Source organism: Panthera tigris, chromosome E2, assembly GCF_018350195.1.
Source record: "Panthera tigris isolate Pti1 chromosome E2, P.tigris_Pti1_mat1.1, whole genome shotgun sequence".
Taxonomy (NCBI): Eukaryota; Metazoa; Chordata; class Mammalia; order Carnivora; family Felidae; genus Panthera; species Panthera tigris.
The window spans coordinates 58,385,763-58,527,843 of NC_056674.1; the positions used below are offsets into that span (position 1 = coordinate 58,385,763).

Sequence of the window (142,081 nt, forward strand, 5' to 3'; positions counted from 1 at the left end):
TTAACGTTTATTCATTTTTTGGAGAGACAGAGCATGAGCGGGGGAGGGGCACAGACAGAGGGAGACACAGAATCCGAAGCCGGCTCCAGGCTGCTGAATTCAGGGCCCGAACCCACGGACCGTGAGATCACGCCCTGAGCCGAAGTCGGACGCTCCACCGACGGGGCCACCCAGGCGCCCCTCAGCCATCTTACTTGGTATATAGATTTATCTCTCTTGGCTTTTAACGTTTTTTTTTTTTCTTCAAGTTTAACCTACAGCCAGAAAGTATATGGAGTACACACATCTTACACGTCCAGCTTGACGAGTGTTACGGATGCGTAACCTCAGTGGAGACATATGCTATCTCGCCAGTACCCGGGCCTCCCCCGTTAGCCCCGTCCCTTCTCAGCCTATACTTTCCCCAGGGGCGGCCTTTGTTCTGACTTCCACCCTCCGTGTGCCGGGAAAAACACCAGGCTCCTCAGTGCCGCCCTTGCGTTGGATGCCCTGATTTGCTGGGATCTGTTAACTCTGCCCTTTGGGCAAGCCACCCTTCCTGCGAGCTTCCGGGACCCTAAATGGTGGGGCTCTCTGGTGCGTCGATCAGGCTTCCTGCTCCTCCTGCCCAGCCCAGACGAAGGGAGCATCTAAGTGAGGTGCACATCGGAGGACCTGGGACGTGTGAGAACGTCCTGACGCCTGGGCCTCCCGTGTGAGGATTCTGGTTGAGTCTGGGATGCGGCCTAGGTACTGGGTTTTGAAAAATCTCCCCTGGTGATTCTAAAGTCTTGAATGCTCCAAACCAAGGAGCTTGGGAAGCCACTCCCAGCGACTGGGTAAAATCAACGGCCACTCAGTGTGGTTCAGGGACCAGCAACTTCGGGCATCCTTGGGTGCTGGTTAAAGATGGACAGTCTAGGGGCGCCTGGGTGGCGCAGTCGGTTAAGCGTCCGACTTCAGCCAGGTCACGATCTCACGGTCCGTGAGTTCGAGCCCCGCGTCAGGCTCTGGGCTGATGGCTCGGAGCCTGGAGCCTGTTTCCGAGTCTGTGTCTCCCCTCTCTCTCTGCCCCTCCCCCGTTCATGCTCTGTCTCTCTCTGTCCCAAAAATAAATAAAAAAACGTTGAAAAAAAAAAATTAAAAAAAAAAAAAAAAAGATGGACAGTCTCAGCCCCACCTCGACCTGCTGAACCTGAACCTTCGCTTTAGCCAGACCCCAGGGATTAGCGTGCATTTGCACGGAAGGGCCACGGAAGACATGAATGCTGAGGGGCCTTGCTGGGCTGGCAGCCTGTGGTTGGGCTCCACTCACCTCCCTCCCCTGTGTTTGGGTGTGGATTTTAAGAGATGACACGGTGGAGGGACTGTCCCTGTCCTTGCCCCAGCATGGCGATTTAGGTTTTTCATTTTTCTTCATTTCTTTTAGATGTGCCCTTAATCAGCAGAAATGGTTTCTCCACAGTCTCTGTAAATAATTCTCTTAATACTAATCTCATCTATAAAGCTGTTCTCCCCCAGAGAACTTGTGACAATTTAAAGAAAACGTCCCCCTCTCCCCGCACGAAGTCTGCTTCTTAGAAAAAGTCTGAGTTCATGCAGCTTCTTGCAATTCACAGGCAAAGGCCCTAGGGTCACTTCCACTGAACTTTGACCTATGGGCTGCTGCTTGGGCAGAGGTGCCTTATGTCCCCCCGTGGGGCTCCTTAGTGCCATTAAAATGAACCAAGGGTCATCAAAGCCTGGTAGCCTTGGACTCTGTTTTATGACCTATTGTAAATCCACGGCCCCCAAAATAACTGAGATACGGCACAAAGCTTTCTGGGTAAAATATTCCGTTACAGAGATAAACATGTAACACAGACGTGCAATTATACCAACACCCACAACAGGGAGGGGTGTGGTCGCCCGTTAGAATGCCGTGCCCACGCGGTGGGGTACACGTTAGGGCTGCAGGGCTGTGGGGTCATACAGCTACACCTGTCATCACAACCATGTGCCTGTCAGGAGAAATTCCTAGAAGGGGTTGGGGAGAGAAGATGTGAGACTTTACTCAAAGATATGTTGCAGAACGCATGAAGATAGAAGGCTTCTGCATAGGGAAGGAAACAATCAACAAAACTAAAAGGCAACCTATGGAATGGGAGGAGATATTTGCAAATGACGTATCGGATAAAGTTAGTATCCAAAACCCATAAAGAACTGGGGCACCTGGGTGGCTCAGTTGGTTCAGTCTCCAACTCTTGGTTTCTGGTTCAGGTCATGATCTCACAGTTTTTTGTTTTTTTTTTTTTTTCTTTCTCACAGTTCTTGAGTTCAGGCCCCGCATCAGGCTCTGCACTGACAGCAGGCAGATGCTTGGGATTCTCTCTCCCTCTCTCTCTCTGCTTCTCCCCTACTCTCGCTCTCTCTCTCTCTCAATATAAATAAAGAGACATTCGAAAACCCACAGAATATGTAAAGAACTTACCAAACGCAACACCCAAAAAATAAATAACCCAATTAAAAATGGGCAGAAGACATGAACAGGCATTTCTCCGAAGAAGACATCCAGATGGCCAACAGACACGTGAAAAGATGCTCAACGTCCCTCATCATCAGGGAAATACACATCAAAACCATGATGAGATACCACCTCACACCTGTCAGAGTGGCTAAAATCAGGATGCCTGGGTGGCTCATTTCGATGATCCCAGGGTCGTGGGATAGAGCCCTGTGTCGGGCTCCGTGCTGAGTGTGGAGCCTGCTTAAGATTCTCTCTCTTTCTCTCTCTCTCTCTGCCCCTCTCCCCCACCCGCATTCTCTCTTTCTCTAAGGAAAAAAAAAAAAAAAGAGAATGGCTAAAATCAACGACACAAGAAGATAAGAAGCAACCGGCATTGGTGAGGACACAGAGAAAAGGGACACCGGTGCGCTCTTGGTGGGAACACAGACTGGTGCGGCCCCTCTGGGAAGCAGTACGGAGGGTCCTCAAAGTGTTAAAGATAGGTCTACCCCCCAGTCCAGTAATTGTACCCCTGGGTTTTTACCCAAAGAATACAAAACACGAAATCGAAGGGATACACACACCCCTATGATTACTGCCGCGTTATCTACAATAGCCAAACTATGGAAGCAGCCCAAGTTTCCATCAACAGATGCATGCGTGAAGAAGACGTGGTACCTATATAGAAAGGAGCATTATTCCGCCAGAAAAAGAATGAAATCTCGCCATTTGCAATGACATGGACGGAGCTAGAGAGTATAATAAATCGGTCAGAGAAGGACGGGTGCCATATGATTTCACTCATACGTGGAATTTAAGAAAGTCAACAACAACAACAAAAGAGACAAACCAAGAAAGAGACTCTTAACCCTAGAGAACACACGGATGGTGACCAGAGGGGAGGTGGGTGGGGGGACGGGGGCAATAGGTGATGGGCATTCAGGAGCGCGCCTGTCGTCATGGGCACCGAGTACGTATCGAATTGTTGAATGAGTATAATGTACACCTGAAACTAACAGAACATTCTATGTTAATTGTACTTTATTAAAAAAGACTTTATAGTTATATTATAACTCTGTCATTGTATGATAATTCATTATAATTATATGTAATTATAATAACTTTATACTTTATAAAATAGAAAACTTAATTTAAAAGAAGTAGAAAGAAAAGATGGGCTGCAGAAGAGAATCACCCATCATCCCTCCGCTTTCAGGTTTTCTCACATTTGCGAAAAGTCAGCATTCTTCTAATTACGGGGGTGGGTGCCGTGAGAATGTCCGGTGCGGCTGAGAGCGGGGTGTCTGTATTGAGGTCGTGTCTTACGGAAGGTTTTATTCGGGAGCCGGAGGAAGAAGGTGGGGAGAAAACGTGGGCGACATCGTGTACAGACGGAGGAAGGGTCCAGAAATAAGGAGAAGGATGTCCAGGGTCACGCAGGAAGCACGTACAAACCGCACCAGGCCAAACCCGGGTTTCCCGAGGCAGAGCGCCCCTGCTCACCGCCGCGCCAGACCACTGCGTGCCTTCCCTCTAGCCCTTAAAAAAGAGGCAGCATCCTGTTTTTTAAGAATGAGTTCCTGCTCTCAACACATTCAGGTGTTTTCCTTTTTAGCCTCAGTGAAACAGCAGTACAAAAATCGGCATTTATTGCAAACCGGCTCGTTGCCCGTGTCTGTTGTCCTTTTCTGGCCGGGGAAGCTGGGGTCCAGAGAGGGCAAGCTACTTGCCTGAGCAAACACAGCTCACGGGAAGCTCAAGTGGGATTCGAACCTGGTCTGCCCGACCCCCAGGCCCCCAGCCACCACGCCGCCTGGCCTCTGCGGCTGGGAATGCCCAGAGCAGGCCGGCTGCAGGATGCGGGCCTGTTTAGTGTTCCTGCGGCTCCCCGTGCAACCATCAACACGTTGTTTGAAGGGTGGGGCCGGTGGGCTTTGAAGAGAGTGCAGAAGGCGGGGTCCCACGGGGGTTTGCCGTCCAAACAGACGCAACAGAAACCAGAGGGCAGCCAGGGTGGCCGGAAGGCCGGTGGGTGGGCGGCGAGGCTGCAGGGGCTCGCGTGCGGTCTTGTGATGGCATGTCACGTGACTCCCACGGCCAGGCCTGGGGCCTTGCGCGGTCCCTCCCGGCGAGGGCTGGGGCCCCGGGCACTGTGCCCGCCTTCCCCGCGGGACCGAGGGTTTCTGCTGCCGGCCTGGGCTTCCGTGCGGCAGGCACGGGGGACCCCACCGTGTGTCCCCAGCAGCTGTGTTATCCCGTGTCCGAGAACACGGCCCAAGCTCCCAGGTGGATTCGTGAAACGGACCTGGTGGTCTGTGACCCACTCGGTGAGCGGACAGGGGGCTTGGTCAAGTGGCCGAGGCCCCAGGTCGAGCACCTAGGGTCTGCCGAGCACTTCGGATGTGAGGTACGCTTTTCCTGTCTCCTTCTGCCATCCTGAACACCTCTGTCAGGTGGGACCAGCAGTGCCGGCCCCGCTTTGCAGGCAAGCACCGGGAGGCTCCAGACGGCGGCGTGACAGGCCCAGGAGACGAGCCAGGGCTTGCCCTTGGGTGGTGTGGCCCGAGCTTTCTCCCTGATATCACGGCACAGAGGCTACATCCGGGGCCCGCTGGCAGACGGCACGGCTTTGGCTCCTGACCCTGTGACTTTGCCCCTGCCCCGCCATCTGGTCTTCAGAGACTGACCTCTTTCTGCCTCTGCCAAGTGCAGGCAATGAGAAACTGCCCCCTGGGCTGTCGTGGGGGTCGGACTAGCTGTTCTGTAAGCTGATGCAACGGCGCACGACGTCTGGCATCCAGCATGGCCTCCAGGCGGCTGGCCGCCAGCCACACGGTCATCACTGGGGACCAAGCAGCCTCCTCCGCGGGGGCGGCCGCGTCTCCCTTTCCTGCTATTTCCTCGTGGTGGAGGTGATGATGGTGGACGAGGGTGTCACCGGTGGGGGTGGGGAGGGGCGATGTGGATAAACAGCACGTGTCTCCAGAACCCGTGTGCCGGCCCGCTCGTGTCCCGAGCACCCACGCTGTCCTCGGATGCCCTTCACGGGCCCCCGTGCTCCCTGACGGCCGCCCAGGGGCCGGCGCCCAACTCCACACGCTGCAAAGGCCTGCCCTGTCCTGTGCCGGTTTCCGTGGGAAAACTGGGGAGGGCACCGCGCGGGGCTCGGAGGGAAGGAGGAAAGGACAGGAAGATACCTTCTGCTGAGCCGCAAGCTTCCGACACACGACAGCGGAGAGGCTTCAGGAGTGTCCCTGTTCAACCTCTCGTCTGCTGCCCCCCCCCCCCACCCGCTCAACTTGTGGCCTCAGGACGAGAAACGGAGCGTGGGCTTTGGCGAGTTTAAGTGGGTGTCAGCCGGCTCCGGCGGGGCCCGAGGAGCCGTGGTTTCGTTTGTCCCCGGGGCCTCTGTCCGGATGACCGTTGCCGCCACCACCCAGCCGGGCTCTGCTCATTAACCCGGTCACACCGGCCTGATAAAGTTGGACGAGAGCGAGGGCGGGGCTGAGCCGCAGGAGCGGGTGCCGGGAGGGGGGAAGATTCTGGGCCTCGCTAATTGGGGTTCTCTGCTCCTCTCGATCAGGCTCTGCTCTTTGTCTGAGCAGACAAGATAAGAAGGAAGCTGGGCTTTTCTAACAAGCGCGCCTGGCGGGGCCACGTGGTCATTTCCGAGCGGCCAGCGTCAGCCAGAGCCCCGTCGGTGAGGCGGTGCGATCGCCCCGCTCGGAAACCATCGGGCGTGCTGTCGCTGGGACAGCAGGAGGCCACCCTGAGCCCCGCTGACATCCGCCTACGGAAGGCTGCCGGGTCTGGTTGCAGCCCCCGGAGAGATTCTCCTTCTGAGCGGCTGACCGTCCGCTCGTCGGAACGAACACGTTCTGGCCGCCGGTCACTGCCCAAAGCGACGGCCGCCTCCAGACAAGCAGGGAGGCATCAGCACGCGGGCCAGCGAGTGCCTGCGTTACAGGCCGTGGAAATCGTCACAATCAAAGCAAACAACAGCGCGTTCGCGTGCCTTTGTGTCTTTCCACCAGAAGGACGTGGAACAACAAATAAGCGTTCATCAGCACTTGTTTTCTTTTTTTAAGAGAAATAGTATCCCTCCCCCGCTTCCCCACCCCCGCCTCCCCCCCCACCCCAAAACGCCACTCAGTGAATTTGCGAGTTAAATCAAGGAGATGCTTCCTTTAAAATCTTAAAGGCCCCACGTATCAGGTACTCCAGACCAAAAATTATTTGCGGTGCTGATATGGATTTTCTCCCTATCTGAATATACAAAGTATTATATGTTATATTGACATTCGGGCTAAATCTTTCCCTTATAAGGGGTTTGACATAAATAGCTTTTATTATGTAACTCTTCAATACAAGGGATACAACGCATTTCTTAAAGGTCCCAGCTGCTATTGTTATCGTTCGAGACATAAAATTGGAATCCCAACGTCCAATATCAAGTTTGAGCGCAAACCCTATAAAATCTATCTTGTCAGAATGTGCCAGAACCTCTAAGCCCTTCTCAGCTCAACAAATTGCAGCTGCCGCTCTGCCCTCGAGGGAGAGCCTCGACTTTGCGTGTGGCGCATTCACAGCAAACCGGTCCTGGTTCTCGCCCTGCCGCCGGGGCTGGCCGGGGGAAGGCGTAGGTTTAGATTAGCCGTGTCCTCTGCCGCTTGACAGGGTGACACGGGTCTGCAGGGCCGAGCCCGGGGCCTGGAGATAGGACCAGCCAGCAGGAATGCAGGGAATGTTTTTCTTCGGACTCTATCGAGGCACACAGACCGTGGGGATTCTGTCTGTGGTGACAGCCTTAACATTTACCAGAGCCCGGGACGCCGCTGTAGAAATGGCATTGCCCACCCCGAAAGTGAGAAGGTAACGTTTATTTTTGTATTTTTTTCCTCTCTCTCCCATATACAGACTGTAGAAAGACCACCAAGCGTGGGCCATTTTTTTTTTCCACCATGATGTACAAGTCACATTTGTTAATCAAAAAAAAAGTACCCGGGGTCATCCACCTAGACTTTTTTTTTTTTTTTTCTTCTTCTTCTTCTTAAACAGGAAACGGGTTTCAGATGTTTATATGTTAAAAAGTAAGGCTACTAATCTGTTTAGCCATTTACCAGATCCCGGCGAACTCCCCCCTACATGTTAATGTTCAGACTCCATAGAATGACGTTCATTTTATCCCGCTCGTAATTGAGAATGAAAAAACAAAATCTTTCAAGAGTCACCTGCTTTTTGGGGACGGTTCCAGGAGAGGTTAAAATAAACGAATCTGGTGGTTTAGTGAAACCGTGCTTGTGGGGGCCATGGCCAACGTGTCCGCGTTTGAAAATTCAACTTTCTCAGGCAATTCTTTACAACAGACCGCGGTCACATGCGTTTTCGTGTATCTGTGGAGACATCCTATTTAGACTCAGGACAGAGGTTTCCAAAGACACACAGTTAGGAAATCTGCAGCGAAGGCAAAAAGCTGTTCTTTTAAAACACCCGACCTTTTTCTTCGAATCCGCACGACATTTTCCATGGCGCTTCTCGATACTAGGCTGTAAATGGTAACGGACAAAAACCGTTTTCCCAGGGAGTCCACGGTCACTTGAAAGGATTTCGGCCTGATGTGTAGAAATCAAGATTTTTGTTTTATGGCTGGAATTTTCTTTTTCTCGCCCCAGGGCTGATCACTTGAAACAGTCTCACTGCTGGTGAGAACGTGGCCGTTTAGTGTGGCAAAATGATGATACTTCTCTGTGGTGGGAGGTTCGTGTATTTACAATCCGGGAGAAAGGAGCACAAACAGGGGAAGTTTGAATGCTTTTTTGGTGAATTTGTGAGTGTGCGAATCACTGGCTGAAAAGGCTGTTTTAAATGTAGGGCTCAAAACAGAAGGAATTGTATCATTTGTGAAACCTGGGTCTGACGGCCCCTACTCTTTATCCGTCTGTGTTTGACCCAATGTTTTCCGTCTGCAGATTGTGTAAGGAGGAAAACTGTGGCTTCTGGAGGCGTTTTTGTCAAGGAGAGAGAAATAGTAAATTGAAATGAGCTCTTAAAAGCAGCCCAGTATCCCTGAATCGGCGAGAAGGGTATTTGTAAAAATTAAAACATAGGCAAAGAATCATTCTCAATTCCTCTGCGAGCATCCTTGCCTGCCTCCATGCCAATATATATACATTGATATAATATTCTGTGAGGCAAAAATACAGTTGTTTGCTTTTTCACCAGACTTATCAGAAGTGGCTGGAGAACAGATGAGTATAAGTGTAAAAATAGACGCGTAATCGATGTCCAAGCTCCTTTCCAGTGAGGATGGGAGGGATCGGATTAAACACAAAATGCGTATTTTTCTGGCAAAGAAAAAAAGCCATTTTGATTGCTTGGGGCATGTTTTAATCACGGCTGCTCCAGGATGGGTGTTAGGACCTCCTGGCGCAAACCCAGTGACAAACACTAACAATCGTGCCGGCACTGAATGTGAGCAGAAGTCGAGGAAAGCGGCAGAGCCTTCTGTCGCGTGGGTCCCTCTAAGTGTAAGCACCCTAGCCGAGGCTGGTCCACGCAGAGCAAACCCCCACCAACCCCAGCTCGCTCTCCAGAACGTGTCTGCCGTACCCAAGGTCCCGGAATCTCGCCCAAGAAAAGAGCAGCTTCAGGGGCCCTTTGGCAAGCACCAGGGGGCTAAAAAGGGCAGAGAGGAAGCCTGGGACGACATCTACGCAGCGTCCAAGAGGCCAAAGAGTCAACGGACAGAAGAAGACACTACTCTGATGAGGGGGCACAGACCCCGTGCCGGGAAATTTCCCGCGTGGGGCAGGACGCAGGGCATCGGGTTGGGGCTTCCTCGGCCGGCCTGTGTGACCATCACAGGAGACGACCCACTTTGGCTCAGTGCTTTTTTTTTTTTTTGACCGTCTCTCTGGGCCCTGGATCGCCAGGAACAGAAAAATGCCAAAGTCTGCAAATGCAGGGCAATCGCCGTGTCAGCCCGGAGCTGAGATGTTTCCCAAACGAACACCTGGACGGCGTAAATCACCCCGGCGGTAAACACTTCAGGCCGGCGCAGGCCGCAGGCTGGCGGGCGGCACCCTCCCACCCGGCCGGGGTCCATAAACCAGGCGCTGGCCCGCAATCATAAACGTCCCTCTCACTGAGAAAGACCCCTCCCAGGATGGGAGCAGAGCCCCTTCGCAGAGGCCACGCAGATAACCGACTGCCCTCGCCGCTGGCCGGCTTACCCTGGGCTGGTATCCGGAGCACAGTCAGAGGTCTGTGTCGTTACGGATGGCCAGGCCCACGGGCCTCAAGGTGGCCGTTTTCAAAGGCAGTGTGCAAAGGTAAGACCTAAAAAATAAACAAACAAAAGTCTTGTGTTTTAAACATTGACAATAAAATCTGAAAGACAGCGACAGTAATAACCGAAACGTTTCTGTGGAGGGTCCCCAAAGTTAGTAGAAATCCAAGTGTCCTTCCCTCCTTTAAAACATAGCGAATTAAGACGTTAAATCTTCTCCGTGCTATCCTGGAATCCCCGACCCTTGACGGACGACCCTGCATCTGGCGTAAGCGATGGTTATAAAGATCCCTGAACGGGGGGAAGCGGATGGCGGAGGACAGAACACATCACCCGAAAGGTCACCTCCTCGGGAATTGCCTTACATTCTGATGCTCTCCTTTAAGAAGAGAAATCTCTCCTTATAATTATGTGCTTAGGGGGAGTCTTTTAAACGACACGTTCCTCCGTCAACGGCACAGTTGTCCGCTTTGTAAAAGCGGCCTGCGGCGTAGGCTTTTTATGGCGCTGTTCGTTTCTCCCCACGGCCCGGACCAGAGACGCAGAGGGAACCCGAGAGCAGTTCCCCTGCCTCCGGGATCAACTCTGCACCAAAGAAAAATAACCCGGAGAAATTATTCCTCAGCCAGGAACGAAGGAGGCCAGGATCAGATGGTTGCTGATCAGAGCAAATATTTAAACTGGATAAGTCAAGTCGAGCATTATTAAATAAAGCTTGTTTAATATGTCTCAAACAGAAAATGTCTTTTGAGGAGGGTTTTAGACGTGGGACTAGAAATCTGGCTGGGTGCATGTCTTGAGGCTTAATTGGTGTGCCCGGGATTTGTGTTCTGCAGACAGAAGCACGCTGTTCCTCCATGAGTTGGGGTCCCCGCCCCCCTCCCCTGCCCGCCGCCCCGTCGTCCTAAAACGAAAGCAGGAAAGGTCTTAGGTAGCTGTTGAAAACGGTTAATGCAACACAATGCGCATGAGGCCGCTGACCCACGTTTTCACGTGGATGCATCAGACAAAGTGTAGCCTGGCCACCTTGGGGACGGGGGTGATGGGCCACGGGTGAGATCACCCGTGTGCACAGCCACGTTTTCCCACCACGGTGCAGCGGGCAGCCGCTGACCCGTGCTCCCGCCAAACCTAAAACCACTCTCTGATGGGTTTTACAAGATTTACATTTTTCTGATGTATTTAGAGGACGCCAGATGTCTACATTCAAATGAAAAAAAAAAAGCATTGGGAATATAAGATCCCGCCCCTTCCCCACATTTGCTCGCTCATGACAGACGCCGGGTCTGTGTGCGTGTGCCGGCCAATTCAGAGCCGGGTCTGGGGTCTCCGCAGAGGGTCGGGAGGGGAGTTGGGTGTGTGTGACCAAGGGCGCGTCTTTCTTTCCGGGCCACGTTTTCTCCTTCTGTGAAAAGGGTGGGGGCTGGCCACGTGCTGAGGCTCGTCCCCCCCGCTGAGAGTCTTTGCACTTCTCAGCGACCACCCTCTAGCTCGTTAAAGTCTCCTGACCCGAGGGAAGGAGCACCCGGAACCAGCTCGAAGCCGGACCTCAGAGAGCAGGCTGAGTCCCTCCCGTGCCCCAGCGGACGCGTGTGCCTGGGCGGGGGACTTACCCCTTGTCTTTCTTCCCTCACCCCCAAAGTGATCTTTATATTCACTTAAAGGTTTTCGTTGTCAATGGACTGGACACGGATCGGACGGGGCACCCGGGACCCACAGCCCCCGTCTGATTCATCTGCCTGAGATGTAGTCACGCACATCGTCAGACCCTACGGATTCCCTTCCTAAAAACCCCATGTCGCCCAGGGCCCTTCCTCGGGAAATCTGATTCCCTTTATCCCCAACACGGACAGACGGGCCGTCTACTTTTCGGCTCAGACCCACGGCCTGACCCTTCCGGCTAAGTCACCCTGGGCAGCAGCGTAGGCGGTGAAGGAAAACGTCCGGCAATGCGGCAGCAAAGCCTTGGTGCCGAGACCGTGGGAGCGGTCCGGCACCCCCGGCTGCCGTGCCTGTTCCCGGACAGGTGCCGCTGCCCCCTTCTTAGCGGACACCTGTGCATGCCGCCCGCAGGGACGGTGGCCCCGGCGACGGCCACGGAGCCTCAGGGCAGGACGGCGGGCAGCCCGACAGCGGCTTCTGTGCTCAGCTTTCCGGAGCCCTCGTCAGGCCGGAGGGGACGGGACAGCTGGGAATGCGTTGGTGGGGAGGCGCTCAGAGGGTGGCCTGGACTCTGGGTGGACGGGCAGGGGCCCAGGGGACCGAGGCCAGCGTTGGAGCAGGGCTGCTGTGGAAGAACCCCAAGTGCCGCTCCGGCTGGGTCAGTGAGAGCGGCTGGGGAGCCTGGCCGTCGCTCCCAGCAGGGCAGCGGCAGCCCCTCCACCCCCTGAGCATCAAAGCAGGAAGCCCGGGGGTCTGGAGAGGCACCATCTGCAAGACTGGACGTGTGGCCGGCCTGGGACACGGCGGGGGGAGGGGGTGACGGATGGGCCGGGCGGGAGGGGAGAAGAAAGCTGTGGGGTCAGGGACGTGTGGTGAGGAGCAGAAGGAGGAAAGTCCACTAGGGGCAGGGTCCACCTGCCCTCCCCTCCCCTTCACCGTCTGGCCGCAGCCCGTCCCCTGCTGCTCCCACCCTAAGCCTCCCACCCCGCCCCCTGGCGGCTCTCAACCCTGACTGTCCCTGATGGTCCCCTAGAAAGCTTTGACGGTGCGGAGGCCTGCACCCCCAGAGATCGGGGAGGCCTCAGGCCGGGCGGGGGTCCCCACCAATGTTTTTACTGGCTCCCAGGGGTTCCGTGAACAGTCAGGGACTGAGACCGCTGTCCTGACCCTAAACTTCCAGGTGCAGACTTCTTCTGTGAGCTTCCTCTTGTCTAACTGGACACGGCAGAGGCTTGGCTGTTGGTAACTCGCGCGCTGGAGACGCTGTGTGGACGGTGGGCCAGCCCTGGTCTGGGGATGCAGCATCGGTAAGGATGTCCGCGGCGTGCACACCGGGCTGGGCATCTGGGCGACCGAGGGGCCCCTCGTTAACTTGCACACCCCCACTCCTGGCCCAGGGCCTAGCGTCCAAACTGAAAGAACAGGCAGGTTCTGAGCCCAGAGTGGGACTTCCACAAAGCTCTCTCGAATCTTCGCGTGGCTCTCTCTTCCTTGGTAAAGGTAGCAGGACAAAATAAAAACAAAATTCTAAATTTTTCTGGGAAAAAAAAAAGCAAATCTTGATGAACTGGGACGTACAGCCCAGTTACCTGTTCTAAGTAACCCTGATGTTCCGTTGGCCCCTTGTAAATCGCAAGCCTCCTTCATGAGACTTCGCGTAGAGTATCGACAAGTCCAGACGCCGTCGGGGAGCCTCACGCGGCCTCATTCATGGCAACACCCTATGGGGCGCGTGTTACTTTGTGCCCATTTCGCAGATGGGGTGAGTGGAGGTGACTTCCCTGAAGCACACAGGTAGTTTGTGCCAGAGCTGGGGTGGGAACCCCGTCGGCAGTGCGGGGAAGAGAGGCTGGCGCCACAGCCGGAAGATGGCATGTTATCTCGGAGAGCCTCTCGGACGGTGGCAAAGCAGCAGGCCGGCCCCACCAGCTCTGCTCCTCTCCGTGGGGCGCTCTTGCCTCTGAGGGCCTCCGTTTGCTGCCCCACAAGGTGGGGCTCAGCTGGGGTGGCCCCGCACACGCGCAGCCTGCCCTCCACAGGCAGGAACGCGCGGCCACCTTCCTCCTCCGTCGGGCCTCCCGTGGGGCTGGTGACGGGCTGGGGTCTGTTTGTTCTCAGGGAAGGAAGAACGCTTTCTGGAAATGCCAAGCCTCTCTTTGCCGAGACAAACGTCGGGGCTTGACACAGAAAGAGAGTGAGGCAGGCTCGGGAAGGAGGCAGGAGCTCTGGCTGGCCCTGCGGACCCCCGCCCCTCTGACACGGCTCCGGCCTCCGTGCGAGTGGTGGGAGGGCACGCGGCCCCTCCCTCCGAGGAGATGGGAGCCAGCCCTGTCTCTGCTTCCCCATGGGGCTGTGGCTTCTGCAAAGCCAGGGCCCGGCCAAACTGCCTCCCGCAGCCTCTGACCCCAGAGGCCAGGCCCCCCTCTACTCGGTGGGCCCAGGAGCCTCCCCTATGCCCTCTAAGCCCTGCCCACCTGACCTCAGCTCTGGGACCCCCCCCCCCACCATCTCCAGGCTGTAAAAGGGGGCTCCTCCTGCCTCTGAAGTGTGGCTGTGAGAATTAAGTGAGGCAATGATCCATGCTTGTAAAGGGCCAGCCCAGAGCCTTCCAGAACCTTCCGCAGAGTCACAGCAATAAGAAACAAACAAACAGCCCAAGTGGGTCGCCGGCCCAGAAATAGCTCATCCCCGCACCAACCAGAGGAGGTAGGGACCACCTAGGATGCATTTTTCAGATGCAAATACTGAGGCACGGAGCAGTTAGGAGTTTACCCACGCCTGGAGCGGACATTGGAACCCAGGCGGTCTGGCTGACACTTGACAGATGGGAGCTATGATTATTACTGGGGGGGGGGGGGGTTGATCATTATTTGTTTTTTAAAACACTTTTAATTTGGGGATCAGTACAGACGCACACCCAGTTGTAAGGAATAATTTGGGAAGATCCCTGTATACCTTCTGGCCAGTTTCCCTCAGTGGTGACGCCCTGCATAGCTTCGGCATGAGGTCACAACCGGGATGTGACGTCAGCACAGCCGACCGCATTATTCAGGCCAAAGGGGAGCAGGGCTCCCAGGAAAGTGAGGTGTCTGCTCAGACCCCATGGCCCTCCACTCGGTACCCCTCGCCCTGCCCTCCTTTTCCTTAACATGACCTGACGTTGGCGGGTCTGTTTACACTCCCCCAGAGACGCAAGTTGCGGGAGGTCAGAGATTTGCCCGTGTCGTTCGCTGCTGTATCCCCTGCGTGGAGAACAGTGCCTGTCACGTCCGGCCTTAGTACATAGTTTTGAATGGACGGGTGAGTGAATGATGCTTCCTCACGGGGCCACATGAGCTCCCTTTTAAAGACACCTATAAACTGGGCTCAGTGCTCCCGACCTGCAGGGTGTGGTGACATCAGGGCAACCCGAGACCTGTCGAGAGTCTAGCCCTTGGTGTCCAGGGGAGTCTCGGCACGGTGGCTGGGGCTGTGCTCCCTCTCCTACCCGGGGAAGCTTCCCCCTGCCCCTCCAGCCTGTGTCGCTGACCTGACCGTTCTGGGAGTCTCACTGCCGCCCTCCCTCCGGGGTCTCTGGGGTTTGTCAGGCCCTGTAAAGGGCCTGTGATCTTTCAACAGTTAGAGCATCGCCAATAAGAGGTTTGCTTTGCGGCACTTGAAGGAGGAGGGCTTTCTGGAGGGTGGCACGGGTCTTAAGTACCCTGAAGTCTGCTAATTCGGCTGGCTTGGAATAACAGACATTTAACACCTTCCATTGTTCTGGGCCTGGGCCCCAGAGCCCTGCTGGGACTGGGGGCCGCCGGTTCCTCGGGTTCACAGGGGAGGCCGCCCTCCTCAGCACCAGGTCTGAGACCCGGTCTCCGCCTAGCAAGCTTACCAAACCCAAGGGATCTCCACACCCCACACCTGCCTCCTTGGAGGAGGAAGCTGGCCGTGGGATCTTGTAGTGTCAACAGCCCCTTAAGCGATAATCCTAGACGTACTTGCCCCTCATGCCTTTTCTTATATTTGCCGTTTCAGTTTCTGACGAGCGGGGGATCTGAAAACCACCACATTTCTTCCTATTGTAAAGTAAGTGTCTTATGTTTATTATAAAACAAAACATTCAGTATAGAAAGTTGATTAAGAAAGGGAAACACTTAAGGAATAATTTCTTGATTATCCATAACCCTGCCATTTGGGGATTAGCCACTTTACGCATTTTGCTGTATTTTCTCTCTCTTTCTCTCCGTTTATGTGTATGTGTATAACACAGTTAGAATGAAATAATTTTAGATCCTGTTTTCCCCATAACCACTGTATCATGAAATGTTTCTGTTCCTTTAAAATATCATTTGGGAACATGTATATTTAAAAATAATTGTCTTTTAACGTTTATTTATTTTTGAGAGAGAGAGAGAGAGACAGAGCACGAGTGGGGGAGGGGCAGAGAGAGAGGGAGACACAGAATCTGAAACAGGCTCCAGGCTCCGAGCCGTCAGCCCAGAGCCCGACGCGGGGCTCGAACCCCCGAACCGCGAGATCGGGACCTGAGCCCAAGTCGGACGCCCAACCGACGGAGCCGCCCAGGCACCCCAGAACATGTACATTTTAAAACTGAAACACCGAACCCTGTTGTGGACCCCAAAGAAGATGCTTCTGCATAGTGAGCAGAAACGCCAAGACAGGACGCAGCCCGTCCTACTCCTGACCGACACGGGGGCTGCTGCTGGACGGGCACCTTCGTACACGAGGATGCGGATGCAGATCCTTGGACGCGAGTCGTGTGTGTGTGTGTGTTTCCTGCGGGAACTTCCCGGTGCAGGAGCCACAGCTCAGGGGGTGTGGACGCTTCTAAGCTCCTGCGTGTATACTGACAAAGCCACCGCGTGGAGAGGCTGTAAATTCACGGGCCCGTCCCCCAGCTGTGCACGCAAGCGCCTGTATCTTTCCACCTTGGTGTTCAGACCTTTGCCTTGTTCTTTTGTTTTTTGGTTTTTGGCTTTGCTAATTTAAGGAGCCAGGACTTGGAGTCACCACTGTGGTTCTGAGACACCTGACTTCACTTCTGAACACCTTCATCTGGTCCATTAGCTGCCACACTGGGAGACAGCAACTGCGGGGTGTTATGGGAACGGGGAGGCCGGCTCTCCGTCTGTGAGAGCGTCGATTCCCTTTGCAGAGCTCAGGCATGGGGACAGGGGCCACCCCTCTGAACAGCTATCAATCGTGGCTGCCTGTGGGGAACTTGCTGGAGAGGCCAGCCCGGGGAAACTGGGGCCGGAGGAAGGGGGCACAGAGACTTCTCGTGAGATTGTAGGTGGGAAGGATGGCTTGCAAACTCACCCCCTGTGGCTGAAAGAAGCTTGCCGTAAGGAGCCTGCCCCTTTTAAAAAGCAAACACAAGAAATGGACCCTTTGAAGGGTCTGAACCCATGACATTCGGCACATTCACGGCATCGTGCAGTCGCCTCCTCTGTGTGGTCCCCGGACATCTCTGTCGTCCCCAAAGACACCAGGCCCGTTCGCACTCCCCGCTCTCCGTAGGCCGGCCTGGAACGGCACGTCCGCCCTCCGTCTCCCTCACTTGCCTCTTTGGGATATTTCACGGAAGCGGAGCCCCACGGCCTTTGTGTCTCCCTGCCCCCCGCATCACCGTTCCCAGCTGCTGCCCGCCGTGCCCGGGGCTCGTACGGCTGGGCGATAGGCCACCGCCTGGACGGACCGCGGTCTGTCCATCCAGTCCCCCGCTGACGGACACTTGAACTGTTCGCAGCTTTGGGTTACGTCCGCAGCAGTGGGATTGCGGATCTCACGGACACTCCGGATTTAACTTTCTGAGGAGCTGTCGGACGGTTTTCCACAGCCCCGCCCCTTCCACGTTCCCACCAGCAGGGCAGGGGGGGTCCGATCTGTGTACAGAGGGAGAGATAACGGCTTATTCCAACAGCATCTTCCGGAGGCGCCGTCCTGCCTTCTTGGTCCACGTAACAATCCCAGCGTGGCACTCCCGTGCTGTCACCTGGCCGGCGGTCTATTTGAGACCCTTGGCAGGCCACAGCCCCCTTAACGTTCTGATGCCTCCACGTCCTGGCTATGCCTCCGCCCCTCCCGCCTCAGTTTCCTCCCTTAGGAAACGACAGCCCCGTGCCAGGCGTGTGGTGGCGCCTCGTAATGACGAGCCGTGAGGTCCCATCCAGGAGGCGCGTGGGGGGCCGTCAGAGGCCGACCGAGGGACCCCCGAGCCTGTGCGGTTTCACCAACTCACTACGTTGCCATCGATAATGCGAAACAGACGATTAGAACCACATCTGAGCACGACTGACAAGTGCCTCTAATACATACAGAGATGGCCAGAGGGGGTGGGTCTGAGCCAGGCTGGTTCCAGTGTCCCTGTGACAGAGAGGACGGTGTGGCCGTCAGGGGGGACCGGATGCCCCACCTCTGTGGCCTAGCAGGCTCCGTATAAAACCTTCAAGGGCTAAATAAATGCAGTAATTTACAGAGAAGAGGCCTCCCAGGGCTGCCTCTGGCAGTGAGGCCTGAGGACCAGGCCAGCATCTGTCTTCTCGGGTGACGTGTTCCTGTCAACAGTCACCCTAGCGGGAACAGGACCCAGCAAGACAGTGTGGCACCCTCCCTCCCGCTCTGTGTTCTTCTTGGTGGTGAAGGGGAGGGGGCAGCTGCAGGGCTGCAGGGCTGCAGGGCTGCAGGGCTGCAGGGCTGCAGGGCGTCAGGGGAGGGCAGGAGAGGGCAGGAGAGGGAAGGAGAGGGAAGAGGGAGGGCAGTGCTGCAGGACAGGGAAGGGCAGGGGGAGGGCAGGGGAGGGCAGGGCTGTAGGACAGGGAAGGGCAGGGGAGGGCAGTGCTGCAGGGCTGCAGGGCAGGGGAGGGCAGGGGAGGGCAGGGCTGCAGGACAGGGGAGGGCAGGGAGAAGGCAAGGGAGGGCAGGGCTGCAGGGCAGGGAGGGCTCAGTTCTCTCTCCCCAGTTGTCCTGGCTCCCTGAGGCCTACGGGATCAGAGCCGAGTCCCCCGGAAGTCCAGACTCCCTCAGGGACGCAGGGCTGAGTGTGGCGCAAAGCCTCGCAGGCCCAGAGCGAGCAGGATGGGAGTCTGGACCCGCAGTCCAGGCAGGTGGGCTTCCAAGGAGCGCGGGGCACACGCCCTGGCCTTGCACGGAGGTCCGGTTCTAGAGCATGCTCTTTTCAGCACTCTGTGATCTCGGGCAAATCTCACATCTCTCCAAGGGGTACATTTGTTTCCATTTTATCTTTGTGTCTGAGAGAGAGAGAGAGAGAGAGTGCGCTAGCAGGGGAGGGGGACAGGGTGGGGGGAGAGAGAATCTTAAGCAGGGCCCACGATGAGCCGGGCTCGGTCCCACAACCCTGGGATCGTGGCCTGAGCGCAAATCAAGAGTCGACGCTTAACCAACTGAGCCACCCAGGTGCCCCAAGGGACCCATTTTTATCTACAAGACGAAGACGTAGCAATTTTCACCGGCCAGGGTGGTGAAATGAAACAAACACAACGTTCGTTGATAGGCATAACTAATTTCGCGGATGTGAAAAGGGGGCGTGTTTGGCCAGCGGCGTCCAATGCAAATATAACTCAAGCCACACACGTAATTTAAAATTTTCTAGCGACCGCGGTAAAAAAGATGTAGAAAGAAACAGGCGGAACTGATTTTAAAATACCTTCACCCAGTATACCCAACACGTTATCCTGCAATTAATGGGAAGATGGAGATATTTAAAATTCCTGTACACTGACTCTTCAAAACATGGCAGCACATCTCAGTTCAGACCAGCCACGCTGCCAGGGCTCAGGAGCCACGTGCGGCTGTGCAGTGTGTGTCTAGAACCATCCTATTTCCTGGGCAAGGGGAGTCCCACCCGGGGGGGCGGGGGGTGCCGTCTGCCATATCGCCAGTCTGTCCTGATTGGGCACTGGCTTCCCGAGGGGGGAGACGGTGCAGAGGTGGGGATCAGGTAGGCCCTTGCTCGTTCCACAGCTTTAGGGTTTGATACGTTTGGGGACGGGGGTTAACTTAAACATCTGTTTGCATATAAAGAAGATGCAAATTTTAGCCAGAAGGATGCTCACTGCAGTGTCATCACAACCGGGTGGCTGTGAAATCAGCCAAGTGGCCGCAGAAATCGTCACCTCGAGGTTAACTGGTGACCTGGACAAGGCGGGGGTGGGGGTGGTGGTCAGTGACCGGGGGAGGGCGGAAGCCAGGCGAGTGGGTGAGAAGGCCGGCGATCCCATTTCTGTGTTTTAAGTAAGAAAACCTGGATGGACATCGACCAAAATGTTCACCGTCATCTCCGGCTGGTGGAGCACGGTGGGTTTTTGGCCTCCTCTTTTTTTTTTAATCTGCATGTTCCAATTTTCCTGTAACAAACGGCGTTAGTTGAGGAATATGTAGATTTTCAAAAATAAACGCGATATATTGGAATCGTAATAATTAACCTCCGCTTTCAGGGTGGGTAAAGGGAAAAGGAATCACTGGCCACAGTTGGGGTGAGAAGGGGGGCTCTGATTTCTCTGAGGTTCCATGACACCGAGTGTCTGAAATCCCCACCCGACCCTTCCCCGAGATTCACCCCAACTTACTCGGTCCTCCGCGGGCATCCTGTTCCTATTAGACCGTAAGCAGCTTCAGGGGCCCGGAGAAGCTTCGCTGAGCATCTACTAAATTCCTGTCCATCTTTATTATTTTTTAATTTTTATTAAAAAATTTTTTTATTAACATTTATTTATTTTTGAGAGACAGAGTAAGACAGAGCACGAGCGGGGTAGGAGCAGAGAGAGAAGGAAACACAGAATCCGAAGCAGGCTCCGGGCTCTGAGCTGTCAGCACAGAGCCGGGCGCGGGGCTCAAACCCACGGACCGTGAGATCATGACCTGACCCGAAGTCGGACACTGAAGCAGCCGAGCCACCCAGGCACCCCCGTCCATCTTTATTAAGATTAACGTTAATCCCGTCCTCCCGACAGCCACAGACAGGAAGGCACTCGCACCGTCCCCAGGTTACAGATGAGGAAGCCACGCATAGCAAGGGTTAAGTAACTGCCCGGGTTCACGCTCCCGGTGAACGACGGTGCCTGGGTTCTGAGGCCAGACCGTCTACCTCTAGACCACATGCCCCTTCTCCTTGACTACACAGACCATGGCCCCTTCCTCTGCACCATGATGTAGACCATGGGCTCCTTCCTCTAAATCACACTTCTGGCTCCTGGCAGGGTGGACTCCATCCATATCTCTGACTCTTCTGTGCCTCCCTGGGGGTCCCAGCTTCGTGGGAGCCCAGTGTTGAACTGACCCTCAGCCGCCGCTGACCCACTGCAGCAAGAGCAAAATCAAGGGAGTCTTAGGATCAGGACTGGAGGACCTGTAAAAGGAGAGGTCTGAACAGCCAAGAAAATGAGCGTGTGTGTGTGTGTGTGTGTGTGTGTGTGTGTGTGTGTGTGTAGGCTGTGCGGGTATATTTTCGTGGGGTGGGAGCTGGAGAGGGGGCTGTTTAGTTTAGGCAAAGGCTCGAGCTGGTCCTTGCTGTTAGCAGGAAGCCCAAACGGGGGGCCAGGGAAAGACCCCAGGGATGCCGCGCGCCTCGGGCAACCGCGTTCCTCCCTTCTCATACCCAGGTCTTGTACGCTCCCAAGAATTTGCAGGACACCGTGCCGTGCGGGCGCTGTGCTGGCCCAGGGTGCCTGGTAAGGACAGCCAACACTGACAGGGCCCCCCGGGAGCCGTCAGGAGCGGGCGCGTCTGAAGAACGTCACCTCCGCTAACCGCTGCAACGCCCTCACCTGCCCCCTGAGCTCCCAGCCCTGGCTGTCCCCAGGGCACCGAGGTGTGTGGCCAGAGTTCCACCTCCAGCACGCACAGAGTGGCCGGTGAGTGCCGCCTCGCCTCAGCGGCTCCGCAGACTGCCTCCCAGGGAGAAGCAGGCCTTTGTGGGAGACGATGGGCTCCCTTTAAGGAAGAGACCCCGGGAGCCTTAAGACATGCTGCTTCCCCGGGCCGCCCGGACGTTCTGATCTCACTGGTCTGGGCGGGACCCAGGATCAGTCTGGGTTTTGTGTTTGTTTTTGGATCAACTCGGGTGATTCTCTAACCCTTTGCCACTCAGCGGGCGTCCCTGTCACAAGAGTCCCGCTGGGTTTAATGCCCAGTGTCACTGTCTTGAAATTCATCACTGTTGAGCGGGGAGGGGCCTGGGGCTTCCTTTCGGCCCTGGGCCCCCGGGGCTTATGCAGCCCCGCCTGGAGGGTTCTTCCTCCCACAGACCCAGGCTCCCAACTCACCACCTGAGGCCGGCCTGGGCTTTCTGGATGTTGTAAAATACAGATGGCGGCTTGTGGCGGCCCAGGTTATATAACACGAGGTAATCAATCCGACGAGTAAACACAGCGCAGACAATCAAAACCAGCCACAGTGCAAAACTGGGCAGAAGGCTGAGAGGCCGTGAGAGGCGGGGACAGGACGGAGGGCAGGACCAAGGACAGGACCGAGGGCCGCACCTCACCTGGGGCCTGACCCCCGCCCTCAGGGTTTGCTCCTTCACAGGGCTGATGGCGGTGCACCTCACCGATGCCTCCCCTCGCCTCTCCCTGCCCGGATGGTCTCTCTCCCTCCTCTGCTCCGCCAAGCTCCCCATTCCCTATAACCACCCGTGGTGGTGGTGGGGGGGGGGCTGCTGGATGGTCCCCCAAAGTATGTCTACATTCTAATCCCTGCACCCTGTGGATGGGGCCTTGTTTGGAGAAAGGGTCTTTGCAGATGTGATTAGGTTAAGAATTGCAGAGGAGACCATCCTGAATGCTCTCCCTAGACCAGAGGGGAGGAGAGGCTGTGGAGGACAGGGACAGAAGAGGAGGGACTCGGTCACAAGCTGAGGGACGCCTGGACCCCTAGGGACTGGAAGAGGCGGGAAGGATCCTCCCCTCCAGCCTTTGGAGCGAGGCCCTGTGACACCGTGAATTGGGGCCTTCGGGCCTCCCAAACTGGGAGAGAATAAATTGTTGTTGCTCTAATCACCTGGTTGGTGGCAATTATTTATGGCAGCGCCATCCAACTTCCTCTCTGCTTTGTTTTGTGCCAGCTTCGTGAGCTCTCCCCCGCCTGCTGTAAGCCGGGCGAGGCTCTGTGCGTGTGCGTGCTGCTCACGGCCGTGGCCCCAGTGCCTTTACAGCGACAACCGGAGTCTCCGGGCCCCAGGGAGCGAGCAGCATTGCTCTGGTCCTCAAAGTGACCTGTGGGGCAGCAAACTGCCAGCAAAGCCCGGACCTCAGCTGCAGGCAGCCCGATGACTCCCGGGAGGGGTCCGCTCCTCTGACTCACACCCGGAGACCCTCACCCCAACCGCGAGCGCCCCAAGCCCTTGCCTTCCCAGCTGCCCAGCGTGCTCCCCCTTACGGGGGCCCCAGGACGTGATGCTCAAGTAGATGCCCACGCCGGTCTCTGCGTCTTAATTTAGATCATCCTGATGGATGGTTGTCCTGCCGACCATCTTCTTCGAGCCCCTCCCGATTCAGTCCTCCCTTCCCTGGCGGCCGACCTGCCTGGACTCCATCGTCCCACCCTGGCCTGTGCTCCCGGCTGGAGCTGGCAGCGGGGGCTCCGTGGACCACAGGACAGTGAGGGGAGGGAGGCTGGGTGCTCTCTGCTCCCTCCCCGCTGGGCCACCTCCACCTGGCGGGCGGTGTCCCCTACCTGAGGTCACAGCTCCCGTTGGGGTCCTCTCCATGTGGACACCCTGCCATGATGTCACCTGTGTCCCCTCATCCCTACAGTCCCCTGCTGCTGCCTCCCATCCCTCCCCCAGGTCCACAGACCTTGCCCACACCTTGCAAATGTTGCTGTTGTTAAAGCCCCTTCAATTTATTTTTTGTTTAAGTTTATTTGTTTATTTTGAGACAGACAGCCAGAGAGAATCCCAAGCAGGCTTCGTGCTGTCAGCATAGAGCCCGACGTGGGGCTCAAACCCATGAACCGTGAGATCGTGACCTGAGCCGAAATCAAGAGTCGGATGCTTCACCGACTGAGCCAGCCAGGTGCCCCCAAACCCCTTCAATTTAAAACCCAGTTCGAGCGGCTGTTTATTTCCAGCCCAGCGAGACCAGGACTGATCCCGTGTCCCTAACCGGGCTATTACCGGTTACCCGCTGTCCACGCACCTGACGCCTACTGGAAGGTGGGGTTCTGCGCCCAGCTTACACCTCGGAGGAGACACTCCCCGCTGGAACACGGGCTCGGGGAGCCCAGGGGCTTCATCTTCCTTTTCCTGGAATTCCTGCTGAGATCATGGCAGAGTCGCCCCTAGTCGTACGAGAGGGTCCAGGGAGGTGGATCCCCCAGGGGTAACGTTTTGCAAAACGGCCGTACGAAGGTGCCAGCGGCGTCTCAATGCTGACGTCACCCCCCTGGTCACTCACATCACTGTCAGATCTACCCGTGGTCGTGCGCGCGTGTGAGCTCACGTGTGTGCATGACGTGGGTTGTGGGACGTGGGTCCTCCGCACGCGGTCGTGGCTCGGCACGTTTCCCTCAGCACCCGGAAGCTGTTAATCTGATTTCTCTGGAATTTTTATTCTAACCTGATTTCTTCAAGAGCCTCTTAAGACCTTATTTTGCGACGACTTTCCTCCCACTGCCAGAACCATGCCTGGCACGTGACAGAGACTCAAACGCCTTTACTGGCTGAGCGTCGGGTGCGTTTCGTCCTCAGGAGCCCCCGTTTGCGCGGACGGGGAAGCGGGGCTCAGGGCTGGGCTCACGCTCGGGGTCTTGAGGCCCCGGGGGCCGCAGTCTGGCTCGTGCTGTCCCTGCTGCACCCCGAGGGGCGGCACGGAGGGCATCTGGATGCACGGGGTCCCGGGCACCCCTGTTCAACCTCGGCGTCTTCCCCTCCGTCTGCGGGTCGTCCTTCCCACAGCTGTGCCGGGCGGCCGTCCTCCGAGCCCGTCCAAGGCCGATAAAAAGTGCCGGGCAGGACGCGGCGGAGCCTGGAGCCTGGCCGGCCTGATAACTGGCTTCGCTTTGATGTTTTTCAAGTTCAGAACGGACCCCGGGCCCCTTGGCCAGCGTTGCATGCTTGTTTATTTTTGTCGCCGTGTAGGCTTGTGTGATTTCCCCTTCCCAAGTGGGACAGCTATCATTATTGCTGTCATTACCCTATTGGAAACGTTGCTAAAGGCACTCTCCCGCTCCACCCCACCCCTCCTTCCAAGCGCCTGAGGAAGACCACCCACGACGTCAGACCTTCCCTCCATTTAATTTTAGTCTCAGGATGTAAGTTTGCAATTTCATCACAAAAAAAAAAAAAAAAAAAAACAACCCAAAACCCGAAACGAGACTGGTTTTCCTACCCCAGACCTGCGGACCGTCCCTCCCTGACAGGCGGGCTCAGGAGCTGCCCGAGAGTCCCCAAGAACGGCGAGCTTTCAGGGCACGGGGACCCGGGAACGGTTTCGCAAGAAAACACGGAATACTGTCCTAAGTTACGTTCCAAATGCGTTAGATCAGAAAAAGACCGCTAAGCTGTGTTCTTCTCATAAATACCAGTGAATTAGTCAGAGGGCACGGGGAGTGCAGGGCACAGGAGAACCCACCACTTCCTCTCTGAGAGCACCCTGGGTCGGAATGTTCTAGATATTCAGGACACAGCTGCAAAGACCCTCACGGTAACTCTGAGATCCCCTGGCAGGGTTTCCCAGCACGCTGCCCACCTGAACACAAGGTTTGTGTTTTATTTTCTTCCTTTCTTTCCTTTCTTACTTATTCTTTGTCCTCGTAAGTCCACGTCTGAAACACACGCGGAGTCCGTGTGCACTCGCGCACGCACGCACGCGCACACACCCCCTGGGTGTTTCCCTCCCTCCGCTCCCAGCAGATTTCCTTTCTCAGCCTCTTGGAAAATGTTGGAATGGGGTTTGACCGGAATGAGATTCAAATGGGCGATTTGGCCCAGGGATCTCGCAGGCTCCCACAACCCAGGTTTCTTTTCTTTGTCATATTCCCTGTCTCCTTTTATGGTTTGTTTCTTCCTTCGGAGCAGTAAAATAAATGTTTTCTCATCTACCTTCTGGGAGCACACTGGGGGAGAGGGATAAGCCTGTGTGTCAACCAACACCTACAGCCACGGTTTGGGGGTGAAAATGTTTTAGTTAAAGGAAAGGCCGTAGAAAGGAGTCTCAATCTATAAAACAATGCTTTAGCTCATCTTCAGTGAAGGAAAACCAAATTCTAACCACAGTGAGGCTGTTTTTCCAGTATCTCAGGGGCGCTAGGTGTGACCACACACTATGCGCCCTACAAAACCTGGGGGGGGGGCACCGTTCACCTGGGCGCAGTGCTTTGCCGTGGACTAAATGAGCAGTGTGTGTGCTAGAGTGAGGGTCAGGGGCTCTCACATGTAGCTGGCTGCAGCGGATGCAGGGCAAGCTGTTTGGAAAGACATATGACGGTCGCTACCAAAATTTCGCATATGCACTTTCTCCCGGACCCTGCAATTCCACTCTTTGGGGGTTTGCCCCACCATGAGAGGGCGCGTGCACTTTCAGAAGCCTGCAGGCACTGCGTGCGGGAGCAGAAGCCTGGACACAACCTAGACGTTCATGCACCGGGGGTGAGTCAGTGAACCGGCATCTATCCCGAAAAGGACGGGTGCAGCCTTCAGAATAAAGAGGCAGATTCACAAAGGCAGTGATCCCTGGGACACGTCGCTCAGTGGGGGCCTCGGAGTGTGGAAGAGTCTGCATGCCGTCTGCTTCCCCCCCGCCCCCCGCCTTCCCCCATGAGCTGGGTGGTGTCAGGCACCTTGTTTAACCTTCTTTGCCTCACTTTGTCCAACCGTAAAGTGGGGGTGATAACGGCACCCACCCTGCAGGGCTCTGGAGAAGGTTTCGCAAATCAGTATGTGTAGAACGTTTAGGACACTGCTTGCACAGAGCACGGGCTGTACAATCATTAGTTATTATTACTTTATCATCACCGTCGGCAGAAAGAGAGCACATGGGCTGAGATAGGCATTGAAAGCCCCTGGAAGGGTAGCCAGAACCACAGGGGCCAGAGACACTGAGAGACTGAGGGCAGGGTCAAGTGGCGGAACACTTACTCCTAACATGTGGCTTTTGAATTTCTGTCAAGAATATTCGTTCTCTACTTTTTCAATACTCTTTATGTTTTTAAGTTTATTCATTTTAAGGGAGGGAGGGAGAGAGCAGGAAGGGCAGAGAGAGGAGGAGAGAGAGGATCCCGCGTAGGCCCCACGCTGTCAGCGCAGAGCCCAATGCAGGGCTCGAACTCACAAACTGTGAGATCGTGACCTGAGCTGAAGTTGGAGGCTGAACCAACCACCTAGGCACCCCTCTTTTTTTCAATGTTTTTGATGAAAATTTGTAAACATGCATAAAGGTTGAAGAGTTGTACAGTGAACATCGATGTGCCTACCCTCTCAGCTCTGAAGTCAGCATGTTGCTGTGCTTGGTTTCCCATCCATCCATCCAACCATCTATCCATGTATCCATCCTTCCATCCAACCATCCAACCATCCATCCGTCCATCCGTCCATCCATCCATCCATCCATCCATCCATCCATCCATCCATCCGTCCATCCGTCCGTCCATCCATCCGTTTGTCCCTCCATCCATCCATCTGTCCATCCAATCATCCATCCATCCATCCATCCATCCGTCCGTCCGTCCATCCGTCCGTCCATCCGTCCATCTGTTTGTCCCTCCATCCATCCATCTGTCCATCCAACCATCCATCCGTCCATCCATCCATCCAACCATCCATCTCTCCATCTCTCCATCCATCTATCCATCCATCCGTCTGTCCATCCCTCCTTTCAAAGTAAATTGCAGATATTAGTGTGCTTCCTCCCAGTTTCTTTTGCATGAATATCAATTCGCTAGAGCCCAGTATTTGTCTATGGGCTTTCTTTTTTGATAAAATGTACAAAGAATCAAATGCACAGGCCTGAAGTGTCCTGTTGGATAATTTTGACGATGCATTCTTTATGAAAAAAAAATAAATTATCTACAAATAAAATGTGGCTGACCAGGAGAGAGAGGCAGAGACAGAGAGAAATGGAGACAAACCAAAATATAGCACTTTCAACCCACAGAGAGGAAAAAAAAAATCATGAAGTCAACATGACAACTTATCTGGTGGAGAGGGATTTACAAGCAATAATGCTTGTCACAGATGAGTTTCAGTTGTGGACTATTTCCATTCCCAAGAAAGCATGTGATTTTGGAACCTCACAGCTCGATCCCCGGGCAGGAAGCAGGCACCAGCCTCCTGGGGTTCCAGTCGAGAGTCTCCCCTGTCTAGCCATGCGGTCTTGGAGAAGGCGCCTGGCTTGACTGGATCCCAGCAGCTGGGAAGGGTGCTGCTTTGGCTTTCTGGGTCTGTGGGAAGAACTTTGAACTAATACACACAGAGTGTTTAGAAGGGCCTCTGGCGTCTAGTGGGTGCTCGGTGGCTGTTGTCTCTTACAATAAATCACCCATCTATCTTTGCTTTCTATTTTTTTCAAAATTGAACTGGAAAGAACCAAACAACCAAGTTTTAAGTTCTTCATCCTTAGGGGAAAAACGTCATCTCTCCCTACAGCTTTGCTGCCCTCCCATCCTCTGCAAAAATCCAGGGAAATGAATCAGCCTGCAGCCTTTTTGCTCTCTAATTCTTTGATTACTACATGATTGCAGCATCCACTCAGGCCGGGGCTAAAAATCGAAAGAAAACAAGAATTCTTGAGTTATTTCCAGATACTGAATCTGACACCACGATCCCTCTCTCAGTTTTGGCAAAACCTACAAAACGAGTGACCAAGAAGGATAAACAAGTTTAGGTAAACACTCTACATACTGATTCATGATTTAAGTCCATCAGTTAACATTTAGCTTCATTTACCACAGTGTTTTAATGTCATTAAGAATGTAACTTCTTAGGAAAACTAAGAAAGTCTGTTTTTAGCCCAGACATGCAATTAAGGGAATTAGTAACGTGATACATCACCCTCAGGAACTGCGATATATGTAAGGAAGCTCGTGCAGCCTTCTAGAAATATGCTCTTGCAGCCGGAGCCAGAGTTCACCAGGTTTCCATCTGAGGGCAGCCGGGAGGGGAAAACAAAATGAAAGAAGGGAGTCGTTGCCCCGGCGCTGAGCGGCAGGAAGAGTGGAGTCGCGAGCGTGTGCAGATGTCCAATAGTCAGAAACTCGGGGTGTGCTCTGGGGAATTAGACGCTTTCCTGTCTGGATCGGAATCACCCTCAAAGCACTCACTGCAGCTTTGCAAGAGGGTCTGTGTGTGAGGCTGGCGAGTGGGTTTCCTGGGGCCCGCGTTGGGAAAAGGAGAGAGGATTTTTTTTTTTTTTTCTTTTCAAGATCCTGAAGGAGAATTCCACTTCTGATGAACTTTGGCATTTACTTAGTTTCTGGAAGCTTGACGCCCGCTAGGTCAGGACTTCTCCTCCTCGGCACTGATGACACTGGGGCCAGATCCGTCTTTGCTGGGGCGTCCTGTGCAGCATTCCACGCTCCCCCACGCCCCCACCGTGCCATGCTGGATGCTCCTGGGGGCGATGCCGCCGTGGAGTGAGAACCACTGCTATCAATGAACCCACTCCTTTTGCAGATGGGGAAACTGAGGCACAAAGGAAGTAAGCTGGAATCAGGCCCAAGATCGCGGCTACCAGGAGGCGGCACAGGGCAGGGGCGATTCAGTCTACAGGGATCCAAGCTCAGGACCGCCACTCAGTGGCTGCACTCAGGGGCAAGGGTCTCAGCTTCCCCAAAGAACCCTTCCTTACAGAGCCCCCCCCCCCCCCACCCAGGGCAACAAGCAGGAGCTGTTCCTAGAGATGGCCGTGGACAGAAGCCATGAGGACAAGCCGTCACAGGGGCCGATTCTAGTGTGTGACATGGGGCAAACCTTCTGACCACTGCACGCTTCAGTCCCTCACCTGTATGATGGGGCTGTCATCCCTAGTGGCCCTCCCCCAGCAGAGTCAAACACAACAGTGAAATGGACTCTCAGCTCAGTGGCCCCCACACAGTCAGGGTCAAGTCTATCCACCATTATTACTGTCATCGAGGTGGCTGTTGGGGCTGGGGGTGGGAGGAATGTAGGCTGGGTCCTGGTGGTCCCAGTGGCTGGTTGGGTCTGAGGGGGCTCAGCTGCTGGTCTGACCAAGGCTGGTCACTCCTTCTCCCCTTCTCTGCTCTTGGGAGCCCATGGCACCGGAGGTACTGCCTGCTGTCTACTAGCCCCATTGCCCTCGGAGCCATCCCTGGGCCCTTCAGCCCTCACACCGCTCCTCCCTCCAAATCCAGGTGGTTGGAGCCTGTCCACAGTTACACTCCGTCTTCCCTTATGCTGCTCTTGTCAGCATGGGCACCTCAGAGCTCCAGCCAGAGCAGACACTGGCCTCTCAGGGCAGCACAGAGGGTGTCCTTGACTGAGTCCCTAACTTTTCTGATCTCAGATTCCTCACCTGGGCAGGGCCATGGGAACAGAAGATCCCTACCCTCTGATAAAGGCCTACCTACCACCGTATTCCTTTGTAGTCTTGACCCTGGGGACCCGGCATGATGCTGAACACATGGTAGGTGCCCAGTCAATGTAGGATATAAGAGGATGTAAGAATGAGAGGCTGAGTCTGTGCATCTGGGTGGTCTGTCCACTTCTCTCCAGAAAGAAAAAGATACAAAGACAGAGAGTGTTGCTTGGATTTTATGGGGACACAGTAAAGATTACCTTCCTGGAGGGTGAAGGTGACCTATCTTCCCACCCATCCATCCACCTGTCTGTCCGTCCATCCATCCATCCATCCATCCATCCATCCATCCATCCAGCTGTCTGTCCATCCATCCATCCGTCCATCCTCTTCTCCATCCATCCATCCATCCATCCATCCATCCATCCATCCACCTGTCTGTCCATCCATCCATCCATCCTCTTCTCCATCCATCCATCCATCCATCCATCCATCCATCCATCCACCTGTCTGTCCATCCATCCATCCATCCTCTTCTCCATCCATCTATCCATCCATCCATCCATCCACCCACCCACCCATCTATCCATCCATCCATCCATCCACCCATCCATCCATCCATCCATCCATCCATCCATCCATCCATCCACCCACCTGTCTATTCATCCATCTATCCATCCATTCCTCAAAAATACATTCCTACCAGGTGCCAAGCACTGGTTGGTCTGGGCTTTGGGGATGCAGAGGCATTTCGGTACCCACTATCTTGGAACAAACCTGACCCAGAGGAGATAACATGGCATGTTTGCTGAATGAGTGAATGGATGGGTAAAGCAATAAATGGCACAGAGTGGACTAGTTCTAGGAATCCCTATCACTAGTTGGGCTTTGGCTCTGTCCACAGGTCCCAAGTTCCCTAAGCAAAGGGTCTGCAGTGTGAGCGACAGGTGGAGAGACATTTCTAAGGGCATCAGTGACGAGGAAACGTGCTCTCTCTATCCTCGTGAGCACTTCCCAGAGAGATCCCACATCCACGCTGAGTGGCTTCATCCTCTCCAACTGAGCCAGTCGGTTATCAGCCCACAGCCCCATGTCGCTGCAAAGCAGGGCTTTGTGGGGCTAGGGCACCTGTCCCAGCAAGTTCCAGTCCCTTCTCTATTGGTTCAAACTCTCTGTCCTTTTCCCAAAACGCCCATCATCAGAAGCAACAACAGGAAGCAAAGCTGACCACATTGTAATGCTTGTTAGTCCAGAGACACAGGCTGCACGTGACGTTGAGGGAACGTGCGGGACGGTGAGGAGTCGTGCGGACCTATCCATCTCTGCTCACCTTGTGAGCACATACAGAGGGCAACCTTAGTGCATCTAAACGTCACATCAGGGAACGGATCAGGAAAAGCAGTGTGCATGGTTCCTCCCTGGCCTGCACCTGTCCCCAAGGTGGGGGACGTCTGGAAGACCAGCGGGCTAACCAAGGCATCTCCAAGTCAGGTCAGGCGGCTTCATCGGTGGCAGCTCAGTGCCCAGCCGTACTTGCCCATCACTCCTGCAGAAAGCCGAGAGCCCAGGCTCCCTGATTTCAAACACAGCTCCTTTACCTGTCAGCTGCAGGCAGGCAAGGCCTGAGACCTGGGAAGAGAGACCAGACCCTTCCAGAATTGGATCTGTCCCATAATTATGGGGACCATTTGCTGAGCGATTGCTTTGGTCTGGTGCCATGGTAAGCACTTTGCATGGGTCGGCTCAGTCGTTCCCCCACAAAATCCCAGGGGTGGGCATTATCACAGTGCCATTTTGCAAGATTCAAGCAATGCGACTGGTCACACTGAAGGACTAGGATCGGACCCCCAGTTTGAGCACCTCCAGAAGACCTGCATGGGACTAGGTGGGGCTAGAAGCCCTGGGGCTGGGGCTGATCAGCTCCCCCAGGGGCCGTAGCTTCCCACATTGGAAGTGGCTGGGCCAGCCGCCCATCCTGCAGATGGACAGCCTGGGGCGGGTGTGGGCAGGAGATCTCAGCCAGATACCCCACGTTCTGTCCTTCTGGCAAGTGCTGCCACTGCATGCATCCAGATTTTCCAGGGACTGGACCAGAGGCTGATTGAGAAACATCTTTCCTTTAAAATGGAAACTGGAGGGTAGAGAAGACAAGTCTGGGGAGTTCAGCCGTCTTACTGGGGTTCCATGGTGTGTTTATGGCGGTCTGAATTGGGGTCCACATTTGGGTGCACACTAAATCTTAGCCCTTTGAGAATGCGCCCTGACATCCATGTGGAGAAGATTGGAGACCTTCCAAGGTATGGCAGGAAGATCACCCTGGCTCCAGGAAAAGAAAGCCCAGGGTCAGAATATGAGAAACACCTTTCAAAGGCGGGAGGATTTCTTCAACCCAATACATTTCCTTTTCTTCTTTTGTTTTTTTTTTTTCTTTTCATTCCCCCAAATATCAACCTCGGGAAGGAAGATCACTTCAAATCTCATTTTATAGTATGGAATATTTTTCTTGTTTCCTAGCAGAGACCAATTTTGGATGAATAACTTGCGACCACAGAAACACGACACCAAAGCAACAGCACTGGGTGGCAAATTTCTCCGTTACCACAAATATCCTTTCTCCTCAAGGACCAGATTGGAAGCATTTGGGGTTGTTTGTGCATCCCATGCTCAATCAGGCGGAGGAGGGGCCGCCCCGGTAGCAGCAACATGCCCAGTGCTGTCCGTCCGTCACCAGATGCGCATTTCCCTCTTTGTTACACTTTTCCAACGCGGTGACAGATTCTTCAGTCCCCAGTGTGAGATTGTCCTCCTTGCGTGATCAGGAGGTGACTGGAACATACTCGAAAAAAAACCAATTCCATCCAGGGGCCCCGACTGTGTGTTGTGAGGACTTCAATGGTGATTATCCAGGGCCCCTGTCTCCATTCTTTAGTCCCCAGTTTACCCTGGCATTCATAGCCTTTGATGCCTGTCCTGTCAAAATTTGGATCCACTTTGGAAGTAAAAGGGGACCACAATGCATTATTCCAGAGGCACCAGGTTCAGGCAGTGGCACGGTGATGAAGTGTTCGTGAACATTAAATATTCATTTAAATATTTAATATGGAGCTACCCTTACCCTCATCACCAGCAGAGCAGTGCCAAGTGCAAAGGAATAAGGAGGCCAAATGGTGAGAGTTGCATGCATCAATTAGCCTCTGATCATTTTTATCCTCCCAGCATTATATTAGAAGAAATTCCAAACATACAGGAAAGTTACCCATTGTGAAATGCATATATTCATCACTGACATTCTGCCATTGTCAATGTTCTGTGATTCTTTATCACTTTACCTTCCATCCTCCCTTCCTTCTTTCCTTCCATCTACCCATCTATCCATCCATCCTCCCATCCATCCACTCACCCATCCAACCATCCATCCACATACCCATCCATCCACCCAGTTATCCATCCATCCATCCATCCACCCACCCACCAATCCATCCATCCATCCATCCATCCATCCATCCATCCATCCACCCACCCACCCACCCATCCACTTACCCATCCATCCACCCAATCATCCATCCACCCATCCATCCACCCACCCACCCATCCATCCATCATCCATCCATCCATCCATCCATCCACATACCCATCCATCCACCCATCCACCCATCCATCCATCCGTCTACCCATCCATCCTGTCATCCTCCTGTCCATCCATCCATCCTTCTAGATAGCCAATCATCTTATTCTTTTTAATAGACTATTCCTTAGAATAGCTTTAGATTTACAGAAAAATTGAGAAGATAGTGCAGAGCTCCCTTACACTCACACCCCGTTTCCCTATCGTTAACATCTTGCATTAGTACAGTACATTTGCTACAATCAATGAACCAATATTGATGTGCTATTACATCATTATTAATTAAAGTCCATACTTTATTCATATTTTCTTAGTTTTCATGTAGTGTTTTGTTTTCGTTTTTCTGTTCCAGGATCCCATCCAGGATCACATGACAGTTATCAATGTCTCCTTAGGGTCCTCTTGGCTGGGACAGTTACTCAAACTTTCCTTGTTTCAGGTGACCTTGACAGTTTTGAGGAATACTGGCCAGGTATGTTGTACAACGTGCCTCTAGCAGGATTTTTCTGGTGTTTGCTGATGATTAGACTTGGGCTCATGTCATTTTTTTTTTTATAAACATCGTAGTCAGTTTATGCACTTCTTTCGCCAAGTGAGGAATGAAGAAAACGGTCCCGTACCTGCATCAAGGGGGTGTTGTGTGACAGTGGAGAGGGCTACCAGTGCTGCCTGGGTCAAATCCCAACCTCAGCAATCACTAACATTGACTTACTTCCCTTAAGCCTCAATTTCCTTCTCTGTAAAATGGACATAAACGGTCCCTGACTTGGAAGGTGCTTTGAAGGGTTCAATGCAACTCTGAGCACAGGGAGCCCTCAACGGAGACCACCTGTCGTTCTCGATGTTACAGATGTGCAGCACAGGTGACAGTTACCATAACACCTGGGGGGCCGGTTCCTTTCAACAGTGGGACAGCTGACTGGATGCGACCGCCTTCTCAGACCCAGCCACCCTCAGATGGAGGGGCTCAGGGCCTAGGGGCAGCTGGGGAACCAGGGGATGCGGGTGCTCCTGAGGAAGGAGTCCTGCCTGGCTCTGACCTGTAGAGCCCTAATATTGGAGGGAGGAACATAGTTAATCCATGGGCCAAATACTCTCTTATTGGCACGAGGAGATGAGCCCAGGGCAGAAGAGCAGGCCCTCTTGGGACGTACGTCCTCCCAGCCCCAAGGGGGACCCGTTGCCCCCACGAGCTTCGCTATCCCCATCCTACAGACAAGGACACTGAAGCGTCCACAGCAAGCCCCGCCCCCAGAACCCCTCAGCTAGAAGGTGACGGGGCCCAGATTCAGGGTGTCGGGCTCCGGAACCTGCTCCCTAACCCCTGCACCCCCAGTCACCCCGGGTCGAGCTCCTTAGCCTGGGATCTGTGGGCCCCTTTGGGCGTCACCGGATGGGCCGCGAGACCCCACGGTTTGCTTGCAGAACATCATACGTACATTTTGCCGGGCGAGGACCCACAGCATTTTGGAGAGGCCCACGCTCTCACCGAGGAGACCTCCTACACCCCTCACTTTCCAGAGCGAGTACGGTGTGGATCGGGCCTCGGGGCCCCGCAGCCAGCCCGCCGTTCTCCCCCCTACCGTCCGGTGCACACATCTATTGCTACGCAGTGCGGGGCGCTCCACTGTTCGGCGCGAAGCACACACGGAAAGGTGTCCGGGCCTACGTGTGGACCACCGGGAACGCCCCCGCGGAGCCCCCGCCCTCATGAGGGAGGACGGCGGCGCGGGCGCCCCAGACGCCCCTTCCCGTCCGCAGCCCCGCTCCTGCGAAGTCGGCGGCTCTCCCGGCCCCCCGCGTCCCGGACGCTTCCACCTGCTGGGACCGTCCCGTGGGCGGCGGCCTCTGGGCTCCTCACCACTGAGATGCGCCCGTGGCAGGGCTCGAGTCCGTCTTCACGGCCTCGGGCCGCTCCGCCGAGGACACCGGCCCACGCTCCCGGCCCCTTGTCCTCCCGGGGGACCGTCGGGCGGCCTCCACCTTGCGGCCGCGGGAGCCGGGCGCGCCTGCGCATTCGCGGACGCGCGCACGTTTGTCTTCCGGTCACGTGTCCCGGGGAGCGGACTCGCCGCGCCGCCTGACAGGCCTGGCGGGGCCGACGACGTTAGCGTCGCCTTGCGCAGGGCAAGTCCACACGCCCACCCGCAGCTTCCCACCTCCCCGGCGACGTTTAATTTGAGCCGGGCCGGCGGGTGGGGGCGTAACCTGCGTTTTAAAATATTAAACTACCTTCCTGCTCTTCTGCTTCCTCCTTCAAGGTGCTTTCCTTTCCTCGCTGCCATCCCCCGGCCCCTCGGCACGCCAAGCCAGAGGTCAGGGCCGTGATGGACATGCGGCTGTGAACCGCGGTCCTCGTGGGGTGGGGGGGGGCGGTTGGGGGCACCGGCCGAGAAGGAGCCGAGGGGCCGTGCCCCCCTCCCCTCTCACCGAGGCCGCGTGTGTGGTCTTAAGGGGCAAACACGCGCCGATTCTGATCTATATACGGTCTGGGGTGGGAGAGCCGGCCTGCCCGCCTGGACAGTTTGGTTTTGGGGAGACCACGGCGGGGGCCGCTGCCAGTGCTGACACGCCTTGACCGCTTTGCCCTTGCACCACGCACTTCTGTCTGTAACGGTCGAGCCACCAGGGCTGGTGGCATCGCGGCTGGGCATCCCAGGCCGCTGCCCGTGGCTTCCGGGAGCGAGTGGCAGCCGTGGCGGCCGGTACCCCTAGCGTGCTGGAAATCTGGTCAGATCTCGACCCTGCACGTGACCCCTGTGCGTCCATTAGGAGCAGAGAGCCGGCTTGCTGTAGGCACGACCCTCTCCCTGGGTGGCCGGGGAATCGTGGTGTGTGGACCCCTCCCCCCAGGCCACCCACATCTAGGGGGAGGTGCGGCAGGGGGCACACGGTCTCAGCTGTCCACGATGGTACCTGGCCACAGTCCCTCAGAGGCAGCTAGCAGGCCACACCCCGTGTCCGGCCCCTGCCCTGCCCTGCCCTGCCCTGCAGGCTGTTTCCAGCCCTCCACGCCCACACCTGGGCAGACCCAGAGGTTCCCTGCCTCTGCGCTCCCGGCCCTCATTCCAGAGTTTTGGGACTGAGCAAGTTACTCGTCGAGGGAGCTCCGGCCGGCTGAGCTCCTAGAAGGCACCGCTTCCGCTCAAAATGCTTCCCGCCCTCCTCCTCCACCCGGAGTGTGGGAGTGGCGGTCACACCTGACGTGCGCTGCCAGAAGCCTGCCCGGGGGTCAGAGGAACAGATTGACTTCCTGTCCCCTTTGCTGCAAATGGAGGAAACTCGGGGCTGGAAACCTACAGGGTTCGGAGTTGGCCGTGGCTGCCTGCCCGGCCCGCTTGGCTGTGCTGCTCAGGCTTGCTGCCCTGCTTCTCCCAAAGGTGCCCGCCACACACACACCACAGCACACACACGCACACACGCACGTGTGCACACGCATGCACACACGTGCACACGCCATATACATGCATGTGCAAACACACGCCATGCACACACCATACACATGCACGCATATAAACGCACACCCGTGCACATGCACGCACACACACGCGTGTGCACACGCCATATGCATGCACACACCACACACGCATGCACAAACACGTGTGCACACGCCATACACATGCATGTGCAAACACACGCCATACACAAACACACGCATGCACACACCATACACATGCACGCATGCACACGCACACACGCACACGTGTGCACATGCCATACGCATGCACGTGCAAACATGCACGCAAACACGCATGCACACGCCATACACATGCACACACAAACGCACACACATGCACACACCATATGCATGCACGCACACACACGCGTGCACAAACATGTGCACACGCCATACACATGCATGTGCAAACACACGCCATACACAAACACACGCATGCACACACCATACACATGCACGCATGCACACACACGCACATACACGCACACGTGTGCACATGCCATACGCATGCACGTGCAAACATGCACGCAAACACGCATGCACACGCCATACACATGCACGCACAAACACATGCGTGCACACACCACACACACATGCACGCACAAACACGCACACAAACGCATGCACACGCCATACACACCCCACACAGCATACACACCACACGTGCAGACACACACACACACACACACACACACACACACACACACACATGCCGTGGCCCATTTGCAGCAAGTTCCAATCACCACTGAAGGCAGCTGGGCCCTTCCTTACGGAACACAGGTGTCCTGTGGTGACATGTCAGCTGACTCTAACTTGAGAGTGTGTGGGGGGAGGGGTCCCGGGGTCGGTTCCGTGTGCCCAAGAACAAACCCGCCGGATCCAGCACTCGCCGCAAGTCACTAAGGGAATGTATGTCTACACGTGTTTATGAGGAAGGTGACCGTTTGTTATCTCGGTCAGGACGCTTTTGAGAATAAAAAGGTGCCGTAGCCACAGTGCCAGGACCGAGGGGCAACTTGGGCTGCCCCCCTGTATTTGTGGGGCGGGCGATGGCGTGTGGGGGACACGGCCCAGCCTGGGAGCCGGTGGCCCGGGGCACACCCCTGGGCTCTGCAGGTGCTCGGCCCGGGGCCGGGGCCAGGCGTCCTGGGTGCAGAGCCGCCTCTCCCCGTCGGCAGGCGGGAAGGAGCCCCCCGGAGACGGTGCAGGGGGACGTCCACCTCCCTGCACGCTCTCCTTGTCACAGCGAAGGATTTCAGACCGCATCTACGACTCCACAGATACACATTGAAGGCAGAAAGATTAGGTCAGTCCCAAGTCACATTTTCTGCCAGACGTGGGTTTTGTAAACCCTGCTGTTGAGACCAGCCGAGGCCGCCACATTTCGCCCTCGTCACCGAATGTGCTGGTCTCACCCGGGGAGGAGGGACACAGCTTTTGCACAGCGCATGGCCCTCCCTGTCCAGGGGGAAACAGTCTGCCGTCCTCACGGGAAGACCTCCGTCTGCCATTTCTCCCAGGGGTCGTTTGATTGTTGCTGTTTTGTGGCAGGGAGAACGTGAGCCCTACGTTTGGTCATTCATTTCAAACAACGCGAGGACAGAGAGAGAGAGACCTCTTGTGCGCATTTCTATCTAATGAACCAACTCTGCCATTGGCAGAACGAAAGGCGTTTTACTCATAAGACCCCGAAGGAAGATGCTCTCACTAACCCCATTGAAATTAGCGATCGGGTTTGAGCTGTTACAAAAATCCTTGTCGTTCATTTTGGTTTGTGCCGTGTCTGAGTTTGAGCCACTCTGGAGACCCTTTTACCGCACTCTGGCTTGTGCTGTGTCCACATCCACAGTAACCCTAACAGTGTATTCTGGCAAGTATGATCTATTGTTCCTGAGATGACGACGTACATTTAATGTGCGTAAATATGCAAACAGGTGAAGTATCCGTGTCGGGTGACGTTACATTAAAATAGGCTTTCCATAGTGGCTTTGCCTCCCAAAAGTTTGCTTTTTAATTTGTTTTTAATGTTTATTTTATTTTTCAGAGAGAGAGACAGAGCGGGAGCAGGGGAGGGGCAGAGAGAGAGGGAGACACAGAACCTGATGGAGGTTCCAGGCTCCGCGCTGTCAGCACAGAGCCTGACGCGGGGCTCGAACCCACGAACCGTAAGATCACAAACACGCGTTTCTCACCTTGGTGAGCAAGTTTTAATTGTGTTTAAGTACGAGAACCAAGAAGGCTTTGGACATTTTGTGGAGATTACTATTTTTCCTGAAACTTGCCTTTTTTGTCTCTAGCTATTTCATCAGTGTGTGTGTGTGTGTGTGTGTGTGTGTGTGTGTGAGATACAAAGAGAGAGAGACAGAGAGAGGGAGACAGACACAGAGAGACTTAAGAACTTCAAAATTAAAGGCTGAGAAACACCAGATGAAGGGTCTCGATCTTTGTAGCTTCTATTTCTTTGAAAATGTCCCAGAAAAAGTTCTTCCTTTTTGCAGGATGTAGCTTCCCCACAAATCCTGAAATTCCTTTGTTTAACACAAAAACAAAACAAAACAAAACTTGTGGCTTTTCTCAAAATGACAAACCAGACACACGGAATATGAAATCCCCAGAACACAGCCAGGACCATAAACCTCTGACTCAACAAGCAGGTTTTATGGGGACCCCAGTAAAACCGAAAGGATGCGGTAAATAAAGAGCCCACCGCGTCTCCCGTGCAGCTGTGTCTCTGGGACGACAAACGTCCGAGGGCGCCAGATGGAACCAGGGTTCTCGCCGTTCTGGTGGCTCATGGGCAGACCCCCCAAACAGCTGAGATGCCCGGGTTTCCTCCCGTCGGTCCGGATGGAAGGCAGCCGGGAGGTGGAGATAGGGCACGCTCACCCCAAAGCGTTTCCCCAAATAGGTGTGTAAATATTTGGCACAAAACAGGGGCAGAAGTAATGCCATGGTGTAACTGGCAGAACAGGGCAACTAGTGACCCCCGAGGATGTTAATATTGCGGATGTCGAGGGCAGAGGGGGAGGGATTTAACGTCTCGGAGCTGACGCGCTGGCATCCACCGAATACTTGTGATTAAAAACGCCGCGGGCCCCCACTGCTGGGACTGGTGGGGAGGGGGCCCACCCGCAGCGGGAGCTCCCCAGGCCCGGACTCCACTCGGTCGCTTGAACCCACCGGACGCTGGACAAGCCACCTCATCGAGCCCAGTTCTGCAGCCAAAAATCAGGATAATTCCCTCTTTCAACCCCCTCTCTGGGGATCCTGGGAAGAGGAGAGGAGACAGAGAGAGAAAGCACCAGGGATGACGTTTAACCGGGAGGGTGTTGCGCGTGCTTTTCCAACAAGAAAAGCGATTCTGCCCTTTGCACGGGTTGCTGCCTGCCCAGCCCCACGCTCGCCTCTGCCCTCAGGTCTCCCAACATGCCACAGGCTGGCTGCCTTCCTCCCTCTGACCGGAAGCCACTGCCCCCTGGAAGGGCCCTGCCATTTGCTCTCAGGTGTTGCAGAAATTCCCCGGAAAACTGGCGGTGTCCAGAGGGAGCCGTCGGTGGGCGCAGGAGCGCGTGGGGGCAAAGGTACGTTCACGCCCTTCTCGGCCCGAGGTGTCCTGGCCTCTAGACTCGTGCACACGCTCCCACACACCCAGATGGCACGCACCAGGCGACCCCTCTCCGAACAATACGCTTTAGGAAGCAGGGGTTTTCCAGCTCCCCGGGTCCTGGTGCAGCACTGGCTTCCTGGGTGGCACCTGCCAGGTCTATTCTCACGTCTCAGGGCACCGGGGCGCTTTGTCCTACAGCCCGGGTCCCTCGGGGAGCACTGGCCGGTCGGCCATGCCCGGCATTTCCGTTCCATTTGAGGGCGACTCCAGCACCGGGCCATTACCCCACGAGGGTCCGCCCTGCACAGGGTGAGCTCTGGACACCCAGTGCCGAGTAACCGGCCGGGCAGGGCTGTGCTAACCGGCTTCTGAATCCCTTTTATAGAGGTTCATTTGCGGGGCGCACAGGCAGCCTTCTAGGTGGCTGGCACCGACCTCGCCAGGGTCCCTCTCCATGCCCCCCGGCACGGCCAGGCTGGAGGCTGGGTCTCTCCATCACTCTGAGGCTGCAGACCGAAAGAGCATCGGCAGAGTCAGAGCCAGGGGCTGGGTCGCGGTAATCTTGTCGTGGCTGGAACCCCGGATGTGTGAAGGGCCCCTTTCCCGAAGCGGGGCTGGCTCCCGGAGAGGTTTCGGAGGCACCGTCCACGGAGGGGCTTGCAGCCCAGCTGCAGAATCACTCAGCCCCCTAGCCAGCACCTGCACGGCCGGGACCCCCGCAGAGGAGGTCAGCCCCAAGCATCCGTCCACGGGGTCACCTCACGTCTGAGCCCTTTGGATGGAGGGAGTGCTACATCCTGCACGAGGCCCCAGCCCGCAGGAGAAGGGCGGGGGACAGGGTATGAGAGGCGGGGCCAGGGGGCAGCCGGCATGGCCAGGACAGGACGAGAAGGCGTGGGGTGGGACTCCAGACGGCCGCCCTTCGCTTGCCCATTGGGCGCCTCTGGAACACTCCAGAGGTATTAGTTGAGCACCTACTATGTGCCACAAGACACTGAGGCCGTGACGGCACACAGGACAAGCTCCCGGTCCGGTTGGGGTGCGGGCCGGAGATGAACAGACGTCGGGTCATGGTGAGAGCGGGTTTTAAAGGGAGAAGGAGACGTGGGGTGGGCGGGAGAGGCTCTCAGAGGATTGCTAGCCGCCCCTGTGGAAGTTTGGGGAAGGCCATTCCAGAAAGCGGGAAAGTGCAAAGTGGAAGTGATGAGCAGCAGGTGCTTGGGGAGGCAGACGTCCGTGTGGCTGAGTCGAGGGGAGGAGCAGGAGGTATGGTCGGGGGCAATCGAGGAGGACGGCGTGGGGCCCGGGCCCCGCAAGATGACCGAGCCCCATGGGGCCGCCCAGCGGACATATCGATGCTTTTTAACGCAACACTATAACCGCGAGCAATACAGTTTTGCATTTTTATTAATATGCTATGAGCATCTCTCCTTGTAACAACAGTTCTTGGGTTAAATAAAAAGTCCTAAAAAAAATACAGAGCGTGAGGACAGACGCAGACCGCGGTGTTTATGGAATGGGGTGGAGAGTGGGCAGGTGGGGCCCCCGGGGCCCCAGGACACACCCGATCCGGACCCCACCACCTCCCCCCACCGCACCACAGAGTCCTGCCTTCTTGGCCGACCACCCCACACCCAGCCATGTGGTTCCAACTCAACACCCCAAATTTAAGACACTTCCAAGAATAAATCTCACGGACACTGACTACGTGCTCACGTAGGCTGAACACAGCTCTTGGTGTCGGAGACGCTGTGCCCGATTCCCTTCCTCTGAGGAGCTCAGGTTCAGGAACCAGTACCTTCTGGAACTTTCTAGTAACCAGTGAACCAGGTGTCTGCACTTTGGGGTTAATACCTTTAGGAAGCCTGACGATTTTATTTCACTTTTCATCTGGATATTCTCACAATCCGTGGGGAGGTTAACAAAGATTCCTTTGAGAAAGGTATTTTCGGAGGTGAGGGGAGATGTTTGGAAACAGAGAGCGGGGGTGGTTGCACAACACCGGGGGGAGTAAGTCATGCCGTTGAATTGTATGCCTAAAAATGGTTAGAACTGAAGATTTCATGTTATGTGTATATTACCACAATTTTTTTTTAAAAAAGTTAATAATATCATGAACCCAAACTCATTGAGTTGTCGACCAGTTCGTGATACCTGCATTTAGATCTCAAGCTGTTTAAAAGATAAGCAGAAATAAATCAACTTTTATAAAGATACCTTTAAAAAATGGTACAGCCCAGAACGGGAAGATAAAACCCTCTCGGTCGTCACGAACATTGCAGGAAGGAATCTGACGCTCTTTGCTCATTTTTGTTTCTTGTGAACTGAGCCTTTGCTCAACAGACAAGCCAAAGGCCCCGCGGAGAACGGCCAGCTGGGTCTTGCCGGAGAGACCTTTGGCGAGTTGGTTCACAATCAATTTCATCACTGCCAACAAGCGAGAAGGTTGGACAGGTTCTAGAAATCAACTGGCCTCGGACGTAACTCGACACCCCACTGGCTCAGTCACTCTGCTCTCCCCTCTCTCTACGCCAGTTATTATGATTTGGTTTCTATGTTTTTTATAATCCTAGAGCTCACAAGTGCCTCTGCGAAGGCGAAAATCCCCACAGCGCAGACGTGTAGCCCGGCAGAGAAATGATCCCGGTTTGCCCCCCAAAGGCTAACGTCCACATGGGTTGTTGGTTCAACCAACCCCTCAAAGACCTGAAACCCGGGTCCCCGCAAAGGTAGATCGCACAGCGATCAGAATGTGCGGTGGGTGGGACCCGCTCCAACACCACGCGGTGGGGGCGGGGTGGGGGTGGGGGGATGGCAAAGGGCCGGGGTCGGTTCCCCCAAAGGAGCAGTGTGGTCTCACTTTGGTCTCGGTTAACCTTATGAATGATGCCTTTCTCTGCTGCTGGCTTGAGCGAAGGCAGCACGGCCCCGGCAAATGGCGTTTCTGGTAATTGGCACTGATGATCACCAAACCCGCAGGGCTGAGGTCGCCACCCTGGGTGCGGCTGACTTAGGTGAAATCGAACAGCTCGGATGTGACCGCAGACCCGGCTGAAAGGCGAAAGCCCCGGGACTAGCTGGCTCCTAGTTCAAGGAGACTAGAGGCCTTGCTGTCTTCTAAATCAGGACCGAGTCCACACCCAGTCTGGGGCTCCCCCGCTGGCGAGGGCTCAGGGGTACAGGGGGAGTGGCCTGAAGGACAACGCATTTACTGAACCCAGGAAGATTCTCGGGGAGCGGGGCTGAGCCTGGCCAACGCCCTCCACGATGCCCACGCAGCACGGGACGGCCAGACTCCCGGCTGGCACAGGAGGTGTGTCCCTCATCAGCAATGACAACATCATCACTACAGGGCCTCATACTGCGCACGCTTAGCCTGACCGTGTCTCAGTTCTCCTTGGCATTTGGGGAGAATTCCTCCTTAGGTCCCTACCTCGAACGTCCACGTCAAGCTGCAAACGCACGGCTCCTGCATAAACTCCCTTTATGTGGGATCATTCCTATGAGGGGCCGAGATTCCACGGAAACTCGGAGGAAGGAGGCCTGATGCAGCCTTAGAGGTCAGGGGAGGCTTTCTGGAGCAGGTACACCAGAGCAGAATCTTGAAGACGTAAGGACCCTCGGCGACCAGGGCGAAGGACGGTAGCCGGAAGCAGCAGGCGTGCAAAGGCTCAAAGGCAGGAAATCACCAGGAACTCCCGGTCCCCAGGGTGGTGCCTGCACAAGAGGGGAGGGGCCTGCAGGGAGGGCGGCCCCAGAGGGTGTGATCCGGGCCGTGTTAGGACCCCGGCTCTTGGCCTATGCAAGGGGGATGGCAAGGGCATGAGGCTCCCAGTCTGGAGGCTGTGACAACAGACCGGGAAAGAGGGGGCGGACGTGGGCAGCGGGGACAGCAGAGTTCCGGGAGAAGGATCTAGGACGTTGCCTTCCGGGTCTCTGCCGTCCTCAGCCCCTGTGCCCCCTGAGTCCATGGTGAGCACAGCTTCGGGGAAAACAGGGAGACCGGGCAGGATAGGGACCAGGAATCCTCCTTCCCCGCTGGGGTTCCCCTGGGAGGTCACATTGGGTGGGCGTGTCCTCAATCTGAGGTCACTGTTCCCCTCACGGCGGTCACTTCTACACCAGTCTCTCTCCTGAGTCTTGCCATCTCTCCTTCCCCTTGTCCCCCAAGTCCCCTTGTCCCCTACTCCCCCTTTGTGCTCTCCCCCCGGGGGCCCCCACACCCCAACCCCACCTGAATAGAATTCTCTTTGTCGACAGACCCTCCTGAAATTCTCCTGATGCGAGTGGCCTGTCTCCTGTTGACCCTGACACCAAGCGGTACATCTGCTTCTCAGAAGCTCCTTGTCACCCCCCAGGTCCCGGCCATGCTTCTGCTCCTGTGTGCCAGGCACCGAGCAGAGAACAGTGCAGACGGGGTCTCTGCTCCCACAGTTACAGCGCAGGGCGGCCTCGGGGCCCCTGCATATAAGCGGACTCCTGGGCCTGGATCCCGGTCGGTGAGCCAGACCCTCTGGGGAAGGGGCCCTGAGTCTGAAGTTCCAGCTGGACTCTCAAGGGTCTTGTCTGCACTGAGGTCTGGCCCCTCCCATGGGCCACGGGCCACGGGCCACGGGCTGTTCCTTCACGTTCTGGGTGACACCTTGCACGAAGCAGGACTACGTCCCATCTGCTGTGCACAGAAGTGACATCCCGGACGGGGGACCTCGTAACGTCAGCAACCCCGTGAGGGGCCGGGACCCAGGCCATCCGAGCCCGGGGTTCAAGGTTTGGAAAGTCCCCGCCGAACGGTTTCCCGAGGTTTGTATCTCCAATCCCAGAACTCACACAGCACCAAAGTCACAGTAACAACCTGGAATCTGTTGTGCGGGCACCAACAACGCTCACGCTCTCTTCCTCTTTTCTCTCCCTTCCCCCAAAAGGTTAGCGGGTCCGGCTTTGTGAAAATCTAGATTAATCTGTTAGAAGAGAAGCTGGGGCCAATTGGCCATTTTATCGGAAGCCACGTAAGTTTACTGAGTGCCTCGGCGTATCTGCAGCACGTCGATCAACAGGAAAAGCGCGAAACGCTCGTGGTTTGCAGTGAGGCACAGTGTGCCTCTTTGGAGACCCGGGAAGCCCCGACTATCTGCTTCCGGGGCTCTCCGTCCGTCCAAGATCCGCGCCCTGTGCCCCGCGCTGGGGGCTCCGGGCGTGAGGGGATCGTTCCGTCTCACACGTCCACACCCTCCACCTCGACATGTTTCTAAAAGAGACAAAACAGAGCAGAACAGGACAGGCCCTCTCCTCCCCTCGCTGGCCGAACGCAGCACGCGATACGTCGCAACAGGTTAAATGTCGGCACCGCTGATGAGAACGCCACCGCACAAAATAAAAGCCCCGATTTGCTTTCCCTTTGGATTGGATTTCCAAACGGGTCAAACATTTACAGAAACGGCCCAAACTGTACAAATAAACCGTAGGTCTAGAAGGGAAGGCAGTTTACATTACTCTGGGCCAGATGACTCCGGGAGCCACAGCCCTGGCCCTTTGAAAACCACTTTGCGCCGCGTCCGTGAGCTCTGTGCCCCATCTGGGATCCCTCAACCCTCCCCCCCCACCACCAAAGAGCTTCAGGAAGAGTGCCGTGATCCTACAAATCCCCTGCCCCATTCACACTCCAGCTGGGCGGCTCTGTCCCCCACCAGCTCACAAAAACAAGGGTTTCAGCCCGGAATCCCAGGACACCCACACGGCACGGCCTGCGCCACGTCCCTTCCCTCCCTCGTGTCCCACACGTGTGAGCCCGAGTCCCATGCACAGCTGGTGCTCACCTGTGTTTCCTAGATGAGGACCCGGGTTCTGATCGTCGGAGGGCCCTGTGTGGGCAGAGTGGGCCTGTGTCCCTGCTTGTCAGAATGATGCCCAGCTGGTTCTTGGGCTACTGTGTCTCAGGTCCAAAGCACCTGCTCTGGGTTGAGGGGTGTGTGTGTGTGTGTGTGTGTGTGTGAATCCGGGTGGCCCGACCCGGAATGACTAGTGTCCTTATAAGAAGACAGATGTGGATTCACACACACACACACACACACACACACACACACACACACACACACACAAGGAAACGGTCATGTAAAGACAGAGGCAGAGGCCGGAGGGAGGCGGCCACCAGCCCAGGGACGTGGGGAGCTCCCAGGACCTGGAAGAGGCAGGAAGGACCCTCCCGAGGGAGTACAGCCCTGCCCACACCTTGATTTTGGACTTCTGGCTCCAGAAGAGGATTCGTTTCTGTTGTTTTAAGCCATCAGTTTGGGGCTCTTTGTTACTGAGCCTATTGTCCACCGGCTGTGCCGATGCCACTGGGTGGGGGTGGAGGGTGTCCTCCGTGGTGGCATGAGGGGGTGGGGATCCCCCTCAGCGCCCCTGAAACCGCAGGGGAGTGGCAGCTGCCCCCCGCCCGCCCCCCAGAGCTCGGCTGGCTGGAGGACAGTATCGTCATAAAGGTTTTCTGTTCTGTTCACCCACACTTCTCCTGGTACCTCGTTCTGAGGGGAGCAATGTCTCCTTGGGGCATCGTTTTGCCTGACGTGCGCTGATGGTTCTGGCTCCCAGGCTCCTCTAGTGCTCTGTCAGGATGTTCGGGAGGCCCTAGGAAATCCGGGGACGCCACTGCCGACCCCTCCTCCGGGGCCAAAGTCCCGGAGCAGCCTGTCCTCCTCTCTCCATGCTCCCCGTGGCTGGTCCGTCGTGCTGCGTTCCGGCTTTTTAGTCGGAGGAGGGAGGATCTGGACCAGGTGTGGAAGGCCACACCTGAACCCAAGTCTGCCTACTCAGCACCCCTGCTTTCCACCTGCTTGCCCGCCAAGCTGCCCCTTTCCCTTGTGCTGACCGCTCAGCGCCCAGTTGGCTGCCCGCCCGGGGCTCTCTGGATGAGGCTACCGTTTCCTCCGAGCCTCCCCAGCCAGTTGGGGTCCGCAGGCACGGTGTGGTGGCATCCCTCCGGGGCACGTGGCCGAGCCTGGCCCCCGTCAGAGGCGGACTCAAAGCCTGGGCTCTGGCGGCCCCAGGAGGTCTCCCCTCCTGCACCCCGTGCTCTTTGCAGCATCCGGGGCCTCCCGAAGCGGCACTCAGCAGAAAGGCATTCACAGCCCTCCTCGGCCTCTGACCGCACGGGTGGCCCGAGGAAAATCCATCGGCCCGTGCTAAGGTCCCTCCTTGCGCTCACGCGACGTGAGCAGCGGGAACGTGGGAGGGAAGAGGTGCTGGTCTGCGGGGGCCGGGGGACAGCAGGGGAGAGCCCGACGTCCAGGCCACTGCCTTGTGACCTGCGAGCCGGGGGTACGTTACAGAAACAGACCGTAGCACGGAGGCACGTCTCTCTCTGCCCGGTTTTTATGCAAAAGTTATGAGCGCTTCGCAGACGTTGACTGTTACCTCAGTCACTCGCTCAACCGATGACACCTAAACATGAGCGAGGTCTTGTCTTCTCCGTCCGTGGTCTGGACACGATACCAACACTCAGCTGCGGGGAGAGGACGGTCACACACACGACCGACGAGCGCGTTCGTGGGGCCCACGCGATGATACCAAGTATTTTCAGAGTTACTAATCTTGTACCCGCCTTCCCGGTGGCCTCTTACCAGCGTTTCTGCAGAACAACATTTTTCCGTCACCGAGAACCCTTACCAAGTTCTTTTTCTTTTTCGGTTTTAAATCCCCGTGACTTCAAACTCACTTTTCCGCATTCGATTTGGGAAAAGGGGCAGCATTTGGAAAGTCCCACAGAAGGGACCAGAAACTGTAAGTTGTTTACAAAAAGGACGTCTCTTCCAGTAACCGAGGCCTTCTAGTCATCGACAGGAGAGGCGGAGGGAGGTAAAGTGGTGGAGATCTGGGAACCCACACTTCTTTTTCTCCTACTTCGTGTCCGCAACCGGGCTTCAGAGACAGGTGCCGCCAGGGGAATGCTCTGAGCATCTTCTAGCCCGTCCCCAAGGCAGCCTGGGCTCGGTCTGAAGACGGCCGCTATCAGAAGGGAGGCTGGGCATTTTTTAGGATGAAACCGTGCATCTCCTGAGTGTATGCTTTCCCCGGCCCCCCCCCCCAGCGGGGCGTGCTGGCCACGTCCCTTGAGTAATCCCGCACAAAGAGAGACATTTGTCTGTTCGCGCCCCTCATCCACCTTGGCCGTTTGCGGGTCCCGGCCTCCCGACTGGACCGGCTCTCTGAAACCTCGATGCTGTTGGAGATGAGCACGCCAGAGCTCCCAGATTCCTGCCCCACCCCACCGCCCCGCCAAAGACCTGACGTCCCCAGTCCTGACACCCTCCACCCACTGGTTAAGTCCAGCTTGGCCTGTCTGTGTTTAACGTGAGAGAGAAACAGGCCTTGGACCTTTGAGTCTCTGTTACATAAGCTGAACCTTCTTCCTAAATTATGCAAATGAGATCCTGTCCGCTGCTTGCCAAGAGGGAATGGCCGTGAGCCCACGTAGGCCGGGAGGGCGACAGATGGCCCCACGGGATTCCGGTGGCCCTGAGTGTGGTGTGGCAGGGGCCAGCACACCCGAAGGACCAAAGGGACAGGGAGGAGGACGCTGTCCGTGGTGACCACGTGGACATCAACACCAAGGGCAGGCATGTCTCCCTCCATCTGTCGTTGGCGCTTCAGGGGCCCCGCCTACCGCTCAGACACCACCGGGCGCGGGTGAAGGGAGGCCCCGGAGCCGACAGCTGTCAGCTGACCAGTGGGACCGAAGCTCGAGCCCAGGGGTAGGTCGAGTTATCAAGAGCCAGAGACACCTTTCTCGTGCAGGTCAGGTTCCGACCAGGAAGACAGCCGCCTCGATCCCTTCACCGTCCCGTCCCTCGCGGACCACAGCTGACATCTCCAGGCGGGCACGCGCCGGCCAGCCCCTTCCGGCCCCCTCTCCTGCTCCTCCCGAAACCGCAGATACCAGCGGTCGAAGACAGTGCCACCTCGAAGGGACTTTCATGTCACAGGTGAAGAACCCGAGGCCGGGAGGGTCCGGAACTCGACAACAGGACCACGTCCTCGGCGGGCGGGCTCCCGCTCGGGGCCACGGGACGAGGGGCGTTGGCGCACGGCAAGGCTGATCGAGTGCCATCGGATGGATTACATCGGGGACAGGCCATCGTCTGTGTTGGAGATCAGTCGGTTTCAGATAAGCACCAAACGAAGATGCTGGGAAGGTTCTCCGTTCACCCAGAGCATCACTGCCTTAGAGAAACCTCGAGGCTCCGGGCCACAGTCGGCCAGAATCAGCACTTCTGCCAAGTTGTGTGTAAAAGTTATTTCTCTGCACACAAAACGAGGAAGAGCTCCTGCAATTGTGTGAGGAATATCCGAGTGAGCAGTCCCTTCCGGTATGTTAAGGGGGACAAGCACAGCAACGTGGACGTCAGTAAATTTAGGTTCAAATCACCCAGACGTCTGACTCTCTGTGTATGTATGTTTCCATTCATCTGTCCTTCCTTCCTTCCTTCCTTCCTTCCTTCCTTCCTTCCTTCCTTCCTTCCTTCCTCTATCCATCCACCCACCCATCCATCCACCCATCCCTCCATCCACCCATCCATCCATCTACCCACCCAGCCACCCACCCATCCATCCATCTGGACCAGATGTGGTTCCTCCCTCCTCTGGCACAGCAACGTGGACATCAGTAAATTTAGGTTCAAATCACCCAGACGTCTGACTCTCTGTGTATGTATGTTTCCATTCATCTGTCCGTCCTTCCTTCCTTCCTTCCTTCCTCTATCCATCCACCCACCCATCCATCCACCCATCCCTCCATCCACCCATCCATCCATCTACCCACCCAGCCACCCACCCATCCATCCATCTGGACCAGATGTGGTTCCTCCCTCCTCTGGCACAGCAACGTGGACATCAGTAAATTTAGGTTCAAATCACCCAGATGTTTGACTCTCTGTGTATGTATGTTTCCATTCATCTGTCCGTCCTTCCTTCCTTCCTTCCTTCCTTCCTTCCTTCCTTCCGTCCTTCCTTCCTTCCTTCCTCTATCCATCCACCCACCCATCCATCCACCCATCCCTCCATCCACCCATCCATCCATCTACCCACCCAGCCACCCACCCATCCATCCATCTGGACCAGATGTGGTTCCTCCCTCCTCTGGCACAGCAACGTGGACATCAGTAAATTTAGGTTCAAATCACCCAGATGTTTGACTCTCTGTGTATGTATGTTTCCATTCATCTGTCCGTCCTTCCTTCCTTCCTTCCTTCCTTCCTTCCTTCCTTCCGTCCTTCCTTCCTTCCTTCCTCTATCCATCCACCCACCCATCCATCCACCCATCCCTCCATCCACCCATCCATCCATCTACCCACCCAGCCACCCACCCATCCATCCATCTGGACCAGATGTGGTTCCTCCCTCCTCTGGCACAGCAACGTGGACATCAGTAAATTTAGGTTCAAATCACCCAGACGTTTGACTCTCTGTGTATGTATGTTTCCATTCATCTGTCCTTCCTTCCTTCCTTCCTTCCTTCCTTCCTTCCTTCCTTCCTTCCTTCCTTCCTCTATCTATCCACCCACCCAGCCACCCACCCACCCATCCATCCATCTGGACCAGATGTGGTTCCTCCCTCCTCTGTCTTGCTAAGAAAACCCCAACTTTGCTTAACTATCCATCCCTCAAGGAGGTGACTCAGACCTCAGCTCAGGACCAAATTCCTAGGAGTCTAAGACAGCCATCGTAACCCCCCTCCCTCCATCGGTGACTGGTTTAGCGACGGCCATGCTGACCCATTTCTGACCCATGGGATGTGGGAAATGCTTCCTCTAACTAATGAAGGAGATACAGGACAAAAGGGTCTCCTTTCTGCCCCTGTCCTGGAAGGAACTCCCATAGACATTGTGACCAGCCTGAGCATCTGTACACCTTCCTAGACCTGGAAAAGACCTCACTTCCCAGCACCCTTTGCCGTTGAGCTGGGCCGTGGGACTGGCTGTGGCCAGTGGGCTGTGAGGTGCCATGTGCCCCTTCCTGGGCTGTGCATTTACTTGCCTGCATAAGGCCCCTCAGGACTATCTTCCCCGTCCTGCGGCAAACCCTACACCTGACGGGAGGCTACAGCCGTGGGACAGAAGCACCCTGGGGGCCGCTGCCCACACAGAGGAGTCCTGACCTGGACAGCCGCCCAGGCTGGCGCCCACATATAATCTCCGTTGTGTGCCCGGCCACTAAAATGCTGGGGTTCTAGCCGCAAAACGGTCCCACCCGTCCCCACCCGCCGCCTAATATTTCCCCTTAGTGGACCCACGGTTTCACCTAGTGAATTTGTTTCAGAAACTCGATACCGCTCCTATAAACTGACTTTGGGCTGGATGTGCCGCTCACGGAGGCCGGCCGCTCTGTTCTCAGGGGGTGCGTGGGGCAAGTGCTTGAACCATCCCGGAGTCAAAGAAGGAGTCTTTCTACTTGGCTCAGTAAGTCCCGTGCCCTTTGCCACCTGCCAGCTCCTGTGCACCTCACCCCTGGGGCCCCACCGTCCCTCACCGGTTCGTTTCAATCATCAGGAGACCCCTGTGCTCCCCTGGATACCACCTCCCCACGCAGGCATTTCGTGGTACTTTCATATCCACTGCTCACGCGTTCCCGTCTGTCCCCTCGGCTACACCCAGAGACGCTGGCTCATTTCTGGAAGCTGGGAGCACCTGCTTGGTTCGCAGATGTGTCTGGAGGGCCAGAGCCGGTGGGATTTCTGTCCTGCTATGGGATCATGGGAAAGAGTCTTGGCCGAAACCGGGCGCTGGAGTCCCACGGGCTCAGCTGTCTATGACCCCGGCAAGCAGCCTTTCCAGCCTCTCCTGGAACCTTAACCCGTCCATAACTCTCTGGTATTCATATTCTCTGGTTTATTTTGAGCAGTAGTGTTTTAATGCCAGAAAATTCCCACGTTCCCTTTAACGCCTGGTATTTCAGTTTGCTGGACGAAAAACACGCTTTGCTCTTTCTTCGGTACCGTTTTCCCTCCCGTAGAGCGAGCATTGCGTAACGAAGTGCCAGAACACAGGTTTCTGTGTGATTTGCTCTTTTTAAAAGGGGACTCCAGGGTTTAAGTCCAGACATGCCTCAGCTTGAACCCAGGGCTGTGAAAGTTACGACAGCACAGCCTCCCTTAGACTTGCGAGGAGGCACTTGGGTCCCCGGAACACCACACGTGTGCTGGAGACAGCACCCACAAGCCCCAGGCGCCTGCTGTGCACCGGGCGCCCCTCTAAGGCCGGGTGCCTCAGCCAACACAGTCGCCACAGTGATCCCGTGAGGCGGGGGTTATTGCTGGTCTCACTTGAGAGAGGAGGAAAACGAGGCCCGGAGAGGTTGAGCTGCTTATCCAAGGTCACACAGTATTAGATGGCAGAACTGGGATTCACACCCAGGCTGGGATTGATTTCAGGAGGAAAAGAAGTCCATCCAGGCGTCAAATCCGATGTCACTGGGGAGGGGTCAGCCAGGGGGGTCACCTTGAAGACCTGAAAACCTCTCTCAGGAACATCGCGAGCGACTCTTTCTGTCTCTGGGAGGATGAACTAACTCTGAGGCCCTGGAGGTCCCTTCCAGCCTGAGGAGCCGACAGGGGAGAACATCAGCACAGCGCGAAAAGAAGCTTCGAGAAGAATGTCCAGGGAGGCGCCAGCCCGAGCCGGGGAGAGCGTGACGCGGGGCCACCAAAGCCGTCCGTGCCCACGGCCGCCAATGGAAGAGAACGCTAGAGACAGCCCCGGGCTGTGGAGGAGTGTGGCCCATTGCCAAGGAACGCAGGCGGCCTGAGCTGGCGGTGCTGGGGGCTGGGCCGCGGGGGGCTTTGGGGACCAGCCAAGGAGGCGTGGGGCGCGTGGGCCTGACCTCGTGGAATATGGAAGAAAGCGCGGGTGCTCCCCTGATGGGGACGGGCCTTCTGGGGAAAGTTCCAGAATCAGGGCTGGGCACAATCCTTCCGGGTGGATCCCCAGCCCAACTCAGGGTCTGGGCGTGACCTCACCCCCGACCACTGACGCGGCCCTGGCGAGCCTCCGGTTTCCCGTGTGACCTCAGCTTCCTCATCTCTAGAATGGGAGTAGAAACAATCCCAACCCAACAGAGCGCCGGGAGGAATCAGGGAGACATGCGTGGCCAGGGTCCGGGGCGCGCAGCACGGCAGGCACGCTTGAACCAAGTTTTCTAGAAGAAAGTGCTGTTGCTGCTCTCGCCTGCCCTCCGCCCCCCGCCACGATTTCCAGCGGGGAAACTGTTAATATTTCATGAGGTTGTGGTGAGGCCGAGATCTGAATTCTCAGCCAAGGGAATCAAACTTAAAAACCCCAGGGGAAGGCAGTTCAGAGGCACCGACAAACCTAACACCCTCCCGGGAACTGTCCGCACGGGGCGCTCGGCCTCTGCCTGTAAGTGCGTCTCACCAGGTGACCGAGCCCCTGTGTGGCACGCGCACTTTGAGGACGGGAACACTTGGAGACGCCCAGGTCACTGTCAATCAGCTCCTGAGGCTGCTGCCTGGAAGAAGCAGCCTGGGGGCGGGGAGATAAAAATGCAGGGGTGGGGACAGATCTCTGGCAGGGGACGAAAAGACGACTGCTCACGACTTCAGCTTCTCTGTTGGGCACTTTGTTTGGGCCTCAAGGCTAATCAAACACGATGCCTGGAAGCACCTCTGGCTTACCAGTCGTGATCGTCCCACTCTGCAGATGAAGAAACTGAGTCCAGAAAGGGCGAGCCACCTCGCCCAGGGTGACAGCTAGCCAGAAGGGGTGGCAAGGCTCAGAGCCGGAAAGTTGTCGGCTGATAGTTAGCGAAGCCCTCACCTCACCAACCCCCAGGCTCAAGGGCTGAAGCAAAGAGCTAGAAAGAAGCCCCCACCCCCTGGAATCGGGGCCAAACGGCCCCAGTGCCACCTGTCCCCAGGTCCCTAGAGGGGCCCCGGATACTGCACTCTTAAGTCCCAACGGGAAGTCGAATGAACCAACCAACAAACAAACACCAGACCTGTCCTTGACATGATGTGGTGCCGAAATCCGGACGGGACTGCCCGCGGGGTTCTGCGGGTGACACCGGGCATGCCTACTAGAGCGGCTCCAAAGCAGGGGCCGTCGTGGGCTGTCACACCTTCCCAGGGCCAGAGGGAGGAGGTGACTGCTGCCTCTCTCGGGCGTAAAAGTAAACAGGGGAGGGTCTTCTCTGCAAAGCACCTCATTTAATTACACCCGTAAGAACTGGAGAGCAAGCCTTGTCCCGGGGGGACGGCACTGCCCGTGGAACCCACCCACAGAGACCGGACCAGCTCGCTCACGGCTCCAAGCCCGCCCGCACCCCAGCAGCTGCGCTCCACACCCGCAGGACGACAGCTGTGCGGTCACTGGCGACACAAAGAGTTTTTAAATGCGGGAATTCCAGCGTTAGTCAGGATACGGCAGATTTTATTATAACCTCACGTGGATCTTCCTACCTGGCCCCAGAAAAAGAGGTTGGTGCAAGGATTTTTCTTTTTCTTTCTTTCTTTTTTTTAATGTTTATTTACTTTTGAGAGAGAGAGAGAGAGAGAGAGAGAGCAGGGGAGGGGTAGAGAGAGAGGGAGACACAGAATCCGAAGCAGGCTCCAGGCTCCGAGCTGTCAGCACGGAGCCCGACGCGGGGCTCGAACCCATGCACGGTGAGATCGTGACCTGAGCCGAAGTCGGATGCTTAACCGACTGAGCCACCCAGGCGCCCCTCTTTATTTTTAATATACCTATTCTTAGCCTATTATTGTCGTTCAGATGTAAGCAAGATCTATTGTGTCGCTCTTCCCAGAAAATATTTTAAAGTGTTGATAGGCTGAGAGGACTGCCTTTTGTCTCTCTCCTTCCGTCACCACCACTTTTTTCTGTCTGGAATGTGGATGCCATGGATGGGGCTCCAGCAGCCTTCTTGGGCCGTGAGACCTCAAAAAAAAAAAAAAAAAAGTTTGCCAAGTGGAGAAGAAAGACTTCTGAAGACCTTCATGGGGCCAATAGCCAGATCCCCCATCTTTCGGACTTTTACCCTAACGGCAAAAGCAATAATATTCCAAAAGCAAACTACCTGAGCTTAAATTCCAACCCTGTTGCTTCTTGCTATGGTTGCCATTGACCACAGGCAAGCCATTTTAAATTCTCCTTTGCCTCAGTTTCCTTGTCTAAAATACGGGGATAATAACATTACTGACCTCACAGGATCGTTACGAGGATTCGACGCATATGTGTACATTGGCAGTAGTAAAGCTATACGCACACGTGTTTATTTTTTACTTATTTTTTTTTTTTACGCACACGTGTTTAAAGAAATACAATACCCCCCCGCCCCAGGGGTGACCTACAGAGACCATCAAATAGCTCCTGCTTCTTAGACTCCTGCACTTTCCTGGGGTCTTTTTTTCTTCTGCCGCTTTTTTCCTGAGCTTGGCTTTCCATCTTTGTGGCTGGTTGTTGGGCTGGGCACTCTACAGCGAGTTCTCTTTCCCTAAGTCGACCATGAGTGCAGGGTTCACCCAACACAGCCCTCAAGCCTCTGCCAGCTCTGTGTCACTGCAGACGGTCAAGGTTGCCAGGACCAAGCGTAGGAAGCCTCCGCCATCGTCAGGCTGGGCGAGCCCACTCTCGGAGCCTTGTTCGTGCATTCGTGGAGGGCTCGGATGAGTTCATCACCATGCACGGTCTGGCTGAGCAGGCCTGCCGTCACCACCCAGGGCAGAGGGAGTGCCCCTGGGACAGACTGCCACCTCTCAGGCGGGGTCTTCCCCACCCGGACCCCATCTCCAGCTGCCGGCTAAGGTTCCTTCTCATAACATCCCCGCTTTGGCTGCCGGTGACAGCAGGCGCCCGGGTCTCCTTTTGCCGAGAACCAAACCTTCCCGGCAACTCAAGGAGCTGGAGCTGGGCAACATCCAGGGGGGGGGGGGGGGGGGGGGGGGGGAGGGGTGCTTCTGGGACATTCCCTGAGTCTCGCATGGGGCGGTCCTAAGTGTGGAAGTCGCCATGAGTCTGTGAGTCCTTCACTTTTGTTTACTTCTTAGGAGCATCTTCTATGGAGGGCTGGTCTGGGAGAGCCTTGGTGCCTGAGAAAGGCGGCCAGATTTCCTGGGGACTGTTTTAATTTGGGATCCTGCCCAAGAGATGCAGAGACAGAATTTAAGTGAAGTCTGTTTGGTTGATGATCCCAGGAAACATCATGGGTGAGTGGTGAAGGGAGACGGGGGCAGAGGGCGGCCCGCAGAGGGCGGGTCATTGGGCCACTGAGCTCAGTCCTGCTATGGAGACTCTGGGACCCAGTGTACATGACTGCTCAGTTACCCCCGCAGAGGCAGCTGGGTATTTATCAAAGGGTTCCATTGCCAAGAGAGATGGAGAGAGAGAGAGAAAGAGAGGGAGATAGAGACAGAGAGAGGGAGATAGAGAGAGAGATAGAGAGATAGAGAGAGATATAGAGATTGGAGAGATAGAGAGAGGGAGATAGAGACAGAGAGAGGGAGATAGAGAGAGATAGAGAGAGAGAGATAGAGACATTGGAGAGATAGGGAGAGAGAGAGAGAGAGAGAGGGAGAGACTGACTGAACACCCAGGACTTCTAGATCGCTGTGCAGGCAAAGACCAGAGGCAGCCCCAGGAGAAGGAAAGCTGGGCAGGTGCACCCTGACGTGGTGAGGGTGAAGGGGTCCAGGTAGGTGGGATCTGCTATGGGGACAGGTGGCAGGAGACCAGGGAGGGGCAGTGAGACCCATCCATTCTAACTTGGGACACGTCCTTCGGGACACGATGGTAACAGCACAGAGCACATTTAGGGCCCTTAGTCGGCAGAAAGGAAACCAAACTCTGACCGCTCGAGGTCGGCTCCCGCAGGGGATTTCTTCTTCTGTCGGAGGGGAGGGTTGTCCTGGTTTGTGAATCCAAAGTCTGGAGCCCAGAGCTCCAGCTGCCTGCACATCCTCACCCACAGCCCCGGCTCCCCCAATTCAAGGCCACGCCTCTGTCCAAGGTGCAGGCACGGGAGAGGTGGGCCCCTCCCCGCGGGCCTTCGCGCCCACCCGCGTGCTTGTTTGGTGACGGGCCGGGCTCCCCTGCGGCCGCACGGGCTCCGGTAGGGAGGGGCTGCAAGGGGGGCTCTGAAGCGGTGGCAGGCTCACGGCGACTGTTTTTGGAACGAAAGAATGAGTGAGTGAGGGCGTCACACGTGCACCTTGGCCTCAGGCGGCCCGCCCCCTGGAGCCCTCTGCAGAAGGAGTCTGTGTCACAGGAAGGTGAGAGAAGCCAGAGGGGCGGGAAGCTTGTCTGGTCTGTGTCCGGATCCCCTTGAACTGACGGAGGCCCTTGCTCCCGCCCCGCCCAGTCGTACGGCAGAAGGTTCGCCGTAGACAGGTGTTGACTCTGCCTCCCCAGCCCCTGGACCAGGTCCCCCGCTGGCCCTCCAAGCAGAGGCCAGGTGTCCCCGGAGCAGCCACCGAAGACTTCTCTCCAAGCGGAGCCCGTGAAGTAAAACGACCAGCCCAAGGTCACTGACCACGAAGTGGCAGGGCCAGCGCTCCAGCCGCGAGAGCCCCGTGGCCCCGTCTCCACTAACGGGCTCTCCCTAAACGGCCAGCTGCGGAAGCGGAGGTCAAGGCCGGGCTGAGGGGCCGGTCGGGCTGCCCGGGAGGGGTGCTGACGCTCCCCTGTGCCACTGGTCCCCCTCCCTCTGGCATGAGCCAAATCAGAGGGGCGTCTTACACCCATTGTATGGATGATGAAATGAGGGCCCTCAAACCTAAGTGGCCCCCCCCAGATGACAGAGCAGGGGCGGAGGGGAGTCAGGGTCTAAACACAGGGCTTCCTGACCAGCCAGTCACCCTCAGACCTAGCCCATCCGGGCGCAAGGTCAGCCTTAAAACTCGTGACCCTTTTGGAAGAAAGAGCCGCTTTAGAGACAGGAGGTCACTGAGTGTTTCGTCCTGCCTGGCACGTCAAAGCAAAGTGAACTCAACACAGCTCTGCAGCAGGGCCGTGAAACACGGCAACCTCTGTCCAAGGGGGGGCGACAGATTGTGGCTCCTTTACGGGCACGCCTGCGGGGAGCCCCGGCTGGGCCCCACTCTGCTCCCCAGGACCGACGTGTCAGCCGGGGGCCGTCTGCCTGGGTCTCTTCACCATGGATCCAGGTGACCCTGGCTCCCGAGGAAGGGGACCCACGGCGCGGAGCCACCGGGCCCGGGGTGAGAGTTCCCGGTTACCGCCAAGCTGACCCGTCCTGTCTGTGGAGGCCAAATGTGTCCTCAAGACCCGAGCCCGGGGCTCTGTCCGCCACCACGGGGAGAACTTAGCATGAGGCCCAGAGAGACAGGCGCCCTGCCATTTACCAGTCCTATCGCTTCTGCATAACCCCCCCCCCCACCAACCAGGGCTTCGGTGCCCTTGTCATAAAAGAGCTCCTTCCTCACAGCTTGCTGGGGGCATTAAATGAGCTAATAGGTACAAAGCCCTTGGAACAGCAGCTGGCTGATAGGAAGGCTGTGAGGAGGCTGGAGGCCAGGCAGCCCTTTCGCAACCACGAGGCAGACTGGCTCCGACAGCAGGGCCATCCCACTCTCCCTCGACGGTCTTGCTGTGGGAGACCAAACGCTTGTTAGTTAGCTGAGCTTGTACGAACAGGGCTCATTTGTTTCCGATAAACGTGCCGAAGCCAGGCTCGTCCTTGTCGAGGGCTCGTCCTTGTCGAAGAGAACTGGCTGGGGTTTGAAAACCGGCGGGGATCGTGTGGCGTGTGTAGAGGCCGGCCTGACGGGCAGCGCTGAACTGCTGTGCGGGGGGACATGTCCACAGCTCACTGGTGACCTTCACGATGAGCCCGACATCTCGTTACCTGGAAACCACAGTCCCCACACAACAGCTCCTTTCCGTGTCGCTGTGGAGACCAGAACTTCTGCAGGCTCAGCGCTCGGGGCCAAGACCTGGTTCCACTCTTTGCTGGCAACGACCTTGGTCTTTGTGCCTCAGTGTCCTCATCTGGGAGACGGGGATGATCATTATCGCACCTCATCCAGTGTTGTTAGGATCTGATGAGTTAATCCGTGGAAACACACGGAATGTCAGCGCACAGTAGGTGCTCAGGCGATCTTTGCTTCAATGTGTTGCCAGCGGTCTGTGCGGTGATGCGCCCAAGGCCACCCTGCCGGGAACTAGATGAACCCCAGTCTGAGTACCGCTCCCCGCCCCCGCCCCCGCCCCCGGCAGCCAGTGAGTCTGAAGGTCCTGCTTCTCCACTAAAGCACCTGCGGTTTGGCCAAGCGTCCAGCCCCACCTGAGCCTCAATGACCCATCTGTAGACAGATCAGGTCATTCCCGGAGGTGTTCCAAGCACCGAACGCACACTTTTCCAACCGAAGGAGCAGCACCTCCAAGATGGGCCACGACCCCATGCCCCGTCCCCCGCCCCCCAGGCAGCCTTGCTCTCTTCCTACTGAGAGGTCAGGCCTATGTCCCCTCCCCCTGAATCCGGGGCTTTGGGACGCTTCGTTCGGTTGAGTGCGGTGGGAATGCCGCTGCGCCTTCCGAGCGAGGCCAGATCACGGCACCGCGGGCAGCTCTCCCGGGGTCCTCTCGGGACACTGGCCCTGGGGGAGCCGGCTGTTGCTGGAGACACCCAACCCAAGACCACGGTGCCGGAGGGGCCACGAGTGCTCCAATCCACAGCTCAGCACGGAGATGCCCCAGGGAGAGGCCCCCAGCTGAGCCCTTCCTGTATTTCTCCCCGCAGGGCTCTGTCCCTGTAAACGTAGCACCCCGCCCCGCACCCCTGCGGCCTGTGGTGGGGGGAGGGTGCACAGAGCACGCTGTGCCGGAGCCTTTGTGGGGGACGGGGCGGGGGGGGGGTGGAGGGGCACAATGGAGAGCTGGGTGTGCGGAGGGGCCAGCAGCAGGGAGGGGGGGTGGGGAGGGTCACATTCCACTCCTTCTGGGCACCAGGGCGGGCGCAGGGCCGGGACACACAGGAGCTAGCTAGCGAGGAGGGAGGTCAGAGTGACATCGGAGCCCCTGCCGCCTCCCTCCCCTGCTCGGCTTGCCACTCGGTCCCTCCCTCTCCCCCTCCTCCCCACTAAGGTGCTCCCTGGCCTCTGACCCTCACTGCTCATCGAACACTCCCTTCACTACCCAGGAGATTCTCTGCACCCTTCACACTTCCTTCCTGCCTTCTCCCTCCACGTGGCCTCCCCTCCCCACACCCTCCCCCCACTGGCTATGGGGCACCCCCACCCTCCCAAATCCCCCGATTGTCCCCCACCTCCAGAGTCGGGCCTCAAAGGTGAAGGGGAAGGTCGGGGCTTGCTGGGGGAGGGGGTGGCGGGGCATCGCACAGTTGCGTCCTCCGGCTCCACGGGACAGGGGAGCCCTGGGGCCACCGCAACTGCCCCCCTTAGACCACCTGTCACCGGGCAAGATCATTGCCAGCTTCCCTTTGAATAAAAAGACCGTGGTAGGGCGGTGGCCAGACTGAGCCTTGACTCAATCACCATCTGAGCCTGTGATAGTGAACATTTTAAAGTTGGGGACAGAAACGCCTAAGAGGAAAGAGTTAAAATTACGGAGAATCCCACTTTGTCCAGTGGGTGTTGTCCCTGGAAAGGGAGGGAGCCCGAGATGGGGCCATTGCTGGGGCGGGGGGAAGGGGGCTTGAGTTTCAGGTCAGAACAACACGGGCCGCAGTTTACCTGGCAGAGGTCAGCCCTCCAGGTTTGTTCTCCCAGAAGACGGACTTGGAAGCCCTGACTTTTCCCACACTGGGTTCTGGGGGCTCTCAGAGGAGGGGAGGGGCGTGGCAGCCACAGTATGCGGGACCTGGTTGCTCAGGGGTGTGGACCCCGGTGCTCCTGTTACTGGAGCCCCAGTGGTTGCAGAGCCCCAGGGGAGCCGGGAGCTGCCCCTGAACGTGCACCCTTCTCACCCACAGAACTGAGATTCCCTCGCCCTGACTTTGCTGCGAGGCTCTGCTTGATAAAGGAGCCTTGGAAGGAAGCGGTACTGGCTCCCCTAAGACTCAGCCCTCCTGGCCTGGGTCTGCAACAATCCGACAATCCCATGGGGGGGGGGGCGGGGCAGGGGACCTCTGAAGTCTTCCCTGGTCGCCCCGCCTGGAGCCCGGAAACTCCCCTGCTCTAGCTGCTTTGATCTGCTCCCTCCCACCCCCCAGGTGGCGTCAGCTAGGGACACAGGACTTCAGAATCAAGAGCTGGGCCGAAATCGCGCCAGGGTCGCTCGTCCTCGCAGCCTCCCAGAGCCCGTGGGCCCCGAGGTGCCCTTTGCCCGGGAGGCGGCGCTGAGCACAGAGAAACACACCGGGAGGGGACTGGGGTAGCAGTCCGAAGCAGTTTTCTGCTCCCAGGCCATGAAGAATTACGTTGTAGAAAATCGGAGAAGGCCGGGGGCGGGGAGAGGGGGGGAAGGAGGGAATGTTCAAGCAATTGCATAAAGTAATTTGCAAAACCTGCACATGCACAGGTCGCCCTGTTTTTATAAGGATGAGAGAAAATACATAACAGCAGTAACAGTAGCTAATGCTCTCACTGCTCCTCCCTGAGGTGTGCGTGCGTGCGTGTAATTTGCACACAAAAATACCAAGACGTGAGAAGCTGGTACCTCCTGGTGGTGCACTTGGGTGTGCCTTTTCCCCTCCTTTTTGTGCTGCGGCACTTTCCGGATAGTCTACGACAAACACAGGGCACTTTGCAAACCGTTTCCATGATTCGTTTCTCAAGACTCCCGAAAAGTCGAGGCTCAGCAGCCCCCCTGCAATAGAGAGACGCCGACACGGGGATCGAAGCCCTGGCTCCCCTCCCGCCCCCAGGACCGGCCGGGTCCCGCCTGGTCCCTCCGTGGCGTTCAGCCCACTGCGGTCGGTCGGGCTTTCCTGGAGCAGCTTAGCGGAGGCCTCGGCGCGTCCCAGGTGCTCAATATGTGATGTTAAATAAAGCTTTTTCTAAAGGGTGTTTCACCACCTCCCCCAGCGGCATCCAAGCCCAACTCGAGCCTTCCCGCCTCTGAGATGGCCCTCTCCCTCCTGGACACTATCTGTTCCTCCGGGGGGAGGACGGCACACGACACAGCAGAGACCCTCTGGGACCGAGCCCGGAGCCAGAGGCGGTGCACGGCCCGTCCCACCTGGAAGGAGGGTGTGGGGCCCCCACATTCCGGGTGAGGGGACCAAGTCTCCGAGAAGCCCAGGCCGGCCCCCGAAACCACAAAGAAGCCTTCCCGGTCTCTGTTCCTGCTCCCTTCCCCGTCTGTCTTAATGGCGGATACGCTCTGCTCAGGAAGCTACCCTGTGCCACCGAATAATCACACTGTCGTCGTCGTTGTTGTTGTTGCTGTTTTAAGTGAATCGGTCGCCCAGCTCCGTGAAAGCCGGCAGGCCGCGGGGCCCCGAAGCCAGCGCTGCAGACAGCCCGCACTGACAGGACCTGTCTGGATCTTAGCAAAACAGAGCTCTACCTCGGAGGGCGAGGGGCTGGCTTTAAGAATGTTATCATTTCACTGAAGGAAAAAACAGAAGAAGAAGAAGACAGGCCAAACTGTTTGGTCAGCAGCGAAATCAATTTATAAATGACCCTTCCCGTGTGTCCTGTAAACTTTCCCTTCTCCAGATTCTGAGGGTCTGGGTTCCGGGAACATTTTGTTTAAAAAAAAATCATACGTTAAGCAAAACGAGGAAAACGTTCTGTCGTCAACATCGTAAGCGAAGTGTACATTCCCCATGAGGTACGTGACTCATTTCCATAAAACTGTTCCCGGAGTGTTAATGCGTGAGTCCCGAGGGCAGCCACTGCCACGCCCGGGGTGACCGTGCCACGTTGATGCAGAAGCGACCCGGTGGGTTGTAAGGGACCTCTGTGTACCTTGTGACAGGCACTGGGGGCTGGGGGCGGGGGGGAGGGAAGAAAGAGAATTACTGTGTGACTTCTGTGGGTCCTTAGCTCAGCCTGTCCCTCTCTCCATGTGCTCTCCCCGGGAGCCCCAGGGGCCCAGGCGCATCTGGGGCCCCGCTGGCAGTTACAGTTCGGGGCCAACGGCTTCGCAGAGAAGCCCTGGGCTTGAGCCCCAGCTCCGGCACTGGGGACCGGGGACAAGACGTGTCACAGGGCCAGACCAGGGCGGGGTGAGGGAGGCACTTCCTGCTAGCACCACGATTAAGGGGGCGCTGGAAACTCAGCCATCAAGACAGAAACTGTACTTCTATATTTAAAAAATTCATAATTAATGCAAAACCCCCACGACAAACAAAAGAGCAGAATTTTGCAGGAAGGACAGGACCTGACCCTCCCCTGCCCGAACCACCTTACTCGCCCTGAGCCAGACCCGTGTCCCGTCTCTGCTTACAGATGTCAGATTTTACTCTGCATGGATTTATTTTTGCATTCATTTAGACCTTTCTTCTTGACGCCTGGGTTTTTTCAGCACCTCCTTCAATTCTGGGCCTGAGGCGAGGGTTTCACTCCCCTCCCCTTGCTCTCTGCCCCCGGGACAGTCTCATCCTCCGAGCCTGGTGTTCTCAGAAACCCCAGCACCAGCCACGGCTCCCGGGGGTCTGCGGCCTCAGAGCAATGGTTTGTTTGCTCACCCACATGCGGTGTTGTGCGTTCACATGTGCAAAGACCGGGGTCAGGTCCTGAGACGCCGGTGCCCCCCGACCCCGAGCTTGCAGTGTGACGGTGCAGACAGGACAGGATGTGGGAGGGACCCCAGTGGGGACAGGCCTGCCTGCAGCAGATATGACTGAGCAGACAGGAGTGCGTGCGGGGATCCACCCTGGACCAGCGGGAGCCCCGGAAGCCTTCCTGGAGGAGGCAACACTCTCCCAGGCCTCGGGGAACTTGACAAAGGGGAGAGACAGCACGTGTCTGAGATAAGTAACAAAACGATTGGCTTGAAGGAATCTCTGTGAGCAACGGGCTGTTACAAGGTTCTGAGACGGTTCTGGAAGATGGACACATCCTTCCCTTTGTAGGGAATTTCTGCTTTCTTTCTGGCTGATGCACACGCACACGCGTGCACACACACACACACACAAGCCCCCAGCAGCCGCCTCTCCTGCCCAGGATCCAGGGGCCATGGTGGCCTTCCTGCCCCGAGCTCCCCGCTCAGGGGCACTTGCTGGCCGGTCACGTGCCCTGGGCCCTCCTTTCCCGCAGTCTCTGCTCTCTGCTGGTGTCCACCCCTCACCCACAGTGCAAAGGCACACTGAGCCAGGGCGTCTGCATGTTACCCGGGCCTCATTTTTAGGGGCCGTAAGTCCTGAACTCTCCCATAGAATTCTTAAATCCTTCCTGAGTCCCTCCTGCCTGGGAGCAAGCCCCCAAATCCAATCAGAGAACGCCGCCCAGAAAGTCAATCTGCTTGAGCGAAAACTAGACGCTCACACCTAATCACCCATCCCAAGGGTGAAGGAGCCCCGGGCAGCCACAAAGTGATCGAGGTACATGTGGACGTGGAGAGATGCCCGTGACGTCTACCGCCAGGCTGAAAAAAATCAGGCTCCAAACTCGCAGTCCAATATGATTCCAATAGCTTTTTCAAAGCGAGTGTTTATATGAAGAGACGCCTGGGGTGGGGAGGGCTGGGGGGCCGCCGAACGCTGCCCGCACTTACTTAGGACGGGAAACTGGGAGGGGAAATTTTTTTTAAAAAATACATCTTTACGTGTTTTGGCAATCGAATGTTCTACACGGGCATCTGTTATCTTTGCACCAACAACAGCAAAAGCCCAGCTAAGCTGTTTGCATTTAGCACCGTGAGTGAGTAAGAAAGAGCTGATTTTCTAGGTAAATCCTGATTCTCTCTTGTAACAGAAGCCTCGTGATGGAGTTACCGGTCTCTGTTCGAGTTGCGCATTTCCTAACTGACCTGGACGGGAAGCCAGACGACTGGTTTGTCCTGAGGCACACGGACCCGATTTCTGACTGTGTTCGTGCCACCCGGTGAGCGAGTGGCTGGCCACCGAGGTGCCACGTGGCTCAGAAAGCACTGCTCTGAATCTCGGAGCCTCTCTGCACATGGCGTCTGGTCATAGCGAACCCCGTGCAGGCTTAACCTCTTAACGCAAAGGTCCAGCTTGACACCCACTGAAACTAGACCTTCCAGAACCTCCACAGTTTAAAGGGGGGGAAAAAAAGGCATTCTCTTTGTGCGTCTGTCTCTGTCTCCTTTCCATCCCTCTTCATTGCATATAATATGGGAGATGATTTAGAGGAAGTAAATCTTAAAGAGCAAGGTGCCGATGAAACGTGTAAAATCGGGGCAAAGAGGGGAAGTCATCAAAACACGTCCACCGACTCTACGGAATCCCGCACAGCCGCTGGAGCGCGTCATAAAGCAGACTCCGAAACGTGTTTGCACAGTGCGTTTACCTCCCCACCGTGAGACCCCGGAGCGGTGGACTGACGCTAAGCATCTCCATGCGGCGGGTAGACCCCGGGGGCCGGCAGACGCCTGCCAACACTTGGCCGAACCCCCCAACAGATCTGTCTTTCCCTCGCCCCACACGTGCAGACACAGGCACGCACACGCGGCCGCCGCGGGCACACGTACACGTGTGCACACACACGCAAGCCCCGGCCAGACAAGCGCGTGTTTATGTCCGTGGTCAGGAGCATGAACAGCCCTCTGGCCCCACTCGGCGCGGGTGATTCGTGACCCTGGTCCGTCTGGGCCAACCTGGGGTGGGGGCCGGAGGCCCCCGGGGAGGCTGGACGCTGCCGGAGAAACGACGGCGGGGACGTGGCCCGTGGGGGGATGTCTTGATTTATCCCGAGCCCCGTTTACAGCCTGTCCATTGTGCACCGTGCCCCTCCCCCCCCCCCTGAGCAGGTCCAGCTGGAAGGAGACAGCGCTCGGAGCTCCGTGGGCGCAGACAGGACTAAAGTAAACACAGTGGTCATCGGCAGGCAGTTAGCAGCCTTTGGACAGATGATCAGCGTTGAGCTGGTGACGGACCACACACACGAGGCCCCCTCGGACCACACAGGCATCCGCCTGCCCGGCCTCTGCCTACGCCACACGCACACAAGGCTGGCCTCGCCTCACCGCGCCTTTCCCCCGCGCCACAGGAGATTTGGAGAAGCGTCTAGAAACGCCTGGATGTTGCAGACCCATGGCTGACCCTGGCGTTTCCAGGGGCCCCCGCTGGAGCCCCCTCAAGTCAGGCCCTGCGACAGAGACCACTGGCCGCGAGAAGCCGAGGGGGCAGGGTCTCGGGGTCACAGGCCCTCTGGGCCTTGAGGCCTCAGTCTCCCCCATCTGTGAGCTGGGGCGCTCACAGCAGCTGGTGTGCGGGGTGTGTGGCTCACGGACCCCTCGGGCCCCCGTGTGACTCTTACTGTCCCCCAGCAAGTGGCCCACATCCCGCTGAGACCGGTGCCCTGAACACTGGCCACCCTTTACCAGGCGGCCGCCGTCCTGCCCCCACCCAGCTCCCAGCGGGCAGTGACCTCTGCAGACCAGTCCCTTCAGGTGACCCTCAGACCCAGAGGCCACCTGGCACACTTGAGGCTGTGTCCTGAAAGCCCCACCCAGTGGGACGCCCCTGGGGAGCGCTCGCTAACGGCTGTCCCCCCCCCAGCACGTTCGCAGAGACCCTGCCCCTCTCGTGAGGACTCCCCCACTTCCGTGGGCTGGCACGAGGTGGGCAGGTGCCCTTCCCCTTAGGGGCCCGCTTTCAGACACCCCAGGGTGAGGCCCCGACCGCCCCGGGCCACTTTGCCATCTCCGGAGGGCCCCCGAATCCCAGGCCACCTCCCTAACGGGGAGCCAGGCGAATAAAGCCCCTGCCCGCTGGCCAAGGCGGGGCTGGCGGTGGTTTAGGCTCCAGACGCGCCTTGCAAGGGGCCCATCTACTCAGACTCACCAGGCTCATCGTGGAGAGGTGTTGCCCCCAGGGCGATGGGGGGAGTGCAGGCCGAGGCCAGTCTCCATCCCGGTGACACCTCAGAGCGCCGCTCCGGGGTGGGGTGTGTGGCCTCCGGCCGCCCACAGCACCATCTGCAGGCCTTGCTTGGGGCCGGCGGCTGACCGGGGCCATCTGTCTTCATTACGCGGGTTTATTTGGGGAGGCGAGCGATGGGGGGCTGTCATGGCTGAGAGAAGGCTTGATCTATCGGCAGACATGCTTTGAAGCTCCCTTCAAGGGTGTAGCTGTGCAGATCGGAGGGGGGCGGACGGCAGTCCTGGGCGCACCCCCATACAGAAGGGTCTGCAGGCCGGGGGCCCCCGGGGAGCAGGCCTCCAGGGGAGAAGCGGGCGAGAGCCGCGCCTTTGAACTCTGCTCTGCTGCTCTCTTGGCCTCCGCCCACCGCCCAGGCCACTGTTCCTGAGGTCCCATGCGTTTTTAATGCCAGGAGAGGTCTCGGTGCGGCTCGAGGACGTAACGGTGAACATCAGGGCAGAGGCCTCGTAATCTGGAGGGGGAAGCACACAAGAGGCAGAGAAGGAAATGAGATTCTCAGAGAGTAGGGAGAACACGGGGGAAAATGGGGCTGGGATGCGGGGAGGCTGGGCAGGCGACTTCCCGGCTGGTGGTCAGCAGCCCTGGGCCCGGGCTCTGTCTGGATTTAGATCTCAGAAACTGCCTCCTGAGAATCCGTTCTCCATTACCACGGGTCATCCTTCAAGGTCCAGCTCCCTGGTGCACCAGCCCTCAGTGTCCTCATCTGCACAATGGATATGATAAGGGTACCGAGCTCTGAGGACTGCAGGAGGTCACACACGAAGCCCCAGTGAGACCCGGAGAGCCGGCCACAGTGCCCATCCCCGCGGGGCGACCCTCCGTGTTCAGTCCGTGCGGGGCATAGACGCACGCTGGGGAAGATCTGCCACCCTGAGCAGGGAGGAAAGACGCCGTCCTGTCCCGACTCCTCCTCGGGATGGGGTGAAATTACCAGTGAATAGTCACAAGGGTAAGGGAGGCTTCCCACAGAGGAGGAACCCTGAGGTCACTTTTGCTAAAATGGGCAGGGCTGTGCTTTACAAAGTCACACAGAGGGAACGGACCGTATTAGCATGATAGAGGGAAGCCCTGGCCAGAGGGGAGAGAATTCACCGGAATATACTTTCAGGACCCGTGGGAGGGTGACGGCTTTCATCCCGGTGCCCACGCTCGCTCGACCTTCCCTTGGGGCTGGGGTCCAGGCTGCATCCCACGCGAGGGGTGATCAAGGCAAGTCACGAATCTCCCTGCACTCGTCCGGGAGAGGGGTCCAAAACCCCCGTCGGCAGGAGGACGACAAAGACAGAATTCTAAAAGTCGAAGCAGGTGCCTGATACGAAACGGGTGTGACATCTTCCCATTCCCCTGGGTTCCCCCATCTCCCAAGTTTTCCTTTTCTAGTAAGACCACTAAGAGGTGATGCAGAGTCACTTAAATGCTGGAGAGATAGGCAGTGAGGACGCGGGCATTAAACTGAGGGTCAGGCCTTGTCCCCGGCGCCCGTGGAAGCAGATGAGGGTTCGGACCCGAAGCCAGAAGCACGCGCTCTGGGCCTGGCGCTCCTTCCCACGTGCAGGCCTTCGTGCACCCGAGGGAGCTGCGAGCCCGCCCAAAGCAGGGCCTGGGGCGGAGAAGGAGGAAGCACGGCCTCCAGAGAGGAAAGTCCCCGTGTCTTCGGGATCAAGGGCACAGCGACACCTGCCACTCGCTGAGCGCCGACTCTGGGCCCGGAGCCTCGGTTTACAGAGCCCTCAGGTGACCGGGCTCGGGACCCGCCATGCCCTTCGTTCACCGCTGCTGAACCTGGGCATCGAGAAACTGCGACCCTTCCCTGGCTGGGTGCCCGAGCTAGAGCTCCAAGCCTGGAAGGTTCGGCGGGGGTGGGGGTGGGGGTGGGGGTGGGGGGTGGTTCCCACTTCCCAGCAGATGTTCGGTGCCGAGCAGGCCATGAAACAAACCCCAGGTCCCCCCAGCGCGGGAATCACATGTGCCTGTCAGGGCCCAGCGCAAGCATAACACAGACTCTCCGCTCCCGACCTGGCATGGGAGGCGTTTTGACTCCCGCTGCGAAACATGAAGGTCGTGACCCACCGGCTTCCCCAGCTGCCCTTTCCTCACCAGGGGAAAATCTGACAACAGACGTGTTATTTATGAAGCTAATGCAATCCAGAGGCTCTCGGCGCACGGGAGGGAGCGGGAGAGAGCGCGGGAGAGGGGTCTGGCCCCACAGAAACCAGTTTCACTGGCTGCATTGTGAGCAGGACGCACACAGCAGGGCGGGGATGAGGCTCACCACGACCGACCGGCAGCCCGGTGGCCGAAGCTCCAACAACCAACACATCTCCACCCAGGGGCCGCGGGTCCCGGCACATTTTCCCGGGGCGGCCGGGGAGGCACGAGCCCCCTGGGGCGAGCGTTTCTGCGGGGCAAAGACGGTCAAAGCCTCTAGACTGTCACGTCATTCTCATGCAGGGACTTTGCAACGGGCTCTTCCTGCGAGGAAAGCTGAGTTGGTCGCTGTGTTTTTCTCCAAGGACATTTTTTTCCCCTCCCTATAAGTGTATCGTCTCCAAAGACTCGAAATGTCACGGAATCGACATCAGACAACGATTGGACGCAGAGATGCTCCTTTTTTTCTCCACATTTCACTGAATGGGGATGACGAGCAGGCGTGGAAAGACACAGACGTTGTTCACACGGACCTGGTGTGACGCGGGCCCCCCCCGCTCACTGGGTCTGTGATCCTGGTTGGGTCACTTGACATCTCCTTCGCTGGCGAAACGGGAGGGGACTGGGACTTAGCCGCACAAAGCGGGCTAATTAGACACGAGGACACAGATGTCCCGGCAGAGCCCGACAGGGAGCAGCCTACAGGCACTCGTGACTCTCAGTGTCACATCTCCGGCTGCAGACCTGTGACAAAGGGATCACACACACACATTATGGAGCTGCCTCTTGACAGCTGTGTGACCTTGGGCAAGTTACTCAACCTCTCTGCGTGCCTCGGTTGGTTTCCTGGTCTGCAAAATGGGGAGGACCTATGGTGGGGAGAAGGGTGTGAGTTAATAGATGCAAAGCACTGACAGCACCCCTGGGTCCTGGCTAACTGGCATTTATTGCTGCCATTAGAGGGAGAGTTGCCACAGCCACACCTTTAAAATCGCTTAAAACTGTTTCTTTACACACACACGAAAGCATGGCAAAAACAATAGCAACAAAAAGGGGAAACTTCTATTCTGATAAACCCCATTTCAAGGCACTTTAGTCACACGTCCGTGTTTTTCTGTCTTTTGTCACAAAACAGCCCCTCGAGCTGCTCATCTCGCAAATACGTGGGCTTGCAAACAGGCTGCGTGTGGCCTGGGTGAGCTGTCCCCTTCGTGGCGAGGATCCCCGGCAGATCTCGACGGTCCCACATGAGGGGGCGCCTGTGTGCACGGGCAGGTGCCGTGTGGACGCGGACGCTGGGCATCACGGAGTCCACTGCGGGCAGCGTGTGTTTGGCTCCATATTTTTTGTTTATTTAAAAAATGCTTCTTTAAATATTTATTTTTGAGAGGGAGACAGAGCACGAGCAGGAGAGGGCAGAGAGAGAGGGAGACACCGAATCTGAAACAGGCTCCAGGCTCTGAGCCGTCAGCACAGAGCCCGACGCGGGGCTCGAACTCACAGACCGCGAGATCGTGACCTGAGCCGAAGTCTGACGCTTAACCGACTGAGCCACCCAGGCGCCCCTGATGCAGCATTTTAAATGTTTTAATGAGCTCGCACCCATGTGCCCCTTGGACGGTCCCTCAACGCCAGGCAGTAAGGAGAGCAAACGGGTCCGCTCTCCCGCGTCCAGCCTCAGCCCAGCGCTCAGTCAGCAGGTGTCGTCTGTCTCTCGCCGTGGCAGTGAGTGGTCGTGACCTGCGTCCTCACGTTGAGGGAGCAACCCAGCCGTTTTCGGGGTGTGTGCCCCGTTGTTTCCGAGAGAGGACCCCGCAGGCCTGCCGTCCCGCTTCTCCTTGTGTGAGGCCGTCTTCCTCTGTCCTTCTGGCCCCGCACCTTGAAGGGACGCGCAGGAGCCTGGCTCACGACTCACGCCCCACGATGTCCAGCATCCACCCTGCTGTTTCCTGGGGATTTTGGTCTGCGTGGAGCGGGGGCCGATCTCTGCTCGCAGCCAGGAACACAGGTCCTCCACCAGCGCCTGGCCGGGCTCTGCTTCCTGTTTACTTCAGAGAGAGAGGCTGGGGCCTGCGGGGTCTGTAACCAGCCCTGGGTCTGAAACCAGCCAGGCCCCATGAGCGGCTATCACCCCATCGGCCCAGATAGGCCGCGGGGCTCTGCCGTCCGTCAGCTGTCTTCTGTCGTCCTTGAAAGTTCCCTGTCCTGGAATATCTTCTCGTGAGGTGGATCTAGCCCCCGTGGCACGGCTCACGGTTTCTGCAGGGCTCAGCTACACGTTTCACCCTTATTTGCAAAATTAGGACATACATACTCTTTTGAAACGACTTAAAATTTCAGATTGAAAATTTCCAAAAGAAAACCATCAAAGGAGAAAGGAGAAAGGAATAATCGCCCCACCCCAAACCTCATCACCGAGAAATAACGCTTTGGTCAAATTTCATCCAACGTCTGTCTGCACAAATCATACCCATAGAGACCTGTGCGTCCTATGTGACAAAAAGGGGACGGACCCGACATGCGGCTGCTGGCCTGCTTTTGCTTCTAGCTCAGCGATAAGTGATTTCACAGCACTATCAACAGCACCGCACCTCGAATCTCCCTGGGTAAGCTCCCCAGGTGAGCAGAAGGCGCCCGCACGCCGAACACAGATGTGTCTCAGCAAGGAGTGACCGAGTTTCTGGCCACCGACAAGCTGCACGTGGGTCCCATTCCTGCCTCACACGGCGTATCACCTGACCCTCTGCCGATCTATCAATCTGCCAATATCACAGGTAGGAAGGAGGAGTTCGTGTTGCTTCCGTCTTAAAAATAAAAAAGTACTTTGCACATAGTTAGCAGCCGCTTACGCACCTGTGGACTGGCACATCTATTTAAACCCCGGGTCTTTGGGCTGCAGACGCGGCCTTCCAAACGTGGGTCCAGCCCCACCCCACACCTCCTTGAGCCGGCTCGTCTCTTTCTCTCAAGAGACGGTCCTGCCTCTGGTGTTTGGGCGCTCCTGTAGATGGCGAGGGCGGGGGGCGGCGGGCTCACCACCGCCTGAGGGTCCGAGGGTTCCCAGCCCTGCCCGGGAACCGCGCTGGTCCCTCCCGTGAACAGCATCTCCAGAGACACAGAAGGCTAAGTAACTTGCTGAGGGTCGCAGAGCAGGACAGCGGCAGAGAGAGTAGCTGAGCTGTTTTCTCCAGCCCGTGGAAACTCACAAAGGACACGTGAAGCTGGTTAGAGACCTGACTTTCAAAAGAAAATACTTTCTCAAACTATAGACAGATCGATAGTTCCTCAAAATCTTCCTCAAAGCCTCTCCTACAGACGTTTTCTCTAGCTGCCCAAGGAAACGAGAGCCACTGTCCCAAAGCTGTTGAAGCGAGAGCCTCGGGCGTTGTGACCACAGCCCTGCTGGGTGCTGGGGCTCCCGGGAGGCAGGAGGCCTGGCCCAGCCTCCAGGATGTCCCTGTTGACTCAAGATGTCGCCGGTCCACAAGGCAGAAGTGGCTACAGCATAATTTAATTGATACAGACCCAAATTAGGCCACGGCATTCATTCACCCTTATTTTCTTTCCCTCCGCGAGCTGCTTTTAGACATTGGATTTTCTTCCTGCAGAAACGCCTTTGTGCAAAACAGGGGTACACACGACGTTACAATGACCGCATTGGCCTTGTCTCCCGCCCTGCCTCTCCAGCCTCGGCCACCTGCTTCCCAGCCGCCCCCCCTCGCCTTCTTGTTACTCTTCAGAACTTCATTCTCTGTATGTCTAGCCCGCAGATCTCTGAAAACAAGGCTCTGGCATCAGTCAGTCACACTCTGGTATGAACTAGTCCAACATCTTAAACGGTTGAGCCCTACCGAGAAAGAGCATTCCCCCCCCCCCCTTATTTTTTTTAAAGGGGACATGTTCATCCATGAGCTGGGCGTCCGGGATGTGGGCAGTGGGGCAGGCACATTGAGTCTGAAAGGAGACGTCTCACCTCCACTGAAATCAATCCTTAAATTTCACCTCACCCCACCCCCCTGCTTGTTCAAGGACTCCTCTGTCCTCAGGATGAACCAGCAACAGGGGGCCACATCTAATCTCAGGGAGACCGGGTCGTAGAAATAAAATCTTTCCTTTTGTGGCAAACCAAAGCAAACAGGACCTGATGAAACAATGAGAATAAAACACGACAGAGGCACACGCTGCGACCCCTTTCAGTGGAAAAGACTCTGCCCCGGGTCCAGACCTGTCAGTCAGGCAGTCCCGCGTGCACAGAGCGCCAGGACGGGGCAGAAGGTGCCCGCGGGGGCCAGGGCCTGCGGGCTGGGGCCACCGAGGCTTGCAAACTAAATTTAAAACCTCGCCTCCCAAGACCCTTGTGTAAAGGTTACTCGAGGTCTATTCCGGGTTCAGGCTTAAAAAAAGCATCTTTATTTGGCAAGGAAATGCCTTGTGAGAAGGCGCTCGGCGGACGAGGGGCATGGAGGGAAGCTGTGGCTTGGTGAGTTTTTCTTCTGGCATTTACAGCCCTGAAAAATGATTGCAGCTTCCTCTGGCCGCCGGAGCTGGAGCCTGAAGGAGTGACCTTTAAGGAGAGTCTGTTTACTCCGTCTTCGGGCAGAGGCCCTTGCGTGAGCTCTGCAAAGTGGCGCCCCGCCTTGGCGCTGACCCCGGGGCCTGCGTCCAGACCCACCAGTTTGGAACAAGCAGGGGACGAGCCGGGGGCTGGTGAGGGGCTGCTCCGGGGTTGGGGCGAGGGGCGCGTTCCGGGAGGTCAGGGTCAGCCCCTGCCCGCTGGGCGCCCGGGTCTGGCCTCTGGCCTGGAACAGCCTGCGAGGCGGGTGTGTCGTGACCTGCCATTCCATGCTTCGTACGTTCTGGAAACCCTGTCCCGGGGCCAGCTCCAAGCTCCCTCGCTTTTTAGACAAAACAAGAAGTAATTAGCCTGGATGGGGATACTCCTTGGTCTTTGTGGACCACACCGCAAATCGGGTTTGAATCTCGGTCCCCCGAACTCTCACACCAAAAGGTGCACGGAGGGAGAAACGGAAAACCAGGGAGGCCAGGCAGCGGTCAGAACCCTCGTGGAGCTCCCCGAAACGACGCCGGCCACGGCCTTTGCAGCGGCCAGGGAGACTGGAATCTGACTCCTGCGCGCGGCTGCTTAGACGTGAAAGAAATAAGCATGTGTAATGGGATCTGCTCGTTTCCAAACGTTTGAATTAAACTTGAAGCCTTGGATTTACGCTTCTAAAGATCGTTTTGAAAGCTTCCGACTTACAACACGATCGCTGCTAATTTTCTCTTCATACCCTGATTCAACAGCCTCTGTTCCAGAGAGATGGTGCTTTACCAGAATCCTCCGGTCTCGGTTATAAATATAATATTCTTTGCTTGGAGGAAATCTAGAAGAGTTTTAAAAAGGAAAATTAAAGCGACACGCAGTCCCGCTGCTCAGAAGTGCGCACGGTCAGCACGGCAGCAAACTGCCTTCTGTCTGGCACACGTGTGTGCACGTGTGTATGTGCGTGTGTGCACACTTGTGTGCAAGCATGTATACACGCGCACGCACATGTAGGTGCGTGTGTGCAAACGTTTGCACGCGTGCGCACGTGTTTGTGCACACGCATGTGTGCAGGTGTGTGCGTGCACGCACACGTGTATATGGGTGTGTACACACTTGTGCGCAAACCATTGTGCACACGAGTGCGTGTGTGTGCGTGTGCAAACGTTTGCACGCATGCGCACGTGTTTGTGCACACCCATGTGTGCGGGTGTGTGCGTGCGCGCACACGTGTATATGGGTGTGTACACACTTGTGCGCAAAGCATTGTGCACGTGCGTGCGCGTATGTGTGTGTGCAAACGTTTGCACGCGTGCACGCGTGTTTGTGCACACACATGTGTGCGGGTGTGTGCGTGCACGCACACGTGTATATGGGTGTACACACTTGTGCGCAAAGCATTGTGCACGTGTGTGCGCGTGTGTATGTGTGCGTGTGCAAACGTTTGCACGCGTGTGCATGTGTGTGCACACGTGCGTGTCTCATACGACGCATCCTTACACAAAGCCAGCGTCAGGAGTTTTGTTTCACGCTGCCCTCCCTTGTCAGCATCTCATAAGAACGTCCCCGCATCATTAAAGGACCCGTGCAAACGTCATTTTAATGCGTCTCCAATATGCCAACTTATGGATGTGCCATAATTTATTTTACTATTCCTCTACGATAAAAAAATGTTTTAAAGTGTGCAAGCTTCCTTTCCCAGTGGAAAAAAATAGAATAACTGCTCTGGAATGGTTATTTGTGATTTCCTGAAATTAGGTCAAAAATATTACACATTTTTTGTTACCCCAAGTACCTACTTCCTGGTGGATTCCAAATACCGACCCGCTAGGTGACCAGAGGAAGGGGAGCGGCCAGACCCTTTCCTTGTGACACTGGGGTGGGCGTGCCATGGGGTGTGCTGAGCCTCGTCCCTCCCAGGACGCTGTGAGTCATGAGCTAGGCCGAGAACGATGAGGAAAGGCGTGAGGCCTGTGTCTGGGGGCGGGTGTTCCCAGGCTCCCCCCGAAATTTCAGGGGTCCCTGAGCCCTGAGCCCTCGCTGCGCCCCTGGAGAATTCCCAGGCCCGAGGGTTTAATTAATGAGGATCCCCTCTGACCCAGATCCAAAATTATCTCAGATCCCTTCAATCCATAATTCTGGGAAGATCATAGAATGTTTTGTTTGTTTGTTTTGGTTTTTGTTGTTTTAGCACTCGCTGTTGACATTTAACAGGGAAAACTTTTTGCAAACATTGAAAAACTCTGAACTTCTCTCTGCAACTGAAGACATCGCGTGGGTCGCAAAGGAAGGACTTACAAAATAAAAAGAGTGAAACTGAGACAATCTCAAGAGTTGTGTCAATCCGCAACCAATATATATTTAGCGCTCTGAAAAGAGTTGCAAAATGAGCATTGCCTTAGTCATTGGGGAACTAAAATAGTCACATGTGTTTATCCCGCCTGGTCTTGTGTGCGGTAAGCTCTCTGACGGAATTAGGTCTGACTCAGTCCTTTTCCTCCGTGAAACGTCTGTGCAACGTGCTCTCAGATGCTCCCGGTCTTTGGTTGTCAGTTTTATCCCTTCCTAGCGCAACGACACGCTTGAGCGCCCGGGTTCCGTGGACAACCAGGACGCGCGTGTCCTTGGGAGGTTCACCAAAGTCCTAAAAGCTTCAGGACCCTCATCCGTGAAACGGAACGCTGCCTCTTGGCTGCCGTGACCCGGGGAGGAAACGCGGCGGGGAAACCACTCAACGCGTCACTTAGGATCAAGCACGTTGTTGGTCTTCTTGGAAGATCCTGAGGACGGGACACGACAGGGATGCTTGGTGGCTGGGGGCTTCGGGCGGGACGGATGGACGAAGCGTGACCCGTTCTCACTGCTAAGCGTTTGGGACTAATCTGGGCTACAATTTCACATTGTAAATGGAATCAACTGCGCATAAAAGGGGCAGGATCCAGGTATCTGAGACAGCTCACAAATCCGGGGGGTGTGGGTGACGTGGAGGGAGCTTTCGCGAGCACGTTCTGTTTGCCAACCTCACCAGGAGGTTTTGACGTCGTGCTTGGTAAAAGGCGCCCTGCGAAGCAGGCGTGTCATTAACGAATAGTCACGGCGAAGCACGGACCGGCGTGGCCATCGCTCAGCGTGGGGAGAGCGTGCACTTACCCAGAGCACCTCCCGCAGCCCTCCCGTGCTGGGGCGCCGCCTGCCCAGCTCGGCAGGTGCGGGAACCGGCACGGGACGGACGCAGAGCTTGTCCCAGGCTCCCCGGGCTCAAACCAGGCGGTCCGGCCCCAGGGTCCGCGCACAGACTCTCTGCGGCCAGCCTACAAGGTCATTCCCTTCGCTCTATTCCTTTTAAGTTTATTTCTTTGAGAGAGGCAGAGACGGTGCGAGCCGGGAAGAGGCAGAGAGAGAGGGAGAGAGAATCCCAAGCAGGCTCCACGCTGCCAGTGCAGGGCCTGACGCGGGGCTTGAACTCATGAAGCCGTGAGATCGCGACCCGAGCTGAAACCGAGAGTCGGATGCTCACCCGACTGAGCCACCCGGGCGCCCGTCATTCCCTTCTAGGGGGGATTTATCCATTTATTTTCTCCTCTCAAATTAAAAAAACATAAGCTTCTCTTAATGGAAGCTTATGGAATTCAAACGGGGCAGCTCTTTCCCGGAAATATCTGATGATAAGGAAAACAACAAGGACGATAAGGACAGAGCACGACAGATTCATGAGTGACGCCGCCCCTGGGGGAGGAGTCTATTCAAACCGAGCGACCCAGGGGGCAGAGGCACAGCTCCCGTGGACGCGGATGGTTGCTCTGGGCGGCTTAGCAACAGACGGGAGCGCCTGCCTCAGCAGCGGGCGGCGACACCGTGTGGGGCTGGGGCTTTCCACCTGCAGTCACGCTCCGCGGGGCCAAGCTGGTCCTGCCCCTTCGGCCCTGAGCCAGCGCCGTGAGCACCCCAGCACCCCCCTTCCCCCCAGGGCCCCGTGGGGAGAGCCACAACAGCTGACCATTGTCACCTGGGGAGAGGGGCGGGTGGAACGTCCCTCTGCAGAGAGGGGACGGCGGACGCCTGCTCCGAGGCTCAGAGCAAGGGACGCCTGGCGTGAGGCTTCGGCCGCACACGCTATTGGCCCGTGTGCCCCAAGGGGCCGCCAACAGGCGCTCCCAGGTGGGCCCCTGGCACGAGGTCTGTCAGGACGGGCGTCATGCTTAAAAGAGGCAGACAGACGTAGGGGGGGCTCCCGGTTCTGTTGCCCTGCAGCCGCGTGACCGGGGCCTCCTCGTCCTCCTCCGTAAACGGGCACGTAGAGGCCCCTGCCCCCTGGGTTGCCGGGTGGGCGCCAGGAGATGACCCCTCTCGAGCGCATCCCCCTGCCTGGCACCCAGCAGCCACGCAAGTCCGCGCCGGCCGGCATCGTAACTGTCATGTGCCCGGAGGCCTGGTCAAAATCACCGCGCGCCACAGAAACGCAGAACTCCGGACAGGGCAGGGATGAGCAACCCCGGGCTCGGGCCTCGACCCTGGGGTAACTGGAGACAAAAGTGTGGGATCAGACTTGCAATCAAAGAGGGAGAGCGTTTGCAAACGAGCAGGTTACGGTTAACATAAACTTTGGAAACCATGAGGAAATTAAGGATATCACTTTAAATTAAATATCTTAAGTAGACATAACTTTAAATGTGATAAGACAGCTATGGTACATTAAGTCAATGCCCATTGGTAATGAAAAGCGGATTTCTCCAGGCTTAGCTGCCCGGGAGGAGAGATCAATGTCTTTGTACAGGAGCTGACAGTCGTCGGAAGTATGGTTTTAATCATCCCTGGCCCCACTTGCTCTCTGCTTGGCAATAATAATGATTTGTTCTCGTAATGAAATAATATTCATTTACCGCAAACGCAGTGCACACACGGGGCACGATACCATCGGTGTCGCGCCCTGATTAGGACTCCGCTACACGATGATTTCACGGAATTCCAGAATATCAGAGCTGCAGCGGGGGGAGGTCGATTCAGGTCCCGGCCCTTCATTTCACACGTTTGACCAACGGTTTGCGTGGTTCAGGTTGCACCTGGCCGTGAGCTTCCGGGAGGTTCCAGGGAAAGCCGAGCAGGGGTGTTTTCGGGGAAGCCGCTTGTCCCGCTGTGTCCTCTCCCCTCCCCTCCCCCATCTCACTCTCTTGGTCCTTCCCCTTCCCACCCTCCCTCCCCATCCCTCCTTCTCTTCCTCTTCCTCTCCTCTTCTCCTCTCGCCCCTCCTCCTAAGCACCCCAACCCTTCCATGATGAATGCCCCGCGTCTGTACCCCACCCCCGGCCTGTCGGCTCCGAGGAACCCGGGGTGCTCCTGGGGGACGTGGCAGCCTGGGGGAGCCTCGGGGAGCGGCTCGGGTCCGTGTCCTCAGATTCTGGCTTCACGTTCAACCACACCTCCAGCTCCACTCTTACCTGTCCGCAAAGAATGGCCCGAAAGAAGGGGTGTCTCCTGTTTGTTTCCTCCCAGAAAAGACCCCAAAGGGTCCTAATATACAGATAACCCCCTGAGACACCCTGGGACCTGGTCCGGGGCTGTGCCACAAGACCCCTGACGCGGGATCCCGGGGTCCCTGGGTCCCACTGAAGACCCATGAGACACTGGGCTCTCTTCTCACGTCCAAGGCTCTGGGAAGGGAGCCAGGGCCCCGGGCCCCCGAAACTTGTGTGGGCGAAGTCGAGGGCACATCTCGCTCGTAAGGCACCAGCTAAGCAAGCTGAGATGTTCCTGGACGCGGCTGCCCGTGGAAGCTTCCCCAGAAGGTGCTCAGATGTTCGAAGTTCTGTGTCTCAACAGGACACCCGTGTTTTCTATTTGAACGAAAGGGGGGCACAGCCTACAGACGGGGCACATGTGAAGGCGGGATACGGTGGGGATGGGGGGTGACCGTGCTTTCGGGGCGCAGACTGGAGGGTGGGTCTCTGCCTCCGTCTGTGCGTCTCTCTCTCCAGGTCCCTGTTTCTTTCTCTGTGTCTCCGTTTCTCTGCCCAGTTCTCTCTCTGTCTTTTTCTCCTTCCGCCTTCGTCTGTCTTTCTCCTTCTACCTTCGTTCTGCTTGTCTCCGTCCATCCGTCTGCACGGGTGTTCACTTCTGTCCTTCTCTCTGTTTCCTTTTTGTCTCTCGTCTCCTCCCCCCTCCTCTCTCTCTCTCTCTCGCTCCCTGCACTTCTCTGTCCACCCCTCCAACCCCTCTCTTGCTCGTCTCCGCCAGCCTGCCGTACCCTCTCGGGTGCCGTGCATCGCGCCCCAGACCCAGGAGCCCCCGTGTCCCCGTCACACTCTGCAGACCGCCAGTACGGAGCCCCGGACCCTGCAGACGCCTACGTGAACGCACGAGGTTCGGCCTGCAAATGAGGGAAACGCAGGCAGCCGTGGCCTTGGCTCTGGTCAACCCCTTCCAGGCCCACGGTGCACAGGCGCTCACTCTCGGGAGGGTAACGCGGGGAAGAAACAAGCCTGCTTTCACCAACACGACTCTCTCTAGCGAAACCTCTGTCCGGCTTCCACCTGCCGTGAGCGGGGCTTGTCTCATCTTTATTATTGTTCTGAGGACAATCCACTCACAGACTTCAAAGGGACGCACTAACGTTTCTGGAGACGCCTCCCCCCCATGCAGCACTGGGGGGTCTGACAATAAGGCGTGTCCCCCACGGTGCCGGCCTCGGGTCTGTGACTCCCGGGAAGAGTCCCCGGGCCGCTGCCCTCCGTTTTGGAACGCGCACGGCAGTTTCAGATACCCGCCGGGCTTGAGGAAGGGCTGACCTTCCCCGGAGCGGGGCTGCATTCTCCTTTGGGACAACCTTCACTCGGTGCAAATTATTTGAGTGACTTATGGTCTCTGCTCCTCCAAATTCCTGAACGGAAGTGCTTCAGCTCTGTAATTAAAGTCCGAGGAACCCAGAACGCTGCCGCGTCTCTGTCTGCTCCCCGTGAGAACAATCGAACGTCTGCTAATATCGATGGCTCCCAAAGTCTCCACCTCATGCACACCAGGCCCATGGTCCCTGCACAGCCACCGTCCCTGTTCACATCCTGCTCCCTCCCCACACTCACTGACCAGGTCACCGAACCTTTCATCGTTGTCGTTCCTCCATCCCCAGTCTGAGCCCCGTATGCACACGTGGCACCTGGGCCACGTACACTGATGACTGAGAGCCCAAACGAGATGAGTCAGTTCACTCAACAACCAGCAAGTGTTTGCGAATCACCTGCCCCATGTGCAGTGCTGTGCGGGGCCGGACTTCTGGCCCCGGGTCTGCTGCTGGCCAGCTGAGGGGGCTTCAGCAGGGGCTGGTCCTGTTCCCCAGGGACACAGCAGTGAAAAAGGAGTAAGTGAATGAATACAGGTAGGAAGGAAGGGAGGGAGGGAGGAGGGAGGGAGGGAAGGAAGGAGGGAAGGAAGGGAGGGAGGGAGGGAGGAAGGAAGGAAGGGAGGGAGGAAGGGGGGAAGGAAGAAGGAAGAAGGAAGGGAGGAGGGAGGGAGGGAGGGAAGGAAGGAGGGAAGGAAGGAAGGGAGGGAGGGAGGAAGGGGGGAAGGAAGAAGGGAGGGAGGAGGGAGGGAGGGAAGGAAGGAGGGAAGGAAGGAAGGGAGGGAGGGAGGAAGGGGGGAAGGAAGAAGGGAGGGAGGGAGGGAGGGAAGGAAGGAGGGAGGGAGGGAAGGAAGGAGGGAGGGAGGGAAGGGAGGGAGGAAGGGGGCAAGGAAGAAGGAAGGGAAGAGGGAGGAAGGGGGGAAGGGAAGAAGGGGGGAAGGAAGAGGGAGGGAGGGAGGGAGGAAGGGCGGAAGGAAGAAGAAGGAAGGGAGGACGGAGGGAGGGAAGAAGGAAGGGAGGAGGGAGGAATGGGGCCAAGGCACGTGCTAGGCCACCCTGCCATGGGCACCCATCAGCCAGGCCTGAGTCCCAGTGTGGCGGCCATCAGTTCTGGACTGGCCTCAGAGAGAATTAGTTGCAGGGGTGGAGAGGGGCAGGAAAGGAGGGACGGTCGCACGACCTGGCCACGCTGCTCTGCGGGGGCCTGCGGATGACCTTTGCAGCTGCCCGGAGAGGCCCGCCCACCACCAAACTCCCAGTGGCCGAGTGACAAAGTCGGTGGGGGGGGGGATGTCTGTGGTTGGAAGGTCCTAGTCTTTGATCTCCTCTGCAACGGCCACCAGGAAGGAGGGGAGGGAGACAGCGGCCCGAAGCAGCCTGGGCCCCGCTCGCTCCCTTAGCGGGTGGGTTTCTGCCCTTCCAGCGGCGGGCGCTTGCCTGACAGACTCAAAGGGGCCTGGCTGCCCAGGCCGTGGTGGGTTCAGACTGGCAAACCCCACGAGCACAGGCGCTTTTCCTGCTGTGCTCCCGATACCCAGGAGAAGAGTGTGGCTCACGGCAGGTGCTCCGGAAACACGCGCTGACCAGGGACAGAGGAACGCAGGAGCAGGCAGGGTCCCTCTTGGGGGGTTTTCGGCCCGTCTGCCTCCTGAAATCACCTGGGCACTTACTGCAAATGTTTTCCTTTCTAAAAGCTCCCCATGTGGCTGTAACAACGCAGCCAAGAGTGAGCGAGCGCCTATGCCCTGGGGAAATCCATCTTTCTTTTTTTAAGTCTATTTATCGTTAGAGCGAGACAAAGACAGTGCAAGCAGGGGAGGGGCGGAGAGAGAGGGCGAGAGAATCCCAAGCAGGCTCCTCACGGTCAGCGCAGAGCCCGACACGGGGCTTGAACTCACGAAACCATGAGATCACGACCTGAGCTGAAACCGAGAGTCAGACGAGAACCCACTTGACCACTCAGGCGCCCGGAGACGTCCGTCTTTAAAAGCCCGTCATCAACGCACAGCTGCGCTGCTGGGGTGTACGGGTGGTAGAACTTTCCAGAAGGACGGTTCAGCAGTGTGGCCATTCGCGCGTGTGTATTTCCAGGCGCAGATCCTTGGGACGTAATTAAGGTGTGGGCAGATAAGACTGCGGACATGGCCAGCAAAGCCTTCTGTGATGGACCAAAAAGCTGGAGCCAGCCTGAAAGTCCAACAACATAGGAAGATGCCGCTTTCGTCGTCTGGAATGTCATGGCTGTGAAATGTAGTCTGAGGACGAGTCTTTACGGACGTGAAGAGTCCAGCACACACTGGGACATATGTACACAGGGTAGTCTGCTTCTAGCGTGGCAGATGCATGAGGGACACCCCCTGGAACGGGACCGAACCAGAAGCTTCCCAGCTATGGAGTAGGGGAAGTGTGCACAGAGCGGGCTGGCACTCTGGCTGTGGAAAGAGCCCTTCCAACGGGGCACCACCGGGCTTCCCTGGGCACGTTTGGGTCCCACGGGAAACATCAGACATCACTGGGCATTACTAGGAAGCGCTGGATGTCACGGGCATCCTTGGGAATCGGTGGGCATTACTGGACACGATTGGATATCACTTCACATTACTGGGCGTTGCTGAACATTGTCGGGCATCACTGGGCATCTTTGGGCATCACTGGGCATCTTTGGGCATCACTGGGCATCTTTGGGCATCAAGCACTGAACATCACTGGGCATCTTTGGGCATCACTGGGCATCTTTGAGAAGCACTGGGCATCACTCAGCAACGCTGACCATCACTGGGCATCTTTGGGCATCTTTGAGAAGCACTGGGCATCACTGGGCATCTTTGGGCATCACTGAGCATCACTGACCATCACTGGGCATCTTTGGGCATCACTGGGCATCTTTGAGAAGCACTGGACATCACTGGGCATCACTGGGCATCTTTGGGCATCACTGGGCATCTTTGAGAAGCACTGGACATCACTGGGCATCTTTGGGCATCACTAGATATAACTGGACATCTTTGGGCATCACTGAGCATCACTGGGCATCACTGGGCATCTTTGGGCATCACTGAGCATCACTGACCATCACTGGGCATCTTTGGGCATCACTGGACATCACTGGGCATCTTTGGGCATCACTGGGCATCTTTGGGCATCACTGAGCATCACTGGGCATCACTGGGCATCTTTGGGCATCAAGCACTGAACATCACTGGGCATCACTGGGCATCTTTGAGAAGCACTGGACATCACTGGGCATCTTTGGGCATCACTGGGCATCTTTGAGAAGCACTGGACATCACTGGGCATCACTGGGCATCTTTGGGCATCACTGGGCATCTTTGAGCATCACTGACCATCACTGGGCATCTTTGGGCATCACTGGACATCACTGGGCATCACTGAGCATCACTGAGCATCACTGGGCATCACTGGGCATCTTTGGGCATCACTGGACATCACTGGGCATCTTTGGGCATCACTAGATATAACTGGGCATCTTCGGGCATCACTGGACATCATCAGGCTTTGTGTCATTAATGAGGCACATCATGGCTGTGGGAAGATGTGCCAAGGTGGAAGGAATTTACTGGTCCAGCCTTGGTTTATCGATAGAGCTGGGCTATTGACACCACGGTCAGCAGTAATGGGGAAGGGGGGGTAGGTTACGGAAAGGGGTATTTGCAGAGAACGGGATCAGAAGTGGTGGTGGTTCTAGACAAATCCTGCCCCCAGGTCTCCACAGAGACAAGCTTGGTAAGACGGAGAGGGACCGTCCAGCATGGCCTCAGGGGCCACAGGGACAGGGAGAAATTTCCTACTGCAATTTCTGGGATGATTTGGAATTGACTTAGTAGCTTGTCCCATTGCTTTGATGGATCTTTCTTTACTTTTAAGCATAATTAAGTTTTATATCCCACCTGGGCCCCCAAATAATTTAACACATCTTTTAAAACAAAGCCGAACGGAAACCAAGATAATTGACAAATTCCTACGGAACAAAGCCAGCGAAAGGGAGGAACAGGGGATACTAGGCATCATAGGTACCTTCATTAATTCATCATAAAACACGATCCACCGGGCACGTGCTGGGCCCTGGTTCGAGGAAGAAAGTCAAGATGAAAAGCACACGTGTCCTGCTTGCAAGAAGCTTATAATTTGGAGCACAGAGTAAACATTTGTGCAAAATAACTCTGATGTCACAGTAGGGAAGGTGAGGGTAGTGTTACCTACTTCATGCCAGGAGGGAAGAGAGGGGGCGATTCATGACATCAGCTAGTAATGGAATTTTTTACTGAGCTTCCCGGCAGCCCAAGGAAAAGGTGGAATAGGTTAATTTATGTGCATTTCACTGGGCAAAGAAAAAGACTAACTTTAAGAAATTGCATCGACTGGTTTGTTCGTGGAATTAATCCAATACTCCGGTGGGAAAAAAGTGACGTTTTCATCCCGACTTTGAGAATTATCCCCGGTAAGTTAGTTAGTAAGTGACAAGGCAAGCTGAAGAACAATATGGACGCAACAATCCTAATTTGTAAAGAAAACGCAAAACAAGAGGCTTTGAACAACTACAGGAAAATTCAGAATACTTCCCAGTCTGCCAACGGTATGGAGTGAGGCGAGACATGCCTTGTTTTTATTTGTAATCATCTATATTGGCTGCGTTTGTCAAAACAAGCATCTAGTCCTTTCCTAATTTAAAAAAAGGAAAAAAGAGCGGTGGGGAGGGGGGATGTAGTGGAATGTATATAAAAGGAAGAAAGCTACGCCCAGGAAATTGCTCACAGCAGAGGCTGGTTTAGGTAGGGGTGAGCTACCCCGAGCAGAGCTTCAGGCTGAGCACCGTCAAGTGCTCCTCACCCCTGCACAACCCTGCAGGAGACGAGGCTCTGGGGAGGGGCCACCGCCCTCCGCAACAGGCCCGCCCCTCAGAGCAGACCCACTTTGACGCTGGGTTGCTTTTTTTTTTTATTTATTTATTTTTAATGAAAACAAACAAACAGAGTAGAAGAGACACCCAGAGGCCGCCCGTCTCCTTAAGGTCCTCCGCAGACCTGGTCCCCCTTCCCTGTCCCCCCGTCCCGAGGCCCAGATCAAGATCTCTAGCTGCGGTCACGCAGGGTAGCAGGGGCTTAAGTGAACAGCAATTAAGGTGGTTTCCTGCGATAAACGCCCCAATCTTCACGGAAATCTGCGTGCTCTCAGCTTTCTGGTCTGTTCGTGCTGGGGCTCTGCAGACCGAGTCGTGTCAGAGGTCACTGTGTCCCTCCGTGAAGATCTGGCCAGGGAGGGGGTCCCTCGCTCTCAGAGGTGCCGGTGGCCCGGTGGGACGGAGCCCCGGACGGGGTGGAGGGATTGGCTAACTCCGTCTCCTCATCCATAAGAGGGGCAATAATTTCTGCTGAGGCTTGGGGGCGGGGGGCTGGCTCTGACTCGAGAACGCCAGGAAGGAACATGCCCTGCTAAGTAAGGAGTTAGCAAACAGTTAAGACACCCGCATCTGGCAAATCTGGATTTAAATCTGAATCGGGACACTGTCTAGACGACCTTAGGACGACCTTAGCTGACTGCTGAGCCTCGGTTCCCTCACCTGTAAAATGGGCACATGCCGTAACACCCACCTCAATGCGCACAGACGGTAATCTCACGATGACTTCCGAGCTCCCCGTTTGAACCGCGAGCGCTTGTCCCTCACCTCTGTTTTCCTCTCTCTTTTCTCCAAGACCGGGCTCGAACCCACGAAGCCTTTGGGGCTCCAGCTAACTGACAGGTGGCTTACTCCCTCCGCACCTTCGACTGTGATCACAGCCCTGGGGCGGAATTTTTCTCTGTGCTTGCAAAGAACCGAGCTCCATAAGGTGTGCACGTCAGTGGTAGGGAGGAGTCCCCTCGGTCTCGGGAAATGCCGGCCCCCCAAACATCCCCGTTGTCCGTGCCAGGCTGGGGATCTGAGCGGAACATCTGCCATACCAAGCAGCTGGCCCAGAAGTTTCCTCTGGCGAGGACCCGCGCTCAGGTTTCTGGGGACGATGTCTGTGCACCGGGTGGACCCCAGAAAGCGGGACACGGGAGGAGGATGGGGGATGGCGGCCGCCGAGAACCGGCCCAGCGTGTTTAATGCTGGAGAGGAACGCAGCCAAGGCTGGATTCTGGAAAAGGTCCTGATCAGTTTGAGCCGTCCCTGGCCCCTCCCTTCCAGTGTTCCTTTCAAAGACAGTAACGAATGGAGGAAAGGACGGGCCGCTTCAGTGCAGGGTGCGGGTGGCAGCTGCACACGGCCGCGTGTCAGCTGAACCCGACTCCCTCCTGCCCGGTTTCCATGTTCATTATAAAGTCATGTTTTACTTTTAAAACGCAACAATGGTAGAACCAACCTAATTAGGCACCGAAACCAGAAGCTCGCGGAAAAGAGAGTTTTCTTTTTTACCCACTACAAGAGAGTGGAAATCGGATTTTTACTAAATCAGATTTGCAGTAGGTTAGAAGCGAGGTACCGACTTCTGCGTTTTAATCGGTTTCAGTGACCTTGTGCCAGAAACACGAGGCTCTTTGGGAAACAGATTCCAGCAGAGAGGAAGACGGCTGTGACTCCCCGGAGTGAAGGACCCAGGGCTTCGAGATGCTGCTTCTTACGCGCCTCCTCTCTTGATTTTCTCATCTTTAAAATGGGGACAAAAATATCCAATCGTCTCGCACAATTCCAAAGACTTGGGTAAGAACACAGCACTCAGGCTGCAAGGAGCCAGAATCTACGTGCAGCCAGCCTGGTTAGCATACGTGTTTTTAAAGCTTTATTTATTTTATGTTTGAGAGAGACGGAGACGGCGTGAGTGATGGAGGGGCGGAGAAAGAGGGAGGGAGAGCATTCCCAGCAGGCTCCAGGCCGTGAGCGGTCAGCACAGAGCCCGACGTGGGGCTCGGACCCTCGCCCCGTGAGATCGTGACCTGAGCCGAGACGAAGCGTGAGACGCTCAGCGAACTGAGCCATCCAGGCGTCCCAAGTGTTAATATTTCTAGTATTTTTGAGTCCACCCCGGAAAATGTGATTTCCTCAGCGAAGCAAGAGGCAGGCCCGCAGTCTCCGGGGGGAGATGGTCCTTGTCTTTAGCTTCAAGACCGGCTCCATCCCCCGGCCCCGCAGTTTGCTGTTCTCTGCAAGTGACACTCTTCTCCCCGGGGGCCACCGTGACTTTCTGCCCTCGGCCGTTCCCACCGCGGCACGCGCACCCTGCACACGGGGCCGCCAGCCGCCCGGGCACGCGCCTCTCAGCTGCCAGAGGCTCCCGCACCGGATGCCTCTTGTCGGGTTGAGCCACACAACACGGACGTTTCTGTAGGTCCGAAGCTCGGATGCTGGCAGAGCCACGCTTCCCACACAGGCGTGTGAGGCGAGGATCGCGTGCTCCCGGAAGGTAGTCGGTTGTGACGCGGTTTGGTGCCGGGTTTCCCAGCTTACTCTGCGGCCCTCGGCACGTGCCCTAGCCTCTCTGTGCCTCCGTCTCCCCATCTGGGCAGTGCCGAGGTCCCGGGGGTGGCAGCGTGACCGGCCCCGTGGGCCAGGGACAAGCCCAGGCGAGGGTGCTGACGCCCTGCCCGACGTCTGCAGCTCCGGAGGCCGGGACGGGCGGCCGATGGCGGTCTGTCTCCCTCACCGTGCCTCGCGGCCTCCCGTCCCGGCTCCGGAAAAGCCCAAGTCGAGGGTCCCTGGGTACGCCCAGAGGTGACTCAAGCGCCTGGCTTTCCACGAGGGTCGAAGGTGAACTCCTGGAAGCAAGAAGCTGATTTGGTGCCGGGCGGGAGAACAGTCGCGTCTCCGCACGACAGAAACACCCATCCTGGCGAGTCTCACCTCGTGTGGGAGGCCAGACCCTCGCCGACGGGAGGAGGAGGGTCTCGGGTGTCTCTGGAGTTGACCTGCACTGTGTTTTTGGACAACGTGGTGTTTTTCCCCTCAGTCAACGTATCTCCAGCATTTTCAGCTCCGAGGGCCATGTCTTTCGGCGGCTTCCACACTTGGGCTCTAATTTGTACAATAAAACAAAAACAATCCCTCCCGAGGGACCCGGCTTGTCCCCGGAGTCAAGGGGGCTTTCGAGGGCGCACGAGGACATCCTCCACCAACAAACAAACAAAGCAGCCTCCTTCCTGCCGGCTCTCCTTTCGACAAAGCACAAAGCACGTTGGCAGGCCGGGCCTCCCTGGCGGGGGCTGCTTATCTGCACCCCCACCCCCACCCGTCCGGGTCTCAGGTCCCGGCAGGGGTTTGCCTGGACTTCGGCAGGGGGCAGACTGTGAGCAGACAAGCATCTCGGGTACCCCTCCCCTCCGTGGCCGTGCGCGGGGCGCCCGAATCCCAGGCAGGACTCCCGCACGCGATACCCTCCCTGGGCATCGCCCCGGGTCTGCTGGCTTCTGCTCCCCGCACCTTCTGGCTTCTGCTTCTGCACCTTCATGCACCAGGCAGAGCAAAACCTGGTGTGACGGGCAGGAAAGAGACTGAGGCTTTTCCAAAAATGATAACCATAAAACTCTTTCTGCTGTGAGAACCAGGAGGCTGTATTCGGAGAGCAGATTCCCCAAACCCTGCCGTGCCCACCCCAAGCACTGGCAAAGGCTCCATGAGCTCGGACGCAGAATTTGCCAGGCTCGGGGGCTCTGGCCTGGAGCCTCTGGCCTCCTGGCTTCTCGAGGCCAAAGGGGGCGGAACATTGGGATGGCCATTTTTCCTGAGTGACCGGGCCGGATGAAGCCTTCCCCTCAAGGACAATGACCCTCACCCCTGCCCCCTCCCCAGCTGGATCTGCCTTTTTGAGCAGGAATAACCAGGTAGGAATGAGGAGAGAATGTGAAGGGGGCTTTCCAAAGGGTCCCCCAAAGCAAGAAGGAGCAACCCCTGTCCCCTGGAGGCCTTGGGGAGTCTTTTCAAAAGGAAACGCGGGGCCCCCACTAACCAGGGCCGTGGGGGTGCCGCCTGCCTTCAGTTCCTATGTCAATGCTGAGACAAGAGCTTTCACTCCCATTTCACAGATGGGGAAACAGCCCAGAAAGCTGGGCGGCTTCCCTGTGATGTCCACAAACCCATTTCACAGATGGGGAAACTGAGCCCAGAGAGCTGGGCGGCTTCCCCGTGATGCCCACAAACCCATTTCACAGATGGGGAAACTGAGCCCAGAGAGCTGGGCGGCTTCTCCGTGATGCCCACAAACCCATTTCACCGATGGGGAAAGTGAGCCCAGAGAGCTGGGCGGCTTCCCCGTGATGTCCCTGCAGTCATGAGCTCGTCCTCCCTGCCCCCGGTTCCCAGTGAGTCGTGGAAAGGCTCCAGGAGCATGAAACCAATGGGGGACGAGGGGTCTGTGCACGATCCACTGTCCCCCCTGCAGAAAGGGTCTAGAAGGGGAGTTGAGAGACGCGGCTGGCACCTGGCTCTGAGCCTCGTGGGCAGCGGGGGGAGGGAGGGAGGGGGCTCACGGGAGGGGCTGCGGCCCCCCCAGCGTCCTCTCCTCTGACCGGAGATGCCCGACCAGAGGCTGCGAAGGCGCTGTTGCACCCTTCCGGGTGCTGGGAGCTGTTTGCCGGGTCCCACCTGAGCCCTCACCACCGTCTCAAGGGCACGACACCTGCAGGTGTGGGAGGAAGTGGCAGGAGGCCGAGGCCCCAGGGACAGTGTTGGCTTTGTCATCCTCAAGGACCCCAGTCCCCACTGTGTTCGTGTGGAGGACGAGCCGGAGGCTGGAGGTCGGGGAGAAGAGGAGAAGGAGCCACAGGAGGGAGGGAGGAGGGGAGCGAGGCCGCGTACTTGTCATTCTGTGTCCGTGATCCCGGGCCCACGCCCGGCTGCCCCTGCCCTTGTCACCCCTCGAGCCCGCGGGACCCTCGGAAAACCCTCCCAGGCGGGGAGCACAGCAAGGGCTTAGAGGCTGGCGGATCATCTGCTTTGGGTTAAAATGAAATGAAATCAGCTTTGCGGGGAGAAGAAGAAGAAAGCGATAAGCTGGGGAGTCAGAGCTCAGGGCAGGAGGCGGCCTGTCCGCGATGACCCGAGTCCGTTCCCCGACCCCCGCCGTGACACAACACCATGGAGGCGGCGGTGAGAGCGTCTCGGCCCTGGGGGCTTGTCAGGGACACGGTCCCGCCTGGGTCCCGCAAGCCCGGTGTGGCCTCCTGGAAACCAAGTTCCTGGACGGCCGACGGTGCTTTATTGTGCAAACATCGCCCGACGTGGTCACCAGGCTGGTAACAGGAGACAGTTGGCCTCCTAGTTTGACCTTTCACCCCCTCTTTACTAAATAGGCCTAATTATTGCATTTGTCTGTCATTTGAACCACAAATGATCCATTCAGGTCATGGGGGGCGGCCGCACTTTTCTGCCCCTGTCTGGAGATCTCCACTAATTGTATCCTTCAGAGGAAGTTTAGCAGGAGGCTGGGTCTGCCCCCCGCGCTTCCGGGGAGGGGACAGTGCAGGGGATGCCGTCCCACCAAAGCCCTGGGCTCAGTCTCTCCGCCACCAAGGAGGGAGGCTGGCTCTTCCTTCTGGGGTCCCAGGGTTTGAACTCCACTCCCGCCTGGGCCCGTGACTTCCCTTCCCACAGCCCGGCCCCACGCTCACGGTGTGCCCCACGGCCACGGCACTTGCCGGCGACCCCTCTCCCTTCTGTGCACGACATGTCCCAGGCTCCTTGCTGTTAGGTGGCCACCTGACCGAGCTCTGGCCGATGGCGTGTAAGTGGGGCGGTACGTGCCCCCTCCAGCCCGGCCCATCAGACCGCCTATTCCCAGTCCCCACCGGGTTTCCCACCTGCTGCCTCTAAGCGCCCGGAGGAGGGGGAGCCACAAAACGGGAGCCTGGGTCTCTGACGGACCCAGCGCGGCACCCCACCCCAGCCCACCGCTCAATCGGAGCCATACTGTGACGTGAGCACAAAACACCATTTATTTTATCAAGTTTCTGAGAGTGGGAGTTTATTTCAGCACCTTGCCTACCTGATTGAGAAAACTTTTTTTAATATTTATTTTTGAGAGAGAGAAAGAGAGCAAGCAGGGGAGGAGCAGAGAGAGAGAGAGGGAGACACAGAATCCGAAGGCGGCTCCAGGCTCCGAGCCGTCAGCCCAGAGCCCGACGCGGGGCTCGAACTCACAGACCGTGAGATCGTGACCTGAGCCGATGTCGGAGGCCCAACCGACTGAGCCACCCAGTGCCCCCCTGATGAATCTACTTAGTAATACAATCCCATGTTTATCCCAGGAGGTAATGCACTCACTGAAGGGACTGTAACTTGCTAGCCCCCCTTCCAGCGAGGGTCGGCTAAGGAAACGTATGAATCTTACTGGGTGGGACAGCTGGAAAAGCTCCTTGAGAAATAAACAGACAAATAGTACACTTCCTCTGCTCCCTGCTGCCTGGAATGCAAACATGATGGTTGGAGCTCTGGCAGCTATCTTGAACCATGAAGTCTAAGGGTAGAGCAAATGAGGAAAGGAATCTGAGTCCCTGACAACTGTATTGACCCGGGACTCCCTATGTTTACACTTGTTTTACTAACGAGAAAAATAAGCTTTTATATGTTACAACCACCAGTATTTTGGGTTTTAGGTTAAATGCATCTCACCCAGTCCTAACACCTATATTGCTTACCTGTAGAAAGGTAGGGCCCTTGCAGAGGCTAAGTGAGGGGATGTCATGTGCGTGAAGAAGACGGTCCACGGCCAGAGCAACGTAAGCTGTCTAATTCGGACGGAGCTTTTTGCCCCGTCATCGCAGGGGTGAGTAATTATCTGCTCACGAGAGGCAGCAGCTTCACTGCTCCCTGAGTCTCTTCTGTGAAACGGAGATAAAAATGCATGGACAGAAGGCCACCCCCTTGCCTGGACTCCAAGAAGCTCCTGCTTCCTCCCCCCGGCCACTCCACACTCTCCTCGCGGCCTGTGTCTGCCCTCTGAGACGCCCTCCCGCGCCCTCAGATGCTCACGGCATTGCCTGGGATGACCCTGACTCCCTGTGTCACAGCCGATCAGCACTCTGGCCACCGGGCAGTCACGCAGCCCCAGAAATGCTATTTCCCCAGCGCGGGCAAGCTTCCGGTTGGTCCCTTATTTACCCCCAGCACCTCCTCAGAGGTATGAACAAAGCAAAGGTCCTGACAAGGAGCCTCTTAACCTAGTTTTCCCTTAACAAGAGTTGAGCCTGGAATTCAAGAAAGCAAAGATTTTGAGGAGTTGACATCCATACACAGCTACGTGCTAACACTTAACCGCGCAGTTGCCCTCTTTGTTCTTTGTGGACTGGCAGAAAGAAAACATCCAGGACGCTCTTGATTTTGAGCAGCTGGGTACAGTCATACAGGTCGTCCACTGCACAAGGTGCCTAGCCAAGGCAGCGAGGGGGTAGCCCACGCTGCACTCACAAGGCTTACACATGGCTCAGGGTTCTGTTTGCCGGAGCAGTGGGGGGGGGGGGGGCAAAGCATCTTCTCCTAATTTGCACAAAAAGATACTATGTGGGCTTCCCTCACCAGCAGAACGTCGTCTTTGTGTGGTTTCTACCTCTTTGTGTTCATCGAGGCTCCCAAATGCAAAGCAAAGCGGTGAAAGCGCGTCCCGGGGGGTTTGGGGCACTCCCTGGAGCTTGAGCATTCCTGCCCTCGTGCACCAGGGCTGTGCTCCCCTCATCTTTGAGCAGAGCTGTTTTCATCCTCCAACCCTCCAAGTCCAGCAGCTGGGCTTCCTGAGGCAAAGTTTCAGGCGGATAGTTGGTGGGGTGGACATGAGCCCCGGGTAGCTAGCATGTTTCTTAGGCCATCGCCCGTGCACCAGATTGTCTGCACGGGTCCAAGAAGCCTGTGTCTGGACTTATTCTTGGGTCCTCTCGGCGGTCTGTTCCTGAGAAGAGTGCCTTACATTTTACACCACAGCAGGTGCACGAAAACAGAGACGGTGCCGGGGTACGAATCAGATGACGTAAATACTAGTTGTGGGGGTGCAAATACGCGGCAAGAAGGGGGTCACATTTGTATGGGGAGAGGGGCTCATCCCAAGACGCGGCGGGGAAAGTTCAAGATGAGCCTGAGGCATCCCGTTGTGATGGACGCAGGGAAGTGCTTGGCGAGGGCCGGGGACACGTCAAAGTCACCTGCAGGGGCTCCCGCTGGCCCCATCTAGGACAACTGGAGCGAGACAACAGATGCTGGGATTAGCGGGTCATAACCCCGGGAGTAGAGGTGGAAAAGGAGAAGCCACTGCAAATGTAGAAGGAAGGACGGGATACAGAAGTCAACCACCCTCGTGGTACTTAGGCCACGCAAGATTACTGACGGGTCCGACACGGGCAGTAGAAATACGGCAGTGAGACGGGTGGGTGCACAGTCTCCAATATTGCTCACAGGACGCTTTATCATTTACAGAGAGAGGAACGGCGACTTTACAGAGGAGAGGCACCCCCGAACCGGGGGGATCAGTGACTGTCACCAGTAATGGGACAAATGACATCGTCGGTCTCTGATATGAGGCCCTGACGAGGACACAACGTCACCGTGGGGGTATTCCTGCCAAAGCGTCGTAAACTGAATCCAGTCACGAGGAAACACCAGACAAACCCAAACAGAGCCATTCAACAAAATAACAGGCCTTCCTTCTTCAAAAATGTCACGTTCCTGAAAGACCGAAGAAGTCTGAAGAATGTTCTGGAATAAAGGAGATTAAAGAGACAGGATAACAGAATGTAACCTGTGCTCCTGGGTCAGATCTTGAACCCTCCCCTCCAAAATATATATATTTACGTATATTTTAATACATTTATATATTTTAGTATACATTAATAGATTTCTATACATAATAAACATACGGATGCACACACAGTGTCCCTGTTCCTATACAGGAACACATAGAACTCTCTGTACTGCTTTGGTAACTTTTCTGAAGATGCAAAGTTATTTCAAAATAAAGGGCTCATGACTGACTGAATGAACGAGTGAATGTGTGTGCGCACAGCCTCCTCCCTGCAGGGCCCCCCAGCAATCCTTCCGGGCCCCTGGGGTACTCTGTCCCTGACAGCTGACGCTCCCAGGGAGCTTCTCCATGTCTGCGTGTCCGGGCCCCTGCACAACAAGACCGATGGCTTAAGGGGGGGGACCCAGGACATACACACACAGACACGCATTCCTTGACTTGAAAAGGCTCCAGTCGCGGGCGCGGCCAGGCCAGTTATCTGGAATGAACAAATGCGAGAGCGAAGCAGAAACCAGAACCGTGGTAAATCGGGTTGGACAGTGGAGCCCCCAACCTGCAGCCCCGGTGGGTCCCACCACCCCCCCCCCCCGCTTTCCTAGCCGCTGGGCTCCGCGTGAGTGTGTCCACGAACACGAAGCTTCTTCTCCAGCTCTTTTCGTGTCTGTGGGGTGCCCACCCCCGCTCTCAGGGCCCTCGTGGGTGTCGCATGCGGTGCCAGGGTTCCCGCTACCACGATTCAAGTCGAACCAGAGCAAAGGTGCCCCGGAGCCCGGAATGCACGAGGGCGGAGGGAGTAGGAACTCCCCAGGCGCTTCCCCAGCGTAGCCCAAAGGAATCCAATCCCTGTCTCCCAACAAAACTGGGTCACTGACGACAGAAGTCAACCAAGTTGGTCGAATGACTCAGAGCCCAAGAATGGTCTATGTCATGGCCATCGGGCCATCTTGGACGGTTATGTTACCGTAATTCTTGTAATAGCCATCGACAAAGTAAGGCTGAGGCAGGGCTCTAGGACTGAGGCCCCAAGGCGGCCGATGGGGCCGTGTGCCAACGCGACTGCTTTCCAGCAACAAATTATTGAACAGTCACCCGGGGACACGTCCAAAGCCGCTGATGATCTCAGGTAATTGGATTTGGAGGACCGGCTGGCCTTGGCATGAAGCGTGGAGTCCTGCCGGATTCCCCCAGCCGTGGGGAAACGGACCAGAGGCTTCCCCCGTGAGCAGACTCCTGGCGAAGTCACGCGGCTGAGAAGTCGATGGCACGAGACCTCTTCCCCACGTCACCCCGCGAAGAAGATGCCGTAATGTTTTGGGGGAGAAAACAGACCATGCGGCGTTTGGCTCCCTTCCCACCATCTGTTTTCTCTTTGGCTGCTTGGGAAGAGGGAACTGAACACGTGACACGTTTTTGCTGGACGGCGTGTTGTGGAGACTGAGAGACGGGGGTGTTCACAGATCAGGGCTACCTTCTGAGGACAGGACGACACCATCCCGGGACAAGAGGGCAGGGTTGGGGTCCCCCGCCCCAGCACTTACCGGTCCCCTACAAGTCCCGCCTCTGGTCACGCTCCCCCCAGCCTTGCGGGTGACGGGGGCTTGACCCTTGCCAGGGCCCCACACACGAGCAGGTAGGTAATCCCAGCCCCCCCCCCCGCCCCCCCGCCTTCCAGGGAAACCCCATCGTAGTGACTGCGGCCACCCCATCCCCCACACCCGCTTTGAGAGCCCTCGTTATCGTGAGCGAGAACTTCGAAACGAAGGCCGAAACACCCCCCTCCGTGAACTCTGCACCTGTGTCTCAGTGACTCTGCCGAGCCCGGGGCAAGGTCCCCCCCCCCGTCAGGGAGAGCTGAGTCACCATGGAAACTGCTTCCGCCCCCAAAACTGACGTTCCAGAGCAGTTCGTGAACGCTGAATCAGCAGCAAGGTTGCCCAGACCCATGATGCGCGTTTCAGTCGGAAGGCCCTGAAGGCCGCCCGCAGGCCTTCCCTGGCTGTGCACTCGCTTCTGGAGCCCCGGGCTGCCCCGGGCGGCTTCCGCCCTCAGAGGCTTCGGGCCTGAGAAACGCCTCTTTCCGACCCCTCAGCCAGGCCGGCTGTGCGGAAAAGTCCCCCCGAAGGGGCTGAGGCAGGCACGGGTCGAGCCGAAGCCTTTGGTCTTACAGATGTGGCCGCACATGATGTCCCCTAGGAGATGAGGATCCGATTTACAAGACTTGATCTGCAACCGTCTCTGTAAGTCGAAGGGGTTGTGTGGGAGGGGGGCGGGGGGAAGGGCAAGTGCTCTTGGTTCACCCGTCCTATACCTTCCCTACTCCGTGACCACCCTTGTGCCTTCCTCCCTTGCATGACTTGGTTACAGACCCCTGACTCTGTTCAGGTACGGGGTTGCCCTGACCCCTCCCTAGCGCTCCCCTCGGTCTAACCCAATCAGGCTCGTTCCACAGTCTGTCAGCAGCACTTGCTTTCCACACGGGCGCAACAGGCAACTCTGGCCACTGGAGGACGGAGGTGTGGTGCCAGCTGGGAGCCCGTGGGGACACGATCCCCTCCCTAACACAGAGGCGCAGGGGAAATGGTGCCACCCACCAGCTCTTGGATGTTGTGTGACGATGCGTATGTGAAGCTTCTGCAGCCACTTTGTGACCATGAGGGTCTTAGCTGAGGACAAATCCAACAGGCTGAAAACGGCAGAAAGGAAGGGCAGCATGGAAAAGCTAAATTAACCACCCCTAGAATCACCTGACCTTGAGACAGTTCCTGCGTGAGATAATTTCTCTTATTGTTTAAGCCTTTAAATTGTGAGTTGTGCTACCGTATGGGGGAGAGCGATTCCTCCCCACCCCGATGTTTCCTTCCACGTGGAAGGAGCCCATTCACGGAACACTCCCGGCATCTCTGCTTTCTCACCCAGCCCTTCCTTCCCAGGGCTGCTGAAGTTAGAGCCAGAAGCTGGGTGTGCTTGGCCCTGCCCCCCTGCCTCCTCTGTCTCTTGGGAGGAAACTCTGCACGGGAAGTATGCATTCCGCTTTGTTCCTTGGCGTTCTAAGCTTTGCAGGGACAGGTTTCCGAGAGGGGAGGCCCGGGTTGGTCCAGGGCTGCCTGTGACGGGGGGGGGGGGGACAGATCTGCCTAAACCTGAGACGGGGTATCAGAACGAACTTGACCTGCAGATACACGGCGCACTATAACTTACCAGCATCCGTCAAGAAAAGGGGATGTCCCTTCTGCTTCCCTCTTGTTTTGTTCTCAACAGGTTAACCACTAGTTAGGAGGTGATGCGCCACACCCCTCCCCTGCCCGCGTCTGAGCCCTGGATCCGACCCTGTCCCGGGTTTGGGCCTGGCTGCCAGCCCCAAGGCTGGCATCCTAGGGACTCGGGAGGGTGATTATCGGACCCCGCTGTCTTTGAGTTCACATTCGCTCTCCCACCTGGAGAGTGTCCTCGACGGGCAGAGATGGAGGGAGGTCATTTGGAAGGGCAGCGCCCAAGCATCACCGGGTTTCTGTCCAACCTGGTCCAGTGACAACTTCATCTACACCTCAGTGGCCCTTTCTAGGCATGCTTCCTGCTGCTGGCGTGGCCTCTCTGGGTCAGCGGCGGTGGCCGTGTGGGCAGCCTCCGTTGGCCCAGCCGGTTGGCCGCTGGCTGGCACGCAGCTCATCCACTGGCCGTGGACGTGGAGACTCTCGGGAGGCCGTGAGGTGGGCGACACGGAGGGGCCATCAGGGGGTGGTGGGCGTGTGGCCTTTCGGGCCGGGCATGGAGACGGTGCCGGGACAGTCAAGGTCCTGACAAGGTGTGTGAGCAAGAAGGAAGCTGACGGAGAGGAGAGGAAGCCGGCACACGGAGCGGCAGGGGCAGGAACGTAGCTCCGAGCTTCCTCTTGTGACCCAGACGAAGAGACAGAGGCCAGATACTTCCTCGCATCGGCAACAATGAAAAACATTGAGGAATGTGAGGTGAGAGCCTGGCCACCGGGGCGGGGGGAGGGGGGGCGGAAGAAGGGTGTCGCCCGAGAAACGGAGGCAGGCCTGCCATGGCCTGTCCTGCAGCAGGACCGGGGTCCTTCCTCCTCCGCGCAGGCTCCGGGCCGTGTCCCTTCACCTGCCCTGGGTGGTGACAGCCCACGGCGCCCCTCCAGCCCCTCCGCCCTGCAGTCCCCACGCCCTGTCCTCAGCTTTGTCAACGGTCCTTTTGTGCAGCTTCCCCCAGAGCCCCCGGATTGACGGACCATTGTCCTGGGCACGCCCTCCACTCGCTTAGGGAGCCCTTCAAAATTCACTTCTTCAAGTGCACGATCCTATTTGCAGAGCAGAGCTCGCAAAACCCGAAATCTGTCTGAAGCTGGCGGCTTTCGGGAGTCCCCGTGCCGGCTCAGAGGCGTTAATGTTCACTGGAGTCGGGCCCCCGTCGTCTGGGGCGGGCAGAGCTCTGCTGAACTCCGGGACCCTGGGCAGGCCCCTCCGTCTCTTACGGTTTAATTTCCTTTGAAAAGTCAAGGTGGGTTGGAGTCCTCACCAATAATAAAAGGAGCAAAACCACGAAAACCTGCTGCCACGGCAGCCCAGCCTCCCCCCTGCGCTGCCCTCCACGCTATCTTTGTGCTCGTGCAGGTACGTGTGAGCGCTTCCTGGAGGTGTTTGTGAGGCCGGCGGGGTGGCCAGCGTCAGGGGCGGTGCGCCGTGGGGGAGGGCCAGTTCCACACGGACCCTGTTTCTGTACTGTTGTCCCTGAAATAGAACAGCCCGATCCTGTCCAGTTCGCATCCCGGCGGCTTCACCTCCCGGAGTGTTCCTGGCCGCGAAGGAAGGACTTCCCTTGTCCCCCTGGTTTCCTTACCAGGCTTCCTCAGACCCCGCTCGGGGGAATGCCGGCTTGGCAGGAAGACACAAGCCGCCAAGGTCTTTCTGGCCGCGGGCCCCGCGTCGGTCCTTGCGGTTCCTGCTCAGTGACTGGACGGGACGTGGCCTCACAGGCCCACAGAGGCTGCGCGGTGTCTGCTTTCGCCCAGTCGTCCCTCCCTCAGGCCCGCTTCCTCAAAGCACGTGGGGAATGGCGGGGGAAGGGCGCATCCTGCCAGGGATCACGCGTTCAGCTCATCCTGTCACCGTAAGGAACAGGAGGGTGGAAGGTGTAGGGGGTCCTCGGGGGTCGCACGGGTCTGCCTTCAAGCCTCGTGTCGGCCTCTAACTAGCTGTGAATTTGGGACACACTTAGCGATCAGGGAACTGACTGCATATATGACCTTCTAATTAAATGTTAGACACCCAGGTCACTCTGAATGGCCAAGAAACAATGAATGACTTTTTTGGTACAGCATGGGACACCCTTTTATAAAAACGGTTTGTTGTTTATCTAGAATTCAAAGTTACCCGGGTCTCCTGCATTTGCTGGCTGTCTCCGCGAGCCCGGCTGTGTGCCGTGTGGCTGGCACACGGCCAGGGTGGCCTCCCCTACGCGGCCTCATTCGACAAATACCGCGAGTCCACGGTGGGCCAGGCCCTGGGGATGCAGCGGGGAGCAAGACGGTGCCCGTTTCCTGTGGCTCCTGAAACAAACACCACGGATTTAGGGGTTTAAATGATACATGTATTCATTCTCCTACGGTCTGGAGGTCGGAGATATGGCGTCGTCTCACTGGGCTAAAATCAAGGCGCTTACAGGGCTGGCTCCTTCGGAAGGTCGAGGCGAGACTCTGGTTCCCGGCCTTTTCCAGTCCCCGGAGGCGCCGCATCCTGGCCTGTCCACCACCTTCACGGCCCGCCGGAGTGGGTCCAGTCCTCTCCCACTTGCAACTTCCACGACCCTGCTCTCTTCTGTCCCCTTCTTCCGCTTCCAAGGACCCCCGTGGTTACCTCGGGGACACCAAGTATTCCGGCACAAGCTCCCGGGTTCAAGGTCAGCTGATTAGCAGCCCCAGCTGCCCTGTGCCTCAGGGGACGGCCTCTTCACAGGCTCCGGGGACCAGGACGTGACGTCTCCCAGCGTCTTCACTCTGCTAACAGTCTCTGATCGCACGGAGCTCACGTCCGGGGCGGGAGAGGCAGGCCATCAACAAGCCACCACAACGCGGGGCCCCCTCCTCCTCGGCCCTTGCGTGCCCAGCCCTGCCCCAACCCAGGGGCCCCTGGCACGATCTCAGCTTGCGGGTCATAGAGTCAAAATCCGAACTTGAGACACAGACTAAATGAAAACAGGCAGCGCTGAAAAGGAAAAGCACGGTGCCTGGCTGGACTTCGCGAAGCTGGGTGCCAGCCTCACCGGGAAGCCCGCCTCGGGGCGCAAACCGAGGAGACTGGGTGTGGGGGCCACCAAAACGCACGTGCTGGCGCGTGCGGGCCGTGCGCCTCCTGACTGCCAACGACCAGAAGCCGCTCAAAGGCCCTTCGTAGCTAAACGAGTGAACGCGATGCAACATATCGACGCAAGAACGAACGTCTCCTGCTGCGCACGGGAACGCGGCTGGTTAACGTGACGCGGACGGGACGTACGTACCGCCGGGCCGACAGGCGACCCGGATCCGCGCTCCAACCGTGTGGGTGTCGGGCTGCGAACACGCGGCTGAGCCCAGGCCGCTTCGCCCTGCGCGGCTGGAGTTGGTGGAAAGAGGGGTGTGCGCTCGAGCCGGAAGGGCTCGGGACGTCCGCACGGCCGCCCGGGTGAGAGCCGGCACCGAGCTGCTGGAGGGTCGTGCCTGGTTCTGCTCCCTCCCCGTCCTTCCCAGCTGCCAGCCTCGCAGACCACCCGCCACAGAAGCAGCTCTCGCCCACGGACTCCTCTGCCTGCGCTCCCATCCGACAGCCCGCGTGGGAGCCTGCTTCCCCGCTTTCCCCACAAGCCACGCTGCTCCGCTGCAGGGACGCTCCTGGAAGGCTGGGCAGGGCTTGTCTCTAACCCTCCGCAGCGCCTCCCACACCCACATTTGGTCTAATCCCTGCAATAAATCTGTTACTGCACATCACTCATGGTGGCTGTGCCTTCCCAGCTGCGTCGGGCCCGATAAGCCTTATCAGGGGGCGGGAGGGCGGGAGGCACAGCTGGAGGGGTGTGGGGGGCTCTGGGGGCTGCAGGGGCTGGTCCCAGGGCTTTGTTTATTTGGGAACATTCACCAAGCTGCATACCTGTGATTTGCACACCTTTCTGGACATTTCAATACGCACTCTGGCGATGGGTGTTTGAAAGTTTTCCTACCGTAGTTATTTTCTGTCGGGACGCCCGGTTCCCAAGTTCCCAGAGCAGATGCAAAAAAGCACCCCGTGCCACTTAGTGGGTCTGCCAGGCTCCTGGGGTCAGAGGAAGGGACAGGGAGCGCCTTATCTGCTTGTGTGAATTCCCAGGCCCTGGCCGGCCCCCAGCCCAGGGCGGGGCTCAGTGAAGGTCTACTCCGCCAGCCAGCAACGGGCACAGAGCCCCTGGGAACCAGGACCTGGGAGGGTCTGGGAGGGTCTGGGAGGAGGGGCGCAGGGCGGTTCCCGTCCCTCCTGGAGCTGCATTTTTGCAGGGTGAGAGGCATCCCAAGCGAGTTCTTTGCATGTTACTAGTGTCTTATCTCGGGGGCACTGCCCCAGAACCTAACAGAACTCATAAACCTCCTGAGGGACACTCGATGTGCTTTCCCACCAACTCTCACAGGGACTCTGGGAAAGACCTTTGCGTTTTGATTAAAAGAGACGGGAGACCAGGAGGCAGGCCTGGGTGCAGACACAACTCAGCCTCGGAGCTCTCCGCCTCCTGCTAAGAAATGGCTTTTCTCCATTTAAAAGTTATTCCTAAGAGAGCCTGGCTCGCAGTCACGTGCCAGCAGACTAATGCAGGCACACACCTGCCCTCCCTGGGCTTTCTCTCCAGGCAGGGTGCAGGATAAGCTCCTTGGAAAGTTACAGACGTTTATGTGTATATTTTATATACATTTTTGCATTCGAGCAAAAAGTATTTACTTACTTATTATTATTTATTTTTATAGATTTATTTATGTATTCTAGTAATTATTTTATTATGTTTTTATATACTACACGAATAAGTACATAATAATATATAATTTATTATTATATTCATATTCTATAAAATGTTATTTTTAATTTAGGTACTATATAGTTCATTATTACATATAAATGTTTTTACGTCTGTATTTATATATATTTGTAATTATATACTTTATAATATTTATATTGTAATTATAACTGATAAGTGTAATAATTAAATATCATTTATTTATATGAAATTATATTTACATCCATACAAAGTATGGATATGTAACATAAACATATTTATATAATAATGATAACAAGATAATTGATATGTTTAATTTATATACTATATGTAATATAATACAGACTTATATGTTTATTATTTTATTACTTTTAATGCTTTTATTTCCATTTGGGAGAGAGACAGAGTGCAAGCAGGGGAGGGGCAGGGAGAGCAGGGGACAGACGATCTGAAGTAGGCTCCATGCTGTCAGCACAGAGCCACATGCGGGGCTCGAACTTGGGAACCGTGAGATCACGACCTGAGCCCAAGTCAGACGTTTAACCGACTGAGCCACCCAGGTGCCCCATATCTACTTATATATTTATGTACGCTCTAGAAATAAGTGTATTTATGTAGAACTATATTTAAATATAATATCTATATCTATATCTATATCTATATCTATATCTATATCTATATCTATATATATATATCACTGTGCATCTGGCCCTCTACTTCCTGTCCTTTTGCAAATGTAAATTCTGCCTGGTTGGAGCCAAAGGGCATGGAGTGTGGAGGCTCTACACCCCTTCAGGTAGCCCTCCAGGAAGAAATGCAAGGTCTTCTGGATGGAACACTGGCAGTCAGGAGTGGGTGGACCAGTCTGCGGGAAGATGGGGCACGGGGCCCTGGGGGGCTCAGGCCTGGACTTGTGGCTGGTAGCTCACAGCTACAGCCAGGACATAGGGGTTTAGGAAGAGCCCCTGGGGGGAGATGTGGCCAGGGCGCTGTGCCCCGTCCCCTGCAGGAGGCCAGGCAGGGACGGAGAATCGGCACCTCTGGTGGGGGACCTGTGGGGACAGCAGTGAGGAGTCCTGCTGCCCGGGCCTGGCCGCGTTCCCAACAACCTTCCCTCAGGCTCCCATGGTTGAAAAGTGTCCCCTGAGAGCCCGAGGCCACGACTGCCCTCACCCCACCGCTGAACCTTCTAAACTTGCTCCTTCCCAAGTCTTCCCCATCGTAACTGATGGGCAACATCTCCCAGACGCTCTGGCGGCAAACTTTTGGGTCACCCTTCTCTTCTCTCTTCCCTCCTCCTCCTCCTTCTCTCCCCTCCCACTCAGGTTCCCTCTCTTTCCCTCACCCTCCCCTGCTTCCCTTCAAGTGGAGCCCAGAGCTCTACCATCCCCATCTGGAGTATCAAACAGCCCTCAACAGGCCTCCCGGCTTGCACCTTGCCCACCACCAATGAATTCTCACACAACAGACAACCGGATTCTTTAGACCTGCTCGAACCCTCCAAGGGCTCCCGCCTGGGCACAATACAATCCAATTTCCTTAAAATGGCCTGAAGCATGAGCTGGTCCCTGCCCTCCCTGGCCCCATCTGTCCCTCCCACACTTGCTCCCCGCACTCAGCCTCCTTGCTGTCCCCCAGTCATGGAGCCATCTCTGCACCCACTCTCCACAAGGAGCTCAGGGCCCCAGGCATCCACATTGTGGTCACCACTCTCTTCCAGATCAAATGACTTGATCACAGACTACATGACAGTCCTACTTAAATAACACCGTGCACACTCTCTACCCTGTTCGTGCTGCTTGATTTTTCTTCGTAGAAACCAGTGCCTCTGCATGCTGCACATTGTCACCTGTCTTCCCACACCTGAACACAAGCCTCCTGAGGACAGGGTCCTTAATGGCATCTCTAGCACAGACGGCAGAGCCTGGGACACTGTAGGTGCCCACAAGTTCTTGTTGAATGAATGCATGGATAGATGGATGTAAGGGTGGATGGATGGAAGGATGAATGCATGGAAGGACAGATGGATGGATGGATGGATGGATGGATGGATGGATGGATGGATGGATAGATGGATGGAAGGATGGATGGATGGATGGATGGATAGATGGATGGAAGGAAGGATGGATGGATGGATGGATGGATGGATGGATGGATGGATAGATGGGTGGGTGGATGGATGGATGGATGGATGGAAGGATGGATGGATGACCACATGGAAGGATGGATGGATGGGTGAGTGGATGGATGAGTGGGTGGATGGATGGGTAGATGGATGGAAGGATGGATGGATGGACGGATGGATGGATGGATGGATGGATGGATGGAAGGATGGATGGATGACCACATGGAAGGATGGATGGATGGGTGAGTGGATGGATGAGTGGGTGGATGGATGGGTAGATGGATGGAAGGATGAATGCATGGAAGGAAGGAAGGAAGGAAGGAAGGAAGGAAGGAAGGAAGGAAGGAAGGAAGGAAGGAAGGATGGATGAATGCATTGAAGGATGGATGGATGGATGGATGGATGGATGGATGGAAGGATGGATGGATGAGTGGGTGGATGGATGAGTGCGTGGATGGATGGGTAGATGGATGGAAGGGTGGATGGATGGAAGGGTAGATGGATGGAAGGATGAATGCATGGAAGGAAGGAAGGAAGGAAGGAAGGATGAATGCATTGAAGGATGGATGGATGGATGGATGGATGGATGGATGGATGGATGGAAGGATGGATGGATGACCACATGGAAGGATGGATGGATGGGTGAGTGGATGGATGAGTGGGTGGATGGATGGGTAGATGGATGGAAGGATGGATGGATGGACAGATGGATGGATGGATGGATGGATGGATGGATGGATGGATGGATGGAAGGATGACCACATGGAAGGATGGATGGATGGGTGGGTGGATGGATGAGTGGGTGGATGGATGGGTAGATGGATGGAAGGATGGATGGATGGAAGGCTGTATGCATGGATGGATGGATGGATGATGGATGGATAGATGCATGAATAGATGCATGGACTGATGGATGGATGGGTGGATGGATAGAAGGATGCATGAACCATTCTCTCCCTGCCTTTCCCTCCCTCCACTCTGCTCTCAGCTCATACTCTGGGCTGGTCCCTGCCATTTCTGATGACCGTGATAGGCATTCTCCTGGGAAATTTATTTTCCTATCAAGTTTCCTGCCGCTGATGTCGCTGAGATAAAAGGTCCCCACACCCTGGCTGTCTGTCACAGGACACTGCTTCGCGCACAGGACCGGAGAACGGCAAACGCCCTACCTGGGGATTCTTCACAACTTTATATCCGTTTGCACCCCCACTCCTGATCTAAAACAAGCCACACGCCCCATCTCTCAGGAGCCTTCTTCAGGAAGGACAGACTGCGGGAAGCTCTCTGAAGTGTTCGGTCAAGAAGCTGAGCCGTCCACCCTCCCTAGGTGTCTCCCCGCTTCTGTGCATCCCTCCAGTGCCTCTCCCTGCCTGCAGGGACGCACCCACAGGGATGGAGAGCCAGGCCTGGAGGGGGCCAGCTGCACGCAAATCCTAGTTACCTCCCAGGAAGTCGGAGGGGTCAAGGCGGAGCCCAGAGTGTGGCCCAGGCCCGCCAGACTCAGAGGGCGGGGCTAGAGGTCCTGTGGGCAGAGGGCAGGGGCACGCTGGCCGGCCGGTCAGCACTTGCCCACCGGACTGAGCTACCCCCCAGGAGAGTTTGCTCCTCAACTCTCAGACCCTGCCAAGTGTCCCTCACCCCCAGCCGTGTCTGCTCGGGGGTCCCTTTCCTCACTGGCAGGTGAGGTGGGTGGGACTGTCACCCACAGTGGTCACCAGGCAGAGCTGGAGTTGGGGGGGCTGTGCAGGACAAGCTCTCTCCTCTGGGTGCCTGGTGGGGGGGGGGTGACCCTTCGTAAGCTGCTGGTGAGGATGAAGCCAGTGAGGTGACACCAAGCTCTTGGTGAGGTGCGGGGCACAGGCCCAGCCCAGGGCCCGATGGCTGTTGTCATCTGAACTAAGCCGCCACACTCCCGGCCGCACGTGAGCACTGAGCCACTGACCAAGCCCTGGGCCCACGGCTGGGTTTAATCTTTCCTGACGGTTGTCCAGGAAAATGGAGCCCCGGCTTTTGTTCTCCCCCTCCCCCGCCCCCCCCCCCCCCCGCCCCAGAGCCAGGCTGTGGGCGTCATGTGTCCTTCCATCCTCCTGTCCATGCAGCCCGCTCCCCACTGACTGTGCACCTGCCAGCCTGCATCACCTCTCCTGGCAGGGGCCACCCGGCCGAGCTCGTGCTTCAGACACCGGGCCCTGGAGGACCCCACGCCCGCTCACCGCCGCCAGTTGGCCCGGCTCTCTCGGCATGCAGCCCCCAAGAGAAGGTAGCACTCCTACTTATACAGCAGGAACCCTTCCTAACAGGCCCACAGGCAGTGCTTGGATCTGCCTGGGGCGGAGGCTGCTGGCTTCTCTGGTACTTCCAAAACTTAAGACGCTATTCCCGAGTCTGCCCTGGTGGGTTTGGGGTGGGAATCCATTAACTCACTCATTCATTCGTTCACTCATTCATTCAATGAGGGGTGATGTGCTCTACTGTTGTGAGCAGGATAAAAACACAGAGCCTATGACAAAGGAACGAAACCAAAAGCGTCCCAAATGCTTACTCTGGGGAATGGAACTGGGGAGGAGCTGGGGTAAAGCAGCATGCCAGTGTTTTCTACTAAAACGTTTTTTCGGATTATTTGATCTTTCTTAACTATGTGCATTTATCGTATCAGAGAGAACAAAGATATAAATGGAATTATGTCAACCCCTTGCTGAAGCCCCTCCCCGGTGTCGAAACTCACAGAACACGACCCCACATCTTCTCATGGACTCCCACGCTGCTCTGGGGAAGCCCTTTCCTGCCACAGGGCCTTAGCACCTGCCGTTCCTGCCTTCTGAGTGCTCTCAGCCTGGCTCGTCACTGTCGACTCAGATTAAATTTCATCAGGTCTTCCGATCCTAATTACATGTTTGTGTGGTTCTTTGACTACATTCTCCTCCCTGATAGATTCCAAGTTCCTGGGGGACAGGGACCACGTGTGTTCACACACGGATATGTGCCAGCCCCCAGCACAGTTCTGGCTCGTGTTGGTTCTCCGCACTTGCCCGATACAACAAAGAGGTAAAATTCACCCGTCGGGATAAAACGTGTAGAAGCCTCTCTCACACGCACACAAGTGCCAGCTTTTCCCGCTTAATAAAATGCAGGGGAAGCCAGTGTCCTCCTCATTAAGCACCAGCGGACAGGCCTCTGAGCGGTGACAGGGGTCGGTGAGCTTGGCCTGCCCATAGACCCGAACAGACGTGCGTAAAAGGAACGAAAAAGGTCTCCAGCAAACCATCCCCCTGGGGTCCGGCCACGACGAAAATCCCACCAGAAAAGCCACTCCTCTGGACTCAGGACAGGCACATGTGAAAACAGTACTGAGATCAGACGACGTAATGCCCGCGGCCATACCCCGGGACGCGACCTTCCTGGACACGGCGGCTTCCCCTCCATCCTCCTGACGCCCACCTGCCCCCGGGGGGCTCTCAACCCAGGCTCACCTAGTGCACTTCATCCTCGCCACCAGGGGGCGCAGGGGAGTCCCGTCCGGGCACCTGGAGACAAGGTTGGAGAGACACTCACTCCTTGCTCTAACTTGGGTTTCATCCCAGACACCCGAAAACCTAGGTAAAAATTAAACAGACGAGCAGAAAAGAACCCCCAGATTCCTTCACCTGAGCCCTGGAGGGCCTGGTTTGCGGCAGACCCTGGGGACTTGGGGGTTTTGCGTCAGGCGGCTTGGCTGATTTTCACGCAGCTGGCCCGTGGACCACGTGTGGGCTCGCCCACACCCTCCACAGGGACACCCAGTGTCCCCAGCACGGACCACAGACCGCGAGGGGCTGCGGAGAACAAGGAGGAGCCCTCACGTGCGGCTTCGCTCCCATCTTCGGACCAGGCCCGGATGCCCTGCTCCCTGCACTCAAGGGAGGGGCGGGCAGGGGTCCCGGGGTGATGAGAGGGGCACCCGCGGAGTGCTGGGGGGCCGAGGCTGCTGGGGGAGGAGTCAGCTTACTTCTCTGCGGACGCCCAGGGCCTGCGTGTGGATTTTTCCTTTTTCCCTTTTTATGTATTGATTTGCTCAGGAGTTTTTAGTTCGACTCTCGTACAGAGGGCTGGTCCATCACAGCCGTCAGCTGCGGGGGCTCGCGTTTCCTCCCGGGGCCCGGTGACCACACACCCCTTTGCTTTGTTTCTGCAATCCCGTCCCACCACTTGGGCGACTGTCCCTTGCGCCCGTGTGTCGTACAAGCAATCGGCCTCGGCGGTCTCGTGTCAAATGCGCGGAATTCTCCTTGGCCTCCCCCCGCAGCACGGTATGAAGATCTGCCCATGGTGTCGGGTGCCCCAGTCCCCCGTCTGCAACCGGGGCCCGTGTGGCGGGCACCCTCACTGTGCTGTCCGCTGTCCCTGGTCCTCGACACCCCTGGCGACACTCGGGTGGTGTCTCTGGGCCCATCCGGCGTGGGCCCGGTGAGGATTCTACAGGACGCTTCCCTGCCTGGGGTGTGGCCGGGTCCCCGCACGAGTGGACGGACAGTTGAGGCGTCTACTAACCGGTCGGGACTTTGTTTCCCCCTGGACCGTAAGGGGAGAGAGAATTCATCTGATAGATGCAAGTATTCTCTGACGTGTGTGCCGCTGGGCCCCGGGCGGCAGAAAAGCAACGTCAAGTTGGACGTAGGTACCCTGTTGAGTACACGGGGCGCACTCACTCGGAGAGCGGCTGACAAACAGACGGCGGTATCTCCGTTCTTTGCGCTTCGGGCCTGTCTTCAAAAGCTTCTGAAACCAAACGCGGAGACGCCCTCCATGTCGGCAAACGCGGGGGAGTCAGGAAGGCCCAAAGCGCGGTCGCAGAACGCAGAGCCCCCAGCGTGGAACCCGCTGCGGCGGGTAGAGCCCAGAGCCCTCCTGAGGAGGGGGCCGGGGGCACTCAGCACACGGTCGGCCTCAGACAGAGCCCGCTTTTAGTCCTTTGACACACGTCACGTCCGGGGCAGGACTCCACAGACGGCGAGACCGCGGGATGACACAAAGCTGGAAACTCCCGGCTGCTCCGGTCCTCCCTCATTTCACAGTTGTGGAAGCTCAGAGAGGTGGGGTGCCTGCCCCGAGGTCACACAGCTACGCCGTGGCACAGCCAGGCTGAGTTCCTCTTCGTCCAGGACTTGCCTGTGTGACACACTCAGCCCCAAGCGGGAGGAGGGAGTGGCGGAGGCCCTCACGGGGCCGTCGGGGCAAAGGTCTGTGGCGATGCTCAGCGGCCTGACGTTACAGACGCGGAGGTGGGTGAAGCGACTCCATCAAGGACACGGAGGGAGCCCGCCGGGCCTCACTCAGCCCTCCCCACCCCGGGCTGCCCCCCCCCATCCCTCCCCCCCAGAGACGCAGAAAGCCAAACCCGCACTCAGCTGGCGGCTTCGGTTTCCCGGCCAAGCTCATTTTGACATTACAAGACAAAAAGCACAAATGTGTTCCAGCGGGACAGGCTGTTACCGCGGTGCCATTCATCGGGCTTTACGATTTTCCTGGAGCCTCTCGGCCGGGTGATGCCAGAGAGCGAGCCAGAAAAAGAAAATTCTTAGGTGACGTAAATGCAGTCAAGACACTTGAGAGCGAGCGGCATGCGTTTTCCTGCCCCGGGAAGGGGTGGGGTGTGGGGGATGGGGCCATCTTAGCGCCAAACAGAGAAGAGAAAACGAAAATTCCCGGTCTGCGAACTCATTTCATCGTGCACGACCGCTATCCGTCCCAGCCTTTGTTTTTGAGCAGAAATGCCTCTGACTTAATGAGCACTCTGTGTAATTAACGGATGAAGGACACCTATTAAACCATTAGAGCTGAGGTCACCCAAGAGGGCATTAGACAGTCAGGACATTAATTGTATTATTTTATTTCCAGAGAAAAGTTATTTTGGTGGAGCCAGGCTTGCCAGAGAAGAAGGCGATAAGATCAGATGCCCTCGTTAACTGCCAGATATCCAATTAGGGGTTCGAGCAGACAGGGCTCCGATCACAGTCCAGATGCGGCCGGGCCGCAGGGATCTGTTTCAAGCCAGAGGAAAGCTCGAGATGCCTGGAGCCCGGCCTGGGGGCTTGGGTGACCGGCTCACTCCTGCTCGCCTGGGACGGCCTGGTTTTAGCACCCCAGAAACACTCTCAGAAGCCTCCTTTGCACGCTCTCGGGGGCTTAGGTCGAGTGGGTACCTTCCGACGAAAGACAGTGCTCTCTCCTCTGGGAGAAGCCCGACTTGGTGCCCAGCTTTGGGTCTCTCTCCTGGCAGCCGCCCGAAACATTCTTCCAGGCAAAAAGGAAGGAGAGGGAAGGAGAGGGAAGGAGGGAAGGAGAGGGAGATGGGGTGAGGGACAGCCGCTCCCTGGGGAGATGCGGCTCGCTCTGGGGGGCAGTGAGTCTCTACGGGAAGGTGTCTGTGGCGCCTTCTCCCATCAGCCGTGACACCGGCCCTGTGCGAGGGATGGACGTCCCAAGGGCAAAGTCGTTCTCTCTCCTCCCCCGTGTTTGTGCAACATACCAGCCAGAATCGGCCGCCCTTTATTAAAAACACCTGGCCATTAAGAGGCTGTGCCCCACGGCGAGATAGAAACCCGGATGGTAGGTCGTTTCTGCTCTCGGACCAGGCTGTTCCAGCCGGGGACAGCCCCGCCGTGGCCGTGGCCGAGGCCAGGCTGCCCCTCTCTGCCCCTCATCAACAGATGGCTCCTGCCGTGGCCCTCGAGGCGCCGTGGGGAGGGCAGAAGTGGAGGCCAAGTCGGAGACTGTCTGGAAGACGGTCTAACTCCCTGGAGACGTAAGGTGGCACGTGAGCAGGCCCCGTGTCCTGGGTTTTCGTGGGCGATACGTGGTCCCGTGGGTCACGGCTTCGGGCTGTAGAGAACGTACTGGAGGCCCCACAAATCCTTTAGGGGCCGCAATCACGGGAGCAGGACTGAGCTGATGTTAAAGGCCCGGCTCACACGATCACAGGGGCCGTCTTTCTACTTAAAACGACTCTAGACGCATCCGCTGTAGGTCAGTAACAGAAGGCAATTCTCCCTCCTCTCTCCCTCGTTCTCTCCCTCGTTCTCTCCCTCGTTCTCTCCCTCGTTCCCTCCCTCGTTCCCTCCCTCGTTCCCTCCCTCGTTCCCTCCCTCGTTCTCTCCCTCGTTCCCTCCCTCGTTCTCTCCCTCGTTCCCTCCCTCGTTCTCTCCCTCTCTCCCTCATAAAGCAACCCACAGGAATTTATGGGGTGCCAGTAATAATGACGATAATGAATATTTAAATACACGAGTGCTTCCTTTTTGCCAACCAAGCCTACTTGTTTGGGACGTATTCCTTTGTCTCAACTTCGCCCGTATTTTATGCTATTTTTCTTTTCTTCTTTTCTTTAACGTTTATTTATTTTTGAGACAGAGACAGAGCATGGGTGGGGGAGGGGCAGAGAGAGAGGGAGACACAGAATCCGAAGCAGCTCCAGGCTCCAAGCTGTCGGCACAGAGCCCGACGCGGGGCTCGAGCTCACGAACCTCGAGATCATGACCTGAGCCGAGGTCGGACATTCAACCGACTGAGCCACCCGGGAGCCCCATATACTATTTTTCTTTTATTGTTGTAAAGCAAACATAACAGAATTTGCCATTTTCACCGTGTTCAGGGGTCGGTTCAGGGGCATCGAGCACACTCGTGTTGTGTAGCTATCCCACCATCTGCTTCCAGAACTTTCTCACCTTCCCGAACCACAGCTCTATCCCCATTACACACCAACCACCACCCCGTCCTCAGCCCCCGGCGCCACCCCCCCCCCCCATCTGCTTTCTGTCTCCACGGACCAGACTCCTCTAGGGACCTCACGTGAGGGGGACCCTACGGTGTCTGTCCTGTTGTGACGGGCTTACCTCCCCCAGCGTGCTGTCTTCAAGGTCCGTCCACGTTGGAGCAGGTGTTAGAATCTGCTTCCTTTTTAAGGCTGAGTAATATTCCGTTGTCCGTCCAAGCCACATTCTGTCTGTCCGTCCCTCCGCTGAGGGACGGCTGGGCCGTTTGTCCTCACCTCCCATTCGGTGAGGCTTAACTAAAGAAAACATTCTTCTGGGCTCTCGTGGTTGCTGCCGTGATACATGGGACAGAATTCAGGCTGGTTTCTGATGCCTTGGCGTCTCGTTCTCACAGAGGACCTGACACTCCCGGGGTGCCAGGCAGGAGGTTCTTGTTTCTTCTGCGGCCACAGTGGGAGGCAGACCCCCGTCCTGACCCCACTCTCCTCAGCCAACAGGAAGCTCAGACTCGTACAACTGCTTGCACGCTGCTACATCCCGGCAGTCACGGAAAATGCTGGAGTCAGCCCTCATGGGTCCCAGCTGGCTTCTTCTCGTAGGAGTTCAACAGACCCCAAATGCCGTGTGTCCCACGGACCCCCTCTTGCCAACCAGCCCCACCGGGGAGGAAACCTGCTTCTCTCCCTGTTCCGTGCTGGGAATGCTTTGATGGGCTTTGCTCCCGCTTGACCATTCCCAGATTGTCGGTGTTTGGAAGTTTCTCCAAAGATTTTCCTTCATAAACAATCAGCAGAAGCCAGGAACAGGCTCTCCCTCTGCCCCGCTCCTGTGCGCTGACATTACAACCCGGCTCCTCAGCATAAACAGAGCTGATCACTTTATACCCTTCGTATATTGTTTCTTAACAGGAATGAGGTGAAACGGTGAACCGGTAGTCGTTCAAGTGATCGCCTAACGTAAACTGACAGCTTGCGTCGGCGTGTTTAACTTCAGAAACTGTGAAAATGGTCGCAGTTTCGTAATTAACTCGCATTCACTTAACCCCGATGTTCACTTGGTTGTTATTGGGATTTTTAATCAAGGAACCAGGATTCATTCCGCTGGACGAGGGTTTGATCTGGTCTGTGCCCCCTCTACTTGCGGCCCCCAACCGGCTTCCCCGGAGAAGACAAGCATCTTACACAGCATCACCAACACCGGGCACCGGGGCCGGGGCGGACGGGGCTCCCGGCCAAGTCGGGGGCACGCTTTCAAAAGAAACAGCGAGGTTTTACCTTTTTGCCAGCGGTTCTGTAGCCAACATTTGCTTTCTATTTCCCCCCTTTTTTTTTTCATTAAATCACTTTCGTAAACTCCTCAAAAGTTTCAGTTTATTCAGTGACAATTAGTTTATGGCATTTCTGAAGTGGGTTTAGTTTGAGTGATAAAGTTACGAGCCAAAATTGCAGCCATAATGGAAAATCCTGGTTCGTGTTTGGCCTTGAAGACCACGGCTGGAAGATTACGGGCCGATGCCAACGAGCAGGAAGAAGCATCAGCCACAGAGCGTTTTCGTCCACAGGCAGCGGGATCCCCGGGTTCTGCCGCGAGGACGCGGGGACGCGAGGACGCGCTGCGGCCCCGGCGGGAGGCCGCCTCTTCCTGCCGCTGGTGCTGGGACGGGAGAAGCGGATTTGCCCACGCCTGACAGGTGGACGCAGAACAGGGCTCGGCCGCTGATTTGCCTCCTCTCGCCCTGAAACACGTTCTTTCTTTCTTAAACCCCAGAGCTAGCACTTTTCCTGAATTCCAGCCCGGCTGATTGCATCTCAGTTTCTTGGTGTTTAACGGAGACCTTCCTGAGCTGTTTCCTGATAGCAGCTGGGAGCCTTTTGAACAGTCAGCAGCGGGATTCTGGAACAATCTAAACTTGCAATGGCAGTTCCAGGGGCAGGGCCGACTTTGAACTAGAGCAGGAAGAGCCACAGGCAGCCAGCTCACCCGCTTCCAAGCTCTCTTCCTTTGCACGGCTCCGACCCCGACAACCCACCCCCACCCCAGGCCCTGTTATCCTTGTGGGGGGGGGGTGGGAGGAGCGCTGATGGGAACCAGGCTTTATTGACCATCTACTGCGTCCCAGCACTGCGGGTGCAGCTGTGGACTGGACAGGCCAGATCCTCGCCCTCCCTGGTGGCCAGAGAATACAGATAACACAGAGAATAAAACAGCACAGGGACCAGAGCATTCCAGATAGCGATCAGAGCTATGAGGAAAATGAACAGGGCAGGGCAGGCTGGTGGGACAGCCAGAGCAGGCAAGGGCCGCCTCTCTGAGGAAGTGGCCGCCGAGCTCAGACCGAAGGATGAGAAGCGGCCAGCCAAGTGATGAGCTGAGAGAGCACACCCCCCCCGCAGAGGGACCAGCATGTGCAAAGGCCCTGAGGTTATGTGGTTCTTACAGGTGTTGAAGACACAGAAGGGACTCGCAACTGCATGAGCACTGGGTCAAGGAAGCACGTGACAGGGCCCAGTGGTGTGGTTGCAGCAGGATGCCCCCCGTCCTGCCAGCCCCTCTCCGGCCCTCCCCAGTGCTCCGTCCCCTCCTCCCCGACCCCCTCGCCCCCAGCATGCGACAGACTCCTGGCAGTCGACCCTCGACCCGCTTCTCATTTCACACATCCTGCTGAAGACCCCCTTCCTCTCCACCTTCGGCCACCTCCGGTGGGCAGGAGGGAACACAGGAAACAGACTTTTTGACCCAAGGGTCCCAAGTCTGAGTACATACTGGGAACAAGCCCTCCGTCTGGGTGAGCTGCCTGCTGGGAAGAGACAGACAGATGGATAGACAGACAGATATTGAGAGAGAGAGAGAGAGAGAGAGAGAGAGAGAGAGAGAGATTGATAGATGATAAATACTTCAAAAAATTTTTAATGTTTATTCATTTTTGAGAGACAGAGAGAGACAGAGCATGAGAGGGGAAGGGGCAGAGAGAGGGAGACACAGAATCGGAAGCAGCTCCAGGCTCTGAGCCGTCAGCACAGAGCCCGATGTGGGGCTCGAACCCACGAACCGCGAGATCGTGACCTGAGCCGAAGTTCGACGCTCAACTCTCCGAGCCGCCCAGGCGCCCCTGTTGACAAATGATACGTGATACACGACACACGCATATATCTTGACAGATGGGATGGCAGACAGAGGACATATAGATAGAAAGGCACACAGATTGATACTGAGCACCAACAGACAACGGTACAGACGACGGACAGACAGGCACATCACACAGCGACACACACGCGCACCCACACACATCACAGAATCCACACACACGCACAAGCATTAGAGCTGGAATCCTACTCCGTAGACGGGGTTACAGCCGACCTCCCTGGCTTTGCCAACCCTGGCGTGGCCCCTGCGAAGCCACACCTTCTCCCGCAGCTTCGTTCGTGTCCTTCGGCCGACCTGTGCCTTCCCAGGGCCACGCGCACCGTCTGCAACAAGGCGGACGATGCCGCCGTGAGCAGAGTCGAAGCGAAGGCCCGTCCGCGTCACCCGTCGCCGTCACCTGCCCCAAGGCCGCACGTCGCGCGCTCAAGGGCGCGTGTTCAGGTGGAGGCATCCCACACCTTGTTTATTTGCAGAGACGGCATCACTCCGGGACGCTTCCCCCGCGCCTTCCTTTTTCGCTTGCTGTGTCCCGCGTGGACGTCTTTCCTGTCTGTGCCCGTAGATCCTCTGACCGGGACCCACCACGCCCCCCGAGTCCCCACCTCCCCACGCCCGAGCCTTTCTGGGGAGGAGCCTGTCTACGCACAGACGCAAGGGCCGCGGTGCCCCTCCCCCCCCCCCCCCCCAAGCAGCCCTCGACAGGGAGGGAGAGGGATTTCACGCGCGAGCTGGTGGCACAGTGCAGGAGTGAGGTCAGCACTGCCTCCCAGGGGGCCCGGGGACATTCCTGATAATGTCCCGCGGCCCCGGCTCCCACTTCTGCCTCCTGGGGTCACCTCCCAGGTAAACTCCTCACATCCTCACGTGGAGGTGTGCTTCTGCGGGGACCTAAACGGAGACAGAGCCCCGAGGCTTGTACTGGAGCCAGTGAACCCCTGCTGGGGGGACAAGTGCGGCCCAACACCCGTTTTTGTAAATAAAGTTTTATCGGCACGCGGCCAGCCTGTCGGCTTACGTAGGGTCTGCAGCCGGTTTTGCATGGGGACTGGGGAGCAGAACAGTTGCAGTGGAAATTGGGTGGCCTGGAAAGCCTAAAATATTTACCATCTGGGCCTTTAAAGGAAACATTTCCCAACCTCTGGTCCAAACGATAAGCCAACCCCATGTTTAACCACTCCTCTGTTTTAGGCATTTCTCGCCCAAGTTCAAAATTCTGTTTCGCTGGGGCGCCTGGGTGGCTCAGTCAGTTGAGCGTCCGACTCTTGGTTTCGGCTGAGGTTACCATCTCTCGGTTTGTGAGTTCAAGCCCCACATCAGGCTCGGGACTCTCCCCCCCACCCCCTGCCCTTCCCTCCCCCTGCCTCTCTTCCTCTCTCTCTCTCAAAAATAAATAAACATTAAAAAAAAAGTTCTACATCTACATCAGTTTAATGTTCTTTTAGAATAATTCTGGCTAAATTAAAAAATACCTGTTTTGCTGTTGCGACCTAAGGTTCATTCGAGCATGTACAACACCCTATGGGTGTTTCTCTATCCAGTTGCCCCTCTGGCGACCAGAGCTCCCGGCTGTGGGGAGAGCCACCTACTTAAGGGCAGGGGAGCAGCCCCCAGGAGTCACAAGTCGAGGGCCGCTGCTCGGGGTCCCTTCCGTGGCACAGCTGGCCAGCTGCACGCAGCAGCCTCGTGTGGTTGGGGGAAAACAGACATCTGTGCCCCAGGCACAGATACACAGACAGCAGTGGCCGGGAGTTGGCCAGAGCCTGGGACTCAACCAATACCCAGGGACCAGAGGTGTCAGCCTCCTGACAGAAATGCAGAGTACAGGCCCCACCCCAGAATTGTCATCTGTAGTTTAATAAGCTTCCCGGGTGACAGGCAAGCGTGTGACAGTTTGAGCGTGATGAAAAGGCTGAGGGATGGGGGCGGGGGTGGGGGGGGCCACCAGCACCTGCCACACTAGAGACGCACGAAACAGAAAGGCCTCCAGACAGAGTCGAATGGCATCAGTCCCACCAGGAAGGCAAACTCAAAGACTTAAGGGGTTGCCAGTTAAAGAGTAAAAAGGAGTCAGACCAAAGCAAGTGAGGTCCGTGCCTCCTCAAAACCAGGGTGGGAGACGGGGGGGGGGGGGCTGGAGAGGGGCAGGCAGGAGCAGACCCGGGGGTCCAGCTGCATGGTGGTCAGGACCCTGGGCACAAGCCGGAACCGCCGGTGCAGAGGCAGCTAGCGGAGATCAGGAGTCACCAAACCTTTCCAGAGAGCTCCCAGCCCTGGTGAGACCAAAAGAAAGGGCCTCTTCCCTATTCTCAAGGAGATCGCGGTCCTGAGGGACCACAGACCGGGCGCCAGTGACCAAAGGGAGCCAAGGAGAGCCTGCCTCCTCTCTTCTCCTTCCAGGCCCTCCCACGACCGAGACTCCTCTTGCCTCTGGCCCAAGTGGTCAGCCTGCCTGCACACTCCTCCAGGGAACTGGGGAGCCTCTGAGCTTCACGGGGCAGGAGAAGCGCTGTAAGGAAAGGCGCTCTAGGCTGTGAGATGCACGCAGGACGGGTGGGAGTGCAAGAGGGCAGAGCACAGACAGAGCTGTTTATCCGGGGAAGAGTCCCCCTCCAGCTCTAGCTCAAGAGAGCAGGCCGACAGGTCTCCCTCCAGCCAGATAAAATGCCAAGCATCTCCTAAAACTTAGTCAGCTTTCCGCTGAAAAGCAAGCCGGCCTTCAATGGCAGAGGAAAACTGCCCACAGCATCATGCTACATCAACATCGGGCTACGTTCCCACGCACACACAAGGCAGGTGATGAATGAAGTATGACGATAGGGAGCTATGGGTACACCACGGAGGGACACCCTACCCAGACTGGGTGGGCGGGGGGGGGGGAGGGGGTAGGGCGCAGGGAGGCAACCTCCAGGCAGGGTAAGAGCTGAGAGACGGGCAGGAGTTGACTCAGCCAAGGAAGAGGTGAGGAGTGTTCCGGGCAGAAGGGACAGCATGTGCAAAGGTCCCGAGGATGCAGCGAAGACAAGACGTGCCCTCTGGAGTGAGCCGGGACAGAAAAGCTCGGGGAGAGGGTGCGGAACCTTGAGGGGGGGGTAACTGGCCTGCGTAAGATGTGCGAGCAGCGTGATCTCACTTGTAAACGCGCAGGCACCTCTGCGGGCGCCCAGGGCGGAAGAGAAGAAAAGATCCCTACGTGTTCACAGAGTCTGTCTCTGGGTGGCAGGACTGAACGCGACTTTGTCTTATTTGCACTGTGTCTGCAACTGTCAAATTTTCTATAGGAAACGTTGTAGCAGTTGGCTGCGGCTCCCAAAACGCCGTGTAACAAAGCACCGATTCTTAGCAGCAAGACCAGGTTTCTGCTCTACGCACCCCGCCCCCCCTCCTTCTGGGGCGAGTGCGCTAGCCTGGGCATGTGCTGTCCCGGCCACGGCCGAGGAGCGAGAGAACACAGCAAGGCTTGTGCTCAGAACGGGCACGCCCGTCACTCCTACCTCGTTCTAACGCCCAAAACACGTCACGTGGCATGAACTCAGCGCGAAGGAGTCTGTCCCTTTGGCGCAGGGGACTGTAGTGTCACACGGCCAACACCACGGATACAGGAGGGGTGGGGGACTGGAGTCAGTGGTGTGATATCCAGGGTCACTGCAGGAGTGTTACTGGAAGGAGAGGGAGGTGGGGAGGAGGCGGTAAGGGGAGCGGGGCAGGAGAAGGGGGTGTAAGGGGAAGGCAGCGTGCTGATTCAGTGCTGTCCCCAGCCGGGACTAAAAAGGCAAGCCCAGACCCAGATCTTAAGAGCGCCGGAGGGGCAGGGGGAAAGGCAGAAGGCAATCCAAAACCCAGCCCTCTCCTGGGGAAAACGGGACGCTCCCCGTGCCTCGGTTTACCCGTCTCCGAATGGGGGTGGCAGAGCTCCTGAGGTAATGCTTGCTGAGCTCTCAGGGCAGGGCCCGGAAGCGCCACGGAAGCAGCGCTGAGCACGAGCCTGAAACGAACTGCCTGGCTCCCCACTGGGGGGTTCGCCCCGTCCGCAAAGGAACCGTTAACCCCCACCCGGCCTGCAGCTCTCCTCACGGCTCTTTCCCCAGCATCCTGCACACGGCTTTTCTTCTTCCGCAGAGTAAATATATCACTTCCCTCCGGCATAAGAGCAAAGTATGGAAGAAATTCCAGTTTGATGGTCCACAGGTATGTTTGTTTGGACTGGCGCATATAAATCAGTGCCTGGCTTACATCAGATTATCACAGCGGAGTGGCTCTGGGCTGATTGCGTCTTTACAATCTGTTTACGAGGACGGCTGCGGCGAAACGTTCTGGAAGGGTTGCCGCGTAAGCCTTTAAAAGTTTTCGCAATTGCTCGGCCCAGACCGTACCACACCGGGAAATGCATCCTCATGGGAGCGACGCGGTCTAGGGAACCAGACCTAGCCTCCCAGCAACCCCTGAGCCCTCAGGGACGGCCCTGGGAACATTCTGGCATCTTTCCTTCTGCCCTGGATAGACACGAATGTGTCTAACGTGTGTGTGAGTTTACAGATGAGCCCACGCTGCACGCACAGCTTACGTATGCTGCTAACCTCTTAGGGCTCAGCACCCACCACTCAAGCATTTCTGACCCTGCGATTTCCAGAAGGCACGCCTTATCTTCTCTGCACCCTCAGGACCTTTGCACGTGCTGTCCCTTCTGCCTGGAACACTCCTCACCTCTTCTTTAGCTCAGCCCATCTCTCGGGTTGAACGTTTCCTTCCAAGACTCTCCAATCCGGCAAGAGTGCTGGTATGGGTTGAACTACGTCCCCCCGCCCCAGATTCACATATCGAAGTCCCCAGCCCCAGAACCTCAGGACGTGACCTTACTTGAAGATAAGTTTGTCGCATACACAATTAGCTAGGTTAAGATGAGGTCATACTAGACTAGGTGGGTCCCTAATCCAAAAGCATCAGTGTCCTTGTCGAGGGGAGAACTGTGGACACAGACACGCACATAGGGAGGTCGGCACGTGAAGACGAAGGCAGTCACCAGGGCGGTGCGTCCACAAGCCACGGGACGCCACGGGACGCCACGGATCGCCAGCACACCAGCCAGAGCCCGGGGAGAGGCCTGGCACAGAGTCTCCCTCGCAGCCTCAGAGGGGCCCCGCCCTGCCGCCCCTCCCCTGCTCCTCCTGGCCAATCTGGGAGCCGCCCTTTGTGGACGGCCACGGCCTCAGCCCTCGAGTGGGGACCGGAGCAGGTGGCTGAGGACAATAGGCGACGTGTGGGGTCGGCGTCGGGGAGGGAGACGGATGTTCCGGTAAAGAAGCTACCGGGGCCCGAGAGGCAGACGTGGCTGTAAGAACGTGCGCGTGCACAGCAGGGTGTTTTCCGAGGACCGTCTGTTCTGGAGACCCGGGGCCTCAGGCCCAAACGTCTACAGGGGCAAGTAACGTACCCGAGTATCTTCTCCCACGGGAATATGCGTTAAATCGGGGCTGGGGGTAACGGGAAGGGCTTGTACGATGTTTCGAAGGCTTTTATGACACCCATCGGGGTCTCAGGTCAGACGCACTGGGCCACGGGGTGACTGTGCAGAGCGGGAGGTAAGAGCCAGCGTTGAAGGAAGTGCAATTGTTTGGAGAAACAATCCGCTCGAGGAAAGACCGTTTTCCTGCAGTGAGGTCTCCAGGGGGGCGGCCCCGGGGACACAGGGCATCTGGCAGGGGGGGGGGGTGCCACAACCCCAGCAGTGGGGTGTCACTCGCGCTGGTTCACGAAGCCCCCCAGCCTTTCTCTCTCCCTCTGACTGCAGAGGTGGCTGCTCTGACAGGCTTTCAGCGCCCAATGCGTGCCAATCCCCCGTTTCGGTAAAAGTCAAAGGGCTTAAGGTAGCAGCAGAGACACTGCTGAACGAGAGTCGTGACCGTCCACGCAGCTGGGAAAGCACCGTGTGGCGGGAGACGCCCTGGGCTGGGGTCAGACGGAGGGTCTCTGCCGCGCTTCCTGGACAAGGACTCTTGGGTGCGGGCGGGTGCAATCATGGAGGCCTGCCTGAGAGTTCACACTCCACCCCCAGCCTCTCACTACCCACCCGCGCACGTAGGTGCACCCCCGACGGCATCGCCGTCAGAGGACCCCTCACTGGAATTCGGGGGGCCCTGTCGCCATGGAAGGAAAGCTCTGGAAATAGCTACTCTTGTTGTTCTGGTTTAGCTTGGTTTTTGTTTTTTGGGTTTTTTTGGTTCTGTTTTGTTTTTGTTTTTTTAGATACCGTTTATTTTCCAGCCACCAAAAAAGATGTCTTAGCATGCATAGGAGACGCTCTAGGGTTTCCTGAAGGCACGTGAGTTTAGAAAGACTTCCTCTGCAGATGGGTGTGATCAGGTGACACAATTTGGGGCAAGGGGTTGCGAGCAGAGTCCCAGTAGATTTGGACAGAATCTGTCTACTTGACCTTCACTTTCTCCCTTCTTTCTGCCTGGAACACAGATGCAATGGCGGAGACAGGGCAGCCATTCTGGTGCCATGAGACACCGATAAAATAAAGTCTGAGATAATTGAAAAGATCTCAATTCCGACAATCTCGTACTGACCCAGCGCTGTCGGCTGCCACCCTGGGACTTCTCAGCACTTGAGAGAAATAATACACCAAGTGTGTTTAAGCCACTGTTTGGGGGATTTCTGTTAGCAGCTTCCAAAGGCAAGTCCTGAATGATACACGCTGCAAGGACCAGGAAGTCTCTAGGACAGACTCTGCTCAGGGCCTTCCCTGCACCCTCAGAAACCTACTTTGGGGACTGCTGTTCCTTCTCTAATCGGATGGAGAATGTTTCAGTTCCCCAGGGGCCCTCCAGCTGTCGAACCGATTCCACGTCCCTCTCTGCCATCAGGGTGCTCTGAACCCTGCCCGGAAAGGTCTGAAATGTCAGCCTGAAGCCAGCCGCATTCCCCGCTGACCACATCTAATCTCAGCGGGAGGACAAAACCCTGGCATCGAGTGTGTGCTCCGTGTAAAGAAGGAATCTGCCGCTTGCTCAAACCCGAGAACGAAACAACCAGCCCAGAATCAGATTGTTATGCCGAACATGCCACCATAAGGGGGCTGGCAGAGCAAGGTATGGCCAGCCATATGACGGAGCCCTGTCCATTTAAAATGACGCCAGCAGATGGACACTGCATCCAAAGAGGTTTGCGGAGGAAGGGCTGCGAGCAGCCACGCGGGACGCAGACCGCACTTTGCAGCCCAGGGGGCACAACCGAGGAGCCAGAAGAGAGCTGCCTCCCAAGGGCCACGGGTATTTTCCTAGAGCAGCGGGATTACGAGCGGTGCCTTCTTTCCATTGTTTGGCTCCCCGTTTCTTTGCCTCCATAAAAGAAGGAGCACGGGCGGTAAAGAAGCCGTTCTGCACCTCCAGTCTGCTCAGGGGATCTGATTTCAGCCGTAAAGCGGTCAGCTGAGTCCTTGGCACATTTTATTTTCCACCATTATCTGAACAGAGTTGGCTAAATATACTTTTGAGAGCAGCACTCTTCAGGAGGTACGTGCCCTGCCTCCCTCGTTGGTTGGGGTTTTTGTTTTTGTTTTTGTTTGGTTTTGCTTTTTTCTTTTTTTGAAAATCCTCTTTTACAGAGGCTTTTGTCCTGATGCGCTCAGTACAAACACGATCTGTCCTCAGCCCAACTGGCTGCCCTGTTTTTAAAAAAAAATTTTTTAATGTTTATATATTTTTGAGACAGAGAGAGACAGAGCATGAACGGGGGAGGGTCAGAGAGAGAGGGAGACACAGAATCCGAAGCAGGCTCCAGGCCCCGAGCTGTCAGCACAGAGCCTGACGCGGGGCTCGAACCCACAAACCGTGAGATCATGACCTGAGCCCAAGTCGGACACTTGACCAACCCCCAGGCACCCCTGACTGGCTCCCTTTAGCTCACACCGTCAGGGAAGCATTTACAGAGCACCAGATGTCTGCCTTCCAGGGAAGGTCCCCAGAAAGTCCTCAAGAACATCACCATCTCCTCACAGGGAAGAAAACCAACGGCCAAGGAGGAATGCAAAGAACTGAGGGCAAAACCTAGGACTGTCACAACCTGTAGGGTCCTTCCGGCATGTTCCAGAACCATCCGCAACGATGACGGTGCATCTCAGTAAATCAGACTCTCCTTGAACGACACCGGCAGCCCTGTGCCTATTTTTAAAAGTTTACGACCCTGCATTTGAGAGTCAAACTAGCAGGGCGCAGCCCGGCGCTGTGCAGGGCAAGGCATTTTTCAGTTTCCATCTCACTCCCGAGCGGCCATCCATCATGATAAGAAGGGGCAGGGAGGGAAGGAGCCAGGCTCCCTGCGGCCTCCCAGCTGGCAAATCTGCTCAAATGGCCAGCACCTCGAGCCCGATCCATTAACCAAAAAAGGGCGCTGCGGCCCGAGCTATTTCTAGGTCCGGGCAGGCAGGGCTCAGGGAGGCTGTGGATCCCACGCGTGGGGGTCTCCCCGCGACCCTCCATGCAGACAGAACGTCCTCCTCGGACACCGAGAGCTGGGACAAGCTGGCCAAGAGAAAGACAAATACGAGAATGGCCTTACTGGACCTCCTCTGAATTCAGGTCCTGGGGCAGCTGTGACAAAGGGCCACTAAGTGGTGGCTTGAAACAACGGAAAGTTCTTTACTCTCTCCCACTTCTGGAGGCCGGACTCTGAGGTCAAGGTGTCCGCAGGGCCCCACACTTCCTCCAGAGGCTCCAGTGGGGGATCATTCCTTGGCTTTCCCAGCACCTGGGGGCTCCAGGCGTCCCCTGGCTGTGCCACGTCCCTCCCACCTCTGCCTCTGTCCTCACCTGGCCTCTCTCCCTGTGCGTCTCTTAGGAGGACAGTTACGGATTCAGGGCCCACGTGGATAATCTCAAACCTCAGTGTGAGATCCTTAACTTGGTCACATCCACAAAGACCCTTTTCCCACAAGGCCACGCTTACTGGTTCTGAGGTCAGGACGTGGGCACGTTTCGGGGCTCCGTCAATCAACCCACTTATATGCGAGCGGGTGTTCACGCCTTCCCAGGAAGGGCCCGACTCATGGTTCCCGGGGACAACCTGGTCCTTGTAAGTTCAGACACCTGTCCACACCCAGGCGGCCTTGCCCAGGGATGAGAGGCACACGCCCTGCCCAGGGCTCGGCGCCCACCAGCACGCATCGGTCAGTAGGCCGGTTCCATGCAGGGACTGTGACGTCGGCCTCGGGTCTGAATCCTGGCTCCACCACATCTGCTGGACAACTGTGGCCTCAGTTTCCTCATCTGTAAAGTAGGGACGAGCAGAGACCCTGTCCCCAGGGCTGTTGCAAAAATCAAGAGCAGCCCTTCCCTTCGTAACGGACAGAGAGAGAGCAGGGCCTGTTCAACCGACGTGGCTTCGGACTGTGTTCCCCCAACCGCCCCCCCACCCCGCCCCGGGCCGAGGTTCTAGACTCTTAGCCTGTTGACATCAAGCCCATTGGAGGGGCTCAGCTTTGCCCCGTGCGGGATCCACAACACTTTGCAAAGGGCTTGCATCGTGCCCTTTTGCACACCACGGAACAGTGAACACAGCCATGGCACCGTCTCCCGCGAGGACAGCCGCGTCAGTGCCCGCAGGGGGGGGCGGGGCTCGGTCCCTCCGGGCTGCCCCTCCCCCACTTCAGGTGCCAGTCGCAGGTCAGCTCGTCAGCTGTGCTTCTGGCTGGACGGCCATGGGCAGGTCGGGGGTCCCGGTGACCCCCTCTGCAGGTTGGGGTGATTTGCTAGAGAGGCTCACAGAACTCAGGGAAGCGTTTCTCGCTACACCGCCGGGTTGTTAGGACGGGATATAGCTGAGCAACAGCCACGTGGGAGAGATGCACCGGGCAGGTGTGTGGGGAGGGACGTGGTGCTTCCCACCCGCTCCAGGGGTGCCGCCGCCCCCCCCCAGCACCCCCGCCAGAAGCTCCCTGAACCCCGCTGGAGAGAGCGAGATGGGGCCACGCATGTCCGGCAAGGAACGGGGGCGGCCAAGCGCACCGCAGCTAAGACCAGATACGGCCCAAAGCAGCACAGGCTGGGGGCGCCCAGAGCTGATAGCCGGCAAGGCCAACAGAGCCTGCTAGAACCAAAGCCGATCAGCGCGAGACTCGGAGGAGGCCTGCGGCGGCCCGAGACTGATCAGACTCTTTTCAAAAGGAGGTCAGACCCTCCAGCTGCCCAACCTCCCACGTCCGAGCGCACCAGAAAGACAACTCTGCCACGGAGCCTCCGCCCGACCCGCCTCGGAACGCGACAGACACTCCACGGCGGGGACACGGACAGCTGGCCCGGCCCCGCCCCAGGCCTCCCCCGCGCTGCGCACTCCCCGCCCGGCTTCCCCTCTGGTTCCTCGACTCCTGGCCCCGGTCGCATCTCGCTGCCGTGTGACTCTGTCGTGGGCTTTGCCCAGTGTGACGTGTAAGAAGCCGACTTACACGTGCCCTGAAACGCCGTTGGGTGTGGGATCCCGAACCCTCTTGCGATTACGTTAACCTCGCTCCATGGCCGAATCGGGCAGACGCCGCGGGAAGGCACGGCCCGCGTGCTTGCACCTTTGGAGCTCACCATGCGCGCCCCACGCGTGGCGCACATCACACCACGGCCGGCTGAACCCCCCGGAGGCCAGGGGCTGACTCGGAGGCTCCCAGCCCTCTGACCGCAGGGCTGGCCCCCCGGGCAATCGGCCCTATCGGCAGGCGACCTCGGGGCTTTCCAGAAGCCGCCCCCACATAACCAAAGACACCTGGATTGCGCTCCTCTCGGGAAATTCCAAAGGTTTGAGGAGCTCTTCCTTAGGAACAAATCCTGTATTTCTTACTATAAGGCACAATAGCGCACCGCTGAAACCCACGGGGCCCTTTACTCGCAGAAAACCCAGCTTGTCAGGCAGAATGAAGGTGCAGACCGTGGAGGCTGGGTCGGAGCCAGGCCCCAGAAGCCGCCCCCCTGAGCATGACAGTGCCCGTGGTCCGAGGCCAGTGGAGGCGAATTTGCCCAGGAAGAGGCCTGCGCAGGGTTTCACTCTGCCGCCCAGCAGCAATCATTTCTTCGCTTCTTTGCCCGATCGTCCCTCAAATGTCCCAAGTCTGTATGTAAGGCCCACCTGAGCTCACAACCACCAGGCAAAGCAGAACACAGAAGGAGCTGGTCAGAGATGGGGCATTTCACACATTTTTAAAATAAAAGCAGTATGTGTTTACTGTAGAAAATCCAGAAGGCATACCCAAGCACCTGAACGCAGATAAAAATCACATCCGGCCCTGATCTTTCTGTTGTCTTTATTCTGCTCACTTAAATCAAATTGTTTTTAATGTTTATTTATCTTGAGAGAGAGCACAAGCAGGGAAGGGGCAGAGACAGAGGGAGAGAGAGAATCCCAAGCAGGCTCCGTGTTGTCCGTGCAAAGCCCGATGTGGGGCTCGAACCCACAAGCCAGGAGATCACGACCTGAGTTGACGCGTAACAGTACTGAGCCCCCCAGGCGCCCAAACCCTATTCACTGTTAATAAACTGAGCATAGAAACAAAGCCAGACTCGCTCATGGCTAACACTTGGACCCATCCCAGGCAGGTCTTGCTTTTTCCCAGACTGATAAAGAAAATCCTTAATTTAAAGATCCTAACACACGTACTGCCTCGTCACTTGTTTTTCCTTGCATATGTTTCTCCTATAACTATATTTTGTACACATTTCTTAGATCTTTACGTAGTTTTCAGGAACACGATTTAAAGCACTTCTTTGCTGATACGGCCCACCTTCTGTTCACCCAATTCCTGGTTGCTACTTATTGATGAAACTGTTTCTTTTTTTTCCGCACGGTATCTAAATGATGCTGTGATGAATACATATTGGCTGTACGTTTGTATCTGCTTCAGCATCTCCTAGCGTTTCCTTTGAATCAATTGCTGCGAATATAGTGACCGCCTTAGAAGCTGTGCACTTACTTCTATGGCATTCAACGCCCTCTGTCAAGTTGCCCTCCATAAAGCTTGTGCCAGCTTCCAGTCTCACCAGCTCATATGATAAGAGAACTTTTCTGGAATCTCGTGATGAATGCAGTAATTTTTTAAAAGCCTCTTTGGGGGCGCCTGGGTGGCTCGGTCGGTTAAGCGTCCGACTTCAGCTCAGGTCACGATCTCGCGGTCCGTGAGTTCGAGCCCCGCGTCGGGCTCTGGGCTGACGGCTCAGAGCCTGGAGCCTGTTTCAGATTCTGTGTCTCCCTCTCTTTGCCCCTCCCCCGTTCATGCTCTGTCTCTCTCTGTCTCAAAAATAAATAAACGTTAAAAAAAAATTTTTTTTTTAAAAAAAAGCCTCTTTGCCACATTGACAGGCAGAAGAGAACGGGCATCCGCTGAGTTTCGTTTTGTCTCCTTACATTGCTAGGGCGCCTGCGCATTTCCCTGTGAGCCAGCCGTGTGACAAACCTCCTCTTCTGTGAATGGCTTGAAAATACTCATTGCAGGGGCGCGTGGGGGGCTCAGTCCGTTAAGCATCCGCCTCTTGCTTTTGGCTCCGGTCATGATCTCACGTGAGATCAAGCCCCACGCCGGGCTCTGTGCTGACAGCATGGAGGCTGCTTGGGATTCTTTCTCTCTCTTTCTGTCTGCCCCTCCCCGTCCCCCTCAAAATAAATAAATAAACTTAAAAAAAAAAAGAAAATGTCCATCGGCTTTTGCCTGCTGGGGTGATTGCCTTGATCTTCCTGATTTACCAAAGTCATTTGCATATTAAGAAATGTAATTCATGTTAACCCTTCATTAGAACTAATCTCTTCTTCTAGAGACCAATTAGGGAGTGAGACCATTTTTTTTTAAATTTTTTTAACGTTTCATTTATTTTTGAGACAGAGAGAGACAGAGCATGAACAGGAGAGGGGCAGAGACAGAGGGAGACACAGAATCCGAAACGGGCTCCAGGCTCTGAGCTGTCAGCACAGAGCCCGACGCGGGGCTCGAACTCACGGACCCTGAGATCGTGACCTGAGCCGAAGTCGGATGCTTAACCGACTGAGGCACCTAGGCGCCCCAAGTCAGACCATCTTTTGAAAGCCATTGCCAACATGTTCCCCAACTTGATTGCTTCCTCATTTTGTCATGGATTCATAGAAAGGTTTTACAAGGTCAAGTGCATTAATCTTTTTCTTTATGATTTTTTTCTCTACCTATGAACTTAGAAAGGTAGAATGCAATTTTTCCCCAACTGGTGTGGGAAACATTAGCAAATATTAAAAGCGAGCCAGCACCTTGATCCAGGAATGAGAGAAAAGTCCGGGGCAATGTGCTCACTGTGTGTTCTAGATTAAAAAAAAACAAAAACACGGAGGTCAAGTTGGCTGTGAGACCCCACTGGGTTGAGTGTGTGTTGTTTTTCTCCCAAACTTCTCTGCCTGGATAACGAGTCTACATTTACATCATGCTTTCTCACGTGCGGCCCAACAGCAGCTGAAACTGTCGTTCTAATGTAATCAGGGGTCTCTCTCCTTCCCCCACAGTCAGGGTCTTTCTGTCAGCCGACCACACGGAGGGTTCCGGAGCTCAGTCCCGGAGACCGATGAAGGAGAGAAGCGTTTAGCTGCTCAGACTCTGAAATCGCTTTCCCGCGGCCGGGGGCCCGCGAGGAAGGGCGCCGGGGCCCTGGGCCGTCCGCACGCCACTCGAGAAGGGGCGCCCCACGCCCCACGCCCCACGCCCGCCTGGGAGTCTGCGTCTCACGGTGTCCCGGGTGCTTCCACCACCGGTGGGCGTGGGTGATGCTGTGGGGAACCCCCTTTCTAGGCTTTATTCTATAGCTGAGGAGAGGAAGGCAGAAGTGGGGGCCAAATCCAGTTTATAATCCCAGATACAGCCCCCCAGCCCCCAGCCCGTGTGGGAGCCTCAGCATAGCCCCCCTCTAGCCGCCGGGTCCTTGGCCACGCGGGTTTCCTGGACTCTGCATTCCTGGGCCCGGCCAGAGTCACTGTGGAATCAGGTGGTGCCTTAGTTTCCTGAAATGCTGCGTCACCACCAACCGAGGGCTCTCGGACAACAGAGATTTATGCGCCCACAGTTCTGGAAGCCAGAGTCTGAGACCAAGGTGTCAACAGAGCCGTGCTTTTCTCTGGGGCTCCTCGGAGCCTCCTGCCTGGCCTCTTCCAGCCCCTTGCAGACGCACCTGCCTCCATTGTGCGCGTCTCTGTGTCCCCTCGTCTTGTAAGGACATCAGTCGCACTGGATTCGGGGTCCCCCCTACCCCAGTATGACCTCACTTGAACCTGATTACATCGGCAGGGACCCTGCTTCCAAATAAGGTCACGTTCTGGGGCTCCAGGGGGACATGGCTTTTGTGGGCACGCTGCCCCACCCAGAGCACGTGGTCAAAGTCTGACCCGGTGGTGGAGGGGGACGGCCTGGGGAAGGACCCCGCATCGAGGACGCCGTGAGAATCTCCAGAGGAGCCCTTCCACAATCCCCATGCTTGTGCCCACCCAGAGCCCCGAGCCCGTGGGTTTTACAAGTGTTTCCTTGGAGATCCTGACACAGAGTCGTGAGCCCCCTTCTGTAACGAGCACTTGTCACTGGGGATAGCTGCCGAGCCAGAAATTACATTTCTCGGCCCCTTGCATCTAAGGTGGCCCTGGGACACATTCTCACGGTGACACGGGACTCACTTCCTGGTCCGAGTGGCTCAGAAGTGGATGTGCCTTTCCCCAACCGCCACTTGGACGGGGAGGACCACGGGGGCAAGAGGGTGACTCAGCCACGTGGTGAAGGACCCCAGGTCTCCGAATGACCTCATGGAGGGGAGCGGCGCCCCAGCCTCACCACCTGCAGGGCAGGAAATGACCTTTCGGGGCCCTGAAGCGTGCGGGGACGGCCGTCACAGCAGGTCCCAGCTGAGAGTCGCGGGTCTGAAGACGCCCCGGCATCCGTCACCTTCCCGTGACCTCAGATTTGAATATGTGACCGATGTTTTGTATCTTTCACAAAATGGAAGTCGAAAGCATTTTCCACCAGCCTGAGACAGGGACCTCCTCCTTAAAGTCCTCCTAGAGCTGAATAACAGGAAGACGCTGATGATCGTGAATAATTTCCATTTTATCTCGGCAGCCAGGAAGTGCAGAGTAAAATTTGATGTTTAATTACAGCACCTAACTCATTCCAGATTCCTGGAAATCGGTCTTTCTGCTTCTAAGTGGCTTCTGGTTGGCCTTCAACTGTGCACCCTCATGGTGTGCACGAGTTTTAAAGGTTCTACGTGAGCTCGGATCTCTCTTTACGTTCGGTGGCTACCAAGGAGGAAAGGTGTACAAACTCACACGAGTGCATTCGCGCACCCACAGCGGTGGCAGGCTGGTTGCGGGGGCCAGTAGAATCACGTCAATACGGGGGAGACCGTTTTTTAGTTTAGCTCATGAATGACCGTGACGGGAGGGTGTGGGTCTCCTGCCAAGGACCAGGCCACGCTCCAGGAGCCCAGGAGGAACACAGACTTAAATGTAGCCTTCTGCCATCAGGGGACCTGTGGTCTGGGGCGGGAGGGGGCGGGAGGGGTCATAAATAATCGTAACTCTCAGGCCAAAACAATAACAAAAACTGCCTTATAACACAGAACAAGCGAGTCTATAGAGAAGAGAATCACCAGCTTGGACTGGAGGGGTCAGGGAAGGTGTCACAGAGCCCAGGCACCTGATCCGGCTTTAATGAGATGTAAGTCCCATCCTGAGGGGTAGCACAGGGGACTGTGTTGAGCAGAAAGTAAGGAGCACCCGTGGCGTTTGGAGGGGCCTGTGCGTAGTTTGGTTTTCAGTCCCCGGGGCCCTCCACCCTGCGCAGGGCTTCGACCAGCGATCTCTCCTTCTTCTTCTTCTTGTTCGTTTTCTCCTCAATGCGTGAGGTTACTTAAAACAGTCACCGCGTCCTGGCATTACATTCCGAGCTTTTCCTAAGATGAAACCAAAATTCGCCCATCTTGGAGGTTCCGACCTTCGGGAACTTGATGGAAGTGTGACATGTTTCCCTTGGCCGGGGCCAGGATGTCTTCCCGAGCCAACAATAAGAGAGTAAGATAATGCTGGTTTCAGATCTCTATTCCTCAGAAAATGCCTCTGGCCCTGCACTTTCCGAAACATAATGGAGCGAGGGTACAGTTCCAAGAACTGTGCGCCCGGGTCCTCAGGGGACGCGGAGCTGGTTTCTGATGGTCACGGAGGGGCACTCAAGGACCCCGTTACCCAGCACCTAGACCCCCGCCACACACGCCCCCCAGGAAAACAAAACAACGCAGAACAAAACTGGCTGAGAAGATCCCCTTTGGAAGGGCTGCTTTCGCCAGAAGAAATCACAAAGTTCCAGAGAACTCCTTCCCGTGGGCGCTCACGGGGCTCACCCGGGACCAGCGCTGCACACACGTTCGCGGCTGGAGCTGCTCTCTTCAGGACCGGGGGTGGGGGATGCGTGGGGGCAACTCAGGTCCAGCACCCATGGGCCTCCTGCCACTGTCCCCCAAGTCTCCGTACGAAGGCCAAGCACGCGGGAGCAGACGCGCTGAACGGGCCAGGCACCAGCTTCTCCAGCCGGCGTCCCGTCTCCTTGGCCACCGCCGCCCACGGGGCACTCAAGCCTTCCCGTGGCCGGGTCCCCTCGGGATGGGGGTCCACCCTTAGCGTGGCCTCCGTGGCCGCAGCCCTCACCCTACGCCCTGAACCTGGACAGCCGTCCCCTTACGGACGGTCCCACTGCCATCTTTCTGTGCGCGGCCCGTCTGTCACCGTGCAGCTGTGAGCCCGTGGACAGTGTTTCTGCTTGTGACCGTGGGATGGAACACACAGAAGGGGGCAGAACCAGCGTGTTCTGGATGGATGGATGGATGGATGGATGGATGAGCAAACAGGGGCGGGCAAGGGTAGAGGACACTGCCTGTGCCCCCCACTCCAGACGGGACAGGGACTTCTTTCTTTCATCCCTCAGCCAAGAAACACCTCCCTGGTATCTCCGTGGGGATGGGCCACTCTGGCCGTCGTTGGTGATTTCCTCCCTCTGTGCCCAGGACAGCCTCCCGGTGGGGAAAGGGCCGGCCGCCGCAGCATGAGTCACGGGTCCACCCCACGGCTTGGGGAGGGTGGGGCGTCATGATCGCACAGAACTTTATTTATCGGAAGAAATAATTTCTCCCAAAGGGAAGTCAGAGTATGCTGACCAAAGAAGTGGGGTGAGGCTAGGCCCCAAGATAATTCACGGGCCCCGCCTCAAGGTCACACAGAAGTTCATTCATTCGTGCGTGATGTTCACTGTGCATCTACTATGGGCTGGGCACTGAACTGCCTCGGGGCCGGTTTCCACAGGGGATGCTGGACCCAGTGCAGCTTAGCGGGAGCGATGGGGCAACCCCATCAGCCAGGAGGTACTCAGTCACTGAGGCAAAGTGACCCCGTGACCTCAGCCAGCATGCCCCTCCCCTCCCTCACCGACCCCACGACAGATCTCACTAATACCCCAAGCAGAGCCCCATCACGCGGGGTCTGGCCAGCGGAGGAATCACTGACAGACTCAACATCATCCTTATCTGACCTCTGGCGACCTTCCCAGGGCCGTGACCCCAGCAATACCTGGCCCGGGGAGCGGGGTCTTGTGGAGATAGATGGCCCCCCTCGCTGGGGGCCCATACATCACGCCAGAAAGAGCTGTCTTCTTTGTATACTCCGCATGGACCCACGAGGGGCCGGGGCGGGACGCCGATGAAAACTCAGGTCCTTTGGAAAAGGCGTGGAGATAATGAAGCCAGATGATCGGCTTTTCTGGGCTTTCTCATCAGCAGGGAGCGTCCAGACCACAGGCCGGCGTGTACCTGCTGCCGGCCGGGCTGCGGGAGCCGGCCCCGTCATCCAGGAGGGCCGTGGCGGGCAGCGGGGGCCCCACGTGTGGGCGTCCGCTCACCAAGCCACCGTGACAGCCCCGACCTTGGGCGGCCTGGCAGACGTACGGCACCCTTGCTGCAAAGCCAGAGCTCCAGGTCAGCCGAGGGGAGCCCTCTGGCCCGGCCCGAACACCTCCTGAGGGCTGGCTGGGTCAGGAAACTCGGAGTTCCGCGTCCGCACGGCACCCAGGGTCCCACGGCTCACAGGGCTGGGGAGCGGCCTCGGTGCACGGACGCGGAGAGCTTCCTTCCAGGGTGCCGGTCAGCTGCTGTCGCAGGCGGTGGGGGGGCAGGCGGCAAGAGCCAGTTGGGGGCACGCCGTCCACTTTGAGCACACGGAGACCACCCCCCCCCCCACTGGCCTTCCGCTCGTCGTCTGTGCTTCCCAGAAGGGCAGTGAGAGGCACGGAGGCCAAGCACACAGTGCTGGTGTCGAATACCCACCGCGCTCACCTCCCATCGTCCCATCTGCGAAATGGGTGCTTTCCTCACACCCCAGGATGGTGTGTGGCCCGTGAGAGGCACGCTGCCTCTCCTGCGGGAAGCGTGCTTGAGAAATGGCAGCTTCCGCTTCCTCCCCTTCTGTGCTGCCCATCCCGGCCTTAATTCCTAATGACCCCGAGGGCCCCAGCAGTCCTGGAAGGTCCGTGCTGGAGCCGTAACCGCCAGGGGGCTCAGCCACGGCAGGCTCGGGCCCCGGGAGTCCCAGTCTTCCGACCAGGAGGCGTCCTCTTTCCTCGTCCCCGGTGACCCCCCAGACACGGGCTTCTTGGGTGAGCCCTGCTCTTTATGGGCAAGATCCTCTCTGAACGTCTCCCCTACAAACAGAACTCAGGAAAAGAGAGGCTTCTCAGGCTCTCTTGGGGCTAGGAGTGGCCGTGTGACCCCATTCTGGCCAATGAGGTGTGAGCCGGGGGTCGTTGCCGGGAGACCGGAGCTGCCCGCATCCCGCTTCCTCTCTTTCTACGCGCGGCTGATGGGAGCGCTGCGGCTGTGACGCCATTTAACAGCCAATCCTGCAGCCCCCCCTTTGATGAGCTCCCTCAGGCCTCCCGAAACTGCTTCATCTGCTTAAGACAAAGCTCCAGCTGACCCTGGAACAACGAGGGGAGAGGGACGCCGGCCTCCCCGAACGGCCGGAAATTCGTGTGTCGGTTTTGACCGCCCTCCCCCCCCGACACCTGACCAACGGCCTACTGTTGACTGGAAGCCTGATCGATAATGCGAACGGTTGATTCACACGTGTTTTGTGCGCTGTGTGTTGTCTGGTGTATTCTTACCATGAAGCTACAGAGAAGAAAATGCCATTCAGAAGACCGCAAAGAAAAGAAGATACCCGCACGGTACTCGACTGTGTGTACGGGGGACAAGTCCACGTAAAAGGGCACAGTTCAGACTTAGGGCGCTCAAAGGTCAGCTGTATTTCGCTTTTGACTTCCCGTCATTCGAAAAACGTTTTTGCTGGATTTCCAAACGTGTCATCCTCTGCAACGAGGCGCGACGCCTGAATTCTGAACGCGGTCCCACATTGTGACAAGCGGTATCGAGTTTCGAACCTCTACCCGAAGTCTACTGTACCTGCAGAAGAGCGCAGAAATCACAGATACACAGCAGGACCCATTTTTAACAGCTGAACACAGCCGAGTGACCGTCGCCCAGACCGACAAACAGACATCACCGGCCCCCGGAAACTCTCCCTCTCTGCAACGCCCCCCCCCAAGGGGTTATCGCGGCCCCAACTTCCGACAGCGTGGGTTTGTTCTGCCTGCTTTTACGCCTTCGTATAAAGGGAATCACGCCGCGCGTGGCTCCTTTTGCCCAACATCACGTCGGTAAGACTCATCGAGGCTGCCGCCTGTGGTTCGGAATTGTTCATTCTGGTTGCTGTGCGTTATTTCGCCACACCCGCCCGCATCTGACCTCGGTTTCATCCCTGACAGCTGCGTGGTATTCCAACACGCGGGCGTGTTCTGCTTCATCTAACTCGCCCTCCTTCAAAACCCCGAGGCGGGGGTCTCGTTTGGGGTGGCCACGAGGAACGCTGCCTCTCTGTTCCCGAACTCACAGCGTGGGGCAGTCTCCCTGTAGGCAAATTCCTAGCCCATCTTTTCACGTATCTACCTCTGGGTCACCGGGCTTAGCGAAGAATCACACGGTCCTTTTATGATGAAAAAAAAAGAATCCAGTGAAATACATTCAAATCGCCGAAGTGCCCCCGAGGCGCGGTGGGGACACCAGCCCCCTGCGTCTCCAGCCTCCATAAAGCTCCGTCTTCCTCCTCCGCCGAGGCGCTCAGCCTTTCTGCTGCTCGTCCCTCCCGTGTCTGGAAATGATTTGACAGCCTCGTGAATTTTACAGGCTCTAGCATCCATTAGCTGACCTAATCATTTTCAGAGACCGGAGTTATCTGTGGTTCTCTCGGCCAAGCCCTCGCCCATCAGAAACCAGAATGGGGAGGGTTGGTCCACATGCCCAGAGAGAGTGGAGGAGAAAATGTGCTCAGACCCGTTTTCATCAGAGAAAGAGAATCCGGGAGGTCTGGGGGGGCTAATAAAGGTTGTAAGATGCGATGTTAAGTAAAAATAAGCAACATTTGTTTAAGAGAGGGCGGATTCCATAGTCTACGGAGGCCAATGCAGGGAGTCATTTACATATACTTGAAAACAAACCCCTCTCCCCACCCAAGAGGCCCCCTTGCATGTGAGATGTCCCTCGAGGGGCGGCAGCACCGCAGCGGGATGGGGGGTGACAGGGGTCGGGGCTGGGTTTGCGTGTCACACCCTTTCACTGTTTCAACCGGGTAGCCACGAGCTCTGCATTACATTTCTACCACCGCGTAGCAATTTACCCGCAAACTTGGTGGCTTCAAACAACACACATTTACTATCTCACAGTTTCTGAGGGTCAGGAGTCTGGGCACGGCTTCCCTGGGTCCTCTGCCTGGGGTCTCACAAGGCTTGTGAGACTGAGCGTGAGACCTGGCTGTGTTCTCATCAGAGCCACAACCGGGAAGGCTTTCCTTCCGAGATTCCGTGGGTTTTCGGCAGAATTCTTCTTCCGAATTCTTTCTCGCAGCCGCAGAGCCCATGATGCCTTGCGTCTTCAAGGCCAATGGGAGAGTCTTCGACGTCAAGGGGTGTCTCAGCCTCTCTTTTATAGGCCCTTCCCTGACTAACCCAGGCCCACCCAAGATAACTGCCCTCGTGATCAACTCAAAATCTGCTCAGGAACAACTCTGATTACATCTGCAAAATCTCTCACGTGCGCCACGTTCCACGGGTCAGAGGCAGGTCGCAGGTTGTGCCCGCAGCCGAGAGGAGGGGCGCGCAAAGGTGTGGATGTGGGGAGTGGGGAGAGGTCAGGGAGCCAAGTTAGTTCTGCCCTCCCCACACATACGCCACGTTTGCTCAGGGGGCGTTAGTAGGCGTCACCCGAGGAAATGGCTCACGGTTCCGTGTTTGGTTTCTCTGTCTGCCTAAAGGCTAGTGGTGCGTTTTGTTTAAGGAGCATCTGGTGATGCTCTCGCCGGCCCACCTGGCGTGTTTCTGCTCTGGGTGCGCGAGCGGGGTGGCCCGCTTCCCGCCGTGCCTGTCGTATGCGTGAACGACCCAATGCAGCCGTGTGTGCCCAAATGGAGATTCAATCATAGACATTACTGTGCACGCCAGGTCCTTTCCCTCCTCACGTGGACGGGCCTCCCTCATGATCCCCCACCCCCTCCTCCTTCCTGGGCTGCCGAGGTGCCATCGGCACATGTGCTCAGAACGGCCACGGCTCCCCCTGCCCACCGAGCGGTGTTCTGTGTGTCCCCAGCCTGCCTGGCCTATTTGTCTGCTGTTTCGCTCCTGCACCATATGATGCCGTAAACAGATATCCTTGTAAATACTTCCGTGCACACTGGCACTTTTCCCGCTACGGAATGGATCTTCTGAGGCCAGACTTCTGGGCCACATCTGGCTGCCTCCAAGGCCACAGCGATGTGCACCCCGCGGGCTCCGACGAGCACTCCCGTTTCCCCTCACTCTCCAGGCTACACGGCTTGCCAAACCTGAAGTCAAACCCTGGCTTAACCTGTTCCTCCTGTGTTTTCGGAGACACACGTACCCACTCCGGACCTCAGTCTCTCCACCTGTACAAGGGGAATAAGCACGGTCCCTCTGTCACGGGACGGACGTGAGCATCGAAGGCGTTAACCCAAGCAGAAACCCAGCCTGGCCCTACACGCGCTGAGGGCCAGCCTGTGGCAGCTACGAGGACGAGCAGACCAGAAGGTCAACCCGGAGTGGCGCTCCCTGCCGTGCTTGGCCTTTCCCGAGGTCATTCTGTTCAAGCCTGAAAGGAAGCAGGCTGGAAACACTAAACCCGCGTTCTCCAAAAGTCCGATCTCCCAGATCGTCGCTGTGCACGGAGATTTGTCGGGAAGGTCCCCTGCGAGAGGGTCACTCTGAAGGCCGTTTCCCATTTTAGTCCATCGGTCAGAGAGGAGGTGTTTGGCCTTAAGTAGCAGGAACGCCCTCCGAGGCAGTTCATACAATACGGAGCATATGTTTCCTTGCAGGCAAAGAAACCGGGAGGCGCAGATGGTTAATTCAGCATCATCATCAAGAACCCATGTTCTTCCCTCGAGCTGCTCTCTCTCATCCTCAACACATCAGCCCCTTCCTCGCTATCACAAAATGGTTGCCACGGCTCCAGCTATCACTTGCAGCTGTCACAATGCCCGGCAGGAGAAAGCAAACTGTTCTTTGTGTCTCTTTCTAAGAGCAAGAAGCCTGGAGGGCAAGCACCGTACTTTCCACCCAGGGTCCCTCACTGGTCTAGAGCCGGACAGATGTGCTCCTGGGTTAAGGAATACCCCCCTCCAACACTTACTATGTGGCAGTGGGTATTAGTGGGCTTTTACATCAGGCTTCTGATCTATAAAAGCTGATGAACAGTATCTATTTCAAAAATTTGTGGTGAAGATCAAGTGAATTAGGAAAGTCACTTGTCCTTGCTATTACTATTTTACTATTACTGTTGTCCCTGCTGTCCTTGGTGTTATCGCTAGCCCGGGGCGACGTCTGGCTCAGTAACTGCTTGAGTTGCCGAGTGACTGATGGGCGGGAACTGTCACAGCGGCCGGTGGAGACGGGGAGAGAAGCGGGAGCTGACGAGCGGCCAGCACAGGACCACCCAGCTCGCCGGTGCGGGCCGGACGCAGCGTTCAGGAGTGACTGATTCCCCGTCCTGCATGTAGACCCGAGCCCCAGGGGCCCAGCAGGCCGCCCCCCAGGCCATCCCGGCCTTTTGTTTTTATCTGGCCTGCCCCGCCGGCCCTTGAGCTAACACTTGGTGTCATTACTCTGCTTGAGCCGCTCAGGTCCCAGCTCGTTTGTCAATCAGCACCGAGCATGCGGTCATCTAAGACGCGAGATCTCTGTGCAGGCACGGCGAGGCCCCCAGCTGCTCTGCAGGGAGCCAGCGGGCGCGGAAGACGGCCTCAGGAGAGGGCCGATACCAGGGTCCGCGCAGACAGTCCGCTCGGGGACGGAGGCTCCAGACCCATCCCGGAGGGACCCAACGATGCAGACGAGGGCTGAGGCCTCAGGAACCGTGGCCGTGGCCCCAGTGCACAACCGAAACCTCAGATCGCCGCTTAGCTGGGTGACTGGGCAGGTTACTCCCTCCCCTCTCGGAGCCACAGTCTCCTGCCCCGGAAAGATGAGAGAGCGCCAGCCTTGGCTTCTACTGGGGGCAGCCCCGGGGGGGGGGGCAGGGGGGGGGAGGTGGGGAGGGGGCAGGACGCTCCTCCTGAGCAGGGAGGACGGGCCTCCTGGAGGAAGCCAGGCCCAGCGGCAGCTCTGGCCGCGAGCTCACAGGAAGCCAGCTTGTGTGCCTGCGTGCAGTTTTCTCGAGGAACTTAGGAAGGGGCGGGAGGTTCAGGCCCTTGCCCCATGCCACCTGTGTTCTCTGCACCGTGGGTCTCCCTCGTGCGGCGGACAGGATCCAGCAGTTTCCCACTTTCCCAGAGAAGCAAAGCAGCCTTGGCTAGAATGGAAAACAAAGCGGGCGATGAGGGGAAGGGCCGTCTGGGAAGCTAAATCCCAGTCGTCTGTGCGGGCATGAGCCGGTCACGTGTGGGAGCCCTCCTCCTGGGGGCACGTTGAGAGCCGCCACCCCCATATAGTTTTTCAGGACCATCCTTCCTTTGGTAATGGTCCAGGAGCCGGGGGGTTAGCTAGGCTGTGCCCACCGCACACGCACAGACACCACTGTTTCTTCTCATTAGTGCGGTCACTGTACCCAGCAGGCACCTCCTAGTCAGGAGGGTGGCAGAGAGGTGACATTTCAGTGCGGTGGGGAGCAGGTGCTGGGAACACGGGGTGTGCTCCGGCCCAGCAGGTGGGGGTGGCAGGCAGGGCAGGGGATGGAGGGGACTGGCCGGCGACTCCAGGGAGGGCTGGAGGGACCCCCCCCCCCCCCCGCCGAAGAGCGTGTGTCCGGTTCCTTGCACCATCACCGTGTGGCTGCAAGACGCGGTCAGCCAGAGCTGGAGGCCCTGCCCACTGCCCGAGACACTGCAGTCGTCTCCTGTCATCTCTGACCCCTGTGAGGGGATGGGGCTCAAACACCGGGTGGGTCCAGCTTGTCCCAAGTCAGCTTATCGGGAGGGAGCCCGGAGGCGAGTTTGGGGGCTGGGCCCGGATGGTCCCACCCCAGCACGAGCTGTGCCGGGAGGGCGGGGCCTCCCCCTCTGGCTTGGGTGCTGTGCTGATAAATGCTCGGCAGCCTGCTCCCCGGGCCGGCGGGTACTTCCTGTGTAAGTCGCCCCACGCTGGCTTCAGAGTGGGGTCGTGGCGCCTCTGAAGGCAGAGCAGGGGGAGTCCACGCTGCTGGCACTGCCCCTGCTGGGCCCGGCATGCAGTAGGCGCTCAGCACTGCCCCTGTTGGGGCCGGTATGCAGTAGGCGCTCAGCACTGCCCCTGCTGGGGCCGGTATGCAGTAGGCGCTCAGCACTGCCCCTGTTGGGCCCGGTATGCAGTAGGCGCTCAGCACTGCCCCTGACGGGCCCGGTATGCAGTAGGCGCTCAGCACTGCCCCTGCCAGGGCCGGTATGCAGTAGGCGCTCAGCACTGCCCCTGTTGGGCCCGGTATGCAGTAGGCGCTCAGCACTGCCCCTGCCGGGCCCGGTATGCAGTAGGCGCTCAGCACTGCCCCTGCCGGGCCCGGTATGCAGTAGGCGCTCAGCAGTGCCCCTGTTGGGCCCGGTATGCAGTAGGCGCTCAGCACTGCCCCTGCCGGGGCCAGTATGCAGTAGGCGCTCAGCACTGCCCCTGTTGGGCCCGGTATGCAGTAGGCGCTCAGCACTGCCCCTGCCGGGGCCAGTATGCAGTAGGCGCTCAGCACTGCCCCTGTTGGGCCCGGTATGCAGTAGGCGCTCAGCACTGCCCCTGTTGGGCCCGGTATGCAGTAGGCGCTCAGCACTGCCCCTGCTGGGCCCGGTATGCAGTAGGCGCTCAGCACTGCCCCTGCTGGGCCCGGTATGCAGTAGGTGCTCAGCAGGTGCTCCTGCAGCCACAGAGCTGGTATTGGTGCTCATGGTCATGTCTGGGCTGCCCCAGAGCAGAGCACAGGACGAGGACTTTATCCAGGAAGTGATTCCAGGAAGCACCGAGAAGGGGTGAGGAGGTGAGGGTGCCTCGGGGGGGCCTGAGGTGGCCCCGGGGGGCAAGGTAGCTGCAAGCGACACTCCTGCCTGTTGCCGGCTGAGGCTTCCCTCGGCTTCCCGAGGCCGGAGGGACCCCCGGGGAGAAGGGAGGGAAGCCAGCCCGCAGGTGCCTCCCCACGGCCCCGGGGGCAGGTGGGCGGTCACCACCAGCAGCCACGGCGACATCGGCACAGACCCCATGGCCACGTTTACACCAGGTCAGAGTGGGACAGATTTCCTCCTCTGGGTCGCATATGAGGGTCCTGGGGGCTTGAACCCACAGGAGTCTCTCCCCCGTAAGACCGGCTGTGGGCAGAGCCAGGCTCCCTCCGGAGGCTCCGGTGGGGGCCGGGTGGGGGCGTCCTTCTGCCTCTTCCAGCTCAGGTGGCCCCAGGCGTCCTCTGCCTCTGCCTCTGTCCTCTGGGCCGGGGACTCAGAGCCTTCTTCTTCTTCTTACGAGGACACTCTCCTCGATCAGATTCAGGACGGACTGATCTCGATCCTTACTCTCCCCGCATCTGCAGACACCCCGTTTTCAAGTCGAGGCACATTCACAGGCTCTGGGGCCAGGGGACGCACATTTTGGGGGACACCGTGCGCCCCACTGCAGTGGCAGTCCGCACTGGACAGACCCTGCCGCAACGTCTCATCTCAGAGCTCCG

General features: G+C 57.0%; 2 long non-coding RNA genes across 2 annotated transcripts; one reads left to right on the forward strand and one right to left on the reverse strand.

The window, feature by feature from the left end:
* The first annotated feature begins 7,287 nt into the window (after nucleotides 1-7,287).
* On the forward strand, nucleotides 7,288-15,495 carry LOC107179693. The gene is made up of 4 exons (XR_001510367.2): nucleotides 7,288-7,336; nucleotides 12,595-12,721; nucleotides 14,602-14,714; nucleotides 15,435-15,495. It is a non-coding gene; the product is annotated as an uncharacterized LOC107179693 (long non-coding RNA).
* Nucleotides 7,335-85,686, reverse strand: LOC122234167. Its single transcript, XR_006211943.1, has 3 exons — nucleotides 85,147-85,686; nucleotides 67,493-68,042; nucleotides 7,335-9,802 (listed from the first exon to the last, which is right to left on the reverse strand). It is a non-coding gene; the product is annotated as an uncharacterized LOC122234167 (long non-coding RNA).
* Between the last annotated feature and the right edge of the window lie 56,395 nt (nucleotides 85,687-142,081).